This window comes from Salvia miltiorrhiza, chromosome 7, assembly GCF_028751815.1.
Source record: "Salvia miltiorrhiza cultivar Shanhuang (shh) chromosome 7, IMPLAD_Smil_shh, whole genome shotgun sequence".
NCBI classification, from domain to species: Eukaryota; Viridiplantae; Streptophyta; class Magnoliopsida; order Lamiales; family Lamiaceae; genus Salvia; species Salvia miltiorrhiza.
Window position 1 is genome coordinate 21747834 of NC_080393.1, and position 140961 is coordinate 21888794.

The 140961-nt window shown below is 36.4% G+C and overlaps 15 protein-coding genes across 20 annotated transcripts; 8 read left to right on the forward strand and 7 right to left on the reverse strand.

Moving 5' to 3' along the window:
• Positions 1-8137: 8137 nt before the first annotated feature.
• Positions 8138-9695, reverse strand: LOC130993420 (chalcone 4'-O-glucosyltransferase). The gene has a single exon (XM_057918298.1). It carries the CDS (start codon positions 9549-9551, stop codon positions 8211-8213), a length of 1341 nt encoding a protein of 446 aa, XP_057774281.1. The 5' UTR covers positions 9552-9695; the 3' UTR covers positions 8138-8210.
• Positions 9696-12530: 2835 nt separating this feature from the next.
• On the reverse strand, positions 12531-13912 carry LOC130993956 (uncharacterized). The gene is made up of 2 exons (XM_057918996.1): positions 12833-13912; positions 12531-12733 (listed from the first exon to the last, which is right to left on the reverse strand). Exons 1-2 carry the CDS (start codon positions 13893-13895, stop codon positions 12531-12533), a joined length of 1266 nt encoding a protein of 421 aa, XP_057774979.1. The 5' UTR covers positions 13896-13912.
• Positions 13913-30613: 16701 nt separating this feature from the next.
• On the forward strand, positions 30614-32319 carry LOC130993958 (protein ALP1-like). The gene is made up of 2 exons (XM_057918997.1): positions 30614-31881; positions 32280-32319. The coding sequence occupies exons 1-2, from the start codon at positions 30614-30616 to the stop codon at positions 32317-32319; spliced, it is 1308 nt and encodes a 435-aa protein (XP_057774980.1).
• A 1416-nt stretch (positions 32320-33735) lies between these two features.
• LOC130993421 (uncharacterized) lies at positions 33736-37026 on the reverse strand. Of its 2 annotated transcripts, XM_057918300.1 has the most exons (4): positions 36540-37026; positions 36256-36370; positions 35368-35486; positions 33736-33967 (listed from the first exon to the last, which is right to left on the reverse strand). In XM_057918300.1, the coding sequence occupies exons 1-4, from the start codon at positions 36761-36763 to the stop codon at positions 33916-33918; spliced, it is 510 nt and encodes a 169-aa protein (XP_057774283.1). In that variant the 5' UTR covers positions 36764-37026; the 3' UTR covers positions 33736-33915. The 2 variants fall into 2 exon arrangements, with proteins under 2 accessions (XP_057774283.1, XP_057774282.1); XM_057918299.1 differs by lacking the exon at positions 33736-33967 and having other exon boundaries at positions 35280-35486; positions 36540-36973.
• A 5079-nt stretch (positions 37027-42105) lies between these two features.
• LOC130993427 (protein SGT1 homolog) lies at positions 42106-119786 on the reverse strand. The gene is made up of 11 exons (XM_057918308.1): positions 119753-119786; positions 46685-47142; positions 45997-46066; positions 45458-45582; positions 44616-44748; positions 43934-44030; positions 43771-43836; positions 42961-43099; positions 42787-42866; positions 42589-42693; positions 42106-42438 (listed from the first exon to the last, which is right to left on the reverse strand). Exons 2-11 carry the CDS (start codon positions 46845-46847, stop codon positions 42331-42333), a joined length of 1086 nt encoding a protein of 361 aa, XP_057774291.1. The 5' UTR covers positions 46848-47142; positions 119753-119786; the 3' UTR covers positions 42106-42330.
• On the forward strand, positions 51288-54441 carry LOC130993422 (pentatricopeptide repeat-containing protein At5g52850, chloroplastic). Its single transcript, XM_057918301.1, has one exon. It carries the CDS (start codon positions 51388-51390, stop codon positions 53746-53748), a length of 2361 nt encoding a protein of 786 aa, XP_057774284.1. The 5' UTR covers positions 51288-51387; the 3' UTR covers positions 53749-54441.
• On the reverse strand, positions 54022-56563 carry LOC130993432 (probable NADH dehydrogenase [ubiquinone] 1 alpha subcomplex subunit 5, mitochondrial). The gene is made up of 2 exons (XM_057918313.1): positions 55978-56563; positions 54022-54440 (listed from the first exon to the last, which is right to left on the reverse strand). Exons 1-2 carry the CDS (start codon positions 56294-56296, stop codon positions 54223-54225), a joined length of 537 nt encoding a protein of 178 aa, XP_057774296.1. The 5' UTR covers positions 56297-56563; the 3' UTR covers positions 54022-54222.
• LOC130993426 (uncharacterized) lies at positions 61137-63091 on the forward strand. The gene is made up of 2 exons (XM_057918307.1): positions 61137-61629; positions 61714-63091. The coding sequence occupies exons 1-2, from the start codon at positions 61537-61539 to the stop codon at positions 62908-62910; spliced, it is 1290 nt and encodes a 429-aa protein (XP_057774290.1). The 5' UTR covers positions 61137-61536; the 3' UTR covers positions 62911-63091.
• LOC130993428 (protein SAR DEFICIENT 4) lies at positions 65640-66829 on the reverse strand. The gene has a single exon (XM_057918309.1). The coding sequence runs from the start codon at positions 66726-66728 to the stop codon at positions 65697-65699; it is 1032 nt and encodes a 343-aa protein (XP_057774292.1). The 5' UTR covers positions 66729-66829; the 3' UTR covers positions 65640-65696.
• On the forward strand, positions 69201-74871 carry LOC130993424 (tRNA (cytosine(38)-C(5))-methyltransferase 2). 4 transcript variants are annotated; one of them, XM_057918303.1, is made up of 13 exons: positions 69202-69492; positions 69604-69791; positions 70583-70715; positions 71379-71495; positions 71565-71675; positions 71901-71994; positions 72103-72221; positions 72532-72654; positions 72940-73249; positions 73426-73535; positions 74063-74128; positions 74236-74300; positions 74625-74871. In XM_057918303.1, the coding sequence occupies exons 2-13, from the start codon at positions 69763-69765 to the stop codon at positions 74704-74706; spliced, it is 1359 nt and encodes a 452-aa protein (XP_057774286.1). In that variant the 5' UTR covers positions 69202-69492; positions 69604-69762; the 3' UTR covers positions 74707-74871. The 4 variants fall into 4 exon arrangements, with proteins under 4 accessions (XP_057774288.1, XP_057774286.1, XP_057774287.1 ...); XM_057918304.1 differs by having other exon boundaries at positions 69725-69791; XM_057918305.1 differs by lacking the exons at positions 74236-74300; positions 74625-74871 and having other exon boundaries at positions 69201-69492; positions 73926-74065.
• Positions 85260-86160, forward strand: LOC130993959 (uncharacterized protein At2g29880-like; the record flags this gene model as incomplete). The annotated part of the gene is made up of 3 exons (XM_057918998.1): positions 85260-85487; positions 85572-85940; positions 86077-86160. Coding segments are annotated over 3 exons (681 nt in total), but the record flags the coding sequence as incomplete, so codon positions are not given.
• On the forward strand, positions 87419-90638 carry LOC130993430 (40S ribosomal protein S10-1-like). The gene is made up of 5 exons (XM_057918312.1): positions 87419-88107; positions 88195-88243; positions 88415-88694; positions 89576-89711; positions 90428-90638. Exons 1-5 carry the CDS (start codon positions 88105-88107, stop codon positions 90497-90499), a joined length of 540 nt encoding a protein of 179 aa, XP_057774295.1. The 5' UTR covers positions 87419-88104; the 3' UTR covers positions 90500-90638.
• LOC130993423 (heat shock protein 83) lies at positions 93042-96225 on the reverse strand. Its single transcript, XM_057918302.1, has 3 exons — positions 95670-96225; positions 94967-95247; positions 93042-94783 (listed from the first exon to the last, which is right to left on the reverse strand). The coding sequence occupies exons 1-3, from the start codon at positions 95932-95934 to the stop codon at positions 93230-93232; spliced, it is 2100 nt and encodes a 699-aa protein (XP_057774285.1). The 5' UTR covers positions 95935-96225; the 3' UTR covers positions 93042-93229.
• LOC130993960 (uncharacterized) lies at positions 102666-105060 on the forward strand. The gene is made up of 4 exons (XM_057918999.1): positions 102666-103508; positions 103582-104505; positions 104577-104675; positions 104755-105060. The coding sequence occupies exons 1-4, from the start codon at positions 102666-102668 to the stop codon at positions 105058-105060; spliced, it is 2172 nt and encodes a 723-aa protein (XP_057774982.1).
• LOC130993429 (beta-carotene hydroxylase 2, chloroplastic-like) lies at positions 111978-113862 on the forward strand. 2 transcript variants are annotated; one of them, XM_057918311.1, is made up of 7 exons: positions 111978-112748; positions 112815-112874; positions 112957-113028; positions 113117-113251; positions 113336-113461; positions 113560-113616; positions 113701-113862. In XM_057918311.1, the coding sequence occupies exons 1-7, from the start codon at positions 112200-112202 to the stop codon at positions 113779-113781; spliced, it is 1080 nt and encodes a 359-aa protein (XP_057774294.1). In that variant the 5' UTR covers positions 111978-112199; the 3' UTR covers positions 113782-113862. The 2 variants fall into 2 exon arrangements, with proteins under 2 accessions (XP_057774294.1, XP_057774293.1); XM_057918310.1 differs by lacking the exon at positions 112815-112874 and having other exon boundaries at positions 112080-112748.
• Positions 119787-140961: the final 21175 nt, after the last annotated feature.

Here is a 140961-nt window from a genome sequence, read left to right on the forward strand (position 1 = left end):
GCTCTCATTACATCATATAAAGAGTCAGACTCCTAATTGAAGGCTTCAAGCCTTGAAAATTTTATGATTGAAGGAAGAATTTATAATTAAATCCTAGCAGCATATTCTCTCTTCAGAGTTTCAAGGCTACGGATGAAGTTATCTAAATTAAACTGAGGTTATAGGGTTAAAACAGTAAATATAGTAATAATTTTAAATATTTTATTAAATAAGTGGCTATAGAGAGTAAAATGGGGGCTATGAATAGAATCACCCTTTTTGAAAATTTGTCCTACAATTGCAAGCCCGAAAAAATATGTCCTACATTTAAAAAACAGTCAAAATTATGGGCCTAAAAAAAACTTTGGGCTCTAAGAATTGTACTTGATGTAGTAGAATGATACCTACCCAAAAACTGAATAGCACTAATGTAAATGCTCTAAATAGGGGCAATGGTTAAAGTTTGAAAATTTACAACTTACAAGTCTATTACCCCAAAAATTTATGGATAAGAATTGTACTTGATGTAGTAAAATGATACATACCGAAAAACTGAATAGCACTGATGTAAATGCTCTAAATAGGGGTAATGGTCTAAAATCTCCCAACACTTGCTTAAAGTCTAATAAATTGGTTATTTGTGAAATTTCTTTCCAGTTTCATGCATAGTTTTAATTAGTCATAAACTAATATTGTTCGTCAAATGTACAAAAAATGTACTTATCTTTATATATGATTATTTTGAAGTATGAAGTTGTCTGTTCTTTCTTCTAATTGTCTCTAAACAAAAAATGAAAATTCAAATACATTATAAAAAGGAGGAACAATTCAAATTAAAATCCAACTCGCCATATCAATTTTCTGTCCCCAAAAAATCAAAATCGTGATACTTTACTTTAGAAAATCTTTCTAACTTAAAAATGTAACTTTTTGAATTTCGGAATATAAACTTTAAATAAGAAAATAAAGCAATTTGACTGTTGAAACAGTTTTGAAGCTGTAAGACACGATACTTGGGAATGAGATTCAGTGTTTTACAATTTTATGTATATTATTATGTTCCACTATTATAACTATTATTTTAATAATATTTTTTATAAAAATACTCTCTCCGTCCCATATACATAGACATAGGCTGATTGAGATTTTCACAAAGATTAAGAAAAATCATTGGAAATGAAAATATATAAGTAAACTTTCTAATATGTCCATTGTAGTTACATTGTCTCATGCGCTAATGCTTAAGGTGAAGAATTGATGGAGATGAAAGGTATCCGTGTCAAAGTTTGTATGCGGAGGGGCTTAATAGCAATTTTGTTATTAAGTAAAGCTCGGTTAATCTCAGCCATTCAAGTTGATCAACGGCCAAGATTATATCACGCTGGAGTTAGTTATAACTAATAAGCTTTTAGCTTAGTCATCATCATCATCGCAGTCTGTGTGTTAGGTTTTAGATCCAGAAATTCATGCTTAGTTTTCTGGTTCAAGATTGTAATCGAAGCTCGTTCATTGCAGTAATAAAACACTTTCCTTTGTCCCGTGGATGTAGATCCTTGAAGGATCGAACCACGTAATTCCTTCTCTGTTCTTTATATTGCTTTGACTGTGTGAGTTTATATTTGGTTTTCGATTTCGGATCCACATTCTTGCGCAACACCCATATTAATTATTCAATGATATATTAAAGTTAGAGTAAATTAAAGTATTAAATAGGGATACAATAGTAAATGAATAAAATAACATTACTTTTTATAGAAATAGGCCTATATAAATGGGACATCCAAAAAAGAAAAACAAGCCTATATATATATATATATATATATATATATATATATATATATATATATATGGGACAGAGAGAGTAAAATTTATTATAATACTTTGAATATACTTAATTTTTATTTCAAAAAATTATATTCCATAACTTTGAATTTATCAATCTATTATTATTTAATAAAAGTAAATTAAATGATATAATTATATACCCTAATAAGATGAAATAAATCCTAGTTAATAATCATAAATTAAACTAAAACATACAAAATTAAAATTTAAGAAAAAATGTATTCCCTCCGTCTCACTTATCTTGAGATAATTTTCTTTTTCAGCGTCCCACCTATCTTGAGACATTTTCTTATTTGTAAATTATTTTTTCCTTTATTCACATCTTCACTCTTTCACTTAGCACACTTAACACACAAAACATTAGTTTTTTTAAATTTTATGCCAAAAAGTTTTATCTTAATAGCCGGGACGGAGAGATCGAAGTATTATAAAATAAATAAAATTAAAAGTAGAACACAAAATAAGATATCAAATATGATAAACTGCCCTCTTTTGTCAACATGTGTGCAGAAAATGCCCACTTTTTAAAAAGTCGCCAAAAACGTCCAATTCTAGAAAAATAAATCTTAAAAATGCTTGTAATTTTTATTTATTTGCAAAAATAATCCCTCACTTATAAAGTATCTCCCAAATTTAATAAATTAGCTTTGTGAAAGTGTTTTCTTATAATTATAAATCAATTTTACTATCAACTCATGCTCTCGCCAAAATGGTATCAGAGCTAAAAAAATTTAGTGAAGAATTAAAAAATATTTAATACATTAGTAATTAACCTTATGTAAAAAGAGACTCTAAAGAAATATGGATCCGCACAATTGTCCGAGATACAATGCATATAGGGTTATGCTTCAAGATTTGGAGGGTAAGAGAGATAGTCTAGAGGACAATCTCAAATAGTGTGAACGATGCCTTGAAGGATATGTTCGTCGAGGAGAAGACGAAGAAAATATTCGTGAAATTATCATGAGTGTTGAATATTATCAAGCTCATATTCTAGAGATTGTCGAGTTCCAAACGACAACAAGGTCATCCAAAAAAATATCCATCCACTTCACAATTAATAGTTACTCATGAAGGATGAGCAGTCTTTGCTCCACCATTCAAAGAAATTCACCCGAATTCATCTAGCTTGGTTGAGTTAAGTAAGGTTTAGAAGACGGTGGAATATTATGGTATCCACCTATATCAAGTACCTCAGGAAATAAAAAGATAATCTATACAACATAAGAAAATTATAATCCTCTTGAATGAATTTGGAAGAAAATAAAGAAAATGGAAGAACGACCTTCTTCATCAATGTTAGGTCCAGAGGGTCTCGAATAGGTGTATGGGGGGGGGGAATACACCTATGGGCTATTTTTCAAATCCTCAATCAGAGGGATCTCAGTCAAAGATCAAAACGAAACTTTGCATGCAAACACAGACTCCTGTTTTACTGAAAACAGTTTTAACCAAACAGGATTGACGACTGATACTGAAAGCTCTTCAGTAAAGAGTTATCAGTTAAGTTGCTGGAACTTAACTGATGCACGTAAGGGCTTCAGTCGTGTTTGCTAAGACATAGATGATAACACTCTTCCTGACTATCAAAAGATAGATCAGTCAGACTGATATCATACGCAGCGGAAATTAAACTTAGTTTCGCAATAGCCTTGGTGGAGCACGTTGTTGGTTGTTAGGTTACTCTTTGCAGTTAATCAGTGTTCAGTTTATCAATTGAAATAACACAAGTAAGAATGTAAAAACTGAAAGCTCTAAACAACACAGAGACTTTTACGTGGTTCGGAAAAACCCTTTCCTACATCCACGGTTGGTTGATCAGACCAACAATCCACTCCGCAAGTGCTTAACAGGTGCACTGCAAACCAAACCGTGTGCTTGCCGGGTGCACACAACCGTACCACTGAAGAATACCCTTCTTCAGGACCCACGCTTCACTCGCGTCGGATTTCTCTGCTCAGCACAACCCGTGTTAAGACTTCTCACTCAGAGTCAGAGTACCTTCCTGAACTCCGAATCACTCAAACACTCTTTTGGGGGAGAGGTTTGAACGAGTGCCAACTTCACTACAAAGAACAAGTTCTTTGAAGCAAGTTTGACCTTTGGCTTCTGGGTAAACAGAGGTTTGCCTAAGGCCTAAGAGAATATGTGTAATCAGCAGTGACTGATTTTGGCTTTGGAATTCTCTTCTTCGATTCAAGCTTTGGGGAGATTAAGCTTTAGGCTGAGTAGCAATTTTGGCAGAGCTTCAGCTTATGTCGTGGAATCGGTGAAAGTTGAAGTGATCCTCGAGCGCTATTTGTAGGAGAACTCTTGAATAGATCCGTTGGCGTAGAACGTCATCAAGATTTCTTCCGTTGGAGAGCAATTCGAATTTGGGTTGAGGCTTCAATCTTCGAGGTTCCTTGTCTGGGTGGAAACGGCTCTCTTGATGGACAGGAGATGTGACGTCTCTGAAAAGTATCCACCAGATAGGAATGACCTCTGCAGAGATAAGGATATCCTGAGATCTCTGCATTTAATGCGGCTGTACTTTGTGAGTACGTGGCTTCCTCTGAATGTTGGAAGATCAGTCCTAGGAGGAATGTTCAACTGATACTTGACTTTAGTATCAGTCCATTGCGCGCATTAAGTAATCAGTCTTCAACTGATTCTTCAACTGATACTTCAGTTGGTATCTGCAGTCTTCAGTCTTCAGTCCTTCGTTCTTCAGTCTTCAGTCTTCAGTCTTCGACACCGCAAGCTAAACTAGAAACGAACTCTAACACTTGAGTTCAGCGCAATTCTAGTCTATTACAATTAAGTCCTATGAATTTTGGTATCATCAAAACAAGGGTTAGGATATTCCACAAGGTTCCTAACAATCAATAAAGCACAACCAATGGCCGGAAGAATGATAAACATGCATTTTTACCTCTTGGTGTGTCATTTTTTATGTTTAGTTATGAGGATTTTGTGTGTTTGTTGATTTATTTGAGCTTATATTGGTTTATGGTCAAGAACTTGTCACTTGCTTGTTGTTTGAACGAATTTTCAGATATAATGAAGCGAAATTTGGAAGAATTGGCTGAAATACAAGTTGTAGTTCGTCTCGATAGAAGTTCGTGAGCGCAAACGGATCATAAATCGGAGTTTGGACGAAGGAGAACGAGCCAAAATAAAATTGCTGCGCAAAGTGTCAGAGCTCGCGCGGCCGCATGCCACGGCCGCGCGACGGAGCAGAATTTGCTGGAAGACCGCGCGGTCCAGGCGCGCGGCCGCGCGAGTCACCGAGTTTTCACCTAAAAGTCCGTTTTTCAGCCTTTTACGCGATTTTTGGGTATTTTTTAGTCCTACTTGACCTAGGGCATATAAATACTCTCCAATAACTTATTTCTAAAGACCTTTTATCACCTTTTATCATATTTTACTTTTCCTGAGAGCTGTGAGAGACGGAAAATGGAGCAAGAGCAAGATTGAAGATTCTCAACTTTACTACGGTTTCATTGTTGAATGTTTTATAGTTTTATTGAGATATTGATTTTTAGTCATATGTATATGTGTGGCTAGAATCCCTTTTTTCCCAGGGATTAGGGAGTAGACATGATTTGAATTTCTGACTGTTTGATTCAATTAATTGAGATTGTTTTTCCTTTTTATGTTCTTGTTACAATTGTTTGGTTTATTGATTGGCCACCAATTTAGCATAATCATAGGTTTTAATTTGAGATCGGGAGATGATAATTATTACCTGAACTAAGAACATAGAACACATATATTTAATTCTAAAGGGAATTGATATTTGTGAGGGCGTTAATCCTATGAGCTTTTAGGAGTTACATGTTAGAAGTGCGATCCAGAGATGGTAGCCTTGCATGTAATCAACGGTTTATATGCCACGGGAGTGGGTATGAACTAACTTTGCGATTGCCTTAGGAATCATCTTATTAATTGAATTGAACATGTTAGTGAGGAGAATCTGTTGAAACCTTTGCCTTGGGAAATCTTCTCTTATTTGTTTCTCTGTTTCGCAGCTTGATTTATTTTGTTTCCTGTTCTTTATTTATTTATTTATTTAGTTTTAAAACTAAAACTCTTAATTTCGTTTGTCCAGATAGAGTAAAATAATTTAGGATAGGAATTGGTAAATTCAGTCTCTGTGGAATACGACCTTGCTTGCTACTGTACACAATTGCACCCGTACACTTGCGGCGTGTTAAATAAAATAGCGAACAAAGAACCAACATATCCACTACCACCGGATAAGGCCACTCAACTAAAAAAAGTTGCTCGGTCCTTCCCAAAGCCAAAAATGTTACCCAAAAAGGGAAGAAAAGAATGGATTCTCAAAGGAAATATGAATAACCTTGAAAGAATCGGCGTGGACAATCTACAAGAGTTGGCAGAATCAATTGCCAACCAAATGTTGCAGATCTAAAGATGAATGTGTCAATTGATGAAGTTCTCATACTACGATAAAGGGAATGACAAGAAGGTAGAGTCCTCGACGGATGAGGAGAAGGTGAAATACCACGACAAAATGGACCGCGTCGCAAAATGAATCGAGCTCTTAAGCACCACTCAATAGGAAGCTCTCGATTTTGAAATTTTCTACGCGGACACCTTGAAAATGAATGCGCGTAAATTGGAAGTCCACGATTCACTGCTCGAGGAAGTCATGAAGCGTCGATGATTGATGTAATTTCTTAATTATTGTAAAAAAAATTTAATAATTGAAATTTTATGGGTTAATTGCATCAAAATACCTGACATTTTCCCAAAATTTGGTTTTTTGACAAACTTTTTAATTGTAGCAAAAATTTTAGCTACATGCATTTCAATTTATTGCAATGTCCGTCCCGCGTATATTTTCGGCCAAATCCATGCTGAGGTGGACCTCCGTAAAGCTTAGGTGGCATGTCGTGCCGGGTAATGAAACATTGTCGTCTCAAATCCATTGCAATAAATTGAAACGTAGCTAAAATAAATTGGCCGGAAATGAATGGATTTGGCCGGAAATATACGCGGGACGGACATTGCAATAAATTGAAACGTAGCTAAAATTTTTGCTACAATTAAATTTTTTGTCAAAAAACCAAATTTTGGAAAAAAGTCAGGTATTTTGATGCAATTAACCCAAATTTTATTTCAATCATTGTATTTTATTTTAATTAATGTAATGTGACAATTTTAATTTTAATGAAATGTTGGATTTTAAATTTGAAGTGTTAAAATGAAATGAAATGGAAATGAAAATGAAAAAAAAATAGAGCCACAATTAGAGCCTTTGGTTGTGGAGTGGAGGTTCTAAGGCGAAGATCACCCTTTTAAAGCCCCAAAGGGGCTCTAGGGCTGGAGATGCTATTTGAATATAGGATATACTCAATTATATTGTCATTATGTATTCCGCAAGTATCAGCAAATGTGCTCTCTGAAGATAGTGCAATATTATATGTTGTACTAGTTCGTGTCTGGAACAATTTGATACATATTCTTTGCGAATTTTTAGTAGCTTTTTAAAGAGTTATCTCTATGCGATTCTTATGGATATGCACGACTTCAAATCTTCAGATTTAATGAACTATTATTGGATCGTAATTACAGATATACTCTACCTTCTTTGTTCGAGTCCTATTCGAGCTAGAAATTTTGTTAGGGTTCAACTATTTAATGCGAAGAAGATGATCATTTGCAGTTGCCGCTTTCATTATTATTCTCCTGAGTTTTGCAGAATTTTTTCGTGTGTGTTTTCTGATCATACCGTGCGTGAGTGCGTGATCTTGTTCAATCAATTTTTCATAGTTTTCTTGAGCGATTGATTGTGATTGTGTGAACTTGTACTTTATTCGTTCACTAAGTCATTGGTGAATGTTTTCTAAGGGTTTAGAAGGTGAACGTACTGTATTCACACCTAGGGAGTGAGTGGTCGTTTGGTTTCCAATTGTCCACTGTTGGTGAGGTTTTGTAAAGATATAGAGGCTAAGATCGAGTTTTATATTGTAAATCCTTATATATATATCTTAACTTTAGATAGTGGATTGTTTATCCTAATCAAAACTTTCAGTCGTAAATATTTTATCACCGAATTGTATTTGCACACAGCACACATATTTATTTTTTTATATGTGAGATTTTTTGTGTTTGAATATGTGACAATTTCATGATAATACTCGATTAGTGAATACATAATACTACCAGAAAATTTATGAAATTTTGGTTTGATTAATTGATATTTTTAATGGGACGGACAAAGTACTATTCTAACTAGTTGATATGGCTACATAAAATATGTGATGTTGAATGCACAATTCAGATATCTAACTTATTTATACGATTTTACTGAAAAAAAAAAAAACTTATTTATACGATTAGGGCAAAAGAAAAAAATTTGACAAAACATTAGTAAATTAAACACGTGTTACCGCCGCCATAAACTTGTCTAACGCCAGCAGGGACGATCCACCCTCCCTTGCCGTCGCCGCCGCCGCCGCGACTTTCAATTCTGCTACGTGGCGCTTGATCTCTTTTCCCCTCCTTGACTCCATCAGCTCCCGAAGTCTCTTCTCCAACTCAGCTGCCGTCACGAATCCGTCCTCCGCAGCCTCCACCGGCAGCGCCACCTTCATTTCTTCCACCATGAAAATCCGGTTCATCTTCTGCTCCGCGTACAGCGGCCAACTAATCATGGGCACTCCAAACCACACCGCCTCCAGCAACGAGCTCTGGCCGCAGTGAGTCACGAATACGCCCACCGAGTCGTGACTCAGCACCTCCGTCTGCGGCGCCCATGACTTCAACACAACCCCTCTCTCTCTAGTCCTCTCCAGGAACCCCTCCGGCAGCAGCGCCTCCAGATCCGCCTCCTCCGCACCCGGATTCCGCACCGCCCAAAGAAATCTACAGCCTGAATTTTCCAATCCAGCCGCCATTTCCCTCAGTTGCTCTGCGGAAAACACGCCTCTTCGGCCGAAACAGAGGAAAACGACGCTCTTACTTGGCTGCGAATCGAGCCATCGCATGCATTCGACGGCGTCGTTTTTCTTGGCACTATCTACATCAATGAACGGCCCCATGGTGTAGACAGGGGGGATCCGCGAATTCGGGGTGCACAAATTGTTCGTCAACGCTTCCAATGCTCTGGGCTCAAGCGCGTAGAAAGTGTTGATGATGATTCCCGCCGATTTCTGAATGTTGATCGCCGTGTCTAAAAAGTGCTTGTAACTCAGACTCTGAGGAAAACGCTGCATCTCGGGGATATCCGCCGACGGAATCACTGGGCAGCCGGGGATCTCAACGGCATCACCCAATTCCCCGCCGGTTTTCTCGTGAATAGTCGGCCAGTAAAGCAGAGCGCAGACGCCGAACGCGCCGACGGTGTTGCAGTAGTAGGTTGGAATGTTGAAGCTCTCGCAAACTTGGAATGCATAATTGCAGAAAAAGTCGAGAACAATCGCTCTGATGTTTGATTTTCGGGAGATTTCTGCTAGGACTTGTCGAAAGATAGGGTTGTTGAGACGAGGCGTTTCGAAGTAGAGCTCGAGGATGTCGTAGGTGGTGTTGGGCGGGAGAGCGGGGGTGGGAAGGCGGCGGAAGGTGATGGAGGGCACGGCGGCCAGGATGGGAGGTGCGGCGGCGGTGCAGAAGACGACGACGGAGATGGAAGGGTGGCGTTTGGCGATGAATTTAGCGAGGCATGTAAAGGAATTGAGGTGGTCCGGCGTCGAATAAAGCACGATCGCGTCTTCCATTTGCCTCTGCCTCTGCCTGTTTCTTATTAAATCTTCGCTTTCTTTCTATATATGTATTGATTTATGAACTTCTAAATAAACGCCGTATTATTGCAACTTTGCTCTCCGTCTTTTCTCGTAATTTCAAGCCGACATAAAATTACTCCTCCGTCGCATCGTAAATAAGACAATTCTCTCGGATACGAAATTTAAGAAATTATTGTTTAGTGTCTTAAATTTAAGTGTTAATAGGCAAAAATGTCCTTTTCTTATAAACACTTGTAAAAATGCCCACTTTCAGAAAGTGGGCATTTTTACAAGTATTTATAAGAAAAGGGCATTTTTGCAAATGCCCCTAAATTTAATGTACACTCACCCAGGGACGGAGGCGGGGGAGGGGGACTAGAGCCCCCTCCCAAATTTTGAATTTTTTTTTAATTTAATTTTCAAATATATATAAATATATGTTTATACCTATTATAAAAATAATTTTATTTTATAAAACAATATTTGGTTATTATATTCTCTCATATATACTTAATTTAAGGATAATTCTGTTATTTAAAACTATATAATCTATAAAATATTGTTTGTTATTATTACTATTATACTTGTCTTTTAATAAAAAAAAATGCCTAATATGTATGAAATGCTAAAAAAAATTATAATGTATTGAAACTAATTTGTAATATATAGAAAATATATAATCTATGAACATGTTGTTTGTTATTATTATTATTATTATGCTTGCCTTTTAATAAAAAATGTCTTAAATGTCTTAAATATACGGAATGTCCAAAAAAAGTTTTGTGATATATTGAAACTATATAATTTATGAAAATATTGTTCGTTATTATTAGTATTAGAGCATCTGCAATGGGGTTCCTTGATAGCCTACTTGATAGTGGTTGTGTTATTGAGTAGGTAGTACTGCATTGGGGTTCCTTGATAGCCTACTTGATAACATTAGTTTTGATTTTTATGTTTTTCATTTAAATTTAATTGCGCAAATTTAAGAAACACAATTTATTTCAAATTTAAATTGCAATAATTATAAAATCCTAAATATTACATAAAACTTAAATAAAATAAAAACAATTCCTAAAAATTAACTACTCTGGCCCTAGAGGTCCGAAACGTGCCCAAAGGTGCTCCATCAAATCATATCGGAGCTGAGCATGTAGTTGTCTATCTCGGAGAAGGCTATCTCTTCGCACATATTCCTCGAAGAACACCGGTGTTTGTCCAGCACTCTCCGTCGAACCACTGCTAGACGCCCCGTCATCATCTCTCCAGTTGGCAGCCGCTTCACCTTCGTGCTCCACAATCATGTTGTGGAGAATGATGCAACACAACATGATGTTCTTCAGGTGCTCTACGTACCAATTGCGCGCCGGACTTCGAATGATTCCCCACCGAGCTTGAAGGACTCCGAAGGCGCATTCCACATCCTTGCGTGCCGATTCTTGCATCTTCTTGAACCTTGCCTCCTTCGGATTGGTTGCCATTGATGGACTCTTCACGAAGCAACGCCACTCCGGATATATGCCGTCACACAAATAGTAGCCCATCCGGTATTCGTGCTGGTTGGCATGAAAGACCACCGGCGCCGCAGTTTCTCTTAACACGTCGGAGAAGAGAGGAGACTGATTCAGCACATTGATGTCGTTGTTTGAACCAGCGACGCCGAAGAAGGCGTGCCAAATTCACAAATCGAAAGAGGCAACGGCCTCCAATATCAAGGTGGGCTCTCCCTGATCCCCGCGTGTGTATGCGTCGTGCCACGCCTTTGGGCAGTTCTTCCACGCCCAATGCATGCAATCTAAGCTCCCGAGCATCTCGGGAAAACCATGCCTCGCCTCGTGCATATGAAGTAGGCGTTGCACGTCAGTTGCCGTTGGACGGCGCAGGTAATGGGCTCCAAAAGCCCGTATGACCGCCTTGCAGAACTTCTTTAGGCATACACGACCGGTTGAGTCCGCCACTTTGAGATACTCATCGAACACATCCGCACTAACCCTAGTGGCTAATTGGCGGATAGCCGACGTGCATTTCTGCAAAGGAAAAAGAGAATCTCGACCGAGTGCATCAGTGCTCATATGGAAGAAAATATCTTCACCTTGAACAGCCTCGACGATGCGCAAGAACAGCTCCTTCTGCTTGCGAAATCAACGCCGGAAAAAAGTAAGGTCGTACGTTGGATTGTCGATGAAGTAGTCTTGCATAAGACGTACATGGGCCTCTTCACGATCACGGTGTACGTATGATCGGGGACGTTTGGCACGCGCCGGCTCTGGCGCCGGTTGGGGGCAGTATGATTGAAGCAGTTGTTTCTGCAACTCAACCAACTCCATGAACTTTTGAGCGACTTCGTCAGAATCGGGCGAAGAATCATGTTCAGGTGACGACATTTTTAGAAGAACGAATATGATATTTTGCAAGAAAAATTGTAGGAGGAAGAAGGAGTGAGTTGTGATGAATGAATGAGGGAGAAGTATTATTTATAGAGAGAAAAGAAAAAAAATAAAAATAAAAATCGAAAAAAGGACGAAAAAGCCGTTGGAAAATAATTTTTTTTTTATTTCGGGCGCGTGCAGAGCACGCGCCGCTCGAGTGCTACCCGAGCACTCGAGCATTCCTCGAGTCGCCCCCCCGCCGCAACGCACCTACTCGACCGCAATGCCCTCCTCGAGTAGCCACTCGAGGAGTGCGTTGCGGGTGCTCTTAGAGCATCCACAATGCTTGCACCCATAGTGGGTGCAATAGAATGGGTCCCACTTCTATTGCACCCACTCCAACAATGGTATTGCACCCACCCGGGTGCAATAGATTTTAATTTCATTTTCTCTTTACTTTTATTCTTTTTTCAATTTAAATTAAGCAACTTCAATTTTAACAACATAAAATTCATTCAACTAAAAATCCAAACATTACAAATAAAATTAAAAAAACAACAAATATTTAAAACATCCAACTTTCGAAAAATTTAAAGCCGTCGAACTACGGGTCAACCGGACCAAAGCGTGCCCATATATGCTCAACCAAATCGTCGCGGAGGCGAGCATGCAATCGTGCATCCTTCAAGCTTGCATTCCGTGCCAAATAGGCGGCGAACTCCGGTGGTGCTCCGGAATTGAATTGTGTTTGAGGAGTAGAACTTGGTCCCTCGCCGTCGTCACCGTCAAAATTACTTGCATTTCCACCTTCTTCCTCAATGATCATGTTGTGCAATATGATGCATGCAAACATGATCGAACTCATTTGCTCCGTCTTCCACAAACGCGACGGTCCTTTAATTATACCCCACCGAGCCTGAAGAACACCGAAAGCTCGTTCCACATCCTTCCTTGCAGCTTCTTGCATCTCCTTGAACCTCCGCTTCTTCTCATCGTTCGGAAACTGGAAGCTCTTCACGAAAACCGGCCAGTCCGGATAGATGTCGTCTGTTAAGTAGTATCCTCGAGTGTGGTGAGAATTGTTGGCGAGGAAGTGCACAGCCACTTCATGCCCCGCTAAAACATCGTTGAATAGCGTGGACTGGTGGAGCACGTTGATGTCGTTGTTGGACCCAGCGACTCCAAAGAATGCATGCCAGATCCACAAATCTTGTGAAGCAACAGCCTCTAATATAATTGTTGGCTCGCCTTGATCCCCTCGAGTGTAGGCGCCATGCCAAGCCACGGGGCAATTCTTCCATCCCCAATGCATGCAGTCTAGGCTTCCCAACATTCCCGGGAACCCATGGCGGGCTTCGTGCATTGCAGTGATGCGTTGCACATCGGCAGTTGTTGGCCGCCTCAAATACGTGCCGCCAAAGATACGAATGACGGCCTTGCAGAATTTCTTCAAGCATTCCAACGCCGTCGACTCTCCTATACGGAGATATTCGTCACAACAATCAGCAGAAGTTCCGTATGCCAATTGTCGAACAGCGGCAGTGCACTTCTGGATCGGGGAGAAGCTTAAGCGGCCAACAGCATCCTGACGTTGTTGGAAGTAAGGATCGACTTCTAGCGCATTGACAATGCGTAGAAACAATTCCCGGCTCATGCGAAATCGACGGCGAAAGAATTGTGGCCCATAAACAGGCTCGACGGCAAAATAATCGCGATGGAGGCGCTCGCCACCACCTTCACGGTCATGACGAACCACTGCCCGCTTTTTCGTCGGGCGTGGTGGAGGTGGATCGAACCGATATGAACTTGCCACTTGCATAAAATTCACAGCACATCTCATAAAAAATAAATCGGGGGCTTGAGTAGGATCGGGAAGAGGAGGAAGTTGTGCGGGATCAACATGAACTTCTTCGTCGGATGAAGAATTTGAGGAAGAATTATTGTTGGAAGAATTGGTGGATGAAGACATTTTTTTTAAGAGTGGAAGAGAATTGGTGGATGTGTTTGTGATTGAGGAAAGGGGATATATATAGGTGAAAAAGGAAAAAAAAAAATTGGCCGAAAGACCGTTGAAGGCAACGGTCAAATGACCGTTAATTTTTTTTTTTTTTTTTAATTTCAAAAAGGGGCGTGTGTTTACACGCCCCCTCCTTCGCTCCCACAAACCACGAGTGCGAAGCAATGCCCCCCCCCCCATCACACCCGGGAGCGGCAACGGCAGTGGGTGCGATAGGCCGGGTTCGATCCGGCCATCGCGCACCCACCGCTGCGGATGCTCTTATGCTCGTATTTTAATTAAAAAATACCTTAAATATACAGAATGCCCAAAAAAAAATCGGGGAACACCCGTACAAGTTTAGCCCCCCCCCCCCCGAACTTAATTTCTGGCTCCATCCCTGCCCCCTCCGTCTTAATAAAAGTGGTCACCTTTCAATTTTTATTTGTCCTACTAAAATTGACCACTTTTCTCAAAATGAAAATATTTATTACTCCCTCGTCTCAACTTTTAATATTCATTTAAAAATGATACAGATTTTAATAAAATGATTGAGTGTATTGAGAGTGGAATAAGAGTCTCACATTTTACGTGAGTGTTGAAATAATTAAAGTGGAGTAAGAGTCCATTTACTTTTACTAAAAATATAAATAGATATCAAAATGTGAGACAAACTAAAAAGAAAATATGGATACTAAAAATTGGGACAGAGGGAGTAGTTAATTAAGCCCCATTCTAATAAAACTTATTTATAACCCTATTGGCACTACACATTGTGCGTCGTTCTAAAATCTACTCCCTTTTGCCTCACTATCACTGCTACTGATCCACCGCGGTGACCCTTTGCCCTCACCCCCTCACCATGGCGCACGCTCGTCCCTCAGGTGGCGGCAAAAGCGCTCGTCATTGTTGGAGTGGGGCGATGTGTGTGTGTGTTCTATTTGGGGCGAGAGAGAGAGAGAGAGAGAGAGAGAGAGAGAGAGAGAGAGAGGAGCGTCTGGTTTGGTGTCGCAGTCTAGGGCTCCGATTGGCGGCGGCCCTGGATTGGGGGCCTAGGGTTCCGGTTGGCGGCGGCGAGAGCAGAGGGAGGCGAAGCTGCGTGGAGCAGCGTCAATGCCTAGATTTGAGGGTGGTCGGCGGTGGTGGTGGTTCGCCATTTTATGAAAAGAGAGATGTGACAGGGGCTATTGTTGCCGTCTAACTTAGGGGAGGGGAGTGTCGTACCTAGGGCACGGCAGTGGCGGCTCTACCATCGCCGGTAAACCAAAGATGTGACGCGATTTGGGGGAACACATTTAATTAGAACATAACAATCTCCTTCTTAATCTCCGTACCCAAAAGAAAGTGACTTTAAATTGATAGAGGAATATTTAATTACACGTGTAATTAAAAATATTTAAAAAAGATAATTTCAAAAATAAAGAATAAGTATTAATTAGAGTGATTAAGAAAAATAAGGTTGTGATTAGTTTTATTGATAGAGTTTTATATTTCCTAATTTTTACTAAAAATAAAAACAACTCACTTTCATTGGAACGACCCAAAATAAAAAAATATGACTCATTTTCGATGGGACAGAGAGACGGTGTGATAGAGAGAGTAAAAGGCAATTACACTTTGACACATCTCTCTCTCCACCACTTGCCACTCAAAGTCAAATCTCCCTCACTAATCACTATACTCCACAATTAATGCTTAAATTAAAATAGACCATCTTTTTTGGGATGTCCCATTAGAATAAGCTCATTTTTTTATTTGAGTAAAAATAATGTACTTAATTAGTGTGGGCCACACAACTTTCCTCATAAAAAGTAAGTTTCTTAATATCCGTGTCCAAATGAAGTGAGCCTATTATAGTGGCACGTAAGGATATAATACCGAATTTTTCTGCTTTAATAAAAAAGAAAAAACTAATACCTAATTTTCAAATATTTTTTAACTTTAACATAATTTTTGAGATATTTTAATATTATTACTACTAGTGCTAAGATATATAACTAATTTTTATTTACAAATTCACATTATAATTTTAATACAAATTTTATGCTCCTTAATTGCATTAAAAACTTAAAAATATTTAAATTTTAAATAAATATAATTAAACAATCATGTAAACCTTTTTGAATAAAAAAGAATGACATATACTTATTTTTTCACCAACAAACAAAAATAAAATGAAAAAAGAGTATGATGTTCAACTTATATATAAATGAGAGGGAATAAAAATTAATATTCACACTTTAAATGATCATAATTTTTTTATATATATAATTTTACATCAGTTTAAAGATTTTCTCGAAATATTTAATTTATCCAAATTGAATATTTTGTCATATATCGAAGTTAATGATTTTTTAAGAAGGAATTCAAATAGAGAAAAAAGTGAGAAAAAGAAAATTTAGAAGCGAGAAAATTTAAAGGTCAAAAACTCTTCCTTTATACTTATATATAAATTTCTTAATTTATTGTAAAATTAATTTTTTCAATTTTTCAACCACCAGAAAGTTGACGTGGGATGCTTCATTGGAGTTGGCATCATCAAATTGCGATTGCACTAACCTCATTCTTTATGACAAAAAAAAAAATCAACAGTGTTAATTTAATGATAAAATAAAAAAATTGTGAGATTATTTTGAAACTTATATTAAAATTGTAAAACTTTCACAATAATTGATAATAGTGTTAATAGGGGAATCTACCCGCATTGATAAAACATCTTACAAAACTACCCACATTGAAAGTCAAAGACCGAAAAGTACACTTGATGGTGGTGGCTTGCTTGGTTTTTTGTGTAAAAGTTGATGATGATGGAAATTGTGTAAGAGTTGTGTAAGAAAACAGTTAAAATTGGTACAAAATGTGAGAAAATGTGAACTCACGTCACTTTCATGCATTATAAGATTAAATAGATTTGAAAATTTTGAATAAATTAGGGGACGTTTGTGTGTTACAAACATTAATACGAAGGTCAAAAAAATCACGATTATGTCAATTCTTAAGCAAAATTTTTGTTTGAAACCAATGAACCACGTACCCGCCAGTAATTCGTAGCCGGCCGCAGTAGGCCGCTCACTTTTGTGACTGGCGGCTACTATTCAACGGCTACGAATTACTGGCGGGTACTTGTGTTATTCGCTTCAAAAAAAAAAAAAATTGTTCATACTTAGCATGATTGTGAATTTTTATCCTTCGTGAATTTTTATTGTTACATATGTACCGTTATTTTTATATTTTTATTTAATTTTACAAGGGGAAATATGAGAGATAGTGAAATATTTACAGTACAAGAAGTACACATGGATGGGAAATATGAGAGATAGTGAATCTGCCAAAATTTGGATTATAGTGGGGGTAATAACACTCACTTTATGCATGATTTGATTGCACATAAAATAATAGACTTGCACATAAAATAATAAGAAATTATATACCAATTATTTGGAAATTCATATATTCAGAAATGAAATAATGTTCTATAGCCAAAAAGTAAAGTACCTGCCATAAAATTATTTTTCGCCATCAGTAGCCGCTAACAAAAAGATAGGGCGGCTACTGGCTCCGTTGTACGATTTTCTGGCGGGTACTGGGTCTTTTAGGCAGAAAATATTATTTTATGTCAAAATATGTATATAATTTTTAATTTTTCGGCTTGTTATGAAGGTTTCAATATAACATACGCATTCCTCTTTTGTATTTGTTGTTTTTTTTTTTTTGTTAATTTTTTAGTAAAAAATTAAAAGTACACACTGAGAAGGTGACTCTGCAAAAATTTTGGTTGTAGTGGGGCATTAATGCTAATTTTATGCATGCGTGATGTGACATGCAATAATAGATTGAAGCCGTATTGAATGAACACTACACTTCACGTGAACTTTTCCTAAGGAATCAAGTTTAGTTCTTATGAGGCTGCATTTGTGAATGACCAAAACACAAATTGAAATACTCACCCTGAATTTCAGAAAAGAAATTTAAGAATATATACCCTAAAGATTTGAGTGGTTTTGTGCGAGAGCAGGCAATTTGTGTTGAATTTCAGCCCGAAAAGGTGATTCTCCTGTATTGTTTGTATAAATTATAGTTTGCATGTTTAATCGTATGTTGGTTTTAACGTTGAGAGCATGTTTTACGTTATTTTAATGAATTTCTTTATTATCTGAAATTTAAAAGCATGTTAGGAAAATATTAAACTTGTTTCTAATATAAATGAATGTTTTGAACAAAAAAAATGAAGTATCCGCCAGAATTTCATTAGACAACGCCAATAGTCGCCGACCCCACAAGGTCAGCGGCTACTGGTGACGGCTAACAATATTCTGGCGGCTACTTCATTTTTCATGCTTATTGTGATGTTTTGAACTTTTTAAGCGTATTTTAATATTATATTTTATGTGGTTTTATAGATGGAATTCGTGAGATACATATATGTGAGATACAACGGAGTCGTCGATGGTATATACTATGTTGGCGGGGCTACGAAGGTCCTTTCCCTCTTAAATGAAACAGTTGCGAGCCTGATATACAGCATCAACAATGTAATGACAACGCATTCGTTGAGCCCGAACTATCAATTGTATTATTTGGCGACCAATCGACGGCTTTTGCGAGCGGCTATTTGTTACTGGTGGGTATTGTATGCATTAGGTTCAGAATTTTTTTTTGTTTCCAAATATACTTAAAGTACAATTTTTACATCCTCGTATTACTGTTTTATTATACACAAACTTACCTTCATTATTTTCAAACTTAGGGCATTTTACCTCACGTGGCTTTACAATAATTGCACATTTATCTGGTTTTGTGCATTTTTAACTACTTATCTTACACATTTTCTTACACAATTGTACTTGTGTAAGAAAAGTGTAAGAACTTTTATAAAAAACCAAGCAAGCCATCACCATCAAGTGTACTTTTCGGTCTTTGACTTTCAATGTGGGTAGTTTTGTAAGATGTTTTATCAATATGGGTAGATTTAATTCCAACCCTTGATAATATCACTCATTTTTTTTTGTCATTATCACTTTAGAAATTCTTATTTCCAATAACCTTAATCAACAACACGTCAATTTTAAAATTGAAATATGAGATGTATAAACATAAGGTCTCATCATGCAATTAACATGTCTTTAATGAGCTCCAAAAATTTCCCCGCTTATTTTATGATCCCACAAATTGCTTCTCAAATTCAACTTGCACCTATTTATGGCATCCGGATCATGTAGGTGTGTATTGTGGAAGCCCTAACGTCTTTTATCTATATCACTCAATTTGCGTTTGTTTTCTGTTTTAAAAAAAGAAACACAAAATCTCATGTACACTTGGGTCGTACCCGATTCGAATTCAGACCCGAATCTTATTCAACTAGACTATCCTACCAGAATGTCAAGTGTTAGAGTAATTTTGATACAGTGTTAGTGTCATTTTACATATAGTGTTAGTGTCATTTCAATATAGTGTTGATGTCATTTTCGAAATAGTGTCATTTGTAAAACAAAATAGTGTTAGTGTCATTCCAAGTTCGTGTTAGTGTTAGTGTTAGTGTCGTTCCGTGTTAGTATTAGTGTCATTTTAAGAAAAAGTGGATCATGATAGTTCAATTGGATCAGGATCCGAGTCGGGTACAATCCAGGTGTACGATACACCCGGGTGTACAAAAGACCACATTGCGTTTGTTTTCAGACTACAATTAGTTAGATCCTTTATCTAGGCTAATTGTCGATTTGACACCATTTCTATACTTTGTTCTTATATAAAAATTATGATGCGATTTGAGAACGAGTTTTAATAAATGGTTGAGAAATGTATATAAAGTGAAGAAATAAATTTACAATAGTTAAAAATAGAGAAATAGACTCATCAAAATTGATATGCTAAATAATTGAGTTTTTTTTTTATAAATATTAACATGAATAAAGTTTAAAATATAAAGAGAAGTGTACTAAAATAAAAATATAGTATAATTTTTGTGGACAGATAAAAATAATACTAATAATATCACAATTTTCATTAACAGTGAAAGTATTATTTTCAAGTTCAACATGACTTTCATTGGCTGCAAAAAACATCACTTTTCTATTGTTTGTACTTTTTACACCATTAAATTTTTATGGCTAGACTAATATGACAGATTGATAGTCAGGACTTTAGACAATTACCACACTTAACACACTAAATATTATTCCCTCCGTTCCAATATTAGTGGCTATTTTTCCACTTTGGTTTGTCCCATTATAAGTGGCCCAAACCCAAAGTAGTAAAAATTAGTGCTTGATTAAGCCCATTAACAATAAGTTAATATGCTCTAATTTAAACCTATTTGCCTTATCTGGGGTTAGCCACAATCATTTATGTTCTCGCACTTTCTCTCTCTAATCTGCCGCTCACACCATGAGCACCCACCAAGTAGGGGTGAGCAAACCCAACCCGGACCCGCCAAACCCAACCCGGACCGACGGGTTTGGCCCGGACCGAACCGGTCCACTGTATGTCATCGGTCCGGGTTGGGTCCATTTTCTAGGACCGAATATTTTTTGGGTCGAAACCCGGTCGAACCCGCCGAACCTGAAACCGACCCGGTCTCTTATAAATTTAATATTTAATTTATATATTTAATATTTATAATAATATTAATTAAAACTTAAATTAAATTTCTAACCCTACTTCACTACTTCACGTTTGGGGAGAGGGAACTTCACAAATATTAAATTAATTTATAATAATATTAATTAAAACTTAAATTAATTTATATATTTAATATTTATAATAATATTACTCCCTCCGTCCCATTATTTAAGACACACTTTCCTTTTTGGATTGTCCCATTAATAAAGACACACTTCCAAAAATAGAAATAATTAAGCATTAATTAAAACTCACTAATTATCCTATAAATTAAAAAACCTAAATTATTCTTCCACACAAATTACAATGCCGCCTCATTTTCCAATCTTAAATCTCTCATCTCTCGTCTCCACCACCTGCCGCCCCAGCTCTTCCGGCGACGAGTGCCGTTGGACCTCCGGCGAACAATGCCGCCGCTCTTGCCGGACTCTGCCGCCTACCAGAGTAGGCCCCAAAACCAGACGCCCAAATCGCGGTGCGGCGGAGATGTCGATTTCATCCATCAATGATGCTGCTCATGCCGGAATCTGCGGCGGAGCCTCCGACCACTCGCCCACACACTGACGAGGGTAGAGGGCCGAGCCCTAGCCCCGTCGAACATCCCTCTTTCTTCTCTCCCTTCTCGATTTTGGTCCTCTTTTTGGTTCGATTTTGAGTTTCATTTTGGTTTGATTTGAGTTCGATTTTGAGTTTTATTTTTTTGTTCGATTTTTTGGGTTCGAATCTGGCTCTTTTAGCCACTACGTTGGCAGTGGTGGACGGCGGTTCTCGGTGATAGTGTTCAAAAGAAGTGTAGATTTTAGGATAAAAAAATTATTTTTGAATCAATCTGTTATTAATTGATGCATTCATAAATGAAGGTGTCTGATGACGAAGAAGGTTACTAATTGATGCATTCACAGTGAAGACGAAGAAGACGGGGGTTGGGGAGCTTGGTAATTGTCTGATGCATTCACAAATGATGAAGGTCGATTTTTTTAAAAAGATAAATTGAAACTGAATTTAATTAAATTAATTGGAATTGTTGAATTTTGTTAATCTAAATTTAAATTTGAAAATAACCATAAAAGAAACAAATTCACTAAATTTAAATTAATCAACAACACTAATGATGTGGCCCACAATACTTTATCACATAAACTACATCTCCTTAATCTCTGTATCCAAATGAAGTGTGTCTTCATTATTGGGACAGAGGGAGTAATATTTATGTTTTAGATCTGAAAAATAGGTGTAAAAACAGGAAAAAAAAGTAGGTTATCAGCGGGTCTGACCCGGACTGAACCGGACCCGTTGCCCGAGTTCGGTCCGGTCCCGGGTCGGCCCGCACGAATGTTTTGGTTCGGGTCGGTCCATTTTTCTGAAATTTTCAGGTCCGCAAACCCGACGGGTCGGTCCGGGTCGGTTCTGGTCCGACCCGCTACACACCCCTACCACCAAGTTTCCAGCTCTTCGCCATGGAGATTTGACACCGTGCTCTCCGATTTCTCACCACTCACCCTTGATGTGGTGTCAGAACTAAACACTTCTCCGTTTCGCGAGGTCTGCAACCCTCTTTTGCCACCATCTGCCGCCGATTCGACAAGTCCACTGTGATGAAGAAGGACATCTCCTCCGACATGCCGGCATCTTCGGTGTTCGTCGGCTCTCTGAGCAGTGTTGTCTTCCCTTCTCACTGGTGCCATCTTCTGAGCAAACCCTAAATGAATGGGCTTCTCTCTGTGTCCGCCGCCTTTAACTCCCGATTCGCTTAGGTATGGGGAGGATCTCTCTGGTCTCATGGTCGCCGATACACTATCACCATGGTCCGATGTCGACTTCGGTGAGGAAAGGTTTTTGCTCACCATTGTTGGTGATGTTTTGATTTTAAAATGTTTAGTTATGTATAGCAACCTCCTTTATTTATAGATGAATTTTAGTGGGAAATTCAAATTGTATTTCAAACTTTTGGAGGCTGTACAAACATGAAAAAGTATCTCTGCACTACCGCCCAAATTTGGGTTTTTATTTCAATGAAATTGTGGATTCTGCCGCCATTTAGTGGCAAAATTTTAAGTTTTCCAAATTTTTATTTAACTTCCAGATTTCAAGTGTTCCAGATTCAATTTGATTATAAAGATTTTAAGTTGATTTTGTCGCCTTGCTTAAAATTTAAGTGTTCCAGATTTTAAGTTGATTTAAATTTTAATTTAAAATTCTAGATTTAAATTTTCAAATTTAAATTTAATTTAAAATTTCAATTATTAAAAGGTGGAAAAGGTTGTTACAAAAGTTGATTGTAATTAACTCACTAATAAAGTCATTGAAAAAATGGACCACACATAATTAAAACATAGTAACTATCACTTTATTAATCTCCGTGTAGAAAAGAAAATGGCCACTTTATTTATCTCAAAATAGCCGTGATGGAGGGAGTATATCTTTAGGTGTTGATGGTTTGTTTTATTTTTTGGAAAAAAATTCACACTTTTTTTATATAAATTATATAAATAAATTTAAAAATAGCACGACAGTGGGCTCAAACCTAAGACCTTAGGCCTTAGGCATTCACCATCTACCGCTAGGTCAACACACACACACACAAATTTCACACTTTCACTCATACATTATAATTGTATAAGAAAAGTGTAAAAGAAACATGTAATCATGGTAAAATTATTGTACTTTCATTCAATGATTGTTTTAATTTAAATTATTAAGCAATGCATTCAACTATTTACTAATATCTCAAATTAATTCATTACTTACAAAAAAATATTTAAAATTTTATTTTTCACAATAAAATTTAATTTTCTATTTTGCCGACCGACCGCCTACTTATTTGATTATATTATCAATTGTTATAATTAAAAATCATATATTTATGTCATAAAGTAAAGGAATCAAGATTTAATAAGAAAAGAAAATTTAAGTAACCATGATTTATTAAGTAAATGCACATAACATTGAAAAAAAAGAAAAAGAAAAAGAGGAGTAGGTAACAAAAAAATCATCCAGGAAAAGCAGGTAAAATGTGTGGTGGATGGAAATCTAGCACAGCAGGCTCATGTGTCTGTCACTATTCCATTTAAAACTACGTACCATTAAAAGTGAAACATTATTTACGACCAATAAGTACGATCCACGTGGGCTTCTTCATAAAGTACGATCCACGTGTCGCCATCTTAACGACAGTGTTCTCGTGAACAGGACTCAACCCAATAAGTTCCATGACTTGTTTGTCGCGACTACCTGTCTCTGAAAACAACCTTTCTCTAACTAAAAGTAAAAAACAAAAAAACTTTTCTGCCTCATTTGCTATTAATTGCTATTTCCCAATTTCAGAAAAAGCATAAAATTAATAATTATTTTATATAGTGTTTATAGAAAATATAATAATATTATATTTCTATTTTTTAGGATATGTTTTGACATTCTATTCTTATACTCCCTCCGTCCCCAAAATAAGTTCCTCTTTGGGGACGGCACGGGTTTTAAGAAAAATGGTAAAGTGTATTGATAGTGGAGAAAAATATATTATAATTAGTATTGAGAGTGGTGAAAAGGTGAAAAAGTGTTATAATTAGTATTGGGAGTGGTGAAAAAGTGAAAAATAAGAATAAATAAAGTATTATTAGTGGTGGGGTAGTTGTCCAAAAATAGAAAGAAAGAAAGAGGAACTTATTTGGGGGACATCCCAAAATGGAAAAAGAGGAACTTATTTCAGGGACGGAGGGAGTATTACAATCTTGTAAACACTTTTAGTTATAAAAAAATTTAACGCACTCTCAAATCAATCACAATCATTCATTTTTATATATTAAGACCCTTTTTTTTGGGGCATTTGCAAAAATGCCCTTTTCTTATAAACACTTGTAAAAATGTCCACTTTCACTTATGAAAGTGGGCATTTTTACAAGTGTTTATAAGAAAAGGGCATTTTTGCCTATTAACACCTTTTTTATTATCAACTAAATACAAATTCATCAACAATTTTATTAAAATTCGTATTGTATCTAAGGTTATATATTCTTGACGAAAGAAGTATTACTTTATCCGTCCTATCTATCTTGAGAGAAAACTTTTGGTCACGAGATTTAAAAAAATATTTCATCGTTCCATAAAAATATACATAGCATGAGATAACAAAGATTTTAAGAAATCATGTAAAGTATAGTGTGAGTGAAGAAATGATCTCATATTGATTGTGATGTTTAGTAGAAAAATTATTACTATAAATGGAGTATGCATGTTTTTCTGAGACGTACGAAAAATGAAAATTATACATGTTTTTATGGGACAGAGGGAGTTGTATTTAGTGTGTTAAGTGTGGTAGGTGAAAAAGTAAAAATGTGAATAAAGGGTAAAACTTTTGCCGAAATAAGAAAATGTCTCAAAATAGGTGGGACGACTCAAAAAGAAAAATGTCTCAAGATAGGTGAGACGAGGAGAATATTTTCTTTTCATTGCTACTTTTTTATTATTCTCTTGTCTACGAAGAATATACAACAATTGTCTTATTTCACGTTCATAAAGAGTATATTACATTGTTTTTTTAGGACATGACCTCACACTCTCTCCTTATATTTCAACCTTACAAACACCATTTATTTATTAAAAAGCTACATGTGGCTCACATTCAATTCAATCACAATCATTTATTTTTACTTCATGAAATATTTTATCCACTAAGAGCATCCGCAGCGGTGGGTGCGATGGCCGGATCGAACCCGGCCTATCGCACCCACTGCCGTTGCCGCTCCCGGGTGTGATGGGGGGGGGGGGGCGTTGCTTCGCACTCGTGGTTTGTGGGAGCGAAGGAGGGGGCGTGTAAACACGCGCCCCTTTCCGAAATTAAAAAAAAAAAAAAATTAACGGTCATTTGACCGTTGCCTTCAACGGTCTTTCGGCCGATTTTTTTTTTCTTTTTTTTCTTTTTTTTCCTTTTTCACCTATATATATCCCCCTCCCTCAATCACAAACACATCCACCAATTCTCTTCCACTCTTAAAAAAAATGTCTTCACCAATTCTTCCAACAATAATTCTTCCTCAAATTCTTCATCCGACGAAGAAGTTCATGTTGATCCCGCACAACTGCCTCCGCGACGATTTGGTTGAGCATATATGGGCACGCTTTGGTCCGGTTGACCCGTAGTTCGACGACTTTAAATTTTTCGAAAGTTGGATGTTTTAAATATTTGTTGTTTTTTTAATTTTATTTGTAATGTTTGGATTTTTAGTTGAATGAATTTTATGTTGTTAAAATTGAAGTTGTTTAATTTAAATTGAAAAAAGAATAAAAGTAAAGAGAAAATGAAATTAAAATCTATTGCACCCGGGTGGGTGCAATACCATTGTTGGAGTGGGTGCAATAGAAGTGGGACCCATTCTATTGCACCCACTATGGGTGCAAGCATTGTGGATGCTCTAAACACATATTCACCTTAAAAATTCGTGTCGAACCCAATGTTATATAGTACTCCCTTCGTCCCAAAGGAAATGTCCTCCTTCTTTTGGGCACGGTTATTAAGGATGCATAATCTGCCTAATCTAGTAGAAACTGAAATGATGCATAATCTGTCATTGAATCTTATATGTTGCCTAATCTAGTAGAAACTGAAATTTCCTTAATATTCTACTAGATTAGGCAGATTATGCATCCTTAATAACCGTGCCCAAAAGAAGGAGGACATTTCCTTTGGGACGGAGGGAGTAGTATTTTATTTGAATGGATGGAGTATTTTTTTTTTCTCATCCATATTTTAAAAAATATGTTTATGCTAAATTTTTTGGCTCTAAGCCTAAACCTTCGATTTTTGAGCTAGTTCATCGGGCCAAAAAGGTTACGAAGAAAAACATAACATATATATATATATATATATATATATATATATAGGGGAGGGCTAGAATAAAAACACTCTTAAGTGTATAAAATATAAATGATTTTCAGCCCTTAGATCATCAAGATCTACGGTTGATTCGTAACCGTGTTGGATGAATTCGTGGTCCTGAGTTCGAATACCAAAGGTAACAAAAATTTATTTTTCGCAATTCGTAACTCTGTTGGATAAATTCATACGTGTTCTACATAAAATTCGTACATTAAGAAACGTTTATATTTTATACACTTAAGAATGTTTATATATATATATATATATATATATATATATATATAGGTGTGGTTCTAGGGAGAACTAAATATTTGTGAGAACATGAGAACCATCAAATCTAATGCATTCACTGTAAAAAATAATGCATTTGCTGTTAAAATTAATGCACTCAAAAAAATAAAAAAATTGCTACCTTCAGGATTCGAACCCAGGATCTGCATTCATCCAACAAGATGATGCATCCACCGTAGATCTTGATGATCGAATGGCTGAAAATGGTTCTCCGTTCTTTTTTTATTTATGGTTCTTTCCTGAACCTCTCCCTATATATATATATAGGGGAGGGCTACAGTAAAAACATTTCTTAAAATATAAATATAAACGTTTTTTAATGTACGAATTTTATCCAACAGGGTTACGAATTCTTCCAACATGGTTACGAATTGTGAAAAATAAATTTTTGCTACCTTTGAAATTCGAACTCAGGACCACGAATTCATCCAAAAGGGTTACGAATCAACCGTAGATCTTGATGATCTAGGGCTGAAAATCATTTATATTTTATACACTTAAGAGTGTTTTTATTCTAGCCCTCCCCTATATATAGGGAAGGGCTACCGTGAAAACACTTCTTAAATAAAAATAAAAATATTTTTTAATGTACGAATTTTATGTAGAACATGTATGAATTCATCCAACAAGATTACGAATTGTGAAAAATAAAATTTTGCTACCTTTGGGATTCGAACTCAGGACCACGAATTCATCCAACAAGGTTACGAATCAACCGTAGATCTTGATGATCTAAAGGCTGAAAATTGTTTATATTTAATATTTTAAGAAGTGTTTTTATTTTAGTCTTCCCCTATATATATATATATATATATATATATATATATATATATATATATATATATATATATATATATAGGGTGTGGTTCTAGAGAGAACTACATTATTTGTGAGAACGAGAGAACCATCAAATCTAATGCATTCACTGTAAAAATTAATGCATTCGCTGTTAAAATTAATGCACTAAAAAAATTAAAAAAAAATGCTCCCTTCAGGATTCGAACACAGGTTCTATATGCATCCAACAAGATGATGCATCCACCGTAGATCTTGATGATCGAATGGTTGAAAATGGTTCTCCGTTCTTTTTTTATTTATGGTTCTTTCTTGAACCTCTCCCTATATATATATATATATATATATAGGAAGGGGTTCTAATAAAAACCTCTGTTAAAATGAGAACTAGGAACCTAATCTTGACCTTTTAAATATTAGATCTAATGGTTAGGATTTAGTCAACAAAAGAAACTGTGCATCTATTACATTTTACTGTGCACTTAAAAAATATGCAATTTATGCAATTGAAACCAACAATGCAAAATACTCAAGCAAATTGAAATTGTGCATCTATGCAATTGAAACTGTGCATCTATGTAATCGAAATTGCGCATCTGTAGTTTAATCTCAGTCCTCTATTTTATTTAAATCAATGGCTTTAAATTGGTTCCTAGTTTTCATCTTAAGAGGGGTTTTTATATTAACCCTACCCTATATATATATATATATATATATATATAGGAAGAGGTTCTAATAAAAACCTCTGTTAAAATAAGAACTAGGAACCTAATCTTGACCTTTTAAATATTAGATCTAATGGTTAGGATTTAGTCAACAAAAGAAACTGTGCATCTATTATATTTTACTGTGCACTTAAAAAATATGCAATCTATGCAATTGAAACCAACAATGCAAAATACTCAAACAAATCGAAATTGTGCATCTATGCAATTGAAACTGTGCATCTATGCAATCGAAATTGTGCATCTGTAGTTTAATCTCAGCTTTCTATTTTATTTAAATCAATGGCTTTAAATTGGTTCCTAGTTTTTATCTTAAGAGGGGTTTTTATATTAACCCTACCCTATATATATATATATATATATATATATATATATAGGGGAGGGCTAGAATAAAAACACTCTTAAGTGTATAAAATATAAATGATTTTCAGCCCTTAGATCATCAAGATCTACGGTTGATTCGTAACCCTATTGGATTAATTCGTGGTCCTGAGTTCGAATCCCAAAGGTAGCAAAAAATTATTTTTCACAATTCGTAACCATGTTTGATGAATTCGTAACCATGTTGGATAAAATTCGTACATTAAAAAACGTTTATATTTATATTTTAAGAAGTGTTTTTACCGTAGCCCTCCCCTATATATATATATATATATATATATATATATATATATATATATATATTATCATATTCTTTTAATAAAAAAAATATCATATGTTCTCAATCAAGACACTTAGTTTTGTATTAGATATAAAAATAAGTGTTATTTCAATATCAACGTATATAATACTCCATCCGTCTCATTACTTTTGGATGCAGAGATTAAGAAAATGTGTAGTTAGTGTACAAAGTGAGTTGGTAGAAGAGTATTTAAGAATTGTTTTATGTGAGTTGATGTATAAAGTTAATTACCCACCATTAATAATATTTTAAATAATTAAATATAATATATACTATATATAAAAGCAAAATAAATCATATCCTACGTGGCGTCGCATAATCACTCCATGCTAATTTTTCTCAATTCTCATTCATTCTTTTTTTTTTTCTAAAATTTTAATCAATTTTCATATATCTAAAAACCATTAAGTATCTAAAAATTATTATATTAATATTCATATAATCACTTCATTCTAATTTTCCTCAGTTCTCATTCATTCTTTTTTTTCTAAATTTTTAATCAATTTTCATATTTAAAAATTATTATATTAATACTCCACAGATCTTGCACGAGTAAATATTGGAAACCGACTCCTCTTGATTTCAAACTCTAAATGCCATTAAATATTTACAAATCATTATATTAATATTTCATAGATCTCGCACGAGTAAATATATATAATAATTGTAATACGGTCGCACACAAAGCTTTTGCAGGTGCCATCCTTGGATGAGTATTGGCTTTGTACGCACCTTTGAGATATTGGGTTAGTCATATACATCTTATTATATATAATACGATTATGAGTCCAATCCTATGTGAATTTTTCTCTATTTTTTGTGCTAATTTTTCTAAATTCTCATGCATGGCTTTGACTTTTTAATCAATTTAGTTATCTTAAATTCCACATCGAAATTTTAACAAACTTCACTAATTGAAGTCATGTATTTATTAGGATCAGTAAATTCACTAACAATTAAATTTGATCAATTAATTAATTGGTCAAATAAATAGTTATACTTCTTATTGCAAAAATTAATTTGGCTAATATTTATTTGGCCAACAATTAAGTTTGCTAAATAAATAAAAAATTAATGAATTTCCAAGTGATTAATACGAATATAAACATAATGATTTTTAGATAATTAATGGTTTTTAAATATGAAAATCAATTAAAAATTTAGAAAAAAAAAAGAATGAATGAGAATTGAGAAAAATTAGAATGGAGTGATTATACGACGCCACGTAGGATAAGATTTATTTTGCTATTATATATATATATAGGGTTGCGCTAAAATAAGACGCACTTTTAATCTATAAAATAAGACCTAATCTTAGCGCTTCATCTCACTAAGAGCATCCGCAGCGGCCGTTGCGAAGGAGGGATCGACCCGGGGTGAGAGAGGAGGCCGCGCGCTGGAGAATCGGCCTAGTGCGAGGCCGAGGCGAAGCCTCGCAATGGGTTGAAGAGGAGGAGTGTGTGGAGCGTCCTGCGGACGCGCCGTTTTTTTTAAAAAAAAAAATCTAAATTCGTTAATTTTTTCAAAAAATGACCGTTTAAATTTCTTTAAAAAAAAAAAAAATGGGCCGTTGGAGGCAACAGCCGAATTTCAATTTTTTTCCTTTTTTTTTATTCCCCTTTTATCTATATATATCACCACTCTTTTCATTCATTTCACATCTCCACATCAAAAAATCATCTCCACATCAAAAAAATTTCTAAAAAAAATGTCTTCCTCCTCATCAAGCCACGAGGACGAGCGACGTGCTGAAGAATTTTCCAATCTTGTACAACAATTTAACCAAATTGTTCAAGATATTGGTGATCCAGAAGAGCAACCTCGTCGTCGCCGACGAGGTGCGCGGAAGAAGGCTTTCATTCGTCGGGACCGTGAAGCCGGCGCTGTACGTTTGCACGCGGATTACTTTGATGAAAATCTGGTCTACCCCGACAACATCTTTCACCGTCGTTTTCGGATGCATCGTGCGTTGTTTTTGCGCATCGTTAATGCCGTCGCCTCCGATCCATACTTCCAACAACGCACGGATGCAACTGGGAGGCCCGGCTTCACGCCATTGCAAAAATGCATTGTCGCTGTTCGTATGCTAGCTAACGGTGGGGCAGCGGACCAATACGACGAGTATCTCTGGATTGTAGAGTCCACATCGTTGGAGTGCTTGCGGAGATTCAGTCGTGCCATTATTCAACTCTTCGGCGTGGAGTACTTGAGGAGGCCGACTTCCGCTGACTGCCAACGGCTTATAGCAATGCACGAAGCGAAGCACGGCTTCCCGGGAATGCTAGGGAGCCTTGATTGCATGCATTGGGCGTGGAAGAATTGTCCAACGACATGGCAAGACGCATACACTCGCGGCGATCAGGGGGAACCGACCATCATCCTCGAAGTCGTCGCCTCCCAAGATCTATGGATCTGGCATGCTTTTTTTGGGACTCCTGGTTCGAACAACGACATCAACGTGCTCAACAACTCGACGTTGTTCAACGATCGACTGCAAGGAATGGGGGTGCCGGTCACATATGAAGTCAACAACTCCTACTACACAAGTGGGTACTACTTGACTGACGGCATCTATCCCAATTGGCCTGTATTCGTGAAGAGTCCTACACATCCGACGGATCCGAAGGGGAAGAGGTTCAAAGTGATGCAGGAAGCGGCTCGCAAGGATATTGAACGAGCCTTCGGCGTCCTTCAAGCTCGTTGGGCAATCGTCAAAGGCCCAGCGCGTCTTTGGAGCAAGGAGGCGATGAGCGACATCATGTTCACGTGCATCATTTTGCACAACATGATCATCGAAGACGAAGGCGAGCAAGCAACGCAGTGGGAAGAAGACGCCGACGAAGCTTCGAGTAGCGCCGCATCTCAACCTCATGTCGGTGTTCCGCCGGATTTTCGTGCATTTATTGCACGACAAGCATCCATGCGAGACGCGGAGATGCATGCTCGCCTCACTTTGGACTTGAAGGAGCACATTTGGTCTCGTTTTGGTCCGATTGAGTCCTAGAAAATTAGTATAATTTTTATTTTTTTTATTGTATTTAAATTATGTCTTTAAATTATTGTAATGTTTAATTTTATTTTTAATGAAAATAGAAATTTAAAAATAAAAGTGTAGAAATATGAATTTTGTGGAAATGGGGATTTAAGCACCCACCTAAGACACAATGCATTGGAGAGGGGTGTGTCTTAGGTGGGGCCCACTCCTAAGACACCCCTCTAAGACACCACCATTGTGGATGCTCTAATATACACAGTCAGATTTAGATTAGATATATTAGAATGTATAAATTTTATGTAGAACACGTATGAATTCATCCAACAGGGTTACGAATTGTGAAAAATAAATGTTTGCTACCTTTGGGATTCGAAATCAGGACCACGAGTTCATCCAACAAAGTTACGAATCAACCGTAGATCGTGATAATCTAAGAGCTGAAAAATGTTTATATTTTATATTTTAAGAAGTGTTTTAATTTTAGCCCTCCCCTATATATATATAGGGGAATGCTAAAATAAAAATCAAAGTTAGACTATAAAATAGGAACCATTTTCAGCCATTGGATCATCAAGATCTACGGTTAATTCATCACCTTGTTGGAATAATTCATGGTCCTGAGTTCGAATCTCATAGGTAGCAAAAAATTTTATTTTCGTAATTCATACATTTACACAGCGGATTCATGGGTGTTCTACATATAATTCATACATTTTAATTACTTTATAGTTTATAATCTAAAAGGAGTTTTCTGAATAGCCATCCCCAATATATATATATATATATATATATATATATATATTATTGTTAATGTTTATTTTGAAATGTTATGAGTTTTTATTGAGACAGATAACTAATTATCGTAACAACTTATATTTGATTATTTAGGTATTTAATTAATAAATTTGAGCATATTCGGGTAATTAACAGATTTTACTATTATGAATTTAGAATGAGAATGAGTAGTAAAATTATTTTTAATTGAGTTTAAAACGAATACAATTGTATAAACGAAGTTCATGATCTGTGGATTGTATAATTATCAAATTTATACTTAAAATTATTAACAAAATTTATATATATAATAATTAATTTCCATCGAAATTCGACGGACAATAATCTAATTTTACTAACAAAGATATGAGACATTATTAGTGAGATAGACGGAGCAACTAATAAGAAATTTCGTTAAGAGGTAAAGATTTTATATACATTACTATTCCACCGGTATATATGCATGGGATAAAGTAGTTTTTTTGTACTCGTGGGAAAAATCTCACTGGAGTCTGGGTGGATAGTTTGTTTAACATTTTGGAGAACAGGGAAGTTTTGGATTTTGGAGAATCGATGGTCAAAATAGCTTTGTAATTTGAGGTGATTATTTTGATCTTAAAAGAAATCACGTTTTGATAAAAAAAATAAAATAAAATAAATAAATAAATTTAACATCTAAAAGTAAAAAATTCTTATTATTCTTGAATTTGATTGATATTTTCTAGGCAAATTTGTGAATTAATGAAGGAAGAAAAATAAGAAAAAAATAAATAAAAGAAGAATAATGCAAAATACGAAATTTTGTTACATGAAAATTAATGAAATATAATCGTTTAGGTTAAAAATTATTGACCCTATATTTGTTTCTTATTATTATTTCATCATAGCACCCCTATCTATAATAGTATAATTATAAAAAATTAAAACTATAAAATTCATTAAAGATTATGTTTTTTATACAATATAACGCATTATTTAGAACATAAAAATTAATATATACTTAACTCTTTATAAGAAAATTACTTCGAAAAAGAAAAAATCACAAGCAAAAAAACGCAGCCTTTTAGAACATAAAATCTGAAGCAGATGATCAAATTGGTATAGGAGTTGGACGAGGGATCAGAAATACTATATGAATACATGATCCGACATGAATCTAGGACAGCACAGCAGCAAGTTCAGTTCTGCAATAGCGCCAAAACTTGTAAGCTTGCGAGTTGAGGCGATAAGCCACCGTTTCATCAACCGAGGCCTCGCACATACTGATCAACAGTTTTGTTGAACAGCTCGCATCTGCAGAAACAAGGCAATGCATATCAAATTAGCATCACTTTCAATCATATAACGAGTCAAAGAAGCATGGGAGTTTGCTCAAGGCATCATCAATTTTTATAAAACCAAGTATAAAGGCATTCGATGATGTCAATCTCATCAACAAAGAGAATCCTAACGATTCTGAATTCTTTAATTTTTTTTATTCGTGGCAAATTGATAGTTTAAACACATATTTATAATCTTATGTTATGGTAATAAAACACAACATGAAACTAAATTAATATGATGGTGAATGTAGTAAGCTTGAAAATCCATTATTGTTTCCTCATACAATGTAGACTCAACAATAGTGAAGGGCTAATTTTTACGAACTAGATAAACCTTAAACTACTATCTTTAGAGGTAAAGATTGAACTAAAAGTTTGAAACTTATGCTCAATGAAATTCTCTAAATCTTGGAAAGCTGTGAGATGCCAGATAGCTGCAGAGAACAGCAGATTTACAAACAGGTGGTTCATATTGGCTCAAGTTGAAAAGTGAAGCAGGTAGCAGCATCTTGAGTTGCTCAGTTGCCCACAAAATATTGTTAATGCAACTTCTTTCTAGGGAACTTTTTTAGCCTTAACACATGATTTATTGACATTTTCATGTTGAACTGATGTTTTACTGTTTACCAAGTATAATATATGTGAAGATGGATTGTTCTTTCATCAATATCACCCAATAAGATCGAATGAGGAATGAAGGTGTACAAGTCTTAACAAAAAGATATCAGGAAAATGTTTAATAGTGGAACTCCCACCCTCCTCAGCCCCAGAGAAGCTGGAGTTCACCCTTCCTCAGCCACAGAGTAGATGGTGGAACTTGAAGGGGAGGGGGGCTCGAAAGGAAGGACTTATCACCCAACCCAAGGGCAATATGTGAAAAAGCAATTACATTTTGCAATTTAATGCTTCTTTAGAAATAAAATGAATAATTAATAGTAACTTATATTATTAGTTCCTCAAGAGCCATAAAACAGCATTTTCATCAAAATTATTAAACTGTTGATCTGAACAACTGTGAAACTAATACAAACAACACAATGAAGACGTGTGTGTGTGTGTGGTGTTGGGGGTGGGGTGTTAATGAAGACAAGAAACCACCATATATTTCCTTATTCAACTCTATGTTTAAAGAGAGACTTGATTTAAGAAATTTTGCTTTCAGAAGAAGCATAATATACTGATATTCATCTAATCAATCATGTCTAGAATTTGCTGCAGTTTTTTAATCACTACCAGAGTGCATTTAGAGAAGTAACCACCCAAAAATTTTAGTGATCGTTCAATAATTCAACGTAGAAGTATAATTAGAATGTCTATTATATGTAATCATCAAGTTTTAAAATGTATCTCACGCTGAAAATTAACACTGACCTTATGGGAGTTCCTGGAGAATATAATGGGTTCTTGACAACATATTCAACATACAGATTATAGATGTACTTCAATGAGTCTCTCAGATCACCTGTTCTTGGATGGGTGACTAGAATTATCTGCATAAAAACCAGATTATTTCACAAACAAAACCATGATAGTATATTTACAATTGTGAATTCCAGAAGGCAAGAGAAATCAAGAACAAATGGCATACAATCTTGTAAACAGTTGTAAGCACGAAAACTCGTTTCCCCTTTTTCTTTTGCATCATAGAAAGAATACATATTAAGACTCCCCCCCTCCCCTGGCCCACATACACATACACACACTCGCACACAAGAAAAGAAATCCATTAACAGCAAACATCTGAATGCTCTTTTTTTAAGACAAAGATGTGTTTCTCGGAAAGGTTCCTGAATAGAAAATATAATGTTAATACAGCACCCATTCATTCAGTGAAACAAAGGATTATGCAATCTAACACTTCGTTACCATTAAGATATCAAATTTTGGACATCAGTCAAGCATAACCCAAAATGAACACAATAAAACCAAGACAGATCAGCAGTGAACTGGATATTGTTTTAAGTAAAATCCCGATCAGTTTGACTCCACAATTACATTTAATGTGTTATTATATCAAAACTACACTTGACAGTGTCCTGAAACACAGCATTTGAAGCCTTAAATTGCACTCAGTCAGAAAAGAAATTGGACTTTAGAATCCCCTCGATATAATAGATTCAGAAGCAGTTCAAAGAAATTACACTACACATCATATACTAGCAATTCCATATCAAAGAAAATAAATCTCGTGCATTAACAAATCTTGACATCAAGTAGTAAAATTGATCATAAAAGAATTAGCGCAATGATATCAAGTACCTTAATCCCAGAAGGACTCTCCATGAAACTCAGTTTATATGTATTGGTCCGGAAGCTGTGGAAGGAACAACCTTGCCCCGGTAGCTGAGGTACCCCAAGATTCCCTTTTTCAACACTGCCCCCAACAAACACAAAATCACAAAACAACTTGGGAAGAAAAAGAGGAACAATCACTTGCTATCAATTAGAAAAACAAAAATAATCAACATAAAAAACACAATCAAAAGTGCCGATTTTCCGGCAAAAGCAGAGAGGCAATTTCAAGGGGGAATAACGTCGAACACCTGATGGGATCCATCTTTGCAGTCAACGATTTGAGGGAGAAGAGGAGTCCAAACATGAGCTTGTGATCTTGCTGCGAACTGAGAGTCTTGAGCGGTCGATTCCACTCCCTGTAGAGCAGGCACACTCCATTTCTGTTGAACACGTACATCATATGCCCGTTGTTGCCAGATGCCGTCGGCACCGGAGGAGAGGGACTGATTTCTGTGCCGCCAAAGAACTGCATTTTGTTGGGAGATGAGATCGAATTGCTCGCCTCGCTTGCTTTCAGCACAAAGTTGCGCGATCGCTCAGGATTTCACACAGGATTTTTGTCTCCACGATAAACCAATAAAATGCAAAAAAAAAATTCCCTTTTTACTTCTATTTTCGAAAAATACTCGTCTTAGTCTTAGGATTGCCGTAAATTTTTGTTTTCAATTTTGATGAATATTAGAATATAAAAACTTCTTATTATGTGCATACATATCGATTACAATTTTGATTCCTATTCACAAAAATATTTGCTAGCATTTTGATCCGGTACAATGCATGGTAAACATTTTTATATTTTTATGTTTTTATAAATTTAATATCAATTCAATTATCATGTTTATAAATATAAAAAATAATTAAATATATTTTAGCTGAATATTGAAAAAATAAAAAATATATAAAAATCACAATAATAAAAATTGATATTAAGAAAAGACAAAAAAAAAAGTTTAAAAAGTAGATTTATTCAAAAAAATGAAAGATAATTTTATGAATTTAAATCTTTAAATAAATATAAACTTCATATTTTAAATCAAATATTTATCTAAAATATATCAAATTAAAGCTCTTATCATGATCTTTAATTTGATATGCATAGTATTTTATAATTAGTCGAAGTTCATAATTTTAAAAAGAAAAAAAAATCCCTAGTTAAAGAAAAAAGAAAAAAAATATTATACTTTATAATAAACTTTCAATTTTATTATAACTATAAAATTGTCACTCAATTTTGAAATTAATTTCAAATTAAAATTTTGACTTTTTTTAAAATTAAAAAATTTAACTTTTAAATATTGTATAGATATCGTTAAAAATTGACCTTGATTTTAAATGTGTTAGATTTGATAAAGTCAATTTGTTCTCTTCAATATATTTTGAAATTTTAAATTGTTAATCCATCATAAATACTAGTATAAGGAATCACATGCTTCGCAAAATATTACTTTTGCAGTCTGTTATAGATATTTTATGTTTGTTTGATATATTTAATTTTTGTGTATTTGTATTGATCTAGTATTATGTTCTTTAAAATTATTTCTTTATTAATAAAAAAAAGTGCAGCTATATAATTATTTTATTAATATAAACAGCGGATCGTATATACATATAGAGCGAGGGATGAATATATGTTACATACATTATGTGAACACTTTATACGAATATCGTTCATATTTGGTCTATGTTAGTATTATTTTTTTATTTCATATATTTATTTTGATTATAATAGATCATAAATTATTATTATTGATATTATCAATTTTATAAATTACGTAAAATCAAAGCATGATTTGTTGAGTTTCCCTATAACTTCATATGACTAATAAAAAGAACGATCGAACTTTAATTTTTATATTATTTATAAACTTAGTAATCTCAATAACAATATAGATGTATCATAAGAGCATCTGCAACGGTTACACGATAGCAGCCTACACGTGTAAGGCTGCTATCGTGTAACCAATGCAGCAAACACTTATACGAGGGCTACACGTTCTATCGTGTAGCCCTCACAATCGTTGAAAATAACACGCGCCTTTAAAAAAAATTGAATATTTGAATTTTGAATTTTTTTTTTGGTAGGATTTCAAAATTAATGCAATTTAAATTTGAAATAAATTGTGTAATTTAAATTTATGAAATTAAACTTAAATGAAAAATGGAAAAATCAAAACTAAAACTATCATGTAAGCTATCATGTAACCCCAATGCAGCCTCTTTACACTATGTGGTCCCCCCTCATAAAGTAAGCTATCATGTAACACCAATGCGGATGCTCTAATGTTAGGTTCGGAGGGTCTCGAATAGGTGTATGGGGGGGAATACACCTATAGGTTATAGGTGTATGGGGGGAATACACCTATAGGTTATTTTTAAAATCAGAAGGATCTCAATACAGAAATCAAAATGAAACTTTAATCTCAAACACATACACACCTGTTTATTGAAAAGAGATTTGACCAAAACAGAGTTGACGACTGATACTGAAAGACTCTTTAGTAAGGAGTTATCAGTTAAGTCACAAGAACTTAACTCATGCACGTAAGGCTTCAGTCGAGTTTGATAAAAACAGAGATGTTATAAATCTTCCTGACTATCAGAGGATAGGTCAGTCAGACTGATAACATACGCAGCGGAAATACTTTTGTTTCGCAATAGCCTTTGTTGAGCATGTTGTTAGTCTTAAGTTTCTCTTTGCAATTAATCAGTATTCAGTTTATCAAAGGTAATAACACAAGTAGGAAAGTAAAACTGAAAGCTGTAAATAACACATAGATTTTTACGTGGTTCGAAAAACACTTCCTACATCCACGGTTGGTTGATCAGACCAACAACTTCACTCTGCAAGTGCTTAGGGTGCACTGCAAACCGAGGCTTGTGCTTACGGGTGCACAGCAAACCGAACCGTGTGCTTGCGGGTGCACACAACTGAATCAACTGAAGATCCAATCTTCAGTACCAACACGCCTTGTTGGATTTCTCACTCCTAGCACGAACTGGCACTAGGATCTCACGGAGACAGAGTACCTTCTTGAACTCCTTTGCAACTCAAACACTCGATTCTATCGGTCGAAGAGAGGTTTGAAATATTGTCAACTAAACTTCAAGGAACAAGTTCTTTGGAGTTAGTTTTGACCTAGGCTCTGGGTAAACAGGGGTTTGTCTAAGGTCTAAGAGAATATATGTAATCAGCAGTGATTGATTTTTGGCTTTGGGATTCTCTTCTTCGATTCAAGCTTTGGCTGAGAAACAATTTTGGCAGAGTTTCAGCTTATGTTGTTGAATCGATGAAGATTGAAGTGATCCTCGAGCCCTATTTATTGGAGAGGTCTTGAATAGATCCGTTGGCGGAGAAGGTCTTCAAGATTTCTTCCGTTAGAAAGTAATGTGAACTTGGGCTGAGGCTTTAATCTTCGAGGTTTCTTATTTGGTGAGACCGACTATGTTGAAGAGCAGGAGATGCGACGTCTCTGATAAAGTAGTCATCAAATAGGAATGACCTCTGCAGAGAAAGAGAAAGGATGATCCTGAGATCTCTGCATTTAATGCGGCTGTACTTTTGGAGTACGTGGCTTCCTTTGAACGTTTGAAGGTTCAGTCCGAGGAAGAATGTTTAACTGATACTTGACTTTAGTATCAGTCCGCTGATTCCACGTGGCACGCATTAAGTAATCAGTTCAAGACTGATTCTTCGACTGATACTTCAGTCGACAACTTCAGTCTTCAGTTTTTCATTCTTCAGTCTTCAGAACAACAACTGAACTAGAAAAGAACTCTAACACTTGAGTTCGAACAGTTCTAGTCTATTGCAAACAAAACCTATGGATTTTGGTATCATCAAAACAAGGATTAAGATATTCCATTAAATTCCCAACACATAATTATATATTTATGATGTGTCTTTATGATTTATGATGTTTCATATAAGGTACGTATCATAACATATTATTCATCAGTATTATAATATAAAAATACTTTGTGGAGAATTGAAATAATAAGGTAGTATTATAAAGTGAAAAAATAAGGCTCTATTGAAAAAGAAAAAGAAAAAAAAATCTAAGAAATCCTTAAAAACACAGGAAAGCAAACTAAGGATCGGGCCTCGTTAAAATATTAATTAATCCTAAAGAAAATCCAGTGGAAAAAACTTTATGAAGGAAAAAGAGTGTTAGTCTAAAAACAATCCGAACAAATAATGGAATAAAGAATAAAGAAAAAATGAAATTATTGAGTTTCGAACTAATCATCACCCAATAAATGCTAGTATTATATATCCCAAGAAAAAAATAAGCAGCAATTTGAGCAAGAATCGTGAGAAAGCTTCGGGCTAATCATCACCTTCCTAGGATCCAGATCAAAAAAGCTACTCAAAGCAAGCATGTGGCAGTCAAAAAAGAAGCACAAACAAAGGAGCGAGCACCTCTCTTCCCGAAAGAAAAACACGATCATTCCTACGTCAAAATGCATCGCCGCCGAGGAAGCTATAATGCCACCAACAAAAGTCCAGCATCTAGCTCACCACAATACTCTCCAACACCCATCACCATCATCTACAAGGAAGCTTAGGATTGATCGCAGCCTTAATGTAGAAACCGTGAACTTGAAAAAAGCTCACAGTGATAATAATAATTTTAAATAACAATATTACGTTTGCATGGGAAATTAATTCTTACTATTTTGCCATATTTTCATTATTTACATTAGATAATACCGTCTAAACACAGTTCCAAAATTCATAAAAGACGTTGTCCTTGCAAAATGAATAATTATAATAAGGGTTAATGCATGTAAAATAATGAATTTTCATTAAATTTTAATTTTACATACAAATTTTAAAAGATAGCGTGATAATTACATACAAATTTTAAAAAGTAGTGTGATAATTATTGAACTTTCATTACATATTTTGATTTTACATACAAACTTTGAAATGTAGCTTGATGATTATTGAACTATTGATTTAATCTAATTTTGCTATCAATCGAGATTTCGACCTAATTTAATACTAACATGGCTAGCTGTATAATTAACGTAATATAATCAACGAGGGAATAAAAACGATGTATATATATGATGACACATCGTAACCACTATTCAAATTATGCAAAATTAGATTATTTGACTAGCCATGTTGGCAATAAATTTGGTTGAAATCTCAATTGTAGCAAAATTAGATTAAATTAATAGTTCAATAATTATGCCACTATTTTTAAAATTTTGTATATAAAAAAAAAAAGAATTTTATGAAAATTTAGTTATTATCACGCTACCCTTTTAACTTTTTAAAGTTATATGTTAAATTATGATTTAATGAAAGTTGCCTTTTAAAGTTTATATGTAAAACTAAAATTTAGTAAAAATTCAGTATTTTAAGGCAATTCTCCCTTATAAGAAAGAATACAAAGGATGTGGTTTCTAACAACACTTGAATTCCTATTTATATTAAAAAAATAATCTTAGAATTTGAGCTTATGAGCTTGCTTCCGTTTCTAAAACCTATGAACTTCTATTTATGTTTGTTTTTTTTTTAGGAAAAAACTTTTATTTATGTTATTTTAGGTAATTTTGAGTAAGAAATTAACTTCAGCACAAACAAAAGTAGATCCAAGAGCATTACAGATAGTTATATCCATTTTAATATCTAAATATAAATTGTACTAATATTTAGATATAAAATTACCAATTCCAGAATGTTAATACATAAATTCAACTACAAGTTCCTGGTTTTCTAGTTGTGTTCTCTCACGTACTGAAAATAAAATGTCTGATTCCACATTCTGTTTTATTTAAAAAGAAAAAGGAGAAACACCTGAATTGCACCCAGCAACAGACTTATCAAATAGTCCAAATAAATAATAAGCAAAATGTTAAGGCCACAAAAAGTGGATCAACCATCTCAAAATCTAAAGAAAAAGAGTTAGAACTAATGAAACAGTCGAGTTTTGACAGACCTAAAGGAGAAAATATGGACAACTTCACAAGAAATGCAACTCGGACAAATAATCAAAAATATTATGTGGGAGCATCCAAAGCCATACTTCAGTGTTCCCATTTCTTAAGCTCCATGCCATCCGGAGCACTTCCTTCAACCTTTTTCATTCCAACTTCTTTCCAGTTTGTTGATAGCACTGTTCCATTAGACTCTACCTGTTGGCAAACACCAGAGGGAAATCGTCACTACTAATTAACATGTAATGGCAGTTGAAGAAAGATGCCAGGATTCAAATGTAGTTTTAAGCTCATCACGAGAAGCTCCCCCTACTTATAAATTCTCATGAGTTAAAGTTCAGTTCTTACAAATGATTTCATCATGGCTCTTCTCGTGTCTTCATCTGCATCCTTGTATATGTCTCTGAAAAACTTGTTCAATGCTGCATCACCATCGAGTTTTTCATCCTTTTCCTGATGCAGAAAATTGATGAGTTATGGGATTGAGACTCGGTCAGTTACTTAGTTATTTAATGCCTAAGAAAATCCCAATATTCAAATACCCACCTCCTTTTTTACTTGAGCTTCCAGTTTATCCCAATCTACTCTTTTGGGTTTGGACGAGGGATATGTGGGTTTCTCATTGCCTGTTGAACCAAGAGAAGGAAGTGTATCTCACGTCAGCAATTATATGAAGAAATTTGTGATTTGGAATGCAGCGCTTCCAGAAAGAACACATACCTGTTGGTACGTTCACTTTCTGGGCTACAGCAACATCCCTTCTAAATTCAAGGGATGTCCAGTGAACAGCGTCTGCTTTGGCAAGTCTGATCTCAATTTTGGTAGACATGACTTCATATTTACTCTTAGAAGGAAGTATCTGTTATAGCAATTTCAACATAATAGCATTAGCTAAGATGCAAATACAAAAGAGTCCAGCAAATTCAATAACTTTCAGCTTTTCATGAAGGGTGTGTTTTCTTGGGTTGTAAATATATCATGATAAAATGAGGGATAAAATAAATTTCTCCCTTCAAATCCCTCCTTTCCTTTCCCTTAGTTTATTATCCCTCCTTGGAGTGACAAAGAGGAATGATAAAGGGTGAAATTCTCATTTGTAAAAAATGAGGGAAAAGAAATGAGGGATTTGAAGGGAGAAATTTTTGTAATCCTTCCTTTTCTCATGATAAATATTCAATCAAAGAGAACACACCCAAAAAGGTTGAGAAAAGCATTATGCATTGACGTAATTAGGAAGTACAGAAAAGTATCAGACAATAGAACATTTGCACTGCTGATTTATTGGGCAGCAGCATTAGATAAAAAGAGGATTATCAATGATGAAGGTTCTAGTTAGAAGAACAAACTATCTCCAACGCCATAACAGGAGAGTTTCTTCACAAATAAGATTCCTACTCACACAAGTACCTTACTGATGCAAAAACAATGAATTATGTACTTTTAATCCTGGTTAGAAGGAAGGTGAGGAAGCAATATGCCATCCCAAATTCCCAACAGAAGTCAGGAATAAGTATAGATTTGATAAATTACCTTTCCAAACAACCGAGGTTGAAAATGATATGCCTCTTCTCCGGGCACCTCAATGGTAACACTAAGCTGCACATTAACGAATGAGAAAGCGGTGTTGGTACTTGTGCAGAAGTTAGTTGTATCATTTCATAAGGAACAAGAAAGCACACAAAGAAGAACTTACTATTTGTTCACCAAAGTCAACCACAACATAGTTTGCTGGTATGCCCTTCGCAAATATTGTTACGACAACTTCCTCTGGTTTCTGATAGAATTCATGCCTGTGAAACATGGATAACCAGAAATGAGAAGAGCTAAAAACATGGGATAAGCTCATTAATGTATAAAATTCTAAAAAGTTCTGCAATATCTTTGCAAACCAAATAAAAGAGAACTAAGAATTCGACTAGTGCATCTGATAGAATCATAGAAGAAATGATTCATTGTATATATATTTTTTTGAAGAATGATAAGAGTCGTTATGTTCTTAAGAAACATGGTTCCACTCTTATTAGAATAGTCCCTTCCCAAATATTTAACAACTACCATGTGATTACTAGCCCATGATTAGCATCTGTTAAAAGTGTTTGTAAGATTCTCAAGGAACAGAATAATGGATTTCAAATACCTAGTCACAAAGTCAAAACAACTAGCCATGGCACAAAAATTAACCAATACAGATAAACTGCTGTGAACTTTAGCAAATCACGGTCAAGATGATGAAAACAAGCTATTAGATGGCACTTTGCTCGTTCTCAGTTAGTGGAAACACAACAGTTACTGGAAACACAACACATACCCAAATCTATGATGTTTAATGAGCTAATGAGCAACTTATCAGCAACGAATCTACCACTCACACTGACCTATATTTCAGCCTAGTAGACGATGCTGCTTTTTCTTGGCTGGACAACTCCACTGCAGGTGGTAAATTATTCGGAGTAACCACACCTGTTGAAGGTTTTTCAGCCAGTTGCGTAGGCAGCTCTTGAGCTTCCTCTGCAATTAAAAGAAAATTATATCTACATAGAGAACAATAAAATGTACGGAAAACCTTAAAACATGTTTCACTACAGGTCGGGTTATTGTTGCCTACTCAAATAATATCCTGTCACATATCATAGGCATTTCACAGAAATGACATCTAGAGCACCTTTTAACCACAAACTCGGACACCAACATATTGCATAACTATATTCAAGACACAAGCAAAACATATGAACAGTTAAATGAAAATATGCCCTCACATAGCAAAACATTCTAGAGATTGAATTTGAAGTTCATGGGAAGTATAAACTTAGAAGCAGAAAAAAGTCCATGTAAATTGTTAATTGTAAGAACTGGATATCCTATCTCGTGAAGGCATCACATGAAACGTAGGAAAGCAAAGAATTCCATTATGCAGTATCATAAAATAAGTCGAAATCAACATAGGAAGATTCATCTAGTTAATCATCCCTTTTTCAATAATGATAATAAAAAAGAATAAGACAATCAAATTATATTTAGCTGCAATAAAAGAATGGTTTCCTTCGACAAGGCAAGGCAAAACCAAGAAACAAATTCTAGCCCCCATTTATCAGCAAATTACATAATATGTACAGCAAGGAGATGTAAAAAACAGACAGAACTCGGAAGCGCCATACAAGACATCAAAAAGACACACTAAGGAGACCAAGTATGAAGCATAGTTGGGCAATCAACTAACCTGCAATATACTGATCACATTCTTCGATCAATTTTTTAAACCTGGAATCTCCAGGTGCCAAAGTTGCACCAATTTCCAATGCTGTCTTGGCAGTCTGGTACTCCTCAAGCTTGATGCATGCCACACTTTAAACAAAACATACACAAAACCTGGTGGTAAGAAACTAAATGTAGTACTGTCTATAAAACTAAAGTGAGTCTATTTTGCAGTTATGACGTTTATTTGAAATCCGATGGAGAATAATCAAGAGGCAAATAAAAGTATTAAAGCTAACATCATAACAAGTGTTTTTAGGTCAATGTGTGATCAGGTACAGTGATTGAAACAAAACTAAACTAGCAAAGTGGAGCCATTTTAGGCTATTATTCCAAAGCAAACCAGAAGTCCTCTTAAGATATTTAAAACAGTTGCTACATAACACTGACGAAACTTGACAGTTGATTGCAAAAAGGAGCAGAAAATAATGTCATGCATGGCCATATGTTACTAAGAGTTTTAGAATCGTAAGAACATCATTAAAAGCTAAAAAAAAAACTTACCCTTTACGCAGATATGCTTTCGCATTTGAAGGATCCAACTCGATTGCTTTGTTTGCATCAGCAACAGCCTCTGCTCATCAAAAATTTATAGAATACCATGATAAGTATTAAAGCAAGCTTCTAAAATTCTCAAGCACTCTTCAACACAAAGAAAAAGACATAGCAATTACAATCGAGCTTTTCAAGATTTGGAAAATCAATTTTACAAAACTTCAAACAGAATCCTGTCGGTTGCAATTCATGAAGCCAAACCTATGGATCTTACGACATAGATTTCATTGACTTGAGTCGTTACGCGAAAAAATGAAATAAAAAGAAAAGTGTTTTCTTTCAATCTGCAGGTGTATACAGAATAAAGAGTGGCTTGAACAAACAACTCGGCCAAAAATTACCACAGGACATTGAAAACGCAACAGTTTCGAACAGCCGGGGAACCTAAAATCATCTACAAGCAATTAATTTGGATCAAAATATTCAAATTACTGCATGAAGATAAATTATTGAATTTCGAAAGCAACTATTCATGACCGAAGTTCAATAACAGAACACGAATTACAACCACCACAAGCCACAACACACGTCCACCATACACAAGAAATATCTATTACCCGGATAAAATAATCTCCGGTACGCTGTAATACTTAAGAGAAACGGCAAGTTTCTGCATTAAGAAGGCAATATCACTTACCGGTGCAGTTTTGGAGTTTGATATTGGCCTGGGCGCGGTCGACGAAGAGGTCAGCGCTGTTAGGGCTCAAAGCAATCGCCTGAGAGTAGAGGTCAACGGCTAGCTCAAAGTGATCATCAATGAACGCTTCTTTGGCCTTCTTCTCCAGATCCGCGGACGCCATTGATGCTCCGATTCGAAGTCAATCACAGCGATGGGATTCGTAAATTGCGTGTGTTGGATAAGAATGGGTGGAGACTTGAAATTGAAAAGTGGAGACTGCAGGAAAGGGGAACGAAGGATAGAGCAAGATTTAGATGCACTGTGACTCTATGATTAATGATTGATTTATTTATAAAAAAATCACAAGACCTACTTCTACTTGTATTTGTATAAACAGACTTTTAAGGTAATACGAAGCTTCTAGATGTAGTTACCTTTTCCGATTATAAAAATAATTTTACCTTTCATATTTGTTACTATAATTAATAGTCTAAGATTCCACGTCAAGTTCATACAATAAAAATTTAATTTTAGGTGAATATATTTGAGTTGAATATAAAAAAAATAAAGAAGAATTCTCAATAATAATATTGATTTTATGAAGAAAAAAAAGTAAAAAAAAAAAAACAGAATAATAATACACAAGAATTGAAAAATGGAGTTCTATATATATAAATATATTAAACGAGAAGAGCGTGAAAATAAATTTAATATAAAGGATAAATTGAAATTGAATAAAAAATGCATTTTTTTTTTGTAACTTGCGGTAAATTATGTTTCAATTTATTATATTACTCTTATCTTCATTGCACTTTTTTTTTTTCTATTTTTTTGTAATTTTATTTGAGATAAAATATACAATATATATATATATATATATATATATATATATATATATATTAAAATGAACAAAGTTAAGACTGTTAATAAATTTTCACTCTCTATGTATCTCTCTTTGTGTCTATATATATGTATGTATATATTAATTTTTTTTAATTAATTTTCTTGAAGGTTGAGACTACTGACATGCTTAAACATCTTTTTAATATTTTGATATTTTTTTTATTGTTATTTTTTCATTTATGACATTTCAATTTTTCGTATTATATAGTCCTATTTATTTTACATTAAAAATTCCTTAATATGATACAATCATACAATGTCGCTATTATAAGAAGAGTCTAAAATCATAAACACCCCACATCATGCAGGAAGTACGCTAGTATTCGAAAAAAAGATAAGAGATTGTGAAATATATTTTATAAGTTTTAATCTTTAAACAAATTTTACATTTTAAATTCAATATTTACATAAAACATATCAAATTAAAGCACTTGTTGTAATCTTTAATTTTACATGCATATCAAATATTTTATTATTAACTGAATTTTATAATTAAAAGAAAAACTTAAAATAAAAAAATAAGAAAATAAAGAAAAAGACAAATATGTAATTATTGGATGAATAGGAAAAAAGAAAGGTAAAATAGTATTATACAATTAAACTTTTAATTTTATTATAATCACAAAATTATCATTTAATTTTAAAATTAGTTTAAAATTAATTTTAAATTAAAAATTATCTTTTTAATACTATAGTATTATGGATTGTGATTTAATGTATATTAATTTTGTGAGTAGGTAATAGTCTTTTGTGCTTGTGCTGTTGTGCATGTAAATTTTAAATTTAAATTTATGTTTTAAACTGTTAAGAGTCGATCTCAAATCTTATTGAAAATTGCTTTAGAATTCACTAATTCTAATTCAATTTTAATTTTTGAACATGATTTAAGATTTCAATAATAATATATATTTTTTATTTGCAGCGAAATTGATGCGTCTAAAAAATTTCAATAGCTAGAAGAATATCTGAATATCCTTCGATAAACACAAATATATTTTTAAAAAAATTAGTGTCAGATTATTTTCAAATCATCGAAATTATACAATTAAAATTGATTATTTTTTTTAATAATGAATATTTTTTAATAATAATTAATTTAGCGGCGGATCCAAGGAGCTAGCGGGGCTAAAAGCCCTCATAAATTTTTTTTAAAAAAAATACACATATATGATAAATATTATGAGAGTATTTTTGTAGTAGATGAAACAATTTTTCAAAAAAATGCACCGAGATAGCTTTTCTTGTGCTTTAATATATTTATTGTTAAATTATTTGAAAAATAACAATTATTTATTATAATAAATGACTTTTTTTTTTTATCGGACCAAGAAATCACCAAGTCCACCTTATCTCTCCAAACACCAAATTCGCTCTCAATGGGGATCGAACCCGAGTCTCATCACTAAAGTGAGGACCCGGTGGCCAGGTGAGCTAAGCCCCCTGGTTTATTATAATAAATGACTTAGTTTTAATTCTAAGTGGTCGTTTGGTTCGAGTAGAGAAATGGAAAGTGAATGGAATTAAATAAAAGGATGGAATGGTAACAATAAGCATTACTTTTATTGGGTGTTTGGTTTAACAATGGAAATGAATCATTAGTAAGAGATTTCCTTTCTTTTGTTTCCCCTCTAGTTTGAGGGGTAACAAATTGGGTGATTGGATTACCTTAAATAAGGGTAATGGTTACCTTACTATCCAAACCAAACAATAAGTAATTGATTCAATTAATTGATTTCCTTTCCAATTTTCAAAAACACCCAATCAAATATGGGCTAAATCTATTAGTAAAATTTTACTTGAATATAAAAAAAAATGTACGAATTTTCAAAAAAAAAATTGACTCGAAAACTACAGGTCGTCGACTCGGAACTGCTATACTAGTTTACTCACAGGTTCTATAATTGAAGCAGTTGAATCCCCTATTACGAAATATTGGACCCGCCCTAAATGAGAATCCCTTTCGTTTTCTTGAATCTTTTATTTTTCCTTTGATGATAGTGGAGACAATTTAGCTTTTTTCCAATATAGTTCCAAACCTGGCTACAACTCAAAGCAACGACGTGGCTTGTGGTGATGGTTTTGTGGATTCTTTACTTTAAAACTCTGCATGAATCATGATACATTAAAACTCCATACAATATCATTCTAAAAAAAAAAAAAAAAACTCCATACAATATCCTTGGGATGCCTATTATCATTATTATTATTATTATTATTATGACATAAAAAATTCAAATGCTCTATTTATTGGTGTATGCAAAACTCATGTTCTTGGCAAAATCCCTAAACCGTGTTATTCCTTAAACGACGGACTTTCTTCCTTCCAATTTTTAGCATTCATCTGAAAATAAGACGAATTTCAATAAAATAGTTGAATGTGTTGTGAGTGAAATAAAAACCTCACATTTATAAGAGTGTTAAAGTGGAGTAAGGATCACGCATATTTTTACTACAAATATAAATTAACAGCAAAATGAGATACAAACTTATTAAATTGGATTTTATAGATAAAAAAGAAAAAAAAAAACTAAAGAAACACTTGCATGCAGAACGACGCAGCTAAGAGTCGAGCCTCATTAAAACCTCTTTTAGGCAAATCCAGAGGGAAAATCCTTAAAGAGGAAAAAGAGTACCCGTTTAAAGCTGGAGCAAAAGAAGAAAACTAGGAAAAAACTTCATGGAAATGAGAGTTTTGGCCTGAGCTTTGGACTAACCATCACTCGGAGCAAAATCCCCTCAACCATTAAGCCAACAAAGAACCGAAAGAACCTCTGATCCCAGAGCCTAGCGCACCAGAACTCTGTAAAAAAAGACCAGAGGGAATGAAAGGCAAGCCGAGGTGAAAGGCGAAAGGCGAAAGGCGAAAGGCTGAGCTTCGGACTAACCATTACCCAGCCAACGCCAAAGCCAACGAGATGTGTGCCCGAAACAACAAGACCAAGCAGCGAAAGCAAGAAGAACCAACCAACCCCCCAACCCCCAGCTCACTGGAAAGTTGTGTAAAAAAGTCGTGGCACCAAAAACTAAGCAGCAACAGAAAAACCAGCAAGACCAACTCAGCGCCCCCTACCGAGCTGCAGACTACCGAGCAGTCGTACTAGCAACAGTCGGCCACAACCTAGGCTCCAGCGCACCAGGCACATGAAAAAGGGCCGAGCCAGCCCCAACCAAGAAGGACCGAGAGCAAAGACACGGGATCCACTCCAGAACAATTTTATAAAATAATATAAAATAATTAATCATCTAACTTATTTTTTATAAAAATAAATCAATCAATTAACAATATTTTATACATAACAATTTAATATGAAATAATAATAGTATTAATATATCTATGATGAACAATGATCTAAATAAGGTCATGTTATAATTGAGATTAAATTGAAACTTTGTGTATTTTCTGGTCAGACTATAAGGTCATGTTATAATTGCGATTAAATTGAAAATTGATGTATTTTCTGGTCAAATTATAAGGTCATGTTATAAACCAGAAAATTGACAAATTACATGTATTTTTCGGCAATAACCCCTTATCAAATTATCAATGCCAGATTATTAATTAATTTAAATTTTACCTTTTTTTTCAAATTGTTATTTTATCTTCTTGCTACAACCTACAGGCTACAACAACCGATTGTCTTGCAAATAGAATAGAATAAAATAGATATCGATTTTTAATTCAAAAAAGAAAAAGAAAAAAAAGAATAGATATCGATTATGATTATGATTATAGAATGTTAACGCAGGAGCAGAGGACATTGATATAAAAGCGCCCTAAAGTAATTGTTGTTTACTTCCCCTTTACCAGATGATTGTAAATGTTAAGGAGAAACATAATTGAAGAAACTTGTTCGAGAATCATATATTTCGCCAACAAGCAGTCGTTGAAAGATGGACTCTGCATCCACAGCCCCATGCTCAAATTGGGCGTTCGGGATAATCTGCTGCTCACCAACAACCTGCTGTCTTTATACGTCAAATGCTGCGGTGCCCAGCACGCCCGCCACCTGTTCGACGAAATGCCGCACAGAGATGTTGTTTCCTGGACATCGCTATTATCCGCATATGTAAAAGATGGGAACCACCGCGAAGCCCTCGCCTTCTTCGACTTCATGAAGAGTTCCGGTGAAAACCCAAATGAGTTCACGTTTTCGAATGTACTAACATCATGCCGTGCATTGGGGGATTTCGTTTATGCCACTAGAGTTCATGCATCTCTAATAAAGCATGGTTTTGGATCCAATACAATCTTGTGCACTAGTTTGATCGACTTGTATTCGCAGCGGGGTATGTTACGAGATGCAGTTCAAGTGTTTGATGGCGTGGCAAATGTGGATAGCATTTCTTGGACAGCAATGATTTCTTCATTTGTGCAGGCTGGGAGCTGGCTTCAGGCTGTGAGATGTTTCATTCGTATGATAGACAACGTGGTGCCTCCAAACGAGTACACGTTTGTGAAGCTTTTAGTTGCTTGTAGTTGCCTTGGGATTGATCATGTTAAGCTGATTCACTCACAGTTGATATTATGGGGTGCTCCGCTGAATCTGGTCTTGAAAACGGCTCTTGTTGACGCGTATGCGAAGTGCCAACAGATGGAGGAAGCTTCGAAGGTCTTGAAACAGACATCTGAACAAGATGTTCAGCTGTGGACTACTGTGATTTGTGGCTTTACCCAAAATATGAGCTTCTTGGATGCTGTTACTGCATTTAGACATATGGTGGGGAATAATATTGTTCCCAACGGATACTGTTACGCTGGAATCTTGAATGCTTGCTCTTCGGCTCAATCTCTGCTGCTGGGAAGACAGATACACGCGCAGGTTATCATGGCAGGGTTGGAGAACGACGTTTCTTTGGGGAATGCTCTGTTAGATCTCTATGCAAAGTGTTCCGATGCTGTTGCAGATGTCAAACGTGTGTTCGAGGGGATAGCTTTGCCAAATGTGGTATCTTGGACCACCTTAATTGCTGGTTTGGCTGAACAGGGTCTTCCAAATGAGTGTTGTCTAGCATTTCTCGAGATGCGCCTTGAGGGTCAGCAACCGAATTCCTTCACTCTCTGGAGCGTGCTTCAAGCTTGTGGTGCAACGGGGTCTGCAAATGACACAGGAAAGGTCCATGGATTCATTATCAAGACCAATGCTGATCATGATATAGCTGTTGTGAATGCTCTTGTTGATGCTTATGCAGGGCTGCACATGGCCGCCTGTGCGCTGAGATTAGTGAAGGGGACGAGTAGCAGAAATGTCGCGACATACACTGTACTCGCCTCAAAACTGAATCGGATAGGGCAACATCGACTGACTCTAGAGATCATCAACCACATGCGTGATGATGGTCTACGAATAGATGGGTTTGTCATATCCACTTTCTTATCCGCATCGACCAACTTAGGTGCTGCACGAAGTGGAGAGCAGCTCCACGGCTACGCCATCAGATCTGGATTCGCAGGGTGGATATCAGTTTTAAATGGTTTGATCAACTTGTATGGGAAATGCCGGTGCGTGGCTGAAGCTGAGAGAGCTTTCACTGAGGTATGCCAGCCAAATACCATTTCATGGAACGCGTTGATGCATGGTTTCGCTCTGAGTGGATGTACAGCGTCGGCTCTCTCAACATTGGAAGACATGAGATTAGCAGGAGCCAGGCCTGACTCTGTTACACTGATGATGGTGCTATATATATGCGGTGAGGGTGGTTTGGTAGATTTGGCCTTGGACTACTTCCATTCGCTGAGGCGTTTATACGATATAAAGCCTCGATTAAATCACTACAGCTTGTTGGTTGATCTTCTTGGAAGAGCTGGCCGGTTGGAAGAGGCTGTGGGCATGCTCAACTCCATGCCCTTGAGGCCTAATGCATTGATTTACAAGAGGCTGTTGCATTCCTGCAGATTGCATCGGAACATGCTTCTCGCGGAACAATTGGCGAGGAAAGGCCTTGAGCTCGACCCTTGTGATCTTGAGTTCTATCATCTTCTTGCAACAATATACGATGAAGGCGGGCGGTCTGATTTAGGGGATACGATGCGTAGTCTCGTAAAAGAGGGAGGAGGTATGAGGAAGAATGCTACGAGGCAACGGCCTATGGTTGAAATGAATCTATCAAGCTCATGGCAACAAAAATGTATTGAGTCCAGGATTCCTGGCATGTCTCTGACTCTGAGCAATGAAGAATAATGTATTTCTGGCATATTTAAGGTCAAGTTATTTTTTTGAGTTTAATAAATCAAAACAAGCAAACTTTACTTCACCTTAGAGCAATTCTTCTCAACACCACCAAATTCCTACTCAAAATCAGTGCACAGCCGAGTTGCTTATCTTAGCAAAATACAAAGCTCACATCAATTATGCCACCCATAAATAGGGAGCTTTCGTACACAAGGCAAGAAGTATTCCTATAAGAGTTGCTTATTTGCACCCAGATGTTGTAAAAAAGACAAAACAAACGAGTTTGATGGGAAAGCTCATCTAGTTTATTAACTAAATAAAACGGGAGCTTTTGTCAAGACGATCACAACAATATCAAGGGGAAAAACGAAATGTCGTGAGAGAGCATAAACAAGAGACAAGGGATCTGACAGTGAAAGCAGACAGATCAAACTCCAGCAGTTGAAGTTGCTTGACCTATAACCAACTAGGCACCGAAGCAAACTACTTTGCCGGTGCTTCACCCGATGAAACTGCAGGAGTTTCCTCTTTAGAGCTTGGAAGAACATCCTTCAAAGATCCAGTGTCAATAGCTGCCAGCGTCTTGTAGAACTCCTCGGGGAGGGGACCAGGTCGATGCAAAGGGACATGCTTCGGAACTGGAGCATCATTTTCTACGACTTCACATTCATAATCTTCAGGAACATCCCATGGGTTCCACTCTGCAACAATAATTTTTTTTAACACCATAACTTGCAGAGTTATTAAATCAATCAATATAGAATAAATAAATTGTATGTGAAAGAACTGTTTGTTCATTGCAATTCTAAACTCCCAATCCCCAGTATTTTTCTGTGTGAAATTCAAATCTCACTTTTCTGAAATAAAACTCATTACTTAGACATAATTTGACATATATGGTCAAAGTTGTCTCCAACTCTTAAACACACTAGTTCATACCCACAAAAGAATTTCTCCTAAGAACTTCTCCATCACACTCAAAGTTATCTCCTCAAATTTTTAATACATTATTCTTTACATCAAATCAATCATCCCAAAAACATTCTCCCAGTTCTAGAACTCCAATAACCCCTCCGTACAGAAAATAGAGTGATAAATAATTATCTCTAAGTACAATGATAAAAACAGATATTAGAGTACACAAAAAAAAATAATGAAAAGTGAAAACAAATATCAAGTCTAAGACAACTAAAAAAGGTCGACCTATTCGATAGGGTGGGAGATTTGCAGCAATTTACTTATTGAAATGTGTTTTCACACACAAAATTCCCTTTGTAAGGTCAGAGGACCTTCCAAATACCTAAACTAGCATTGCTGCTTTGTCCATCAGATATACTATGGATTATAGCACCTTACATAGGTAAAAATATTTTCCAAAGTGTTAAGACAACTGAGTGTTTACTCCATTTCTGTGAATTGTTTATATGCAGATTTTATTTATGTATATTCAGATTTCCCTTTGAAATTCCTTGTTTGTAACCATTCATAATTCAGAAGACAAAATGGTGACATAAAACATGCATCTCATCCCATTTGTAGAAGAGGAGGACCGTTGAAATGATGCCTATTTGCTCCGATAGAAAACAGAAATTCCGATGAAAATCTTCTTCTATGCTAGTGTGGGACAATAAGTGTCACCTCTCTAAGAGTCTTACCATCTTTATTTGTGAACAAAAAATGGAAAAAATAAAAAACATTCAATTTTTTTTTGGCTAATTCAGATGAAAATACAGTCTGCAACTTCCCATCTTGTAATACTAAACTTACAACAAGGAACTACATGCTTAATTCTCTGAAATTTAATGAATTTCCAATCATCTCACCCTTTCTTCACCCCTACATTTGTAACAGGAATTTTAGTGGTGAGAACTCCAAGGAGAAAATCTTCATTTGTTGAATTAGGTCTAAAGACAATGCTCGGATGCAAAACATTATGCGCACAGCTTGTTCCTGATACTAAAGGAAAATGGTTCGGATCTAAACCTAATTCTAACCCGAACATGAATGTGAATGAATTAGGTTTTGAACTGATTTCCTTTTCCTTTTCCAGTTCCCCATAGGCATCCATGTCAAGGAGAGTTAAATCGCACGACGCAGCAAACAAATTTTCAGCAGTTCGAAACAATTAAAAATGTAATCACCCCAATCGCAAAGTGTGTAATGTCAATGCCGCATAAATAGAAAGCAGGAAAAGAAAAATCCTCAAATCGATGCAAAAGATAAATGTCTGAATCTCACCAATCATGCGACCAATGAGCGTGAGCTCATCTTGAGCTTCTTCAATCAGCTCCTCCACCTGTCCACATCCGAGCTTGTTCTCGATGGATTCCCAATCCTCCTCCTCCTGACACACCTTGAGTCGGTGGCGCGTGAAGCTCTCGACGGCCTTGCGGTACCCCTCGTCTTCCGGCACCGCTTTGATCTCCTCTAGGGTTTTGGAGTAGAGCCCGATGAGCACCTCACGCGCGTTGGGTACGACGTCGAGGCCGACGATCCCCGTCGTCTCCTTCACTTTCGCCATCATCATCAGCGGCCGCGCAACCCGCCGGAGAAACATTTTTGCGGTGTTTCCTTTTTTTCCCCCCTTGGATTTCGACTACTCGGTTAACTCGATCGACGCTCGCTCAGCTCACTCAGGGAGAAACCATTTACAAGATGAATGTAATCTCCGATAATTGGCGATTGGGCTCGGAATGGGCTTGCTGCATTTGGGAGATTCTTGTTGAAGAATTAGAATGGGCTGGGCTATATGTACTCATAAGAAAAGCCCAATTCTCTTCCCTACACACATATTCGGTTTTTTCTTTTAATTCCCCGTCCCCTCTCTCCTTCTCTTTCTTAGCCCATACTGGGGTTTTATAACAGATGATACAATGGGGGGAGCGATAATTGCAAGAAAAATCCTTAAGTTAATTGGGATAGAGTATACCGTAACAAATCTGATGGTGTGCTCGGGGTTCGAGATTTACAAGTTTTTAATTCAGCTCTTCTATGTAAATGGTTTTGGAGACTCAGTAAGAACCAAAATGCTCTTTAGATGAGGATCCTTAAATCAAGATACGGGATGATGGCTGATGGGGTTACGACTCTTACTAATTGTAAGTTGGAATCTTTTTGATGGAGGGACTTCAAAAATATTTTCAAAGGGTTGGAGGGAAACATCTTCTGCCAAAATATTTCTTTTTTTGTAGGCAAATGGATGAATTGTTTGTTTTGGGAGGATCTATGGATTGAGGGGGAATACTCTTAAAACTAGATTCTAGAATCTCTACGGCTTGTCTTCTCAAAAAGGGATTAAGCTTGGGGAGATGGGTAAGTTTAGAGGGTGAATAGGTGTGGAGTTTTGTGTGGGAAATAGTTTTTAATTTTTCTTAATTTGTGGATTTGTGGTTTGTTCTTTGTAGGATTTATGTGTGTGACTCTATCTTGTGGAAGGGCTCTAGTTATGGAAACTTTTCTACTAAGAAGATGTATTCAAACATCCACAAAGTTGTCTCCCCCACGAATAACACACCGACTGCATTCAAAGACATTTGGATTAAAGGAGTACCCAACAAAGTTTCATCTTTTGCCTGGAAATCTATTCTTGACAGAATCCCAACGAGAGAAAATTTGTTGAAAAGATGAATATTGTTTGAGAATGGTGATTACTACTACCCCTTTTGCTCCTCTTTGTTGGAATCCACCGATCACCTCCTACTATTGTGCTCATTCTCTGTCAAAGTATAGGAGCTTACCTGTCAGTGGATGGACATTTCTCTCATTTATTCCTTATCGCTTTTGGACCACTTCCATGAGAAATGAGAAAATAAGATGAGAAAGCTATTGTGCAACACCGTCTGACAATGTGTTTGTTATAAGATTTGAAAAGCTAGAAACGAGAAAGTGTTTAAAGATAAAAATTTGGATGCTCATAGAGTGGTGGATGGTATTATTATTAATACGTGGAGATGGTTAAAGGCTTTCTTTCCAAACAAGTTTGGCTATTCGACCCATGACTGATTTTTGGATCCTTGTAGTTGTCTTTCGACGTAGATGTTTTTGTTGTCTCTGTTGTTCGGTGTTTGTATTTTAATTCATTTTGTATGGGCTTGAGTACCCCTTGTACTCATCCTCTTTAATTTTATTTGATTTTACATTGCAAAAAAAAAAAAAATGATACTAATGTCATGGCCTACCTTCATCATTTGAAGAAAAAAACATCTTGACTAGAGCCTTAAGACTGACTTAAGTCTACCATTACTCGGCTTGATCAAATTTTTATACTAGATCATATCGGCACACGAGTTCCCACAAATGAAAGGCCACATAAGAGCATCTCCAATGCAGAGTTGCAAAGGAGATGCATCTTCACATATTACCATTGTGGGGTGGTAAAGTAAAGTAGTAAGACAAGGAGAGAGGAGAGAGGGGATGCGGAAATGCATCCCTTGAATTACAATTGAAAAGTGTGTCAACTGTACATTTTTTTTTTTTTTGGCTTTTTAATTTATTAATTTTGCTTTTCATTTCTTTTTTTTTTTTGCAGATTTCTATTTTTTTTTGCTTCTTCCACCACTAACATTTTTTATTTGTAGTATTTCATTTATTTCATTCTTGAAGGCAGATTTCGAAATCAGCCTAAAATCGTTGCATATAAATTAGTTTTATTAATATCATTCTTGTTTTATTAATATGTAATATAAATTTATTTCATTCTAATTTTTTTTTATATTTACTAATTTTATTATCTAATATTTATAAAATAATTTATTTAATTTTATATTAATTAAAAATGAATGTTAAGTTAATTTTTTTGAGAAGGTATTTGCATGTCATGAAATACTAGAACCTTTTTGTCATTAACAAATCATGTATTCGTCATGTGACTCATATCGAGTATAAGAACTCAATTGAGTACACGACCAAGTACTGAAGAACAACCCTAGTTTTTTCAATATATTATTGTTGGGGGTACGTCCAACAACTACGGATAAGGATGTCAGGGTCATCCTGGACGGTGGGCACTAGCAACCTGAAACCACAAATACGTTAGAGCCCTTCTAGGAACACCGGTGGGGGTGTCGATGGAAGGGTCTCCGACGCTCAAGTCAATAATAGTATAAGTAATCGTATTGAAAAGAATCGAAATATAGTAAATAAATGGTTAGATCGGAGCGATCTGGTTGGCGGAGTAGAGAGGTGTTCAACAATCAGCCGGGGTCACCGGGTCATCCCGGATGACCTGGTTGCCGGAATCCCCTGGATTGAGAGTGTGGAGGTGGATTTAGAGCGAGAGATGAGAGAAAATGGAGAGATCGTGCTAGGGCGTGAATGATTGGATGGGTCGAGTGACCTAATTGATTTTCTTATATACTGTGGTGTCTTAACGGCTTAGGTTTTTTCGGGTGTTCCGTGAAACCCTATTTGTTCTGATATTTACGGGATCGTCTCTTTGACCTGCCTTCTCCTCCAAGTCGCTGCCTTTTCTAGGGTTTGGTGCTATAGGGCTTTAATGACTCGGCGTATGGGTCGAATTAATTGGAATTAACTCAATTTTTGGACTGGGCTGATTATTTGGACCGCGAGTATTTATTTAAATGGGCTATACGAATTTTGCCCACTAGAATTATCAAGAAAGAGATTGTTTACGTACCTTAGTAAATTCTTACGAGAATAGTGCACTAAGAGGGAGTATTTGCTTCTATTTTATACAAATTTGAACGGTTTCTTGAGCAAAAACGAAAGATTTTTTCATAGTTTTCTTTTTTCTTTCTTTGCATGAATTTGGAGTATGTTGCTCCAACAACTCTCTTCCAAAAAATTAAGTAAAATGTGGCTTCATTTATGTTACTTTCACTCAATCAAGTATGTATCTAAAAAGTAATTTGTTCCCTACGAAAAATATAGCTTCATTTAGCTATTTTTCGTAGATGAACACTAATGATGATTCATGGGTTGGTGGAGAAAGAGAGAAAGAGAGAGAGAGAGAGAAGAATTGAAACATAGAGAGGGAGAGAGACCCAAGTTACAGAGAGATGTGGACGACTGGACGGCGGCGATGAGTAACGCGGACGGCGGCGATCGGTGGCGTGACTGCTGTTGCTGGCGGCGATGCGGACGACCGCGTTTGGTGGCTGCTGCTTTGCCGCGACTACTGCTGTTGAACGACGACGCGGTTGCTGCTGACGGCGACTGGAGTGGACACTGGCGGTGGGGCGGCTGGCGCGGCGACGCGAAGTGCAAAAAGACGTGAAGATTTCTGCAGTTGAAACCCTTTGTTGCACTGCGTATACGTGAAGTCTAATTCATAAAAAAAATTGATATTCAATTGTTTTATGTACATATAAAGTTTAAATAAAAATAAAATATAAAATATGAAATAAAAGTATTAAAAAGTCAAAGGGAACTCTAGTCTTTTAAATTAACAATGGTTGTCTAACTTATATATTATAAAGTGAGGCTATATAACTTGTGTTTTTATGAAAAATGGTCATATGTGATAATTCCCACTAAGGATTAATTAAGACCACATATACTATCTAAACATCATCTCAACTGAACTCTATAATATCATATCATCTTTTAGAGCTCAAAAGACGACATCTCATAAATACTAGTGTTGTAATAGTGTGATGCACCATGTGTAAATATATAAAATTTACATGTAAGAATAATTAATACACAAATATATAAAGAAAATAAATATAGTATATACTCCCTTCGTCCCACTCTAAATGTCCGATTTGCCATTTTGGGTTGTCCCACTCCAAATGACCCATTCTATTTATAGAAATAAATTAAGGATTTGAACTACAATTAGGAAGCCCTCCATTCACGTAAATTATAGTGTGGTTTGAGGCACTAATTTTAATAAATAGTAGCGAGATATGTATAAAGTAGAAAAAGAGAATGTGTTAGATAATTGTGCTTTTTGCAAATATTAATTGTGAATGAATGCATAATGAAGCAGATAAATCTGTTGTCGATGTGGAAATGGAATTTAGAACATGTAATTATAAAGTTTGAAATGTCAATTTGATTGTCATGTCAGCAATGATTTAAAAGTAAAAATTCATCAAGTGCAAAATAAAAAAGAATATAAATTTAAATATTTATATAATAAATTTTAAAATTATGATACAAAATAAAAAAATAAAAAAAGTTGAAGTATTTGTAGATCAATACCTTTTTTAGTGCCTACAATCTTCGTAGATCGATGTTCAGTCAATCTCGAAATTACTCCTATTTTGACACATTAAGAAAAAAAAAATACTCCTTAATTAATAATTACCGTCTCTCAGCCAGTCAAATTTGATACGCATCTTTAATCTCAGCCGTGAATACATCGGACAGATCTCCAACCGTTGGCTGCCTTCCCACACCCGTATAAATAGTTCCAGACATCTCATCATTATCTCCATAAAATTCCCAAAATTCATAAACGTGAAGCTGGAGTCTTTTGGAGAGATATTTCTTGGAGATTGACGTGTTTGGAATACGCTTAATCGATTACGTCTCTGCAAAATCCAAAATCTGTTACTGAATTTCAAGCTTCACGAACACAAAAATCTCTGAAAAATCTTCTTTGTGTAGTGATTCCTCTATTTCTAGGGTTTCCGTTTTCCATTTTTTTTTTTTAATCTTTTCTGTGGAGGATTCTGAAATCGGTCGCGTAATAGATCTATTTTGATCGAGATTCTTTTTTTCAAGGGGTATTTCGATCGAGATTCTAGTTTCTGGTTTTCTTTTCTTCTTTTAATTCTTCCCCTCTTTTACTTGTAATTTATTGAGAAAAAGTCGCATCGATCGACTGTAATGAACGAACAAGGAGCATTGATGAACCAACAGCAGCAGCAACTGATGAACATGAATCAGAGTCTGTTGAATGCGGGTCAAATGAATCCTCAGGTAACCAAATTCAACCAGTATAAACCCTTCGCCCGTTTTCCAGTAATGTCACAACAAACTGATTCGATTAATTTTCGGCCTCAGATGGCTCCGATGAATCGGAGCTACGGAATGTGGGGGCCTCAGCAGCAGTTTCAAAACCCTAATATGAGCTCGGACGCCATGAAACCTCCGCGTGCAGCCTTCAATAAGTCGTTAGGTCCTCGTCGTAATTGGAATGGCAAAAGGGTAAATAAGCCGATCGATAAACGGAGAATAGAGCAGCAGCAGCAATCTTTAGTTGGTGGAATTGGTGGTGGGAATTTGAATTTTAGGAACTATAACCCTCCGACATTGAATGAACTGCAACATCAGAATCGGGTGAGGGCGAGGAAAACTTTCCCAAAAAAGAAGTTCAACAAGAACATGAGTACGAATATGGGTGGTAATGGTGGTAGGTCTGCCCCATTTGCACCTAGGAACACCACATCCTTTCTGATTAGAGCGAAGAAAAGTGGTGGGATAACATCGGTGGTTTCTCCATTCCCAGTGACCCCGTCTGTGTTGCCGACGCCAATCTTGTCCCCTTCTACTGAAGTTTTGGGGAACATGGCCAAGGAAGAGTGGGGGGTGGATGGTTATGGGTCGATGAAGGGGCTGATAAGGCTGAGATCTCTCGGGCAAGAAGACGAGGAGGAAGATGAGGGCGAGTCAAGTGAGAGCGATGTTGAGGAGCATGTCGAGGTGGAGAGGAGGCTGGACCATGATTTGAGTAGGTTTGAGATGATCTATGATCCAAACAGTGGCAATGCTATGACGCATCACAATGCATTGGAAAATCGGGTGGATGATCAGGATAGTCACATAGCACAACTTGAGGAGGAGAACTTGAATCTCAAGGAGAGGCTGTTCTTGATGGAGGGGGAGTTGGGGGATCTGAGGAGGAGGTTGCTGTTGCTAGAAAGGCGGGGAGGGCGAGTAGATGACACTGGCGAGGAGGAGGTTGTTGAGAATGAGTCTGAAAATGAGAGAGAGAGCTATACACATTCAACAGGGGAGAATGGTGAAGGAGATAGGTCTGAGGTTAGTGGTGGATTTGAAGCAGTAGAAACTAGAGAGAGATGTTGCGTGGAAGGGAGATTACAAATTGAAGATGAAGGGATGAAGATGATTGATAAAGATGATGATAGATATAGTAATGCCAATGATTCAATTGAAGCAGATAAGTCTGCTGCAACAGAAAGTGTTGATGATGAATCCTGCAAACTTGTGGTTGAAACAGAAGAGAAACTTGGTTGTTAGGCTATGCTGGTTTTCTTGTTCTTTCTCTGGCAGAGTGGAGAGAGAGAGAGAGATGTAATTAGGCTTTTCATTAGACAGTGTGACTATGTAGTGAAACTGTTACTGCTTAAGCATTTAGAATATGGTGTTATATGAGTATTTTGTTTTTTATTTATCATAACTACAATGCAGATTTACTTTATTTCTATGGAACAAAGATAATATAAAGACATAGTATATTAGTAGATGAAGAAGTGGAATAACAAGGTGAACAACTTCCCTTTCATGTTCAGGTCTTTGTTGAATAGTGGCTCATGGAGGAAGCACGCAAGACCCTTCGTAGGTCCTAACTTTGAAGTTAATCGCTCATGTGAAAAATACAAATATGTGTGTCTTTGTTTTTGGGAAGAATTAGCTCTTCTCAGTTTTACTTCAAACACTAATTTGTAGCGGCATGCTTGCATTTGGTAGAAATTTCAACATATCCATTCATGCTTGCATTATGTGTCTATATATGTATTTCTACAAATGGGCAAATGCTAATATGTTTGATAAAATGTCTTTTTATATAGGATTAACTACCTGTAAATATACGACGATGAAGCGCAGTCTGTTGGTAAGACGCTTCCCCTCCAACCAATAGGTCGGGGGTTCGAGTCACCCTAGGAGCTAGAGTGTGAGTGGGTTTTTTCCTTTCTTTGGTTGTAACAATTTAAAAAAAAAACTACCTGTAAATATATGAACTAGACACAAATTTTGATTTTTTTGCCACATTTTTTTTTGTCAAAATATATATAAATTTTTATTTTTTTAGAATTTGATCAGAGTCGAAAGTTCGTCGACTAATAACTTGATTCTTTGAATTTCGATGGGCAATCTGAGATATTGTTGAAAAACTCTTGACATTATCTTTCTAATGATACTTGTATTGTCGGATTTTGATAATAAAAAATGGTAAAAAAAAAAAATAGCATGAAAGTTGATGTCATGAAACTCTATATTTTTTTCTTTTTTTCGATCATTTCCCGTGACAAAAAACCAACAATATAAATACTATTAAAAGCTAACGTCAGTATAAGTACCATTAAAAATTAACGTCAAGATTTTCCAACGTTACATTCGGATTGTCCATGGAAATTCAGATAATCAAGGTATTGGACCATTGGTCAACAAACTTTCGAATCACGTCAAATTTCAAAAAATAGAAAATTTATTAAAAATCAAAATTTGGATATAACTCGTGTATTTATAGGCAATTAACCTTTTATATATACATATATTTTTTCTTATTGTGTTAATGGCCTATAAATCCTATAACTATTTTGGTTTTCGCGTTTTGCATCGTTTTCAGAAAATCTGCCTCAGTATATCACAACTAATCCTCCAATCGCGATTTGCATCCGGCGAAGTTTTCCGACAACATAACTTAATCTATGTGGCATTTTATTTGCTGACAAGGTTGATTATCATCTACATGGCAACTACCTGTTATTATTATTATTTTTTTTAATGACGTGTAGTGAAACGACGTCGTTTTGCATTGCACAAAACGACGGTAAAATTTTAGAAGCTCCGCCACCTCCCTTGAAATTCTGGCAGCGGCGCCGCTGCTGAGGGTCGGCGAGGTTGTACTGCCACCCATCAATCTCTTTTCTCAATTTCAAATCCCCTGTTGAGTCTCAACTCACACTGTTAATTTCTCAAATACGCACGACCCACTTCCCTCTTTCTCGCGAGTTCCGCTGCTTGCGCCCGCCTCTTGAATCCGGCGGTCGTCGACTGCTGTCGGCACCACATCCTTGCCCAACCTTGCCCAACAACCTCTCCGAATACCCAGGCTCAACGGCTCAAGGCAAAGGGGCAAGCCCTAATTCTTCCAATTTAGGGGGTTGCCGATGCCACCGTTGTGTCTTCTTCTCCAACGAATGTCGGCGCCACATCCTTGCCCAACGACCTCTCCTAATACCCACGCTCAAGGCAGAGGGGCAAGCCCTAATTCTTCCAATTTAGGGGTCGCCGCCGCCACCGTTGTGGCTTCTTCTCCCTCTCTGTCTCAAGTCGCCTCTCTCTCACAATCAATTGGAGAAGAGGGGAAGGGAACCCGTCGTTGCCTTCCTCTCAAATCCGGCGATGCTTGCTGTTTCTGAGGTCCGTCGGATGCACGCCGACGTCCTCCTCTTCTTTTGAGAAAGCTCCGTTGATGGTGAGGTTCAATCCAACGGAACCCTAGTTATAAGATTAGGGATGTAAATTCTGAAAAGACCAAAAACGACGACGTTTTGATAGTAATAAAATGAAATAAACGTGAGGCAAAACGACGCCGCGTTGCCTATCGGAATTCTATGCCACGTAGATTAGTCCGGCTGCCAAGTCAGCTTCAATTTTGTCGGAAAACTTCGTATGATGCAAATCGCGACAATAGGATTAGTTATAATATATTGAGACAGATTTTCTGAAAACGATGCAAAACGCGAAAACCAAAATAATTATAGGATTTAGCGGCCTTTAGCCCTTTCTTATTTGGCCCAACTTATACCAAGGCATGTATATGTCTCAAATAAATTTGATTTGATTGGATTGAATAATCGTTTCGAATTTTTTATATTTAAAAGAAATGAGACAAGATTATTGGAACAAACCAAAAAGAAAAGTGAAACAAGATTATTGGGACGGGGGAGTATTTTATAAGTAATTAGAATATAAATACATACTCCTACTTTTTTTGATTCAATTAATTATGAGACACGAACTTAAAATCATGATATTTGATTCGAAATTCGAAGTTATTGAATTACATGTAGAACACTTTACACAATGGATATGGAAGGTGAGACAGTATGGACATAACTCTGATAAACCATCTGCGCGCTCAACAAATCCACAATAGCGGAGCCAACCGATTTAAACACAGTAATCTCATCCTCACTCCTCCGCCCAACTATGTCTCGCTTGATCAACTCCACCAATCCCCCCACAATAACCACCCCCCTCTCCAACGCCCCCACCAATTCCCCGGCCTCCACCGCCGCCATCTCATTATCCACGAACACTCGCCCCCTCCTCATCGCCTCGTCATCGCACTCCTTCATCCGCGGTGTGAACGACCCCACCAGATCCAGATGCGCCCCCGCCTTCAGCTCCGCCCCCTTCACCAACGCCACTTCCGAATTCGTCGCGCAGCTTATCACATCGCCCATCCTCACCGCCGCCGTTAAGCACTCATCAGCCTCAAAGCACACCCCTTCGAAACCACTCTCTTCCTTCAATCGATCGACCAGATTTCTCGCCTTTTCAACCGTTCGATTCCACACTATGACCCTCTTTAATTTGGATCGGACGGCCAAATGAGCCTTGATTAAGTGCGGAGCCAGCGATCCGGCGCCAACCATGACGAGAATCTCGGCGTCTTCTCTCGATAGATACGACGACGCGAGAGCGGAGACGCAGGCGGTGCGGTAGAGGGTGAGGGCGGTGGCGTCCATCGATGCGAGTGGCTGGCCGGTGAGGGAATTGAAGAGCACGAAAATTGCGTGGACTCCGGGTAGGTTTAGGGCGGAGTTGCTGGAATTGTGGGTGACGAGCTTGGTGCCGATGTAAGGGAGGAGTGGCGAGGTGGACCAGGACGGCATGAGGAGGAAGGATGAATTGGGGGTGATTTGGTGGGCGTGGCGGAGGGGGGAGTGGATGGCGGCGGAGAGCGGCGGGAGGGTGGATTCGAGGTGGCCGATGAGGGATTTGTGGGTGATGAGGGACTGTAGGGTGGCGGTGGAGATGAAGACGGGTGGTGCTGCGGCTGTGGCGGCTGGGTTGACTTGATCTAGGTTGGTCGCCGCCGCCATGGGAGGAGAAGGGAAGCTTAAGTTGAAATGGTGGATTGCGATTCGATTAGAATTTACAAAGTCTGCCGACCCGATTCTTATTCTAACATAAATCAAGTGTTAGCCAACCAGGGGCTTAGCCCACTGGCCACCAGGTCCTCACTTAAGTGAAGTGACCCGGGTTCGATCCCTCTTGGGAGCGAATTGGAGATTGGAGATATAAGGTGGATTTGGTGAATGGAGAGATAAGGTGGTTCTTGGAGTGGATGGAGAACTAACTACTAACATCTAACATGACTTTGCCCGATCAAAAAAAAAAAAAAAAAAGTGTTAGCCATAATATAGTCGGATGAGATTCAGTGTACCACAAATTGTGTCCCACTCCATGTCCCACAACCCACCAATCCATCAAAATTTTGATCAAATCCACTATAACAGACATTTATTTAACCTAAAACTGAAAAACGGAGTCCACTAAACTTTTGATTTCTCCACATATTTTTCTCTCTTTCTTGGACCCCAACTAAAAGCTCTTCAAATCAAGGAAGGGGGCTTTGGGCTGGGCTCGGCGGCGGCTGCCTTCCGGATGTGCGGTCGTCGGGAATCGACGGGCAGGAGGCCACAATTTGGAGATCTAGGGTATTGGTGGCGAAGGTGGTGGTGGTGCCCTCGTTTTCTCATTCCCAACCACCACCACCACCGGTGCCGATGAGGAATGGATGGTGGAGGTGGCGGTTGAGTGGAGGTGAAAAGGGGAGGCGTTCAGATCTGGAAGGGGTTGATGTCGGAGAGGTGTTCCTCGCCAGAGAAGCAGGTGGCGGCTCCAGATCTGGAAGGGTGGAGGTTGCAGAGCTGTCACCGGAAATCAAGGGAAAGAGGTGGTGGATTCAGGGATCTAGGGTGTGTGCGGCTGTAGTGTTTGATTTGTGCGTGTGTTACAGAGGGAGGATGAGAGGCGAGAGAAGGGAGAAGCAACAAGGTGGTTCTTGGAAAGCCAGCAACGCCGGTGAGGAAGAAGGAGGTGGCGCCTCCCAGCGGGCCATCTGTATAGAGAGAGAGCAGAAAGGGAGCCATCTGTTTTTCATATATATATATATATATATATATATATATATATTAGGAAGATAATTTAATTTTTGGACAAAACGACGTCGTTTTGCCCACGTGGCTTGCCAGCATGTAAAAAAAGCCACGAGTAATGCCATGTAATGTTAAATACTATCCACGTCATCGTCGGTCAAACTTAAGAGCTGTCAGAATTTTCACCGTGTGCAATTTGCAATTAAATTAAAAGGTGGTGTATTCTGGAGCTATTTTTGAAAGTAATGTGCAATTTGCAATTAAATTAAAAGGTGGTGTATTCTGGAGCTATTTTTGAAAGTAATGTGCAATATGCAAATTCGATGAAAGTTCGTGTATTTTTCGGCTATTAATCCCTTTTTTTTTTTCAAGGAGCTTCATATATTGAGACATATATCTTAGATGTTTATTTTTGCTCTCGTTTTGATTTTAGATTGAATATTGAACAATTATCTTTTTTAAGATGCTATGTTTAATTTTTCCATCCAATGTGGTATGATTTTCGTTTACATTGTTGTGTTGATTTTGTTGGCTATTTATTTTGTTGTTTTAAATGAATAGCTGCTGGAGAATTGGCTACATCTAGGGATGGCAATCGGATACGACGGGTATGGATAGTGACTCATACCCATGAACTAAATGGATAGTGATTTTTAACCACGAAACTATCCATGGATATCAAATGGTATCCAAACCCGCCATCGGCGAATACCCGCTATCCATCGAGTATCCACCACCCGCTATCCGTCGAATACCTGTCAGGCTGTCACCCACTATCCGTCGGATATCCACCACCCACTATCTATTGGATACCCACGAAATAAAATTTAATTATAAATTTATAACAAATTTAACGGGTAATTGACGAGTATTTCACGGGTAATTAACGGATATTTTCGCGGATACTTTTCGCGGGTAAACGAATTTTGCGGGTATGGATAATAAGTATCCAAACCCATACTCACGAACTAAATGGATAGTGAATTGCAACCACGAAACTATCCGTAGATATCAAATGCCTCTCAAACCCACCCTAATAGGCTCGGGTTTTCGCGTGTATCCATTACCCGCTGGTAAATTGCCATCCCTAGCTGCATATCTTGGTTGGAATTTTCCTACAGCCAACTATTTGTCTTTTAAATATGGTCGTCAATACTCAAGAAAGAAGGATTGTCGATCAAACTATCGTATGTTCTGAAATAGGGATAACAATGGATTCGGGACTCGGTTCAAATATGTGGATTCAAATCTTTTTTTTCGGACTTAAACTTTATAAAAATTGGATTCGACGAATCTGGATCGGACTCTTTAAATTGTCGGATCTAGATTTCGAGTAATAGATTTAAGATCTGGATCCGACCCGTTGACCCGGAGATATGTAAATATATACTTATTTTTAGTTTTGATTTCTATTCAATCTTAAATCTAATGTCATTCAACGTATCCTAATTCCTAAAGCTATTGAGATTTCTGCCTGGCGCCGCTCATCTCGTCCAGTCCACCACCGCTGACGCCGTTCGTCTCCAGTCCACCTCCGGTAAGCCGCTCCCCCTCCCCCACCCAGAATCCGTGCCGTGGTCCTGATGCTCGACGACGCGGTGACGCCGACCATCCAGTCCACTGTCGCTGCTCTTCCAGCCACCGCCGCTCCTCTCCAGTTCACCGACACTGCGCCAACTCCGACCCCTGCTCTTCCTCTTCTCAGGTAAACACTCGACATTGCTATTGAAGCTTTCTTCTTCTAATGTTCTTACAGGAAATGATAAATGCTTTAGTCAAGAATTGAAATATAGTCAAATATATTTGGGCTTTTTAGTTTATAATAGGCCGAAATTTATGGGACCTATTATTAGCCGCGGCCCTCATATACGCATATAAATATCTTTGGGCTTACAATCCATCTCATCAACCTCACTCATACCTCAACCTTCCATCAGAGATCGTCACCGCCACACTCAAGCCCCTCGGCCGACCCATGGATGCCCCCCCTGGCGATTGCCCTCGGTAATAAACACTCTTCACTTTTAACTCTCAGAAATTTATGTTTTACGAAATCCGCTGGTAATATGGAACACTAGTATGTGAAATGGAACACTATTTGGCTTGTTAATTATGTCTGTTTTTAGGGATGATAGTATATGTGTGGTTTTATTCTTTTTTTTTTGGTTTAGTTGTTGTATTTGGATTTCACGTGTAATGTAACTGGTCATTGTTCTTGCTTAAGGTGTGAAATCTCGTGTCACTGCTAAAAGAAGTTTAGTATATTAAAATGGCCATTTATGTCATTCTTGATAGGATGACATATTAGGTTTCCATTTTGTTGAGTGTGCTTGGTGAAGCTTATTTTTAAGAAGCTCTCCCGCAATATATAGGGTGTGTTGGGGCTTATAAGATGATGATGTATCCTATTTTAGTGAACCAATGATAAGGTAGTTAAAGCTAAGCTGTAATTTGAAGGATCAGATATGAAATAAATTTAATATAATTATAAAAAACTTGCCCCTGTAATAAAAGCTAAATTCCAATTCTGTCAACTGACAAACTACAATGTCTGGTTGAGTAATTTTTCATTTTGAATTGATGTTATAACTTATAAGCTTATTAATTTTGTCAACTTCTAACTAAGATCCTACCCAGTTGTATTTTAGGTCTCAAGTTGTACTTTGAAAACATATCTGTTGATTTTGAACAGATTACAAAACTCCTTTGTGTCATTTGCCTTTGTCACTTGTTTCAAGACTCAAAATGTTATTTTGGCCTGTTAATGATGTATTCTTTCCGATGTAATGGCACAGTGGACCTCCAATATTTGATGGTGACAGACCCTTTGGTGATCAGGATAGATACCGTGGTGGACCAAGAGGACCACCTGGTGAATTTGGTGGGGAAAAAGGTGGAGCTCCGGCTGACTTCCAACCTTCATTCAGGGTAAGTCTTGCTTTATGTAGTCTATTTGTTAGATCATGAGCGTAGGACTTCTGTTATTTGTGTCTTCTTGAATTACATGAAAATTTTAAGTGATTCAGTTAGATTACCTCTATTTTAGGTGCACGCCTTCTAGTAACACGTCATGTAAAGTGTGTGCTGCTATATTAAATGGGTTGCAGAAATATTGCAAGCTGTAGATATTATGGTTCATCGAAATAGCAATAATAAAAAAAATATATATACTTTTTTTACCTTCTTCATCCTCAATGGTCAAGCTTTACCTGCCTCGTGTCTCTTTCTCTCAATGGTCGTTGACTCTCAAGAGATATGCTAAGTCAACTCTCGAGTGAATTTTTTTTGGAAGATATATATTTTAGAACAATGCAAAAACGGTAATATTATTATGATATTTTAAAAGTCCTGTTAAAATAGCTCAAAAGTTAGTCCATCAATTGAGAACTTACTCTTAAAAACATTACTATTTGGATCATTTTAGCCCATAAATAAGTGATATTATTGTCGAAGGCCAAAGAAGCAATTGAACCGGCCCATAACTACGCATTTCACATTTCTACTTCAAAGAAAATTCAAAATTCACAACTTATAAAAAAGAACAAAGAAAAAAGAAATTCACAAATTTGGTTCAAACTTCACCAACTGCAGGAATCGCACAATAGCGCTCAACGCCCAAAACCCCTGCCAACAGAAATGGAGGGTTTAAATAGAGAGACAGAGAAGCCATGGCGCGTACTCGAATTCTACAGTGGCATAGGTGGATTGGTATGCTTGTTTATTGTCATGTTTAATTGGAACTCCTTTTGTGCTTAATTTTGATTTCGATTGTGGTAGCGATATTCATTGATGGAGGCGGGCGTAGATGCTGTGGTAATCGAAGCATTTGACATCAATGACGTTGCAAATGATGTTTACGAGCACAATTTCGGCCACCGTCCGTATCAGGTAGCATCTTAAGATTAGCTGAAATGTGAGTTTATATATGCTATTCATGCATGTAGTGATTCATTTAGTTTGCTAGTTTTGTATTTTCAGTATGATAATTAGTTAGAGATGTTTTTGCATTAGATGATTTAGGTTGGTGTGTGTGTGTGTGTGTGTGTGAATTTGATATTAATTCATGCTAATATTCGCTTGTGGTGTTGGACGTTTATTTTGGTGTGCTTGTAGGGAAATATTCAGACCTTGAGTGCTGTTAACCTCGACAGATATGGGGCTGATGCATGGCTTTTGTCTCCTCCTTGCCAACCTTACACACGACAAGGTGGTTGATTTCTCGTTCATTAAATTTTTCTGTGCTATGCAGATTGTATGAGCATATCTACTTGTGTTGACAGTGTTGTTATAGCTTCTTAAAATATTGTTTATTAAGGTCTCCAGAAGGGTTCAAATGACGCTAGAGCTTCTTCATTTTTGAAGATTCTTGAACTAATACCACAATGTTCACGACCCCCAGTGATGCTATTTGTGGAGAATGTTGTTGGATTTGAGGTTTGTGGTTTATGTATGTCTTTCATTAAGTAAAAAATATTTTAGTATTGAATTTGTTGAACCACCTTTCTTATAAAATGACAACTTCTTAGTTGCAATTTTTTCAAGAAATTTGTTTTGGTTTGGAGTTGTATGTGGATGTAGGTTTTTCTTTTTATTTTCCTATGCCTTTTTGTTTCTTTTTCGAGGAGACATATTGTATAAGTTTTTTATTAAAACCCATGATCTTACTATTATTTTTGTTTAACAAGTCATTCATATATACTTTCTCTCTATTCATTTTGTATCTTGTTTCTATTTCCTTTTGCAGACATCTGATACACATGAAAAGATGATCACCATGTTGAGAGAAAATCATTTTGACACACAAGAATTCATTCTAAGTCCTTTGCAATTTGGTGTGCCGTATTCTCGGCCTCGCTATTTTTGCCTGGTCCACCTCTCTCTCTCTCTCTATCCCCACTCCCCAGTATATACACCCACATAATTTATGTTTGTCCATTTACTTTTGTATATCCAGTGCATTCACATGCATTCTCTCCATCTCTTCATTATGCATCTGCCTGTAAAGTTTGTACCTAGCACGTGATATGGAATCTTAACGCAGTTATACATAGAATCTGCAGCTTGAATAGAGAAAGTACTCTATATATTTATTCGGCTTTCTTTACTCTTATTGGTTGTTTGATATATGTTTCTAATCCATTGTGAACTACAGGCAAAGCGGAAACCTATATATTTCCAGAAGGCACAGTTCAATAATGCGCTTCTTTGGTGCCCACGCCCTATACTTGGGTATGAGGAAAGCATGGTGACAAGTGAAGATGCTGAATCACATACATATTGGAATAAATTACTTGAAACTACTCTACCTATATGTGATTTTTTGGAATCAAGTGAAGTTATTTTAGAATCGAGCTTAACTAAAATATCTGAGGATACTGAAGAAGAAAGTGAACTTGCTGCTGACCCTTCAAAACTGTTTTTAGTTCCATCTAGCCAGATAGAAAGATGGGGGAGTGCCATGGGTATGCTCACCTTTTCCAGCCTTGATACTTCTTTACCATTTTGTTCACATTTACTTTTGTTTTTGTAACTCTTATACCACTAAATTGGTCTACTTCTTTACCATTTTGTTCACATTTATTTCTGTTTCTGTTTCTGTAACTCTTATACCATTAAATTGGTTCAATGATTGATTTAGATATTGTTTTCCCCGAATCAAGACGTTGTTGTTGCTTCACCAAAAGTTACTTTCGATACGTGAAGGGGACTGGTTCCGTTTTGGCTACCTGTCCCGCAAGTCAGCTACAGGTACACACCAATTTTTATTGCAATATATCTATTTAGATATAAGCACATACAATATCAGCAGTTCCTACCTTAGGTCCTGAGAGCCTTTGAATTGTTCTTTATATATTCCTGATATTCCATGAGTGTCAATTATTGATATGTTCCTTTACTTACTATTAACTTTCTGGAGATGAATATTAATCTGAATATGGAATCCAAATTCTTTTGCACTGCATATCCATGATGATTTCATTTGAATTTTCCCTATGCATGCATGCCGACATAAGTTTGTACTATTAAATTTTCCATGTGTAAGAGTGAAATATGTTGATGCTTGGTTATCCATGTTTATGTCTTGCGAAATAATCGAGGATGAAAACTCTTTTGTTGACCTTGTGAAAACTTCTGCAGGTATGATCACGTTCCTCATCATGAAGAGTTCTCACTTGTGCACTGTTTTTTGAGTGTTCCTGATTCTGATATTGCCAAAGACATTAATTTTCTTTCTTCAATATTAAAGCAATCATATCACTTATCATATTATGCAGGGAAAGAAGAAAATTGAATTGCCTTCGTTGCAGGAGCTTCAACTTAGATACTTTACGCCCAGGGAGGTGCACATTTTTCACTCTCATACATCAGTTTGTTTTTCAGCTCCTTTTGTATTATTACTTGTTCAATTTTGTTCTCTCAAGTGTTTTCTCATCAATGTCACTGTCAGGTCGCCAATTTCCACTCTTTTCCGAAGGAGTTCCAATTTCCACAACATGTTAGCCTTCGTCAACGGTGCGCCTTACATTTCTTGTATTGTTGCTTGACATAATATGCAAAAGCAGGCATCTTTGAGGAGGCTATTTCTCACTCATGTGGAACCTAATGAAAGAATTATGGACATATAGAAGTGACTTAAATCAGGTGTTGCCTCTCCAACTGCTTAGGAATTTTAAAATAATATATAGTGAATAATTTCATCCTAGGGCAGTTGGCCTCTGGAACTTTGCATGAGAGTATATATGATCTATTTTTTGGATATCATATATGTTGGTTTTTGTGTTATTGGTTTGTTTGTTGGTTATGTGCATGTTCTTAACTAGAGATGGTTATGTGCAGTTACGCGTTGCTGGGAAACAGTCTGAGTGTTGGAGTGGTGGCACCACTATTGCGCTATCTATTTACTCAGCAATCATCATAGTGCTATTTTGATCTCTAGTGTGCTACTAATTTGTATGGATACAAATCGAGCAACAATAGCTTCTCTTTTGTAATAAATTTTATAGATCGTTGCACATTGCTTCTAAAAGTTTATCCATACGTGGCTCGCGTCAACGACGTCCACCAAATTGTATACTAGAATTCCTGTAGCTTGTTAATTGAGGAAAAATGATGCGACTTTTAAATGTAACCAGATTGGTCATATCACGCTTTCTAGAAAATGTCTTTAGGTTATGTTTTATTGAAAAAAGGGAAAATGTGCAGACTGGCCCCCGAAGTAGTAGCTCCTATAGCGTATAATCCCTCTTACTCACTGTGTGTGCAATTAAACCCCTGAACTCCGAGAAAATAGTGCAAATTCCCCCCTCTGACCTAATGTCATTAAGTGTTCGTTAACATTTAGGTTTAATTGCACCCTCTACTTCAGGGGTGGATCCGCATCTTAATTTTTTTTTTTTTTAATTTTAGCAACCCACCTCCGGCATCAATTTAACCGTCCCCTGTACTCATCGGCTCCAACTTACACTTTGTCAGCTCGCACTCGCTCAATCTCTTGATCGTCGACTGCTTACCGCCGACATGCAGCAGCATCACCAACTCCAGATGTGGACCTGGATCGAATCCTACTTGGTCCAAATCCATATCCGTATTTTTTTACTTAGGTCAGGATCCGGTCCAAATCCATTAGGTCCCAAAAAACAAGATAAATGTCCAGATCCAACAGGGTCTCGAGTCCTGACCCGGATCCATTCTTTTTTCTCTTTTAAAATAAATTTACAAATATTAAATTAATCAAAAATAAAATCATAATTATTATCTAGAGTTTTAATAATTATTCAAAAATAAATAAATAAAATTTAAATATATATTATATAGATAAATATATACACAATTAATATCATCAGATAAGCCTAAAAGGTTAAGGTGTTGGAGGAGATGCTGTTGTGCGGGGCGGTGAAGAAGCTGGTGGTGTTGCTGCATGTAAGCGGTGGGCAGTCGACAACCAAGAGATTGAGCGCGTGCAAGCTGACAAGGTGCAAGTCAGAATTGATGAGTACGCGGGCGGTTAAGTTGAAGCCGGAGGTGGGTTGCTGAAATTAAAAAAAAAAAAAAATTAAGGTGCAGATCCACCCCTGAAGTAGAGGGTGCAATTAAACCCAAACGTTAACGGACACTTAACGGCGTTAGGTCAGATGGGGGAATTTGCACCATTTTCTCGGAGTTCAGGGGTTTAGTTGCACATACAGTGAGTAAGAGGAGTTATACGCTATAGGGGCTACTACTTCGGGGGCAATCTGCACTTTTTCCCTTGAAAAAATCATTGGCATTTATGAATTATTGGGTAGCACAAATATATTTGGTACTTTGATTATTATAATTATATGTGGAGTTCTGTTTTTTTCTTTTTCTTTTTCAGATAGTATTCTCGCCCATTTCTACTCGCGCTAGTATTTTATTAATGGGGTCTGGTTCCATTAGGCACAATTCAATCAAAATAGTAGAGAAAACATTGCTAATTCGATTTATATATTTGCAATTCCAAACTGCATTCATGAGCAAATCCTCATATACCTATAAAATGTATGTACTCCAAGTCTCCAATACGCCTCTATTAAAATCAATTAGTATTTTTTTCAAGAAAAAATTGGCCTTGAAGATTATTGCATCCTTCTAATACTTGGGTCCTTCTGGCCTCCATGTCAGCTTTAAATTTGAAATTTTAATTATTGAGGTCTGGAAACCATAATAATAATAATAATAATAATAATAATAATAATAATAATAATAATAATAAATACTAATCAAAAGTCAAAATATTAAATATAGTTATAATTTTTGTAAAGCAGACTTATAATTATGGTGCGAAATGTTCGTTCAGATTAATGAAAATTAATAATTGTTCACAAGCATAGTTATAATAAATATTAATAGTAAACTTTACTAATACTCATTTTATGTTGTAAACTAGAGAGAAATGAGAGAATAGAGAAGAGAATATGTATTGAACGTATTCAATATGAGGGCCAAAAACCTCTATTTATACAAGTAGGAAGCTAGGGTTTTAGGGAGATTTCTTGGTCAACACACATAAGATATATCTAGAAGATATTTTACAACACTTTCCCTTGATTGACCAATCCCTAAAACAAAAATGTTGCCTCATTAAAACCTTGCTAGGAAAACCAATGGGACAAAACCTAGTCGAAGGAAAAAGAGTACAATTGCTTCCCCTGAACTTGATATCATTGAAGATCTTTGAGCCGACGCATGCCGATCTCGTGTACCAACTTTCTGAATGTCTATGTTGGTAATGTCTTGGTGAATAAGTCCGTCAAATTATCACTTGAGCGAATTTGTTGAACGTCGATATCGTCATCCTTTTGAAGGTTGTGTGTGTAGAAGAGTTTGAGATAAATATGTTTCGTCCTATCGCCTTTGATGTATCCTTACTTGGGTTGCGCGATGTAAGCAGCTTTGTCTTCATATAAAATAGTTGGTTTGGCCTTCGATGAAGCTAATCCACATGACTCTTGGATATGACTCGTCACATTTCTCAACCATACACGTTCTCGACTTGTTTCGTCGATTGCAATGATTTCAGAATGATTTGAGGATGTTGCAGTCAAGGTTTGCTTCACAGACTTCCATGATATAACAGTTTCACCACATGTGAAAACATATCTAGTTTGTGACTTAGCTTCATGTGGATCGGATAAAAATCCTGCATCCGAGTACCCCACTAGATTATTATCAGATTTTTCTTGATAATATAATTCAAGGTCAATGGTATCCTTTAGATAACGTAGAATGTGCTTAACACCATTCCAATGTCTCAAAGTGAGTGCAGTGCTAAATCTTGCTAGAAGATTGACAGAAAAAGCTATATCTGGTATAGTATTATTAGTCAGACAAGTCAACGCTCCAATTGCACTTAGATATGGTACTTCTGGACCAAAAATTGTTTCACCCTCTTCAATTGGTCGAAATGGATATTTCTTAGTATCAATAGATCTAACGACCATTTGTGATGCTAATGAATGTACATTATCCATGTAAAAGCGTTTTAACATTTTTTATGTATATGTGGATTGATGGATAAACGTTCCCCCACGGATACGTTCCATTTGCAAACCAAGACAAAACTTTGTCTTTCCCAAATCTTTCATCCCAATTCTTTCTTCAAAGATTCATCAGTTTTATTGAGCTCTTCAAGAGTTCCAATTAAATTTAAATCGTCAACATAAACTGCTATGATTGCAAATCCACTTTCGGTTTTCTTAATGAAAACACAAGGGCAGATATCTTTATTATTGTATCATCTTTCAAACATACTCGCTCAGTCTATTGTACCACATACGACTAGACTGTTTCAACCCATACAATAATTTTTGCAGTTTAATTGAATACATGCTTTTGGGCTTTGACTGCAATCCTTCAGGAATTTTCATATATATGTCATTATCTAATGACCCATATAGATAAGCAGTTACTACATCCATAATGCGCATATCAAGCCTTTGTGACACAGCCAGACTAATCAAAAATCTGAAAGTAATAGCATTCATTAGTGGAGAGTATGTTTTTTCTCATAATCAATTCCTGGTTTTTGTTAGAAAAACCTTGTGCTACGAGTTTTGCTCTATATCTCGTAACTTCATTTTTCTCGGTTCTCTTTCTAACAAAGATCTACCTGTATTCAACATGGATTTTAGATTCCAAAGTTAAGGCTATATATCCAAATACTTTTCGGTTATCACAGAAATTTAATTTCCTTTCTATAGCTTTTTTTCACTTTGGCCAATCAAGTCTCTGTTTGCATTCTGCAACATATTTTAGTTAAGGATCCTCATTTAAAACATGAAGAGCTATATGAAAGGCAAATATATCATCAACAATGATATTTTCTCTCTCTAGTATCTTATGTAAATAATTTATTGAGATCTCATGATTTTCAGATACTTGTAATTCTTTAGGAATTACAACGCTTTCATTGGTTGATTAGTCATTTTCGTCATTGTTTGGTTTTCATCTTGCCCCTTTATTTTTCTAGGCATAAAATCTTTGGAACCAATTGGTCGACCATGTTTTTGACGAATTTTAGACTCATTTGCTGCCAAAGCTATATGTCCTTCAGAGACATCAATTTTAGTTGGAGTATTTGCAGCATGTATGTGAGATTGTGTCACTTTTCTTGTATCTACTAAAGCATCAGGAATTTGATTTGCAATCTTTTGCAAATGAATGATCTTTTTAATTTCTTGTTCACATTGATTTGTTCTAGAATCAAAATGTGATAAGTTTTTCTCATTCCAAGAGAGTTCTTTGTGTTTTTCTGAATGTAGATTTGTTCCTCCTAATGTTGGAAATATTATTTCGTCAAAATGACAATCTGCAAAACATGCAGTAAATAAATAACGTATTAAAGGTTCTATATACCTTATAATCGAGGGTGAATCAAATTCAACATATATCCCAAGTCTTTGTTGGGGACCTATTTTTGTTCGTTGTGGGGGGGGGTGCAATTGGGACTTAAACCGCACAACCAAAAGTTCGTAAGTGAGAAACATCAGGTTCTCGGCCAAAGATAATTTACATTGGAGAGTATTCATGATTGGCTAATGGCCTTAGTCGAACTACTGTTGCAGCATGTAATATGGCATGACCCCAAGCAGTAGTTGGGAGTTTTGATTTCATAAGTAATGGTCTAGCAATAATTTGAAGATGTTTAATAAACGATTCCGCTAAACCATTTTGAGTATGGACCTGAGCGACTGGATATTCAATCTCAATTCCAATAGCCATACAATATAGTTTTCAAATGCTTGAGATATAAACTCACTAGCATTATCAAGACGAATTCTTTTAATTGAATTGTCTATGAATTGAGCTCTTAATTTTATGATTTGAGCAAGTAGTCTAGCAAATGTTGCATTTCTAGTAGAAAGCAAGCATACATGTGACCATCTATAAAAAAACATCAATCAATACCAATACTATAAAGTATCGAAAAGGTCCACAAATGTCTTCTTGAATTCTTTCTAAGAAAGATGGAGATTCGGTATTAACCTTCGTATATAAAAGTCTAATGACTAACTTGCCTTGCACACAAGCATCACATGGGAATTCATTTGTAGAAAGAACCTTTTGATTCTTATGTTGTGCCCATATGAATTATTGATTATTCAGAGCATCATAGTTGCTCCAAGATGTCCAAACCTATCATGGCAAAGCTTAAAGCTTTTGTATCATTGAACTTCGCGTTCATGACATGGTTTGTCTCAATTGCTTTTATGAATGTATAATACATTCCAGAAGGTAGTGATGCTAATTTTTTTTTTTTGTCAGCTTATAGCTTGAAACAAAAGAATTTATGCAAAGATATTCATTTCTACCTTTCACACAATTCTCTCGATGTGGTATCCATTATTACGGACATTCTTGAAACTTAGTAAGTTTCTTTTGAACTTACTAGAGTACAAGGCATTTTCAATAACTAATTTAGTATCATTTGGCAGAATGATACAAGCTCTTTCGAAGCCTTCAATGATGTTTGATGCACCTGATATTGTGTTAACATTATCCTCAGCAAATATCAACTTAAGGAAATACTTCTTCTTTTGAAGAATAATTTGAGTATTGGCACTATCACCAAGACAAATATTATAAGATTCCATATGATGTTAGTGTATAGATGTTCATGCCTTGTTAAAAACCTCTCCGCAAAAACCTTATAGGAAAAATTCGGTAGAGAAAAATAGTACAAGACATATATATTTACACATATATTACATTAGTTGCCTCGTTAAAAACCTTAACTAAGAAAACCTCGTAGGAAAAAACTTAGTAAGGGAAAAAGAGTATGGTGAAACTCAAAAGGATGGGTATCTATTTAATCGGTAAATTATTAAGGAATCGCGGACTATACCTAGTTTTGATCGGAGAAGACAAAGAGAGTAATCGGAATTCTAGAACATGAGAGTAGAGTTGCTGCTTGATAGTAAAAGATAGCGTAATGTTACAAAGAGCACGTAGGCCTCTATTTATAGATTACATGTAGAGGGTAAAATAGTAAAATCAACACTGGAGCATGCGTCTTGCGTGATCAGGGGTATAATAGTAAAATCGCCTTCACGCGGGAGATTTCCCCGCGTTTCTGGGGATTCCTCTGGTGAAGACCATGTCTCTGGCGAGAGCGGCTTCTCTGGTGTAAGCCGTTCCTCTGGCGAGTGTGACTCCTCTAGCGAGCGTGATTCCTCTGGCGAGTGTGATTCCTCTGGCGAAAACCATCTCGCTGCTCCCCGTGATTCCCCTGGTAACGTCATTCCTCTGTTCCGCATATATTACTCATCATCAGAGTACAACCATTCGGCCTTTAGGGCCATTTGACCTTCACGGTCTAATTTTCGAGAGCATGTAATATTCTTCAGGAATATTACTTGTGCTACTTTAATAGCATCAATTTAAGATCTTGAATGTAATATTATTCAGGAACACTACTTGTGCTCAAGGTCTAATTTTCGAGAGCATGTAATATGAATTGCTCTTCAAAAGCATGCAATATTCTTTAGGAATATTACTTGTGCATCAATTTAAGATCTTGAATGTAATATTCTTCATGAATGCTACTTGTGCTATTTAAATAACATCAATTATTTTTCAAGATCATTTCTAACATGACAAATTTTGAAATAAGAGCACAAAAATCATAGAATTTGGCATGGAAATTGATAACAATAAATTTCACAATAAACAAACAAATTGATTTGATTTATTTTAATGAATATCAATTTGTCATGGTAAATTGTGAGTATTAAATTGATAACATCAATAAATACAAATAAATGCAATATAGTTATGACAAACAATTACAATTCTGTTAATCAATTCAAGATCTCCGTTGGTTAAACAATACCCAATTTGATTACTAAGTAATCAAGATTTAAACTAATTCGACAAGCAATTCGATTTGTAAAACAATCAGGATTAAAACAAGTACAAGAAATAATTAGAGTAATTCAGAATCACATGCCGTCCAATCATTAATGTATTTTATGAAACATTATAAATAATATACTTTGTTTTTTCAAAAATTATGACTAAATAAATAATAAATTGAGATCAAATTTCAAAAGACAATAACTTTTATTGTCGCTGTGAATATACTAATATACTATAATGCTCACTTTATTAACTTTAATTGCAACAAATTTTTTTTGACTAATTGCAATAATAAGAACAACATCAAAAGCAATTGATTATTTAAATCCAACATATAATTGGAACAAAAGATAGAACAATTAAACATAAATTGATGGAATGTTATCTCATAAAAAAATTACGACAACCAAACCAACAATAAAATGAAGCAATTGAGTTTAATTTAATAAAATACCAACTATCTTATCAGAGCAAGGAAACGAATTGAAACATCTAAACGTATATTATTGAATATTTAAACAATATACAATCATTTTTTTTATTAAATAAAATAATAAAACAACTGAATAGACTAACGTATATTCAAGCAAAAATTTAAAGAAAAGGGATTACAAGGCACTGTTGATGCAATCTCTTATTTTGCCTTCAATTTTATTAGATAATACTAATCGACAATTTCCATATGTTTATAAAAAAAAATTGAATGTTTGATATATATATATATATATATATATATATATATATATATATATATATATATATATAAGCAGCCGCCGTGATTAAATTAACTCATCACAAAATAAAGGGTTAATTGCCCATAAAATACTGAACTTTCATCTAATTCTGGTTTTGCACATGAACTTTGAACTATGGCGTGATAACTACTAAGCTTTTGATTTTATCTGATTTTGCTACTAATCCAAATTCCGGCCAAATACCAAGCTAATATATAATATGGCGTGCTAATTTTGACGTGGCGTATTTATTCTTGCGTGACAATTAGTTGGCAAAATAATATTTTTTTATTTAATTTCTTATCAATAAAAAAAGAACACAAAACACATAACTCAAATTGTCAATAATTTAATATATCAAATCAGTATTTTTTAGTTGAATTAATTAATAATAGTAAGGAGATTTTCGAGTTTAGGTGTGTCAGCCAAAGAACATTTTAATTATCAATAAATTAATATATAAAAAAATTATTTAGCTAAGTAATAGAGTTTATTAAATTTTCATTATCTAAAGATTAATTTTTTCTATAAACTATATATATTTATACTATTTGAATGACTTCTATTTTATATATTGGAGTAATCAGTTGTGTAATAGTGAACTAGAAAAAAATTGATTTAAACTTGAGAATTTTTTTAAAAATACTATTATTTGATTTGATATATTAAGTTACTGACAATTTGGGTTATTTGCTTTGTGTTCTTTTTTTTATTAATAAGAAATTAACAATAGATACGTCACGTCAAATATTGGCACATCATATTAGCCTAATATTTGACCAGAATTTGGATTAGTGGCAAAATCAGATAAAATCTAAAGTTTAGTAATTATCACGCTACAGTTCAAAGTTTGTGTGCAAAACCAGAATTGGACGAAAGTTCAGTATTTTATGGGCAATTAACCCCAAAATAAATCACAGATTTAAAACGGTAGATTTAATTAAAAATTTGAAGCAGTCGAATAAAAATAATTGTAATGAATTCGATTGTAAATATCAAAATCAAATTTAATAAATCTACTAGTACCTTGCAGGAAAGACACGATTCTTTCCTAATGCATACCTTCAATATAAATGATAATAGAGACTCAGGGTTAGAGATTTGAGATTTGTGCTGATAACGTGTTATAAACTAGAGAGAATAGAGAAGCGAATATGTATTGAGTGTATTCAATATGAGGGCCAAAGGCCTCTATTTAGGGGAATGTATTCGTTGTGGAATTTGATGGATTTCTATAGATTTTAAAAGTCTGGGCGTATTCGTTCAAGACTTTTAAAAGTCTGCAGAAATCTCGGTGTATTCGTTCAAGACTTTTAAAAGTCCATATAAATCTGGGTGTATTCGTTCAAGACTTTTTAAAATCCATACAAATCTAGGTGTATTCGTTATTCCATTGACTTAAAACCCGAAATGACTTTCATTTCATCCAAAAAATACACACGATGAAATCCGGCCAAGAACCACGAGAATTGAAATCCATGAAGTTTTAAGCGAGCGCTGAGTTCCAGCGCCCGCGGCCAAGAAGCCAGCGAGCTCTGGAACTCAGCAATCGTTGTGAGTGTCCAGTGCGCGCTGGGTGTGAGCGGGCGCTGGGTTGCCGCGGTCGCTGGGCCCAGGCAACCCAGCCCACCCACGCTTTTTAAATACAGCTCTTCGGTTTTTTTTCCCTCATTCCACAGATGCCTACTCCAAAAATATACCACAGAAGCATACTTCAAAAAGAAGACAAGTTTAGGGTTCTATATTAGCTTTTAGCCAGGTATTTTTTCATAAATTTTATATCTTCATATTATTTTAATTATGCAATTTTTCTATAGTATGAATCTTGTACCTTTATAAATTGTTAGCAACTGTATGCTGTGTTTCTATTGCATGTGAGTTGATTTCAATTTTTTGTTGATGTTTTTTATTTTTTTATTTTTATTCATTGATATAGTACTGTATCTGTATTTATTTTCGGTGTCTAGTAATATTATTATGGGAGACTCTCAACCACAAGATTCCAAAAAAAGGGCAGTGTATGAAGCAGTGGCGGAGCCAGGAATTAATTTGGGAGGGGGCTGAGCTTACACGACCGCCCCCGAGAATTTTTTTTTGGATATTCCGTATATTTAAGGCATTATTTTATTAAAAGACGAGCATAATAGTAATAATAAAGAATAATATTTTCATAGATTATATAATTTAAATATATAACAAATTAGTTTCAATACATTACAATTTTTTTTGGGACATTCTGTATTTTTAAAGCATTTTTTATTAAAAGACGAGCATTATAGTAATTATAAAGAACACCATTTTCATATACTATATAGTTTCAATATATTACAAATTAATTTCAATACATTACAAACTTTTTTTTTTGTCATTTCGTACATTTTAGGCATTTTTTATTAATAGACAAGCATAATAGCAATAATAACGAACAATATTTTCATAAATTATATATTTTCAATAAATTACAAGCTAGAATCAATAATAATAAAAGACAAGCATAGTAACAATAGCAAACAAATTTTTTTTGGACATTCCATCCATTTTAGGCATTTTCTATTAAAAGACAAGCATAATAGTGATAATAATGTATAATATTTTTTATAGATTATATAGTTTTAAATAACACAATTATCCTTAAATTAATTATAAATGAAAGAATATATCAAGGTAATCAACTTTTGTAAAACAAATTTCTTTTATAATATAAACATATATCTATATATATTAAAAAAAAAAACCTCAAAATTTGGGAGGGGGCTTCAGCCCCCTCTGGCTACGCCCCTGGTATGAAGCATGGACAAAGGAACAAAGTGATGCCTTGTTAGTAATTCTGGTTGAGTCTGCACATAGGGGATGACGCGATAATAGTGGTTTATTTAGCAAAGCCACAGTAGAAGAAATGATATTGCCTGTTCTGAATGAAAGACTTAGGTGCAATAAAAATTATAATCACTACCAAAGTCGTATCAAATGGTTTAAGAGCCGTTGGAATGCTTATTCAACACTCTTGAAGTTTAACTCTGGTTTTGGCTATGACAACAACACCAAAAAATTCACGGCATCAGATGAAGTATGGGATGCGTATATAGAGGTAAATTTGTTATCAATTATTTTTTAAATACAATGTTATTTAAATAATATAGTTAATTAATAATTTTCTTATTTATTATTTTAGGCTCACCCAAAAGATGCATACTTACGCACTGAGAGTTTTTCGGATTTTGAAGACTTGGGGATTGCTGTTGGAAACGGTGTGGCTGTAGGAAGAAACGCAGTTGGATTGGACAGTGCTACTGATGCTAGGACAATAGGAGTTGATGAAAGTAGAGGTCCGCACATAGAGGAGTTGAATTACGATGCTGATAATGAGGCGTTTATAGTACTGGGTCAAGATGATCCACTGTTATCCGGCTCCAAATCACCTTTGGCATTCACTGAAGTGCCTGTGGAGTCCACTCAGAGAAGAGCTCCCGCCAAAAGAAGCAGATGCCAGTTTGAGACAAATTCAAGCCACACTAAAAATAGTTCGCATCAGGAGTTCATGGTAGAAATTAAAAAAATCAGTAGCCTCTGCTTCAGTGAAGTGCCTGTAGGAAAAGGTGATTTATTTTCAACTCGATCCATTGTGCTAGTGATTTTTTTAATTTCTGCCATGAACTCCTGATGCGAACTATTTTCAGTGTGGCCTGAATTTGTCTCAAACTGGCCTCTGCTTCTTTTGGCAAGAGCTCTTCTCTGAGTGGACTCCACAGGCACTTCAGTGAATGCCAAAGGTGATTTGGAACCGGATAACAGTGGATCATCTTGACCCAATACTACAAACGCCTCATTATCAGCATCGTAATTCAACTCCTCTATGTGCGGACCTCTACTTTCATCAACTCCTATTGTCCTAACATCAGTAGCACTGCCCAATCCAACTGCGTTTCTTCCTACAACCACACCGTTTCCAACAGCAATCCCCAAGTCTTCAAAATCCGAAAAACTCCCAGTGCGTAAGTATACATCTTTTGGGTGAGCCTAAAATAATAAATAAGAAAATTATTAATTAACTATATTATTTAAATAACATTGTATTTAAAAAACAATTGATAACAAATTTACCTCTATATACGCATCCCATACTTCATCTGAGGCCGTGAATTTTTTGGTGTTGTTGTCATAGCCAAAACCAGAGTTAAACTTCAAGAGTGTTGAATAAGCATTCCAACGGCTCTTAAACTATTTGATACGACTTTGGTAGTAATTATAATTTTTATTGCACCTAAGTCTTTCATTCAGAACAGGCAATATCCTTTCTTCTACTGTGGTTTTGCTAAATAAACCACTATTATCGCGTCATCACTATGTGCAGACTCAACCAGAATTACTAACAAGGCATCACTTTGTTCCTTTGTCCATGCTTCATACACTGCCCTTTTTTTGGAATCTTGTAGTTGAGAGTCTCTCATAATAATATTACTAGACACCGAAAATAAATACAGATACAATACTATATCAATGAATAAAAATAAAAAAATAAAAAACATCAACAAAAAACTGAAATCAACTCACATGCAATAGAAACACAGCATACAGTTGCTAACAATTTATAAAGGTACAAGATTCATGCTATAGAAAAATTGCATAATTAAAATAATATGAAGATATAAAATTTATGAAAAAATACCTGGCTAAAAGCTAATATAGAACCCTAAACTTGTCTTCTTTTTGAAGTATGCTTATGTGGTATATTTTTGGAGTAGACGTCTGTGGAATGAGGGAAAAAAAACCGAAGAGTTGTATTTAAAAAGCGTGGGTGGGCTGGGCTGCCTGGGCCCAGCGACTGCGGCAACCCAGCGCCCGCTCGCACACTGGACACTCACAACGATTGCTGAGTTCCAGCGCTCGCTGGCTTCTTGGCCGCGGGCGCTGGAACTCAGCGCTCGCTTAAAACTTCATGGATTTCAATTCTCGTGGTTCTTGGCCGGATTTCGTCGTGTGTATTTTTTGGATGAAATCCATGAAAGTCATTTCGGATTTTAAGTCAATGGAATAACGAATACACCTAGATTTGTATGGATTTTAAAAAGTCTTGAACCAATACACCAAGACTTTTAAAATCCATAGAAATCCATCAAATTCCACAACGAATATATTCCCTTTAACCTTGCACACACACCACATACAAATGCCATATATTCGCCATCTCTATCTACAACATAAACACCACTATACCCCCAATTGCGGCAACGCCTCCGCCACGCTCTCCTCCGCCTCCCGGTGAACCCTCATTCACCTGCTCTCGCTCCCTCGCCATTCCCTTCTTCCTCCGCTCCAATCCCGCCGCGTCCACACGGCGTCGTTTCTCTCCGTTTCTAGGCGGGCCAAAAGCAAGAAGGGCGGCGATTCTAGGAACGGCGACAACGTCGTTTTTCCAATCTGTAGTGCAACGATGCCCTTAGCATTACAACCTGCTGCAAAAACGATGGCGACAAATTAATGGGATTGTGTTTATTCTTCTTTGTTTTTGGAGCTGTATAAATTTGTTATTTAATTTGGGCTTCTCAGTTTATAAGTACATCGGGCCTATTATTAGCTGCGGCCCACATTATTCGAATATACGTAAAAGCTTGGCCTCATATCTAGGGTTTAGAATCCCTCTCATCAGCTGCTGCAGTTTCTTCATCACCCTATCTCTCTTCCACCACCGAATTAGCTCAGCAGTCATGGTGATCTCGCGTTTCTTCTTCCGTGCCTAATGTTTTGGGATTTATGGTTCATTGCTGTGCTAATTAGTGTTTTTGCTTTTGCTGCAGATTATTTCGGAGAAGAACAGGAGAGAGATCTCCAAGTACCTCTTTCAAGGTTCGGTTAAGCTCATTAAAATCTCTCTATATTACATACTGTAACTATGTATTTATATCGTGGACTTTGTTTATACTTGAGATTGTTTTTTTTGTTGAACGCGGTCAAGCGATAATCAGCTATGAATCTGCAAACTCATATTGGTTTTTCGTTAATATGTTATGTTTACAGAGGGCGTGTGCTATGCGAAGAAGGATTTCAACCTAGCTAAGCACCCCGAGATCGATGTCCCAAATCTGCAGGTGATTAAGCTTATGCAGAGCTTCAAGTCGAAAGAGTACGTGCGTGAGACCTTTGCTTGGATGCACTACTATTGGTATCTGACAAATGATGGAATTGAATTCCTCCGCACATACCTCAACCTTCCATCAGAGATCGTGCCCGCTACACTCAAGAAGTCGGCCAAGCCCCTCGGCCGACCCATGGGTGGCCCCCCTGGCGATCGCCCTCGGTAATAAACACTCCTCACTTTTAGTTGTTAGAAATTTATGTTTTCCCATATCTGCTGGGAACACTAGCATGTGAAATGGTGCTAAATCTATTTGGCTTGTTAATTATGTGTGCTTGAAGCCCTGTTTTTATTGATGATAGTATATGTGTGATTTCATTCCTTCTTTTTTTTTGGTTCGGTAGTTAAATTTGGATTTCACATTTGCAGGAAACTCATATTTTCCCAACTTCACTATGCTGCTTATTCTCCTTGTAATAGCAGTGACAGGGCTGTATAGGCTTAGTGTTTCATATAGTACCATGTTAACCTGCACATCAAAAAACAGATATTAAATTACATGTCACGCTGCGTATATTTATTAGATTAGTATCAATTCATTACAGTCTTCAATTTGGCAAGGCCTTCTGAGTTGGGGTTTTGCTGACTGAATAGCTGCAACACCTCTTGTCTGGCTGTGTCTTGCCACTCTGAGTCTGTGTGGATTGCAAGGAGAAATGTAGATCCATGTAGTCCAGTAAAATAAAAGATTTTACATTCATCAATGATCTCAGCTGCTGATATATGGCTCTTCGGATCCGTGTCGTGGTGAGATTTTAGGAGTGATCCTAGAAAATCATTCCCAAAACTGTCTGCTTTCCTAGTTTGAACTTCATCTTGCTCTTCTTTACAATTTGCATGATAGAATCATCAAGCAATTGCTCTGTTTTGTCTGCTTCGATGCCGTCTTGTGTTCTTGTAAATTTTCTACGACGTGGAAAGTTATCAGTTGATTTTGTACAGATTACAAAACTCCTTTGTGTCATTTGCCTTTGTCACTTGTTTCAAGACTCAATGTTATTTTGGCCTGTTAATGATGTATTCTTTCCGGTGTAATGACACAGTGGACCTCCAAGATTTGATGGTGACAGACCCCGTTTTGGTGATCGGGATGGATACCGTGGTGGACAAAGAGGACCACCTGGTGAATTTGGTGGGGAAAAAGGTGGGGCTCCGGCTGACTTCCAACCTTCATTCAGGGTAAGTCTTGCTCTGTAATCTATTTGTTAGATCATGAGCGTATGATTTTTGTTGTTTGTGTCTTCTTGACTTCTGTTATTTGTGTCTTCTTGAATTACATGAATTTTTCAAGTGATTCAGGTGGCTTACGTCTATTTACTGATTTTTATTCAATCATATTAGGTGCACGCCTTCTAGTAACACATGTCATGTAAAGCGTGTGCTGCTATATGGAACAGGCTGCTGAAATGTTGCAGGCTGTAGATATTAGGTTTCATTGAAATAGCAATAATCAAAAAATTATTTTTTTTTACCTTCTTCATCCTCAACGGTCAACCTTTACCTGCCTCAATTTTCTTTCTCTCTATGCATTCTGTGTTCTTTGAGTTTGATGTTCAATTATCCTTTATTTACCGTTTCTGAGTTTCTCCTTCTGCTTCTGGATACTGTGCATGTTCTATTTCTTTATTTGTATTTCCATGTTTATTATGCTGATATGTACAGAGAATGACAAAATAAGATAAAAGGGTGTTATTATTTGGAATTCAGCTTGTAATCTGTAATAACTTAATACATTGACTAAAATCTCTAAAAAGAGTGATATAATAAAAATACTATTAGGATGATTTGGCTTGACTATTGTGCCTTGTTTGTAATAGTTATGTAAAATGGGGTAAATTTCCGTAAGAAGTTTTTTGATTATTTGTATGAAAGTGACATTTGTTGGTGCCATGCAGGGTGGTAATGGCGGCGGTCGTCCTGGTTTTGGGCGAGGTGCGGGTGGCTTTGGTGGATCACCTTCATCCTAAACTTCCCCTTGTTGTCTATTGCCTAGTTTTTTGATAGGATTTTGAGAGTTGGAATTATGTCAAACTAGAACTTCTATTTTGCATGGGAATATATCCATTGTTCTATTTTTTCGGATATCATATATCTTGGTTTACGTTATTGGTTTGTTTGTTAGTTATGTTCATGGTTTAATTTATTATTATTATCTTAGTTTCTTAACCACTGGTTCACAAGTATCTCTCAGAACCGGAATCTGCTCTGTGCAATGTTGTTTGTTCTGGTTAATAATACTTCCTCTGTCTCAATAAATATGCCATTTTTTTATTTTGGTTTGTTCTATTAAAAGTTAAAACTGAACACTTTCCAAAATAGTAAAAATTTGGGCTTAATTAAGCCCATTAATTTAAGTTTAATTAAGCTTTTAATTTAAACCTATCTTTCTTATTCTACCGGTTTTCATTTCATTTCTCACGATTCTCTCGCCTCTGCCGGTGCTACTGTTCTCTGGGAGTCGTCATTGTCGCCGTTAGGTTTTAGGCAGATGAAGTTAGGGTTTTGGCTGCCGTCGTTGGCTATCCAATCGGAGGGAGAGATTCGGGTGTCTAAAAATCGAGGGGAGAAATCGCTGAAAATCGCCGTGTGGTTAGAAGCGAGCGGAGAAGGTGTTGTCAGAGAAGAAGAAGGTGAGGCCTCCGATTCGCTTCGCTCGGGCCTGGTTGTCGACGAGGAGCCGGTGCCTTCTCCGTTTCTCTGAGCGGCATCCTGCAAGGAATGCGGCAGAGGGTTCGAGTCGGTGATTACTCGACTAATCAAGTAATCTCTCTGTTTCTGATCGAATTTTTGTTTCAATTCAATATTTGGATTCACCGTAATCGAGTTTTCTGGATTTCTTGGATGCATAGGGAGATTTGCAAATTTGCAATGGGGAAGTTGAAAAGCATAGATATCGTGTGCCTCTTCAATATTTGGGTTCATTTAGACCAAATTTTCCACAATAATTTCATATTTTAATTTAGAATTCAGACTTTAATTTCACATTAATTTAAATTCAGATTTTAAATATTGAAATAAATTGTTAAAAAGATGGTAATTAACACATTAATTAAGCCTCAAATTATAGTGGACCACACTCAATTAAAGCATATCAATTAACAATTCATTTCTTAATCTCCGTGTCCAAAAGAAAGTGATTGCTTTTAATGGGACGAGGGAGTATAATTCAATGAAAGGTTTGTTAGAGGTGTGCTTTGTTTGATTATTATAAAATTTTCATTCGTGAAAGATGGATAAGAAAATATGAAAAAATATTAATAATATCTTTTTTTTATCATATCTTTAATAATATATATATATATATATATATATATATATATATATATATATATATATAATATTTATCTTATACACTTGTTTAGTTTACTGAAAATTGATGGATAAATTTTTTAATTTTGTCATATTAAATATTAAAAAATATTTTTACATCATTGCTTGAAGATAATATTATTCAATATTAAAAAATAAAGTAGTTGTCCGAAAAATGATTTCACAATGTCGTAGAAAATTTTACTATATTAGTAAATATATATGTGAAAATGAAAAAAAAATAATAATAAAAAAATAATGATGAAAAAAAATGAAGCCTTAAGATAAATGTACGTGAATTGGGCACCTGAACGAAAATGAAAACAATTTAGTTCTATCAATGTTTAAAATCTGAAACGAGATTAAATATTTAGAAGATCAAATATAATCAATAATTTGTTGATAAGTTTATTAGCAAACCGATGCAGGATTCATTTACTGAAGTAGGGGGAAATAATGATTAAAGAAAAGGAAAATAAAATATAAAAACAATTATTGACTCCCCCAATCTTGTTGGTCTTCATCCCCAAAATACACGAAATTATCAACATGAAATTTAATAAAATATTCTAAATTATATACACAAACAAATTTTAGCATAAATTTTAATTAAAAATTATTGAGGATTATAGAGAAACAATGAAAGATTCTCATATAAAGTTTATAAGACTATTTAAAAAAGAATATATATATATATATATATATATATATATATATATATATATATATATATATAAGGGCGCGCTCCAGTGAGACCTCCTATTTTTCGTGTAACATAAGTACAATGAATAAGACATATAATACTAATGAATAAGACATATAATACTAATGAACAAGACGTATATCTAATGAACAAGATGTATATATTGATGAAAAACAAAATTTAAAAAATTGATAATGAATAAGACATATATACTGATGAACAAGACAGTATATACTGATGAATAACAAAATTTAAAATATTCTGCTTCCTCCAGGATTCGAACCTTGCGAAAAAATATCATCCTCTAGATACAATATCAGTCATAGGATTGATGAAATAAACGCACCAGATCATGCCCAAGATCTCACTAAAATTAGGAGACTAAAATTAGGAGGTCTCATTGGAGCGGCCCCTATATATATATATATATATATATATATATATATTTCAAAAATAAAAAAATATATATTTAACAAACGTACAAAAAAAATACATAATTTTAAGAAACAAAGAGAATATATTAATATACTCGACACCACGGATGTGAATTACTCAATTTGTAGAGAGCTAATTAGCTTGATTTGGCATTTACTAAGATAAAAACAAGAAACAACGAAGCTGTAGTACATAGGAATTCAACACTTTAAAACCGAGATTCACAAAGTTGACAGAAACTGTAGCATATCTAATCAACCTCCTCCATCTTGCTTTCCTCATTGCACTCTTCATCTAGCGCCGGCATCTCAGCATCATCCTCACCCGCTTCATCCTCCTCAATGCTGAGACCCAATTTCAGCATCCTGTGGATTCTCGATGCGAACGTGTTGGGATCATCCAGACTAAACCCAGATGTCAACAATGCTGTCTCGAAAAGCAGCAAAACCAGATCCTTCAACGACTTGTCATTCTTATCCACCTCGCCTCTCTTCCTTAGCTCCTCCATTATTCCATTATCAGGGTTGATCTCCATTGTCTTCTTGCTCGACATGTACGACCCCATGCTGCTGTCCCTCAATGCCTGCGCCTTCATAATCCTCTCCATGTTCGCCGTCCACCCGTACTCCCCCGTCACCAGGCAGCACGGCGACTCCACTATCCTGTCCGAGGTTACCACCTTCTCCACTCTGTCGCCAAGTATGTCTTTCATCACCTTGCAGAGGCTCTCGAATGACTTCTTCTTCTCCTCCTTTTTCTTCTTCTCTTCCTCCGTCTCATCATCCAGCTTCAGCCCCTCCTTGGTAGCAGAAACCAGCTTCTTCCCGTCGTACTCCTTCAGCTGCCCAACCGCATACTCATCAATAGCATCAACCATGTAGAGCACCTCATATCCCTTCTTCTTCAGACGCTCCAAGAAGGGCGAGTTCTCCACAGCCTTCTTGCTCTCTCCGGTGATGTAGTAGATGTCCTTCTGCCCCTCCTTCATTCTTGTTACATAGTCCTTGAGGCTCGTCAGCTCGTCCCCGCTCTTGGTCGAGTGATACCTGAGCAAGTCGGCCAACTTTGACCTGTTTTGACTATCCTCATGGATGCCAAGCTTCAAATTCTTGGAGAAAGAATCATAGAACTTGTTGTAATCCTCCTTGTTCTCTGCAATCTCGTTAAACATTTCAATGCACTTCTTGACCAAGTTCTTCCTTATAACCTTGAGGATCTTGTTCTGCTGCAGCATCTCTCGGGAGATGTTGAGCGGCAGGTCATCAGAGTCGACCACCCCTTTCACGAATCCGAGGTACTCAGGGATGAGCTCCTCGCAGTTATCCATGATGAACACCCTCCTCACATAGAGCTTGATGTTGTTCATCTTCTTGCGGGAGTCAAAGAGATCAAAAGGAGCTCTCTTCGGAATAAAGAGGATGGCCTTGAATTCGAGCTGGCCCTCAACGGAGAAGTGCTTGACGGCGAGGTGGTCTTCCCAGTCGTTGGTCAAGCTCTTGTAGAAGGAGGCGTACTCGTCCTTGGTGATCTCTTCCGGCTTGCGAAGCCAGATGGGCTTCTGCTTGTTGATCACCTGCCACTCGTGAGAAACCTCCTTGATCTTCTTTTTCTTGCCCTTTTCTTTCTCTTTCTCCTCATCCACCTCCTCTACATCGCCTTCCTCTGCCTTCTTGGGCTCATCATCTTCGTCATCGCTGATCTCCTTCTCAGTGGTCTTCTCGGTCCAAAGGTAAATTGGATAGCTGATGAATTCTGAATGTTTCTTCACTAGATCCTTGATTCTCCTCTCCTCGAGGTATTCCAACTGTAAATTACCAAGGGGTTAGTTTCTTATTAGCTTTGAAACTACTAATACCATTACTTCAATCGACATTGGATAACTCAATACAAATTAATGACCTTCAGCATTAGGAAAATCCAGCTGTAAAGAATAAATTATATCCAATCCAACAACAGTAACGTTGAAACGGGGAGAAAAATTATTTACCTGATCCTCTTTGAGGAAGAGGGTGATCTTGGTTCCTCTGCCAAGTTGATCGCCGTCAACATCCCTAGTTACAGTGAAAGAGCCACCAGCTTGCGATTCCCAAATGTACTGCTCGTCGTCGTTGTGCTTGGTGGTAACAATCACTTTCTCTGCAACAAGGTAAGCCGAGTAGAAACCCACACCGAACTGTCCGATCATGCTAACATCAGCACCGGCCTGCAGCGCCTCCATGAATTCCTTAGTTCCGGACCTCGCAATAGTCCCCAGATTGTTCACCAAATCTGCCAAATTTCACAAAAAGGTATCAAATCCGCAATCCACAGGTACAATTCGCGATCACTAACATAACATTGAAAAGAAACAGAGAGATCACAATATTTAACGCACCACATTTACTTCGTCGGATTAGCTCATTGTTTCCGTGGATTTTTCAGTTTCCTTGCTAACGCACTAACCAAATATTGAATTACTTTAAAAATTCTACCGAAAAGGACGAGAATGGACAACGAGCCTCTATAGAGTCCAACCTACATTCCGATTAAATGTCTAAATCACTCAGACACAAATCAAAAGGCAAATATCCGACGCCATTGAAGAATAATCAAGAGGCTCTATACGACGCCAACCTACATTGTGATTAAATATCTAATTACTCTGACACAAACTACCCGGCGACAGAGATGAAAATCAGCAGAAACATTACCTGCTTTGGTCATGCCGATGCCGCTGTCTATAATGGAGAGAGTCTTGTTAGCCTTGTCCGGAACGAGACGAATAAAGAGCTCCGGCTGCGCGTCGAGCTTGCTCTTATCGGTCAAGCTCTCGAATCGGATCTTATCCAAGGCATCGGAGGCGTTGCTGATCAACTCGCGGAGGAATATCTCCTTATTGCTGTAGAATGTGTTGATGATCAAGCTCAGGAGCTGGTTGATCTCCGCCTGGAATGCAAACGTCTCCGCGTCGGCCATTTGCACTTCCGCCAGCACAATCACCGATAATTAAAAGACAAACTTTTGGGAAGATTTTATCGAGAGATGGAGAGCTTTGGGGGAACGCTACGATTACGAATGCAGGGAGAGACAGACTGTGTGTGTGTTGTAGTGAGAGAAAGAATGAGCTTAGGAAATTCTTATATGGAGAAATGGATTCTAGGAGGTTCCATCACCTCAGTTGTTTAGCAGCTTCTGGATCCTTCTCTTTGTCTCTCGATTAACGCAAATCGCTTCGAATAATGTTGTAGTTCAGCTAAATCGTGTGTTGCTATGTTTATTGATTATATTTGGCATGCGCTTTTGAAGCAGGACGGGCTCAATTTTTCAGTATTACACATTTTACACTCTAAAATAAATATATTACGCGAACCACATCCCCGCACATCCTTATTTATTTCACTTTTACCATTTTAGTCCATCCAAAATATTTATTTCTATTTTCATTTATAACAATAGAATTTACATAACACTTTATTTCCATCCGCATTTATAGTGAGACCCAAACTCCACTCACACTAATATCCACTATTATCAATTGTTATCCATCATTTTTTTAAAACTCGTGCGTCTATAATGTGGAAACGATATCATGAACGGAAAAAGTATATAGTATTTCTTTTAATACTATTCCTTCCGTTTCAACTTAGTGGTGCGTATTCCTTTTTTAGGCTAAAGTTGACGCCCTTTTTTGGCTTAAATGATGAATTTTGTCCCACCTTTCAATTGATTGAATCTGGCACTTTCGATCTTGTTAACTACAACCTTTGTTTGAATTTATTGAAACAGGAAAAAAAAAATGAAAAGAAAAAAAGAAAGTATGAAAAATACTGAAAAAAGAACAATGGAGAGTAAAAAACTGAAAAAGTAAAGAAAAAAAGTGTTTAAGAAATTAAATAGAAAATAAAAAATAAAATAAAAGTATAATAAATTAAAATTTTGGCTTTAAATAAAAAATATAAGTAAAATCATTAATTATTACATATACAATTAAAGACAAAATTAAAACCACACTTAACCTCTTAAACACTAACTTCTTAAATCCTGTGCCAAAAAGAAATGCACCACTTGAGTTGGGACGGAGGGAGTACAATTTTTTTGTAATTATATATATATATATATATATATATATATATTTATCAAATCCTTATTTAATCTAGTTAAGTTTTCCGTATCATCTATACTATATTCAAAAGCTAAGATTTTAATTTGAAATTAATTTCAAATTGATTTCAAAATTAAGTGGTAATTTTGTAGTTATAATAAAATTGAAGGTTTATTTATAAGCTATATTTTTTCTTTTCCCTTTTCTTTATTTCTTATTGTTTTGTTTTATTTCTTTATAAACTTGTGAAATTCGACAATTTTTTTTTATTTAAAAAAATCGACAAATTATAAATACTCAATATGCATATCAAATTCAAGATCACAATAAGAACTTTAATTTGATATATTTTATATAAATATTTGATTTAAAATATAAAAAGAGTATTTATTTAAAGATTAATTTTCTTTTTAAGAAAAAAATCTTCTCTCATCTCTCTTGTTCTTGCAAGAATACAAAGCGATTTACAGGATCACACAAAATGCAAAATATGACCTAGCTAGAACACATGAAAATATTCTATGAGAATAATAATAGTAACAATCGATTCTTGTTCTTCTCTTTGCTTTATATAGATTATGCATATTGTTGTCTAGGTCAATAAAAACTCTTCATGGATAATGATGATTGAATTCTCTAATAATTATCATTCGAGAATATAGAGTCCATTCGTCTGTTGCTGATCAGATTCAAATGATAAGACAATCTGCTGAAATATATCGGATATATAATTCCATTTTAATAAGGAGTCTTGTGTTTATCTAAAAGCTAATCAATACTTTTGAACATGTATCATTTCATGTACCAAATTCCATAGGCACGGACTACATAATGAAAAATATACTCCATAAGAGTATTCATACTCTAAGGGGCAATTTTTTGTATGATTGATAAGATGCATGATTAGTATTTTTATCATTAAGAATAAGATTTCTCTAATCCCATCTTTTGAATGGAATATAAATAACGTAAAATTAGCTTAAATGATAGAATAACCAAGGGCGTTGTGATATTTCAAAGTTTTAATTCATAAAAATAAATAAGAGATTAATTTTAATATTTTTATCTACCAATATGAATCTTTTAAAGTAAATGCCCCTTCACAGTAATGAGAGTTCTCTACCATCCCAGTTAGCAAAAGTGAATGATGAAGTTTTTTGGGGATGAAGAAGACAATGAAAATAGTATACCATGTCGTTCACTGATTGTCAATTTTTTGAAATTATAATGATAAAACTACAATTTTAATTTTGGACTCTAGGGGTAAAAATGTTCATTGCTCAACATTTTTATTATTTTTTGAAAATAAAGCTACACTAAATAAAATAGGAAATATAAATATATTAATTTTGTAGGCTCCAAGGCACATGTGACGAAATGATCAGTTTTAATAAAACTGAATGGGCCGCTGTGTTTCCTTCCGTATCAGTTATCTAGGGGTGGGAAGATAGGGTTCGGGTATCGGGTACCCGATTACCCGATCCGAAAAAATCGGGTATCGGGTACCCAATACCCGAAAAAATCGGTGTCGGGCTCGGTATCGGGTAGTTTGAGCGGCTGAAAATCGGGTATCGGGTATACCCGAATACCCGATTGAAAATAAGGGGAGCTATATTTTTGATTAAAAAAAAAAAAAAATCGGGTATTTCGGGTATTAGGGTACCCGAATACCCGATTAGGCCAAAATTGGGTAATTCGGGTACCCTAATACCCGAAATACCCGATTTTCACAGTTTGACTTGAAAAATGCGATTTTGACCGGGTAATTTAGGGTACCCGAATACCCGACTCGGGTACCCGAGTCGGGTATTAGGGTACCCGATTTTTTTTCGAGGTCGGGGTCGGGTAGTGGTTTTCGGTGTTATTCGGGTTCGGGTACCCGATTTTTTCGGGTAGGGTACCCGAACCCGACCCGATTCCCAGGCCTACAGTTATCCAATGCTATTTGAACTTAGACGACTAAATCAACTAAGAGTAATTTTAAACACAACCTCTAATTTTTTCACTATAACCCCCTCATTAAAAAAATAATATAAATTATACTATTCTACCCTTGTAGCCCAATTTAAAATTTGTTTTCAATTAATAAGTTTATCAAAATTAATTTGAATGAATAACACGTATAATCTCTTCCCTTTATAGATAAATCTCTTCTCCGTCGATATAGCCTCCAACTGAAAATATCGAGATTGAGGAAAATGGCAAATTTCGTCTAACTTCAAATATCAGACTCAAAAATGAATCACGAACCACAATTAATGAATAATATATTGAACCATTTAATTTCCTTTATGTGCAAATAAATGATAATGATTGAATAAGTGGTGACATTTGCAAAAATCAAATAACAAAAGAATTTTTTCGTTTCTTGTCTGCGCAAAACTCTTGGAATTCGTACACCACAAACAAAAACATTGTAGCTCACTAAGGATTCGAATTCGTGCAGCAGCTTATTATCATACCCCGACTCATTGTCGTCGGAATCAGTGGATTTTGGAGTCGTCAGGCAAATTGGTTGTAAGTTTGGGGAATCTGAAGACTATCGGAGATCCCAGTCACTGAGAAGCGTGTCGATTTCCTTTCGAATATAGCAGAATGATTTTTTTTGAACGTATTTTTTTATTTTTCGAACTGTATTTGAACTCACCAGTAAGATATTTGAAGTTCATACACACAATATGTCAAATTTTCCTCAACCTCCGTCTATCTTCTTAAGATTTTGAGTTGGAGGGTTATATTGATGGAGATTCAAGATGTATCAATAAATAGATTGTGCATATGTGTTATTCTTTCAAATTCATTTTGATAAATTTAATATAAATTTAAAATGGGGGCTATGGGGACAAAATAGTACAATTATAATTATTTGTATTATTTTTTAAAATAAGGGGCTATAGTGAGAAAATTGGGGGTTGTGTTTAAAATTACCCATCAACTAATGAAGTTTTTATTTTACAATTATTGTTTTTCACAAGGGTAATGATGTATAAATATATGAATTTTATCTATTTGTTTGATATTTAATATAAACTTTAAATCCTAGTTATATATACATAAATTTTATTTATTTTTGGTATTTAGCATCAATTTTAAAATATAGTTATAAATACATGAATTTTAAATTTATTTAATTTTTGACTCTTTTTTCATTTTTTCCCAAATTAAAGCTGACTTGAAATGCCTGGATCTTGGACATTTCGGTGCTGAGATATGACGACATCGTTTTTGGTTAGAGAAAAATAACGTAAAACTAAAATATGAAAGGGAACGATAAATTTATCTACAAATTCAGAAAGCGAATTTTGACTTTAAGATTTGGGGATTTCAGAAAGCCAATTTCGTCATTCATAAAGCGAAATTCAGAAATTCAGATTTTAAAAATGTGCCAAAAATTAAACTGTAAAAGTTAATTTTTATAACGAGAAATTGTCTACGTCAAAATTCAGGCACTTCAAGTCAGCTTTAGTTTGGGTAAAAATGAAAAACAAGTCAAAAATTGAATAAGTTTAAAATTCATGTATTTATAAGGGCTGGAAAAATATACCAAAAACTCGGTATATCGGCCATACCGTACCGTAAAATATCGTAAAATACCGAATTTAAGGTATACCGATTTTTTTGGTAAGGTATGATACCGTACCGAAGATTTACGGTAAGGTAAAGGTATGGATTTTCCAGATACCGTTGTATACCGGCGTATACCGATACCGCGGTATATACCGAAAAAATCAATAAATACCGTATTAAAGGTATATACCGGAACACGATATGATACCGTATTACTGGTATACCGGCATATACCAAATATTACTGTATATACCGGTGATGCGGTATCATACCTTATTATGGTATACCTTAATATTCGGTATATACTGATAATAAGGTACAATACCTTATTCTGATATACCGCAGTTGTCCGTATATACCGAAAATCGCGGTATATATCGTATCAAAATCTATAGTTTTAAAATATATAATATATATTTTTATGTTTATATTTTTAAAAATATTTATAAATTTTATAAAATGATGTATATAATCTATATTATGTGAATATATACAATTGTGCATGAATTTATAAATATCATCAAATGATACAAAAACAAATAAAATATAGTATATAGTATAAGTCATACAATAAAATAAAATTGTTTGTTTTGATATTATTGTATAGTTATAAGATATAACTAAAATTATTGTTTTACAATAGATTATACATCTAACTAATAATAGTTACATTTATAATAGCATAGTTATAATATTAGTATTATATTATAAATAATAGGGTTAAGTACCAATTTGCCCCCTATGGATGGCGTCCCTATCTCGTTTAGCACCCTATAGTCAGGGTAAGTGCTGCTTACTACCCCAACGTGGCAAAATCGAAGCAAATCCCCCCCCCGCGTTTTAACAGCCCTTAACGCCGTTCGATTTTTTTTTTATTTCTTTTAACATTGGTGGGGCCCACACCAACGATTTTGAACGGGAGGCGAAGGGGTTTTCTGCATAACCTTTGAAACCCAAAGGTCTTCTTCTCCACCTCTTCGACCAATCCACCACATAACACCCAAAAAATACCTTGTTCGACGTTGCTCTGTGGAAGGCAAATAAACATCAAACCCTTGCATGCAATGGGGGAAGACGACGCCGGCGAGCCAAGGTAAGTGTATTGAAGACGATTATCGGTCCTTTTCATTTATTGAGTTGTTTTGATTGTTTTGAGTTTTGATTTTGGTTTTTGTTTTTTCGTTTCAGTTTCGTATTTGAGGGATTTTGGTTCAACTACGGCGGGTATTGGGAGAAGAAGAAGTGTTGGTGTTATGAAGAGGTAAACACTGATTTTGTGAAGGTAGGTGTTGATGATATGACTTTCGAAAAAATTGTTCAGAAGTATGCAGAACTAGGCTTCCCAAATCCTAAAGCATATTATGTGCAAGACTCTAGTGTGACTTATGAGAATGGCCTCTATGTTATTTATGATGAAGAATCTACTAGGAGAGTGTTAGATTTAGCTTTCTTGTTTTGTTGGGAAGAGGTTCTTTTATACATAGATGATGAGAGACTTCCTCTTCCTTATGAATTGGTCAGTAAATTATATGAAAAGCTAGATGCAGAAGAAAGAGGCAAACTTGATAGATTACAATCAAAGGGGGAGGGTGATAATGTTCTTGGAAATCAGGGAGAGGGGGTTAAAGGAGATGGAATTGAGGGAGATCGAATTCAGGGAGAGGGTGATAATGTTGCTGGAATTCATGGAGAGGGGGTTAAGGGAGATGGAATTCAGGGAGAGGGTGATGCATTTGAGGGAATTCATGGAGAGGGGGTTAAGGGAGATGGAATTCAGGGAGAGGGTGATGCATTAGATGGAATTCATGTAGATGGGGTTAGGGGAGATGGAATTCAGGGAGAGGGTGATGCATTAGAGGGGGAAACCGAGAGGGTAGAATAGAGAGAGGGTGAGGAATTACAAGGGGAAGAAGAGGGTGATGGTTCAGATGGGGGAAGTGAATGTGATGATGAAGACACTGAAGATACAGATGGGGAAGATGATGATGATACAGATGGGGAAGATGATGATGATTCAGATGGGGAAGATGATGATCAGATGGAGAATGTTGAAGATGAGATTGAAGGAAGCTTCAAGCTTGGGCAGACATTTAGCTCTGCTAAGGAAGCAAGAGAGGCAGTTCATCTATATGGAATACAGAATGGATACAAGCTGAGATTTGTGAAGAATGAGAAGACAAGGTTGAGGGTTGTTTGTGTCAATACAAAGAGTTGTCCGTTTCTATTCTATTGTTCCAAGATTGGGAATGATGGAGGTGTGGCTGTGAAGACTCTGATCTTAGAGCACAATTGTTACAAGCAAAGAGAAGTGCCAAGTTTGACACAAGCTTTCCTAGCAAACCACTTCAAAAACAGAGTATACAAGGATCCCAAATATACTGCCAAACAGATTCAAGAGGATGTGAAGATTCAGTTCAAGCTTCATGTGTCCTTGTTCAAGTGCAAAAGAGCAAGGAAAACGATTTTGACAGAGCTTAATGGGAACATTATCAATGAATTCAAGACGCTTGAAGCTTATATTCAGATATTGAAGGACACAAATCCTGGTTCAAATGTAGAGTTACAGTTGTCAAAAGAAGGAGAGGAGAAGGGTTTGAGAGTGTTTAGGAGGCTCTTTGTAATGTTAGATGCATGCAAGAGGAATTGGTTGGGTGGTTGTCGGCCAATTATTTGCCTTGATGGATGCCACCTGAAAAGTATGGCTGGTGGAGTGTTGCTCACTGCAGTAGGTAAGGATGCAAATGATGGAATCATGCCATTAGCTTGGGCAGTAGTGAGTAAGGAAAACAAGGTAAATTGGACTTGGTTTATGAAGCTAATGAAGAGAGAGTTAGACTTGGGGGAAGGTGATAGAGTGACTATTATTTCGGACATGCAAAAGGTACGTTCTAATTCATGTTATTCAATTTGTTGTATTTACTATGGAATACTAATATTTCAACTGCCATTTGTAGGGGCTCATTAATGCTGTGGAAACCATATTGCCAAGAGCGGAACATAGATGGTGTGCTAGACACATCTATGCCAATTGGTCGAAGAAATGGAGGGGTCCAGAGTTGAAGAAACGATTCTGGATTTGTGCTTGGAGCTCGTATGAAGAGGAGTTCAAGGAAAACCTGGTAAAGGTTGGAGACATCAAGCAGAAAGCTGCAGAGGAACTTGTGAAGTATCCTCCCCAAACATGGTGCAGGGCATACCAAGATTTCAGGTCATCTAGTTATATGGTTGACAATAATGCTTCTGAATCATTTAATTCGAGCCTGTTAGAAGCTATGAGCAAACCAATAATAAGTATGCTAGAGGATATACGAGTGTTAGTGATGAATAGGTTTAGGGAAAGAAAGAGGTCTTCTAATTCATGGAAGGGAGACTGGTCCCCTACTGCCATGAGGGTTTTTCAGGCTGCTAAGGAAGACTCTATTAGTTGTCAAGTGTTGTGGAATGGTGATAACGGTTACGAGGTTGGAGAGGGCTTAGATAAACACACTGTCCTACTAGATAGGAGGCTGTGTACATGTAGGAATTGGGGTTTATGCGGCATACCTTGCCAACATGCCATAGCAGCGTCATATCACTCTAAGATAGACCCTGAGACTATGATTTCTCATTGGTATCACAAAGAAACTTATGAAAAAAGCTATGCACACACTGTCCAACCTGTTCCCGGGCCAAAATTCTACAAGACTGATGCACATCTGCCTATTGAGCCTCCCATAATTGAGAAAAAGATTGGTAGGCCTAAAAAACACAGAGTTAGGGCAACCAATGAATCAAGGCAAAAGGCACACAAGCTGTCTAGGATTGGACAAGTTCAATTCTGTTCTATATGCAAATCAAGTGACCATAAGAAGAACCACTGCCCCAATGCATCAAGTCATGTAAGAGCAGTGTTACAAATGCATCTATTTCTCCTTTTAATATGATAACTCTATAATTTCCTCATGCGTAGGCGTTAAGCTCTCAAGCTTCTAATTCTAATGCTCCAAACAAAGGAAGGGCTGGATTGGGTGTGCATGTCAATCTTGACACTGGAAAAACAACAATTAATGTTAGTATTTGCATGTATTACTTGGTGTATTCATTTTGATGACCTGTTTTTATGTATAAATTCGAGCTTTATTTTGCAGCCTGGAATGCCATCAGAGAGAGTGGTTTCACTCGGTCATATACCAACTCAAGATAGCTCGGATCCACAAGTGAGATATCCCATTCCAAATGAAAGGGGCTGCAAGAGGAAGTACAAGGAAATAACTTTCACAAAGGCTGGAAATGAGGAAAGGATGCCAAGCAATCTTCCCTTTAAGCCACCTGGTCTCAAGTGGAAAGGCAAGAGCAATGTCACTACAACAGCTTTGATGGATGAAGCTGTGGCTAAGAGAACAAGATTTGGAAAAGCTAAATCATCACAAAGCTCTATCATTCATGATGCTTAGGGATGTGAGCTTGGTTATGAATTAGCATTATGAAGTTTGAGATTTAGTACTTTGGTTTATAACATTTTGGCTGCTGAATTTGGTTGTTTCCCTTTGGTATTATGTTTGGTGATTCGATTTTGAACATCATAGATGAACAGTTTGTCTGCCTTCTTGCATCTGAAACTTTGGTTTTGAAGGTTTATAATGAAAATGTATTGTCATTTGCTACTTTATTTCTTGTGAGAATTGGCATTTCAATTTACTATAGAGCTTTAATAATTCTTATATATAATTCAATGGCAAATACAGATTTCTACACCAAAACAGAGGAAATGCTTCACCAAAACAGAGAGTAATATTTTACAAGACAAAGAAAATTACAAAAACAAGAATCCAAGTGAATATCAACACCAAATAAGTTACCAAAGTCTTCTTCTTCCATTCATCACACTCATGCTTCTTCTTTTGCAATGCATTGTTAAATTCAGCTTGGGCAAGTTCAAAATCACAACCTCTTGCTTCAAGCTTCTTCACCATTTTTCTACATCCCTTCAATTCATTAATCACACATCTTGCTCGTTCACCCATGGGCTCGTCGTGCCACACAAAAAAACCGCAATTCTTCGACTGAAAATACAGATTTTTCATACAATTAAAACCGATGTCAAACATATAATCTTCAAAAAAAAAAAGAAAATTTACCTTCCAATTTGGACACCCATAAAACCTACGCCCGGGATTCTCCATTGTCCATGAAGTCATTATAGCTGATCTAAACCTCATGCCATCGATTTTGCAATTGCAAAAAAGTTCAGTACCTTTCATGGCCGACTCTGACATCCTTCCTCCAGACGAATTGCTCGACCCAGAAAAGGAATTGTAACTCATATCGCAAATATTTTGCAAGCAAGAATGAAAACTCTAATTTAACTCGAACAAAATAGCTAACGAGATGTGAAAATCGATTTCTGAAAGCTAGTGTTCGTCGATTTTGAAAATTGGGGGTGCTAAACCCTAATCTTTTGATTTTAAACGTTGTAAAACCGTTGGTGTGGGCCCCACCAATGTTAAAAGAAATAATAAAAAAAAAATTCGAACGGCGTTAAGGGCTGTTAAAACACGGGGGGGGGGGGGATTTGCTTCGATTTTGCCACGTTGGGGTAGTAAGCAGCACTTACCCTGACTATAGGGTGCTAAACGAGATAGGGACGCCATCCATAGGGGGCAAATTGGTACTTAACCCTAAATAATATTACGTCTAACATATAAATTATATGTAACTTATAACATTTATATAATTTACTATATATTACATGAATGCATACAAGTATGCGAATATAAATATCACCAAATGATGTAAAAGTGAATAAAATATAATATAGTATGTAAGTTATATATATAATTTAATATAACTGAATTATTTATATTGATATCATAACACAATTATAATATAATATTCTATATTATATAACTAAGATTATTGTTCTACAATAAATCATACATCTGACGTGTAACATCTATGTATATAATAGCATAGTTATAATTAATATTGATATTATATTATAACTTAGATTACATCTAACTTATAAATCTCATGTAACTTATAACATTTATATAGTATATAGTATATACTATATAACTTATAAATTTATAAATATCATCAAATGATACAAAAACAAATAAAATATAGTATATAGTATAAGTCATACAATAAAATAAAATTGTTTATTTTGGTATTATAGTATAGTTATAATATATAACTAAAATTATTATTTTACAATAGATTATACATCTAACTTATAATAGTTACATCATATATAATAGCATAGTTATAATATTAGTATTATATTATAAATAATATTACGTCTAACATATAAATTATATGTAACTTATAACATCTATATAATTTACTATATATTACTTTTTGTTTATCTGTGATATATTTTAATTATTATGTCATTATTATATTTGTTAAATATTATTCATTATCTAAACATGTTTTAAATTAATAAGTTATCAATTTTTTACTGTATTGAATTTTATCGATTTCGGTAATACCGAATATTTTGGTATACCGTTAAAGTGTGGTATACCGTGAAAGTACGGTATACCGAAATTCGGTAAGGTATACCGAAATAAAGGTACGGTAAAGGTTTTGTATATTCTCCATACCGTACTTAAGGTATACCGAACTAAGGTATACCGTAGGTAAAGGTAAGGTAAAGGTTTGAATTTTCTCCATACCGGAGGTAAAGGTAAGGTATAAGGTATGATCGATTTAATAAGGTATACCGTACCGTACCACCCCTATTTATAACTATATTTTAAAGTTCATGTTACATACCAAAAGTGAGTAAACTTCATGTATTTATAACTATAATTTAAAATTCATGTTAAATACCAAAAAATGAATAAGAGCATCAACAATAGGGGCTCAGAAATTGGCTCGAGGCCCCCAATTCCGCACCCGCCCCCATTGCCGTTTTCGCCGGCACGCGAGCCCGCCTCTCCTCTCAGATCCGGGCTCAATTTGGAGAAGGAGAGGGCGCGTGTAATCCACCCACATTTTCAGCCATTTTTAAATATTTAAAAAATAAATAAATAAAAAATGAAAAGAGTCGTTGCTTTGTAGCCGTTTTTTTTTGTTGTTGGTTTTCGGCCGTTGGCCATTTTGTTATTTTTTTCCCCCTTTCTTTCTTCTATAAATTGATTCATGTGTTAGATTTAATGTAAATTTTAATCTAACACATGAATCAATTTATAGAAGAAAGAAAGGGGGGAAATAACAATTAAGATCCAATGAATGTAAATTTTTATATAAAATAAGAATAAAATTAAATAGGAAATGAAAATATTAATTAGAGAGCCAATGGGTGGATTCTCCCATTGTGGAGAGTGGGCTCTTAAATGGTGGGGACCACATTTAAGAGCCACCTTGACTCTCCATTGTGGATGCTCTAAAGTTCATGTATTTATACACCAATTACTTTTTATATAAATAAACTCAAATATTACTTAGAGATAGCCCCTTCTCCAATTCGGAGCTCGAGATTTTCTTTGAGGCTCTTCTGAAAGTCTTAATAATATTAGATGTATGTCCCTATTATATTCCCATATATATTTGCTAAAAGATTTTGCAAGAATATATAAGAAGATAATTAATGTTAAAATTAACTAATACATGAATGTGCGCAGAGATCTATTTATACATTTTGATGCACTAAGAGCAACTCCAATGCTTGTTGCTTAGAGGGGTGTCTTAGGAGTGGGCCCCACCTAAGACACACCTCTCTCCAATGCATTGTGTCTTAGGTGGGTGCTTAGATCCCCATTTCCACAAAATTCATATTTCTACACTTTTATTTTTAAAATTAAAATTTTATTAAAATTAAAATTCTACATTACAATAATTTAAATAAAATTAAAAACATAATTAAAATACGATAATAAAATAAAAAATAACATAATTTCCTAATTTAAATAAGCCCTCGACGCTTGAGCACTTCTTGGACTAGGTGGTTGTGAACGGCCAATTGTGCATCCGTCATACCCGTCGTGTCCTTGTTCAAGAGCTTCATATCCATCTCCTCCCGTTTCATCTCGGCTTGCATTTTTTTGACCTCGGCGATTTCCCCCGTTTTGAGAGCATGCTCCCTCATGCTTTCGGCCACCTTCTCGAGGGCGTCGGAGAACGCCGATCCTCCTCCCGAAGACCCTTCTCCCTTCTTCGCCTTGCCATTGTCTTGCTTTGCCGCTTTTTGGCCTTGGGGTCTCGCCGTGACACTCGGCTCCGAAGAAGTAGTGGTTGCTCCACCATCGGAGCCCTTCGACTTTTTGGCGGAGTGGACATCCCCGGCTTGCGACGTGAATCTTTGGCAGTCACGAAGCACTTTCCAAGCTTTGACGTAGGAGAATTGCTTCTTGAAATTCGCCTCGAACATCGTCTGGGCTTGTTGGAAGATTTGATCGTCGCTCATACCACTCCCCCAATTGTCCTTGCAAGTGTTGTAGAAGCCCTCGAAGAATTTTGTCTCCTTTTGGACACGGGCGAAGTGGGACTTGAGATGGTCCGGCTTTCGCGGCGGCACTCCCGACGTATTGAGCGCGTTGAACTTCTCGGCGATTGCTCCCCAATATTGGAGCAACTTTTGGGAGGTCCCCAAAACAGGATTGTGGGTTGCCTCCGCCCACAATATTGCCACGAGCTCGGACTCCTCGCTAGAATATGCAGCGCGGGTGCCCTTGGATTTCGGCTTCACCTCCTCCGGCTCTTCTTGAACGTTGGCGTTCGCCGCCGGCGTAGGAACATTTCCCGTAGCCAAGACATTGGAGGCTTGTGAAAATGGAGCAAACCCCATCATTGGAAGCCTCGATCCGCCTTGTTGCTCGAGGTATTCATCGAATTCACGATCCATCTTTGGAAATGTAGAAGAGAGAATTGTTGTTGGGAGAGAATTGTAGTTGAAGAAATTGGTGAATTTGAAATAGTGGAAGAGTGGTATTTATAGAAGGGGGAAAAAAAAAAGAAATTCAAAACAGCCGTTGATAAACAACGATCGAATTTTATAAAAAAAAATAAAAAAAATTAAGCAACGGTCGAATTTAAATTCAAAATTAACGATTTTTGATTTTTTTTTAAATTGGGCGCGTCCGAAGGACGCGCCATACTCCCTCATGCCTCGCCCCGGGTCCAGCCTTCGACCTCGCCTCGCATCTGGCCGCGTCTCCAGCGCGCGGTCGTCTCCTTCGACGCGGATCGACCTCGGCTTCGACACAGGTGCTGCAGTTGCTCTAAGAACACCTCAGTCGGGCCTACTACTGAGCTCGAGCCCTACCGACAGAGTCGTCCACCCGCTGGTGCACCGCACGAGCTTAAGGCGAGCTCCAATTTTAGAGTTGGACTTGAAGGAGGAAGAATAAGGCGCGTGCTTGCAAATGAGAACGAAATTAATTACTCACTTCATCTCTTAAATATCGTTTTATGGGATGATGGGACGAGTTTTAATAAAAAAAATTAATAAAAAAAATTAGTTATATATTTGATGAGTGAAAATAAGTTTCACAAAAAGTAAAAATTATAAAGGTAATTGTTGATGGAATTGTTTTCAAAAATATGTCAGGAGGGGAATCTTTTGGGACGAAAAAAAAAATGTTTACTTTAGATTTTTTTAATTAAGGATACATTTGTTTATTTATACAAAAATGTAGGTACATTAGTATATTTTTATTTGTGATATATTTTTATTTTTGAATGTATGATTTTTTTTAACTAAATAAAAAGTACTCATATTTTGCACTGTTAGCTCTAAATTTTATTTTTAATGCACTAAGGTTAATTGATTTTGAATCATCGTTGACTCCATTGAATTTGTTGAAGCTTAATATGAATATGATTATTGATCAATCTAATATAAACACAAAATTTGAATTCTCATTAAAAATAAAAAGTTTGAAAATATATCGAAAAAGACACCTCTGTGCGAAGATTTTCTCATCTCATCTTCATCAGTTTCTCTGCTTCTTCGCAATCCTCCGATGGAACGTCCACCTCATGTTCTTGTGTGCCTTTTCTGCCACGCTGACACGTGTCATTGTACTAATGTCCAAATTATGGACCCCGCACCTCCACTCCACTTCATTCATGCACGACTGCCCCAAACTTTATTTCCAAAAACACCCTTCCAGCATTCATTCATATAACAAAATACTTATGTTCAAAACTTACTATTTTCAGCAAAGATTATAAACCCCCAATTACTATGATCATCTCTAATAGACACGTAAAATAGCGTTAAGCATTACTCACTCTTCTTCTCTCTAAATATGCGTAGTTGATAGTTGTACGAATTTTAATAAAAAATTACTCCATTCATTCTTCAAATAATTTCTTATCCATTTTAAGACATTACCTCAATATTAATAATATTTTATTTATTCTTACTTTTCAACTTTTCATTATTTTCAATATAAATTAATTATAACATCTCTTTACTATTTTCAATACTAATTATGACAATTTTTCTTCATTACTAATACATTTAACAATTTTTTCTTAAAACTCGTACTGTCCCTTACTAGAAAGTTATTTGGGAAACGAATGGAATATTTAAAATATTGATAGTGAAAAAAAAATCTTATATTGAGAATATCGTTAAATAGATTATGAGTAAATAACGTAAATTACAAGAATAAAATTATAAAAATTATGTGTGGATAATATTCAAAAATAGAGTGTGCATAAATTTGGAAAATGTATCAAAAATAAAAGATATGCATAAATATGAGGGACAGAGGAAGTATTATTTTGTCTCCCCACATTCTAATATTGTTTTCTTTTTGCTCTAAAATAGAGATTGTTATAATATTGCGTTAAATCTGACTCAGCAACCCTATAATTTGCTTTATATTGTTTTCTTTTATATATTATTATTATTATTATTTTAAATTATAGTATTTATGTTACATTAATTACAATAAAAACCACTTATTGATCAAAATTAAACTAGATTAATTAAAAAAGCATTTAAATATTATTTTTTGTGATTAATAGAGTACATTGTTGGAGATGAAATTGAAATTCTACGCTATGTAGTGTTAAAGCTGTTATAATAATGAAAATAACTAGAAATGCCCTAAGAGATGGATTGATGGAAATCAATATATGTTAATAAATATGTTTTCAAATATAATTTACTTTTCAATATTTAGTAGATTATTACATAAAAATAAGATTTATTCTATACGCACATTAAATAGCGTTTACATATTATATTATCGTTAAAAAAAATAGGAAAATCATTATTTCGTCACCAATCGGCAATCACACGTATGGTGCCAACCTATGAGAGAAGCAATAAATTGAAAATAGTCAAACCAAGCATAAAAAATCCAGATACAAGAGATCATAAAAGAGATAAATGCTATTGGTTTAAAAAAAAAAGAAGAGATTATGCTACTAAAGCAAACTCCTCCTATTCGTATATAAGTTTGGTCGTGGCTGCTTTATAAGTTTGAACTTTGAAGTCAATCAGCGATTGAATGAATAAATGAGAAGATGAAATAATTCTAGATTTATTATATGGAATATTTAATAGTAATAATAGTGGCAGTTGCGTAATTTTGGAGAAGTAGAGCACCAGAAAAAAAGAGGAGCTGAAATGTTGGTATATTTAAGGAGAATGAGCAACGAACACATGAAAGCTAAGATGTGGTCTACGTCCTTCCACCCACTCATTTTCTCTCTCTCTCTCTCTCTCTCTTTAGAAGTTAAAACAAAACAACCACTACTAAACCCCCCCCTCCAAAATACACCTTCTATGGCGGCCGGGATTTCCGTCGCCACCACTCCGGGGGCCATACTCCGCTCCAGGCACAGCCCGAGGCCAGCTCTGCGGATTCCCCCTTCTCTCCAGAGAATTCACGGGATTTTGAGGTCTGGGAGAAGGAGGCCCAATCTGACGGTTTGTTTCGTTCTGGAGGATGAGAAATTGAGGGCAATTCAGGAGCCAGAAGAAGAAGAAGAAGAGAGTGGTGGAGTTGGGAGGGCGATTTCACTGGCGGAGAGCGTGGCGGAGAAGGTGGCGGAGAAGTTGGCGAGGAAGAAATCGGAGCGATTTACGTATTTGGTGGCGGCCGTAATGTCGAGTTTTGGGATTACTTCCATGGCTATCATGGCTGTTTATTATAGATTTGCCTGGCACATGGAGGTACATCTCCTCTCCCTTTTTTGTATTAATTGGTTTAATATCTGAATTTAATCGAGTGTGGCGCAGGGTGGGGAGATACCTTACACAGAAATGTTTGGTACATTTGCTCTCTCCGTTGGTGCTGCCGTAAGTTGCATCATTGGCAATTCACCATTATTTCAATTTCAATTATATACAGAATTAAATTCATACTAGTATTTATTTTCAGGTGGGAATGGAGTTCTGGGCTAGATGGGCACATAAAGCTCTGTGGCACGCTTCATTATGGCATATGCACGAGGTTTGTTAAATTGTATAGTCAGCAGCAACAAGAAAGGGTCCCATCCCATCCCATTCCATGATTTTCTTTTTATTTTTTTCGATTGCAGTCGCATCATAAACCAAGAGAAGGACCTTTCGAACTTAACGACGTCTTCGCCATAATTAACGCCGTTCCAGCCATCGCCCTCCTCTCCTACGGTTTCTTCCACACAGGCCTCGTTCCCGGCCTCTGCTTCGGCGCCGTGAGCATCCCATCCTCTCTGTTCACGCTCCACTCGATTCCTTAATTATCACTTGTTCACTCACGGGGATTTGGATTGATGCAGGGCCTGGGAATCACGGTGTTTGGTATAGCCTACATGTTCGTCCACGACGGCCTCGTGCACCGGAGATTCCCGGTGGGGCCCATCGCGGAGGTGCCCTATTTTAGAAGAGTAGCTTCGGCTCACCAGGTGTGAATCCATTAATGTTATGATTATTGTAATGGGAGACCTTCCTTTTCTTTGTGTAATTAATTGATCTTGTTTGATTTTGCTGTCTCGGAATTCAGATTCATCACACGGACAAGTTTAACGGCGTTCCATATGGCCTGTTCCTCGGACCTAAGGTTAATTCATTTTATTAATTTTGGTAATTTTTTTTTGTTTAATTTTGTTGGGATTCGATTATCTGATTGAGATCGTTTCTGCAGGAACTTGAAGAGGTAGGAGGGCTCCCAGAGTTGGAGGAAGAAATTAACAGAAGAATTAAATTGTCCAAGAACTCCAGATGAATTTTTTGTTTTGTTTTTGTTTCTTTGTAGAAAAGAAGTTGGCATATTTTGAAGCAAATGAAATGAATGATTTTTGACTTAGAGGCTGTTCGAGAAATCTTATTATTTTATTTTAAAGAGCTTATAAATTTAATAATTTATGAAATGTTTCAAGAGTTTGTTAGATATAATTTCTCAAAAATTTATAAATAATCAAAGTGTTAGGATAATTGAGATTATACAATAGATATAGAATTTTGTTAAATAGAGAAGTATTTATTTGAAAGAAAAAAAATACTAAAAAAAACTTGAAAAAATATAGTACTATAATAAAAATAACAAATTGTATCATATTTGTTAAATAATTATGGCATATAAGATTATAAAAAATACTCTCTATCTCACAAAAACATGAATCTTTTGTCAGTTTGGATCGTCTCATAAAAACATGAACATTTTAATTTTTGCACATTATTCTACCACAATTTGTTTGTTATTTTATCTCTACTTTTCATAAAGTGGGACTTCTTTTCTATTTACAATACATTTTTATCTAATATTTATTCAAAACTCGTGCCATTTACAAATTTTCATGTTTTTGTGAGACAGATGGAGTATAAGTTTGATAGATGATCTTATTTTTAGAGAGCTTATAAATTATTAAATTTTATTTTTACAATTTATAAGTAAATATTTTGAAAAAACTTCTTAACAAATTTATAAATTATTTTAAATAACTTACAATTTCAATCAAACATCTTCTTCATATTGGTCTTCAGGTATGGAAAACTAAAAGGTTTTGAAAGATTAATAATGTGATATTACACATAGATATCCAATATTTTTTGGCATCAAAATTATGAGGGCGAAATTTACTTGTTATCTCTAGAAAAAGTTGGAGCAAGAGTAGTAGTTTCGAGAGACTAGCTATGTGTTGGCTGTCATTTTTGGCCTTGTGTTTTCTGACAATGGTTCCAAGAATTTGATATGGGAATGCGATTGTTGTCTGCATCTGCATCTGCATGTGCCACTTGATTTTCTTTTTCTTGTGAACTTCATTAATTCATCCCATGTATGAATTGCCCCCTTTACCTTTTTTGTTTGGAAACTACCTTTGTCGTCTTTATTATTTTAATAAATTGGTTAGGAATTCAAATCCAAATTTGTTTATATAACATAAATTTAAATTTAATGTAAACTTTTAATATGCATACAACTCTATAAATCTCTTTGTATGAATTAAAATATGCCATTTTAAAGTCATTAACTCGTATAGAGCATCTCCTATAATTAAAAAAAAAAAAAAAAAAAACTCGTATAGAGCATAAAAGAATGAAGCTTAAAGCAAATTATGCAATCAACAACGTCAACAAAGATTAACACAAACCATTGGCAGGGGCGAAGCAAAACTTTGGCAGTCCAAGACTCCAAGAAACTTATCTTCTCCTTTTTTTTTTTTGAGGGTTTCAGTTGTAATTTTTGTTATATTCTCCATTTTTTAATTATATAAATATAATTTTATTCGTTCAAATTTATTTCTAATTGCATTAGGTATTTGGTTTGAGTGATAAGCCATGACCGATATAATAATTCACCTTAATCAAGTGTTTGGTTTACATGATTGGACCGTAATTGATAACTCGGTCTGCAACTAATTATTGAAACACAAATACTCATGTGCAACTGGTTGTCAGAATGACACTACTTTATTCGGGAAATGACATTTAAACATTTTCGAATGACACTACTTTAAAGTCATTAACTCGTATAGAGCATCTCCTACATGATGAAAAATATATTATAGTTAAAAAATATTTGTAGCATGATTGTTGTATATAAAATTATGAAAAAAAAGATTGGAGTTTTCTGAAAAGTTTACTTTTAAATTGGAATGAATTTATAAATTCTAAAACAATATATAAAGTGTTTTAGCATGAATGGGAATGGCGTATGGCATGGGCCACGTGGGATATGCGGGCAATATCGTAAGCAAGCGAAGAACAGCACACAAATAACACACTTTCTGTTTGTCGTAAAAATGGTAATTAGATATATTTCACGATTCAAATAACACCACGGAACCAAAATTGGACCTTATACTGAAATTAGGCCACGTAGGATATGCTGACCCAAACAAAGTCGATTCCATTGGTGAAAAAGTAATCCCAAACAATGGAGAAATTTACTTACTTCTCTAACTCTAATTTTATCCATTTTGAGAAGTTAAATTACGTTTGGACTTCAACTTATTTAGATGATAGTTGTTCAAGATTAGCATATAAACTAGTACGCTCTCCCGTGCGATGCACGGGTTACGATTACACTAAAACATCGATATAACTAAATTAATAGCCATCATTTAATATAATAATTTTGGCTCGTAAAAGTCCAAATCGTATATTATTAAATTGTTATATAAATAAATAAATAATTTGTACACATAATTAAATTAATATATATATAATATTTTAAATTCTAATTTTAAAATATATAACTAATATTTTATTTACAAATTCATATCAAAATTAATACAAATTTCCTCCTCCTTAATTGCATTAAAAATTATTGTAGTTTAAATAATTATATTTAAAAATCACGTAAACTTTTTTAAAAGGAAAAAAATGAAATATGCTTATGTTTGTCACCAATAAACGAAAATACAATGAAAATAGAGTACGATATTCAACATTATAGATAAATGAGAGCGAACAAAAATTAATTTTAATATTTTAATCAATCATAACTTAATAATCTCAATTTTATTTTTTATAATTTTTATATCAAATTAAAGATCTTTTTACAATCTTTAATTTAACATCCATTTGCATTATTTTTATAATAGAAATTAATGATTTTTTAAAAAGAATTAAAAAAAAGATATAAAATTTGAAGGGAAAGTTTATGAGGAGAGAGAAAAATTGGAGGTAAACAAACTCCTCTTTTATACTTCCTCCGTCCCAATGAAAGCGGTGCGTATTCCTTTTTAAATCGTCCCAACGAAAGTGGTGCATTTTTTTCGGTAATAATTTTACACTACAAACAATGTGGCCCCACACACCTTTACACATTTTTACACTGCAATCTTATTCTCCTTAAATTCCGTGGCGAAAAGAAGAGCACCGCTTTCGTTGGGACGGAGGGAGTATTATATATAGATTATTATTTCAATAATGGTGTTATTGATGAGTCGTAAGTTTATATGTGCCAAGTAATTTGAATAAATATGACAATATTTATCTTTATATGCATTTAAATTTTAATTTGTGTTGCTTTACAAACAATTTTTTTTATTTTTTTTATCAATCGATTAGTGGAAAAACATGGGTTGAACATGATATAATTGTCATTCATTTTTAAATAATATACATGATCTTTTTAAATTTAAATAGACGTGCTATTATAAAATTAAGCAGTTCAATTTATTTTTTTATTTTTAAATAGTATCAATACTGATTCTCCAATTAATAATTTTTCAATGAGCCATTTTGATGTTTAATATATAGTAAATGCAATCTAATATAATATTTAATTAAAAATAGTAGTAGTAGATATGTTAATACAAATAAATATAAAAACAATAAAACATAATTAAAGATTTAATAAATTTAAACCATTTCTGAAATATATTAAATGACGATTTTATAAAAAAAGAAAAGAAAAAACCAAAAAAAAAACCCTTGAAAGCACAGAAGGAGCAGACTAAGGGCCGAACCTCATTAAAACCTTTTCACTGAAAACCCAGTGGGGGAAACCATTTCTGAAATATAATTTTTAAGATGATATAATTTATTATTCAGCTATAAATTTATATTAAATTAATTTAAATTCTACTCTAAAAACAATACTTTTAAATTGAAGAGCTTTGAAATGAGCTAATATGATTTAAAAAAATACTAACGTGACTTCAATATTAAAAAAAAGAGTGGAGAGTGGAGAGAGGAAATAGGAGAGAGGAGAGAGGAATAAATTAATTTTATGATTTCAAACTATTATAATTTTTTTATGTCAATTTTTTTAAATATAATTTTTATATCAAATTAAAGATATTGTCACGATCTTTAATTTAACATCCATATTGAATATTTTTCACGAATCAAATTTGATGATTTCTAGAAAATAATCAAAAGAAAAAAGAGAAATGAGATAAAATTTGGTAAAAATCATATACTAATAAAGATGGTGAGAGAAACGTGTGAGATGAGGGAGTTAGGAGAGAGAAAGTGTGATAAAATGAGTGATAGAAGGAGAGAGAAAATCTGGCGGTAAAAAGTTACCGTTAAAAACTGGTGTTTCATATATATATAGATTTCGTATATTTAAGATGATGAAACGTGTCCTAGCCCTCAAAGACCTTTTAAATAGTCTCCATTATTTCTGAACTCTTTTTTTCATAATGAAACTCTCTACAGTCAAGTTATTATTATTTTTATTCTCTTTATTTTTAATGTACTTTTCAATTCAATTAAAATTAAATTTAACAACATAAATTTCATTAAATTAAAAATTAAAATTAAAAGTTACATTAATTTGTAAAAATTCAATAATTAAAAAAACATTACAATAATTTTTAGAAAATAAACTAGGACTCGATAGGACCAAATCATATCCAAATATATTCGATTCAATTATTTTGGGGGCGAGCGTGCAAAATGAAATAATGGAGAAGATAAAAATGGAGATCTGGGGTAATTAGTGAAAAGTAGGATAGGTAGTTATAGAAAAAATTAGGGTTAATTATGCCAAAAACCATGAACTATACTCCAATTTTCAATTTTTTCATGAACTTTTTTTTTTATCAAAAATTCCCTGAACTTAATGTGTTGAACAATTTTTCCATACTTTTTTCTCCGGTGAAGCTCCGGGCTGACTTGTTGCCTACGTGGTAATATCGAGCTGACGTGGCGTCTATTTGGACTAAAAATTGACACTTGAAAAAAAAAACAAAAAATCATTCTCTTTCTCTTCCCCCCTTCCATGTCCGGCAAACACCACTGCCCCACCAGATCCGCTGCCCCCCTCTCTCCACCGCCCACCACCTTTCCTCCTCCATGTCCGACGGACTCCTCCTCCACGTCAGAAACAGTTACACATGTATTCTCTTCGTTTGCGCGGTGGTGGTCAGGTTGTTGTCCAATCAAAGCGCAGGGGAGGTGTAAGAAGATGGGGGATCTGGAGCTCTGCGGCGACAGCCCTATGGCTGTGCAGTCGTCGGACTTCAAGGAGAGGGGGTAGGGTTTACAGCAGGGCAGAGTAGAGCAGAACAGAGTAGAATAGAGCAGAGTATAGAAGAGTAGAGCAGAGTAGAGCATAGTAGAGCAGAGCAGAGCAGAATAGAGCATAGTAGAGCAGAGCAGAGCAGAATAGAGCATAGTAGAGCAAAGCAGAGCATAATAGAGCATAGTAGAGTAGAGCAGAGCATAATAGAGCAGCGTTGGCTCTTCGTCAATGGTCGTCCGACCGAGAAAGCGAGAAAGGAGGGAAGAAAGAGGGCGAAAGTAGATCCGGCGCCCCAGCCTTAATTTCGTCTCCCCCGTTTCCCCCACCCCCAAACCTTAATTTCACCTCCTTCCACCCGCCGCCGCACCAGATTTGGCGCCCCTGCCGCCGCCCACCCCCTCAGATCCACCCCTCTATCCAAAATCGAAGAGACGTCAATTATTGCGATAAGGTTAGCGTCCGGCGCCGCACGAGAACGGGCAATAGCAAACCAGCACCGCGCGAGGTCGCTGCTACAAACCAGTATGCCGCTGCACTGCATCTCCGGCACTGATCCTCCGCCTTCGCCTCCGCCGATTTTCTCCGCCTTCGCCTCCGTTGAAATTAGGGCTCAGAAAGGGGGGCTAATGTTAAACGACGTCGTTTACCTCCAATTAAACGACGTCGTTCCAATTCTCCGCCGGCGATGCCATATCATATATCCGGTCACTTAAAACATGCCATGTCAGCTATGAATTTGGGGATTCTTGAAAGTTATGGAAAAATTGTTCAACACATTAAGTTTAGGGAATTTTTGATAAAAAAAAAAAGTTCATGGAAAAGTTGGAAATTGGGGTATAGTTCATGGTTTTTGGCGTAATTAACCCAAAAAATTAGGGATTAAAAAAATGTACTCCCTCCTTTCCGTAAGAGTGTATCACATTTTCCATTTTCGTTCGTGCCATAAGAATGTATCACTTCCATTTTGGGACATAGCCCCACTTTCTCTTTTTAACCACAACCACTAATTTTTACAGAATCTCACAATCAATTCAACCACAACCACTCATTTCTACTCAACACATTATCTACCAACTTTTTCTTAAAATCCATGTCGTTCCATATGCGATATGTTGGGAACTTAATGGAAGGTGCCTACTAATGTCCATTCAGAGGCTCTTAACAATATCAAGAATGCAGTCTTTGGTTTGTATGGTCAGAAACCTTAGCTTTCTTTTATGTACTTATAAGAAGTCTTTTACTGGTCATGTAATTCAAACTGTTGTCTCGACAGTTATTTTCTTATAATGAAAAGAACTTCTTTTGATCTCAACCTGAAGACAATGACTCTTTGTTCAGGCTCTGATTAATGTTTTTCTGTCTTTTCCTCGTTCTGTTTTAGAACTGTTGTGTTCTTTCTCTAAGTACAAGTTTTTAGGTTCTATTTACTTTGAGATAGACGAGGGAGCTTGAAAAGCTGAAAACGCGTCCGGCGATATGCGTTGACTATCGGATTTCACCTCCGATCCGACGTCCAGCCCGTCCCCACAGCCATCCGGCGTTCGCCCCCTCCACCCACGACGTCTCCCTGCTGCCACTGGAGAAGGTCCGCTCCCGCTGCCGCCGCTGAAGAAGCTCTGCCGTCCGCCGCAGAAGAACTCACAGCGACCGCTGCCCGACGTCCAGCCCGTCCCCACAGCCATCCGGCGTTCGTCCCCTCCGCCCACGACGTCTCCCTGCTGCCACTGGAGAAGGTCCGCCCCCGCTGCCGCCGCTGAAGAAGCTCTGCCGTCCGCCGCAGAAGAACTCCGCGACCGCTCCCCCCGAGTGGAAGCTCGATCTGCACCAGACGCCCAGCACTGCGTCGGCGCAGCAGACGGCCGCAGCTCTGCTCGGAGCCGACCTGCGTTTCTGGTGGCCAAACTCTGGTGGCCGGATCCGACAGCGTGGTGGACCGATCTGGTGGCTTCCAACCTCCACAAACAAGGTCCCAAAAACAGCACACCAGCTGTTTGACAAAAAGCACCAAAGACTGATTTTGCTATGCGTCTTGTTTAGCTGCTGTCTGTTTGCTTTTCTGGCTCTTGCTGCAGGAGTTTTTTGGTACCACATGACTTCTCCGGGAGGTCTGAATCTCCCAATAGTTTCGAACAATTTTGCCTGCAATAATTCCCCGAGGAATGACTTCACAAAGACTGGTGCGGGCTTGGCTGGCGGTAACGGAGCAGATTCTGCTTTTGTGGAGGAACGAGAAATTGCTATACCTAACGCCACAGCTATCTCAAACCCTAATGATTCGGATGTGGGGGCTGATAACATTCCCAAATCCAAATCGTATGCTGATATCACGATGAACAGGCCACAGAGACGTCCCGACCTAGCTGCTCATCGGTTTCACTCATTACGTCCCACCAAAGAGGGAGAGCAGTTCTCCTTAAAAATTCCACAGCACCTATATGCGCAAGAAGTCAGTAAGGAATTCTCTCATGCTATTATTGGTCGTCTTTTCCTTCGTAAAGGAGACAAACCTCAACCTGCATTGCTTCTCAAGGCAGAACTTCACAAAATTTGGAAATTAGAATCTGAGTGGCAACTTATTCCTCTTGGGAAAGGGTATTATACGCTGGTTTTCCGGACTCCTGATGACAAAACTCGTGCTAAAGCCAAGCCGGTCTGGGAATTATCTTGTGGTCATGTACGTCTTCGAGAATGGTCCAAACACTTTGATCCATTTAAAGAGAATTCTTCCATGGCGAATGTATGGGTGAGGATACATTATTTGCCAATTGAGTATTGGCATCCTGAGATTCTAGCCGGGATTGGGCGGTACATTGGTCATCCTATTAAAATTGACGGAGCCTCGGCCCGTCGTGATTTTGGGCAGTTCGCGCGCCTTCTTATTGAGTTAGATATGTCCAAATCCTTTCCTACTACTCTCTTAATTGATAATGATTCTTTTTCGTTCTATGTTGAATTCACGTATGAGAATTTACCTTTCTATTGCTCAAAATGTAAACTTACAGGACATCCCACCGAAAAGTGTCGGAAAATCTCCGTTAAGAAGACGGTTGTGGAAGAGGATGTTCAAGATAGAAGGCAAATGCCTTTGGTTAAAAATGGGAAACAGTGGCAACCTATCTCTGGTGATGCTAGAGACGAGAGAGAACATGAGCAGGAGACAGCCAAGGGAGATAGGCCGGTTGAGGTGGGTTCGAGAAGCGACATACAGGTTTCCCCAGCTCGTTCGGACCCGGGATGTTACTCACTTCAGAAAAATGATCACCATAAACAGTTAAGCTTGCCGGTTTCGACGTCGAACAACAGTTTTGCCCTGTTGGATAACGAAGGCACTGAATTGCTTGAAGAACCGGAGCAGCATCGGCGGGTACCTCTTTCTAGGGGTAAATCTATGGATGATTCCAATTCTGCTGAACACTACGGCCCTGATAGGTTGGCTGAGTGTCTAAAACCTTGTAAAAACTCGGTGTTTGATCAGCCAGTCAACATTTCTGCGATCAATGATGGACATATCTCGGAGGAGGTTTCGGATGAGGATGAAGAAGTGAACTATGACAGCAGTGGGAAGTACGTTTCCACAACGGATGATATTGCTGTTAATAATGCCTTGAAAGCTCAAAGACTTGAGCAGATTTTGGCGATAGCTAAAGCGCCCATGCCAGAAACAGTTGCTCCTGCTAAGCGACGAGGAAGACCATCCAAACAGGACCAAGCTGCTAGGGCAGCGGAGAACAAAGCAAACAGGCCACCGGACACAAGCATTAAAAGTAGACTTCGTAACACGGGGGATACGTCGCGTACTTTTGTGATTGATACAAGTAATAGAGACAGCGCTCTAGCCATGGAGAGCGTCGCCAAAGAGAGCTGGGCGGAAGAGGTTGAAAGAAGCGGAGCTGCCTCCGCTAACATAAATTAATTCTGATGAATATTATTGCATGGAATGTCCGTGGTTTAACGGATGAATCCAAACGTCTGCTTAAGGAGCATTGTAATTCTTTTAGCCCGGTGGTGTTGGGCATTCTTGAACCGAAACGGGCGTTTCGGAAAGTTAGACAGAGTTACTGGCATTCGTTGAATCTTGTCCCGGTGCATCAAAACTGCCGGTCTCCTCGCTGTTCGAATATTTGGGTTTTTGTTCACTCTTCTGTTGTTACTAATGTTTTGTTCTCTTCTGATCAGGTGGTTGTGGTGGACTGCCTGTGGCATAGTTATGATTTTCGTATTGCTTTTGTTCATGGTTCGAATGACCAAAATGACCGCCGTGATCTCTGGCATGATCTTCTTCGTTTCGTTTCTGGAAAAATGGTTTTCATGGGCGATTTTAATGCGGTGAAAGGTGCTCATGAGCGTCTGAGTTTAGCTTCGCCACATAGACGTTCTTGTGAGGAGTTTTGTGATTTTATTGATGACTCTGGCTTTATTGAATCCCCTACGGAGGGGCTTCGATTCACTTGGTCGGGACGTAGATTTTTACCACACCATGTGGAATCTGTTTTAGATCGTGCTTTGTTTTCGCAGGGTTTTGCTGATCTCTGGTCGTCGTTGGTTACTGTTGTCCTGCCTCGCCTCACTTCGGATCACTCTCCGTTGGTGTTGCAATGCAAATTGACAAACCCTTCTGGTCGGAGGCCTTTCCGTTTTCTTAATATGTGGACCTTGCATCCGACCTTTCAGGAGATGGTGGCGACATCTTGGAGGGAGACTGTCAGCACACGCTGCCCGATTTTATGTGTTATGTTGAAATTGAAAAGGCTTCGTAAGGAGATTGGGGTTTGGAATAAAGAGGTTTTTGGCAATGTGGATTCCTCCATTTCTTCTCTCATGAAACAGCTTGAGACTACTCAGGGGAAGATTTCTGCTTCTGGATATACGAACGATCTCTTTGATGAGGAGGTTAGTCTTCAGGCAAAGCTAAATGTATCGTTGACACATAAGAACTGTTTGCTTCAGCAAAAAAGCCGTGCGAACTGGCTTCGGGATGGAGACAGGAATACTGAGTTTTTTCACCGTTTGACCAAGTTCAAGAAACGGAATGCGCCTTTCACTCGCCTCAAGATTGATGGTAGAGAGACTTATGATGCCACTATTATTGAGAATCATATTATTGACCACTTTACGTCTCTTTTCGCTGATGATGGTCGACCTTCTGGAGATCAGTTAGAGATTGATGCGTTTTTTGAGTCGGGTGTGTCTGATGATCAGAATGCGCGGTTGGTGAGTATACCCGATGAGAGTGAAATTGCGGCGGCGGTTTTTAATATGGATGCTTCAAGTGCTCCTGGCCCTGATGGTTTCTCTGGTAACTTCTTTCAAAGTTGCTGGGATGTAATTAAAGCGGATGTCATTGCGGCTGTTCAGAATTTCTTTCGCCATTCTTATTTACCTTCTGGGTGTAATTCCAGTACGATGATTTTGATTCCCAAGAAGGATTCAGTCGACACTGTTGCTGATCTTCGCCCGATTGTCCTTTCGAATTTCTTATTCAAGATTATCTCGAAGATTCTTGCCTCTCGTCTTGGCGTGGTGGCTGCGTCTCATGTTTCTGACAATCAATTCGGCTTTATTAGCGGGCGTAATATTCATGATTGCATCATGCTCAGCTCGGAAGGTTTCAACTGTATGAAACGCACGGACAGGGGACGTAATATGGCTTGTAAAGTTGACATCCGAAAAGCCTTTGATACTATTCGATGGGATTTTATCTTGCAAGTTTTGCGAGCTAATAACTATCATGAGAAATTCATTTACTGGATTTCTATTATTTTCAGCTCGGCGAGGCTCTCTATTCTCTATAATGGTCAGCTGCGGGGATATTTTGCTTGCTCTCGCGGAGTGCGTCAGGGAGATCCCCTTTCTCCGATTCTCTTTGGAATTGCGGAGGATATCTTGAGTCGGCTATTTAGCAGCTGCGTTGATTCTGGGCATCTAGAACCTATGCGCTATAGTCGAACTTTTCAGTTCCCTACTCACTTGTTCTATGCGGATGACGTTATGATCTTTTGTAAAGCTACGGTTCGGAATGCTAGAAAAATTCATCAGATCTTTTCGTACTATGACTCTCTTTCGGGTCAGCAGTGCAGTCTGGAGAAGTCTTGCATTTACTTTGGTTCGGGAGTTCTAAATGACAGGAAAAGTGCTATTCATCGTGAGCTCAGTTTCACTACCGGGAACCTTCCTTTCAATTACTTGGGAGTTCCGATTTTCGTTGGGCGTCCGAGAGCATCTTTCTTTCAGGCAATTCATGATAGGATTGTCCAAAAGTTTGCTCGATGGAAAGGTCGTCATCTTTCAATGGCTGGGAGGCTTTGTTTAGTCAAGTCGGTTATTCAGAGTTCGATTGTTCACTCCATGATGGTTTACAAATGGCCAAAATCGTTACTGCACTCCCTTGACAGGAAATGTCGTAATTTCGTTTGGTCGGGAAATATTGATAAACGGCCCAGCTGTGCTGTTAGTTGGGGTAGAGTCTGCTCCCCCTTGAAAGAAGGCGGCCTCGGCATTAGATCTTTTACGTTAATGAACAAATCTTATTTGATGAAGCTGGCTTGGAAGTTAATTCAGGGAACTGTTTGGGCGCATTCCATTCTGAGATCTAGATATCTAAACAATTTTGGGGTTGCAAAGGATTCGGTGTCGAACTCTTCTGTTTGGATTGGGATGAAAGAAGAAGTCAATCAGTTGGTGGATGATTCTTATGTTTGTATTGACCGTGGTGAGCATACTTACTTTTGGCGGGATGATTGGCTTGGGTACAAGCTTGTGGATAAACTAAAAATTCCGATATATATGCATGATTTTCTGAGCTTCTCGGTTAGTGATTATTTTTATGATGGTGTTTGGCATTTCACGACATCCTTTGTTTCTCGTTTTCCTGATATTGTGGATGATATTCTGCGTATTCCGATGGGCGGCCAGAGGGATACGAGATATTGGAAACAGTCGATTAAGGGTGAGGTTTCGGCCTCTTTGGCTTTTTCAAATATTTGCAATCGTTTTCCTGCTGTTAGCTGGGGCAAATGGATCTGGGAAGACTTTATTCCGATGAGGCGATCTATTCTCTGTTGGCGTGTCCTCCATGGGCGCTTGCCTACTATTGATGTTCTGATCCGGCAAGGGTTAATTGCGCCCAATGCTTGTTCTTTGTGTCTCCAAGATAGTGAGACGATTTCGCATGTGCTTTGGGAGTGCTCGTGTGTTCGCCCTATTTGGACTGATTTTTTAGGTTGGTTTGGTAAAGAGAATCTCTTGGGGTGCATGGATATTCATTCCTTCTTAGTTCTGGCTTGGAATCTCTCTTGGAGTTCCCAAATTGGTTCTTTTTGGAAGGCGGGAATTATCACTCTGATGTGGCGTATCTGGTCGGGACGCAATGCACTTATTTTTGAAGATTTGTGCTTTGATAGACGTGCGGTTTTGGCCTTTGTCAAGGCTTACTTTATGGAGATTGATGGGGTTTTCCGGAAGTTGGGTAATATTTCTAATTCTTGGGCTGACTATTCGATCACTCGTGCGATTGGGGTGAGGAGCCGTGCTGCTCCTCCCCCCTGTATGGTGGAGGTTCACTGGTGGCCTCCCGTTGGTCAATGGATTAAAGTAAATACAGATGGCTCGGCGGCGGGAGCTCCTGGAGTTATTGCTGCGGGTGGGGTTTTTCGAGACAAGTGGTCTCATGTCCGAGGTTGTTTTCATTTTAAAGGCGGCAACGGCTTTGCTTTCGAGGCGGAATTGTTGGCTGTGATCTATGCTATTCACATTGCTCATACCCGAGGCTGGCGGCATCTGTGGGTTGAGGCTGACTCTATGTATGTGGTTCACCTTTTGTACTCTCGCTCGAGTGATGTTCCTTGGAGATTTAGGGCGTTTTGGCAGCATACTCTTCGCCTGCTTCGGGATTTTTCTTTGATGGTCTCGCATATTTACCGTGAGGGTAATCAACCGGCAGATATTATGGCCAATGATGATCGGCAGGAAGGCTGGTGGCCTTTTGCGATTGAGGAGATTAGGATTGCGGTTGCAAGGGATATGTCGACGCATAGTCATATCCGTATGGTTATATAAGCAGGTTCGTTGGTTCCCTTAGGCTTTGGTTGGGTTGTTTTCTTTTGTTGTTGGTCTTCTGTTTTCTTTCTTGGTTCTTCTTCTTCCGGTTTTCTAGAGCCGAGCTTCTTAGGGGTGATGGTTAGGCCGGAACTCCTGAAGTTGTCTCTTCCCGCTCCTGAACCGAATGTGAGTCTTTCACGAGTACTCTTTTTCCTTCTAAGGTTTCTTCTTAGAAGGTTTTAATGAGGCTCGGTCTTTTGTTTGCTCTCTTTTGCGCTTTCTTGGATGTTTTGTACTCTTTTACTTTTCCATTAATACAAGCCTTATTCTCATCATTGTTAAGGGGGAATAGTATTCACCCTGTTTTAGGACTTGTACTCTGAGTTCAGTTTTTTTTTCTTGTCTAGAACTATTGTGTGGTTTTGGCATCATCAAAAAAGGAGAAATTGTTGGAAACTTAATGGAATATCCTAATCCTTTGTTTTGATGATACCAAAATCCATAGGCCTTAATTGTAATAGACTAGAATTGTTCGAACTCAAGTGTTAGAGTTCTTTTCTAGTTTAGTTGATGTTCTGAAGACTGATGACTGAAAACTGAAGAACGGAGGACTGAAGACTGAAGTTGCCAACTGAAGTATCAGTTGAAGAATCAGTCTTGAACTGATTACTTAATGCGTGCCACGTGGAATCAGCGGACTGATACTAAAGTCAAGTATCAGTTAAACATTCTTCCTCAGACTGAATCTCTAACGTTCAAAGGAAACCATGTACTCCAAAAGTACAGCCGCATTAAATGCAGAGATCTCATGATCATCCTTTCTCTGCAGAGGTCATTCCTATTTGGTGACTACTTTATCAGAGACGTCACATCTCCTGCTCTTCAACATAGCCGTTCTCACCAAACAAGGAACCTCAGCCCAAGTTCAAATTACTCTCTAACGGAAGAAATCTTGAAGACCTTCTCCGCCAACGGACCTATTCAAGACATCTCCAATAAATAGCGCTCGAGGATCACTTCAATCTTCACCGATTCAACAACACAAGCTGAAGCTCTGCCAAAATTGCTTCAATTCCCAAAGCTTGAATCGAAGAAGAGAATCCCAAAGCAAAAAAATCAGTCACTGCTGATTACATATATTCTCTTAGACCTTAGGCAAACCTCTGTTTACCCAGAGCCTAGGTCAAAACTAACTCCAAAGAACTTGTTCTTTGAAGTTTAGTTGGCAAGATTTCAAACCTCCCTTCGACCGATAGAATCGAGTGTTTGAGTTGAAAATGAGTTCAGGAAGGTACTCCGACTCCGTGAGATCCTAGTGCCAGTTCGTGCAAGGAGTGAGAAATCCAACAAGGTGTGTTGGTACTGAAGATTGGATCTTCAGTTGATTCGGTTATGTGCACCCGGCAAGCACACGGATTCGGTTTGCTGTGCACCCGTAAGCACAAGCATCGGTTTATAGTGCACCCGTAAGCATTTACAGAGTGAAGTTGTTGGTCTGATCAACCGACCGTGGATGTATGAAGTGTTTTCCGAACCACGTAAAAATCTCTGTGTTATTTACAGCTTTCAGTTTTACTCTCCTACTTGTGTTCTTACTTTGATAAACTGAATATTGATTAATTGCAAAGAGAAACTTAAGACCAACAACGTGCTCAACAAAGGCTATTGTGAAACAAAAGTATTTCCGCTACGTATGTTATCAGTCTGACTGATCTATCCTCTGATAGTCAGGAAGATTTATAACATCTCTGTTTTCATCAAACTCGACTGAAGCCTTTACGTGCATCAGTTAAGTTCTTGTGACTTAACTGATAACTCCTTACTGAAGAGTCTTTCAGTATCAGTCGTCAACCCTGTTTTGGTCAAAACTTTTTTCTATAAACAGGTGTCAGAGTTTGTGTGTAAAGTTTCACCTTGATCTCTATCTTGAGATCTATCTGATTTTAAAAATAGCCTATAGGTGTATTCCCCCCTCCATACACCTATTTGAGACCCTCCGGACCTAACATGATACACTCTTACGGGACGAAGGTAGTATGAAATTGTTGTTGCCAACGGACACTTTCAAACTAAAGACATTTTTTTATGAAAAATGCAACTGTTTTCTGTAATTTTCAGTATTTTTAATTTTAAAAAAAATGTGATTGGTGTGTGTGAACCATGCATCTTATCTCTCCTCCCTCCGCCCCGAGTGCACAATTAAGCGCCCAATGCACGCCTCCCAGGCTCGGCAACGGCATGGAGCTCATGCCCACTCGCTGAGCCGTGTTAAAGATGCTCTTATCTCATAACCATAATATGTGGATGGCCACGGCGGAATGAGATTCAGTGTACCACACTTTATGTCCTACTTTTTTTTTTGAAAGAAAGAGAGAGATTTTATTAAGCACACGTACATGGAGCATGGAGATGACCCTCCACAAACAAAGGGGGTTCATTCCAAACATGCGACGTAGAAACATCTCCCGCAGCTTTAGCTAAGCAATGTGCTATAGCGTTTTGAGTACGACGAACATTACACACTTGGATACCGGGCATGGAAGATAAATCTCTACGGCACAAACCCACAAGGACGCCTTTTTCATTAATAAACTCCATCTTCTGCACAATAGCATCACATGCAATCTTACTATCACAATCCACATAGCCATGCAAATAGCCCATGCTCTTTAGCCAAGAAAGAGCCTCCTTCACACCCATAAGTTCGCCTTCTACCACATCACGGCGACCAGGTAATTTCAAAGCTTTTCCTGCCAGGAACTCCCCTACATTGTTCCTCACCACCATACCAATTCCCATAGAATTGTCATGCGCGAAGAAAGCCTCATCCACACCACATCTCACCCAGCCAGCTTGGATATCATGCCATCCAACACACCCCTCAGAGTTCACAGGAAAGGTCGTCTCCCCAGCAGTCGTCAATGAGGTTTCCCGAGCAAGCACCCACTCCTCTCTACAGATAGTAGCCAGAACCACCGTACTGTTTGGAATAGGAATAACATCCTCCCACACCGCCTTATTCCTATCTTTCCATATATTCCAAAGTAACATCCCAATCTTCGCCGCCAAACCCCGTTCGCCATTCATCAAATACGAGATAGCCTCCTTAAAAGACTCACAGTGCGCTCGGATTGAAGTTAACTGCAACGAGAAACCTCCGAGCTCCCAACATTGTTCCGCAAAGGGACAAGCAATAAAGACATGCCATAAGTTTTCGTAAGCAACTTTGCAAATCCCACACTCGCCACCCACTTGGATTCCCCGCGACAGCAACTTTGCTTTGGTAGGAAGTTTGTCTTTTGTCGCCCTCCACAAAAAGGATTTCACTTTCGGGGGAATATCAAGCTTCCAAATATGAGGCCAAGGTCCCTCTTCACCAAGCTGCGAAGCCAAAGTAAGCTCACTGGCAAGATTATAAGCTGTCTTAACAGTGTAACATCCACTAGACGAGAAGTGCCAGATGGGTAAGTCAGCGCCAGAATTCGGACAGAGAGGGATGCCAATAACAGCAGCTACATCCTCATTAGGCAATAAATGCTCAATGAGTTCAATATTTCAGTCACCCGTATTTGCATTAATGAGATCAGAAACGCGCAAATCCTCCAAACCCGGCGGAGGCGGGATAGAAACTTTGAAATTATTATCCCGGCGAATCCATGGGTCTTGGAAGACCTTGACAGTCGAGCCATCCCCAATTATCCAACGAACTCCTTTTCTGACAAGCTCCTGCGCCGAATGGATGCTTCGCCATGTAAAACTAGGATTATGGTCAAGTCTTGCTGTAAGAAAGTTGCCATTAGGGAAATACTTGGCCTTCAAAACCCGACTAACAAGCGCGTCCTGGTCGTGTAGCAACCTCCAAGCCGTTTTCCCCAACATCGCAGCATTGAAAAGTTGAAAACTCCGGAAACCCATCCCGCCAACTTTCTTATCAACACACAGCTTCTGCCAACTTGACCAATTAACACCACTAGGGGTGTAAATGAGCCGAGTCGAGTCGAGTATTGCTGTGCTCAGACTCGAGTTCGACTATTTTCATGAAGCTCGAGCTCGAGCTCGAGCTCGACTCGACCGAGCTTGATTTTCTTGAGCTCGAGCTCGACTCGATGCCATACTCGTGAGCTCGAGCTCGACTCGATTAAGCTCGATTGTGGAGCCTTACTCGAGTTTGAGCTCGAGCTCAAGCTCGTTGAGCTCGAACTCGTTCAAACTCGGTGAGCTCGAGCTCGTTTAAGCTCGTCTGATACATGCTTCAACAAATTGAATAAAATTACAAAGCATTTCATTACGAGAAGTACTTCTACAAATCAATTATAGCAAGTCTTAGATATCCAAAACATCGATTAGACTCGAAAATGCACATTCAAATAGTCTAAAGGCATCAAAAATTCAAAAACTAACAAGTCTTGAATCAAATACAACATAATAAAAGCAAATTTGCAACTTCTTCTTATAGATAATGCTCCAAGCCTCCAACATCAAGTCGTCTCTCCAATACGAACACCAACCATGTAAAGGCTGCAAAAGACGATCAAGACGCTTCAGCAAGGAGGGTAAATAGATGACACTCTGTACTGCTGCTACTGTCGCGTCGAGGAGGGCAGAGCCGTCGCGGCGTCGCTGCTGCTGTCGCGGTGGGCTGGGAGATGGCAGTCGGAGGAGCAAGCTCGATCCAGATGAGCAGAGTGAACGGAGATGACAGTGGGCGACGGTAGAAAGGTGTCTGGTGGCGAGAAGAAACGGCAGGAATGGTGGATGGAGGTCGTGCTGCTCGTGCAGCGCAGAATCGCACTGAACCGTACGTGCTGCACTACTGCTGCTGTTAAGCTGTCCGGACCTTCGCCGGAAAGGCCGAGCCGCCGTCGCGTCAAGTGCCAGAGTGCGTGTCACCGGCCAGCCGAGAGAGAGAGATGAGAGATTGGGGGTGGGCGGGGCGGCGCCAGCAGCTGGTGTGAGTTAGGCTGTTAGGGTTTGTGTAATTCAATTTCAAATTCACTAGTTGTTAGAATGGGCTTAGGAATTGGGCCATCTTTGTGGGCTTTGGAATATATTTAATTTTGGGCTTATATATTATATATTATATATATAATTATTTGAGCTCAATTAGGCTCGCGAGCCTAACGAGTCGAGTATCACGAAACTCGAACTCGGGCTCGGTACCAACTCGAGTAGCTCGAGCTCGAGCTCGACCCGACTAACATCGAGTCGATTTCGAGTAATCTTCGAGCCGATCCCGAGTAGCTCGCGAGCTAGCTCGACTCACTTACACCCCTAAACACCACGACCTGTTCCCGCCTTGTTGCCCCACCAGAATTTATTCAATAGCTTCTTGTCCTACTTTGTGTCCCACTTTCAATTATATTTATTTTCTTATATATTTTTTTTCTTCAATTTCAACATTGTATGTTTTAGTTTAATTTTGTGATTATTAACTAGGGTTTATTCCATCAATTTAGGGCATATAATTATTTTTATCATTTAATTTCACTTTTATTAGTTAATAATAAGTTGATAAATTTAAAGTCATTGTATATCGTTTTTTTTTTTACTTGGGGGAGTTGGGGAGGGGGACAGTTAAAGTCATTGTATATACTTTAAAAAAATTAATTTTTTGAAATAAAAATTAAATATAATTCATAGTATTATAATAAATTTTATTTTTATAAAAAATATTCTTAAAATAATAGATATTAGCATGGGACACAGTGGCACACATATAATTATGGGACACTGAATCTTATCACGGCGACGGCATATATGGCTTTAGTTCATACCTAATAATCGTAAGATTATTTTGCATTGTTTTTTTTTTTTTTTTTGAAACCGATTATTTTGCATCGTTGATTAACTTAACTCCAGCCTAATAGCCTAAGCATCTCGCTAACTTAAGTATCAAATTAAATTATCTTAATGGAAAACATGCAATCTACTTTAAAGGTTAGCTTGCTAATTAATTTTTTATACATAAAAGCTAATCAATTATCTTAATTAAATTAACTTTATCCCAGCTTAATAGGTTAGCTTGCTAATCAATTTTTTCATACTATCTTAATTAGATTAGCTTTATCCCAGCTTAATAGGTTAGCTTGCTAATCAAGTTTTTTTTTTTATATATATAAAAGCTTGCTAATCAAATTTTATCGGACACAATTAAAGGTTTAATAATATCCTACTAAAAGAAAACAATTGGTTATCTGATGGAGAATGATATATTAGTGTTTTATTTATTAATTTTTTAAATTACTTTTTTATTTTAATTATTAAATATTTTATTTATATATGTCTTTGATTCACTTTACGGGATTGATCTATTTAATTAGTTTATGTAAAAGAGATTTCTTCGTGTACGATTTTGATAAATAAACATTTAGGGTTTATTGTATCTTCTATCGTGTTCTTCCCTTATTTAGTAGATAATCAACGAAATTTTAATCTTATCTGTTTCTGTTTTCTTTTTTGATATATTATGAATCTTAATCAACGAGAATCAATAGAATCCACTCATATATATGTTTACTAGTGTATAATCCGTCGAAACTCGACGAATCATTATTTTATAGTATAATTTATAATAAATTTTATTGTTAATTATTATTTTAATTTGATATTATCTGTAGAAGTTTTAGTGTGACATATTTTTTTATATCTTTGTTCTATTGTAGAACAATTATTAGTGTTATGTACGACATATAAAGAAACTAAATTGTAGAACATTAGGCCATAATTTACTTACGAAAAGTAAAGTTAACGGTACTCAACACAACAACTCACTAAACAGGCAATTGGCCACATCTTCAAAAGCAAGCAATACAACAGTAATTTTCAATTCCTCATTTCAAACCTGAATCTACAATAACCTTCATAAGTTTTGGCTTGAAGATGAAGTTTCTAAATCCAGAATTGTAGATCCGCACATAGCCTCTGCAAGTAAAAGATATGATATACATAAGCAATTTTCATACATAGAAATCCAACACTCATTCCCATCCATCTAGAATAGCAATGTTAAGTAAATAGCATTATAAATGTTTAATGAATGCTACTGGTCTATAAAGATATGAATAAGATGATCAAAGTTATATCGTTCTTACCTTTCAATCTATCAAAAAATTCATTGTATACCACGTTAGTTGTTGTGTTGCTTGTCTGACCATTCTCATCATATATCAAAACTTTGAAACCTTTTTTGCCAGTGACTCGTGAGATTGCAACATACAGCTGGCCATGACTGAATACGGGTTTTGGTAGGTAAAGTCTTACGTTTGAAAGAGATTGTCCTTGGCTTTTGTTTATAGTCATAGCAAAACAAACACTTATAGGGAATTGTCGCCTTTGAAACCAGATCGGAAATTTAGTGAAATCCGACGGACTCATGACCATTCTAGCAATTGGAAATTTCTTACCCACATTATTTCCTGAAATCAGTTTTGCTTCAATCACACGTTCTCCTATTTTAGTAACTATCATCCTCGTTCCATTGCACAACTCATTGGACGGATCGATATTTCTAAGAAGCATGATGATGCATCCCTTCTTCAATTTTATTTCGTGGTTTGCCAATCCTGAACACTTGATTGTGTTGAGATATTCAACAAAAAACACTTCATCATTAACATCCACTTCTCCATCCACTTTGCAAATGTTATCTGAACTAATGTATACTTTTCCTTCGGCCAACATTAAAGACATGGCATAATCATTGATCGTATCCTCAAAGATAGCTTTGTCTGATAGCTTTGTCCTCAAATTTTTTTGGATCGGACTCTGTATTCAAACCATCTGTATATGTACTGCTCACTATAGATGCAATAGGATTAGCTGCATTTCGTATAAGAATATCATCTGATAATTTCACTTCAGCTTCTCCATCATCAAAAGTGTCGCCAGCAATATCATCGCCTACATTAAGTATCCATTCTGCAAAGTTCTTGGTATCTTCAGCCTCTGATCCTGATGTGCAATTCTGATATAAAAAATAAATTTCAATAACATCATAATCAATAAATAAAATAATTTAGATGAACATATATCTGAATAAAATTTTAACTCTAGTTTAATTACCTGCAATCTCATGTTCTTAGTTAATTTAAGAACTTTGCATTGATTCCAAAGTTTAGAAGAACTTATTGAGGCGTGGACAATATCATGCCTGCTACCATTTGGCACAACTGGTAGTATTTATCTGAAATCTCCACCTAAAACAACGACTAAACCGCCAAACAGTTTTGAAGAACAAATTCAATTCCTGTATTTAGGTGACTGTAGCACATCCTTTAAACTCCTATCGAGAGCTTCAAAACAATATCTATGCGTCATTGGCGCCTCATCCCAAATAATGAGCTTTGTCTTCTTAAAGAGTCTGGTCAAATCACTATCAGGTTTAATCTTGCTACATGTTGAGTTCTCATCACAGTCTAAGGGTATACCAAATTTGGAGTGTGCAGTCCTACCTTTAGGAAGCAGTAATGAAGCTATGCCACTTGAGGCAACTGGTAGTACAATATCACCCCTCCCACGTAAGGCCGAGCACAAAGTCTTCCAGATAAATGTTTTTCCTGTACCACCGTGACCATATAGAAAGAAAAGTCCACCTTCGCCACTATCAATTGCGTTAATTATCTTCTGATAAACCATCCTTTGCTCATCCGTTAAACATGGATATAGCTTAGCGTGCTTTGCCCTCATGTCTTCCATGTTGTAAGATGTCTCTTCCAATATGAGCGGGTTTTCAGCGTCAGAGATAATAGTTTCATTTGGTGTGGGCATGCCAGGAAAATGAATTAGACTGCTGGAGTTAGCAATGAGTAACTAATTTTCAATTTCAGCCAACGTGATATTTTTTATTTGCTCATCCGTTAACTGCAAATCTGGGGGGGGGGGGAAATACAAACATAATAGATGAAATAATAAACCCATTCTTGAATCTCAATATATATCACTATTTAAAAGTATAAACTACGCCATTTATAATCAACATTTCAACATATTTATGAAAACACCATTTCAATATTGCTTCCAAAAAACGAAAACAAAATAACCATTAAAATAAAATCTAAACTGCAGCGCCAGAACAACACATATTATTATCTAATTTAAATATGATATTTCATTAACTCAAACCATATTCTCTAGTATAATATAATTTGTTTTAACTTATTCAACTATCAAAATTAATTTATTCATAAATTATCTATATTTATTATATTAATTAAAGTCTCACATTCTTATAGAAAGAAAAAATCATTACTAAATCAAAACTCAATTATTAAAACATGATAAATAATACCTAACTCAAACTTTAGTATAAATTGAGAAACAATAAAATTACCTGGATTTTTACGACTCTTTCGCTTCATGTGAAGGATGTCGTCTGATAACAATCGCCAAGTTTGTTACCACACTCTCTCCGCCATTGACATACTATTCGAAATGAGTAAAGTCGTAAAGTGGCGACGTAGGTAATCTCCAGAACCCCATGTACTTGCTTCAATAATTCCTTCGATGTACTCCTTATCGTCGTCTAACAAACTTATTGCATAGCATGCTTCCTTATAACTCTCTTTTAGTTCTCCATTCACCCTACGAAAGTCCTCATAACATGTTGCACCCCTCACATGATTCAGTAGTATCCTAAGATGTATATTTTTCCGGCAGACGGGGCGACATGGAAGATGCGTCCAATGCCAAAACCTCGGTCTCTTTTGGTCTATACTTGATCTGTTACATTCCACACGTAGTGTTGTGGAAACTCACTATACAACAACTTTCGAGCATCCGGATCTGTTTTATTTATTTTCATCCATTGTAGAAATTGAGATTCTTGACCAACACATTATCAATGTAATCGTCTTCTCTAAACACACATGTTTGCTCTCCTTCCAAATGGAAAGACAAATGTTCTACATGCGGAGTCCGATGGTGAATTTTAAACTCAAATATTCTCCACATAGCCTCGCACGCAGAAATGTATCTATAATCGACGTACTCACTAATTTCATCGTTATTGGTCTTAGTTATTTTGGCACCCATCCTGTCACTGCCCTTGTTGATGTACTTGAAAAGATACTTCACGGATTATCCCTGATTGAAGAACTCAACATTGATGTGAGCTCAATACTTCAAAATTAAATATGAATTGTACGGAACAACGAACCTATTATCAAGTAAAATTCCATTTTTATCCACGGTTATTCCCGCGTCTCTCCTCATATAGGTTGGGTATCCATTATCATCAAGTTTTGTATGATCAGTGTAGTCCTTCGGGTATCTCTTTGAGCACTTTGAATTCACCATGCAAGGTGAGTTTAATCTGTCTGGACTGCAAGGACCGTGCATCATACATTCAACAACTGCGTTATATAGTTCGAGATTTTCTTCTCTCTTTGGAATTTATGCACATATGAAATCGTCTATATTCTCTATCAAGTAACGTTGAGCTTCACTCTTAATAAAAAGAATGATGTGAGCATGAGGGAGCCCTCACTTCTGAAATTCGACGGTTGCAACGACTGTACGAAAATAAAATAGAATATTATGAACCTAGTAAGTGATCATAATATAAACTAATTTGTAAAAAGTATATGAATAACTTACGTGCAGTTGGTTGGCCAAACAATTTTGCGCTCTTCAAATCAGCCAAAAGTTCGCGAAGTTTGATTCTGAAGATACGAACGGATATATCTTGCCTATCTTCCCGCCTCAGTCCCCTTTTTTTAACAAATCTCGATATCTCAGGCCATTTCGGATTACATGTGAAAGTAATAAACAATGATGGATATCCAGTCCACCTACAAATAGCCATAGCATCTTGATAATTCTGAATCATGTACCGCTTTCCTCCGGTGAAAGATGATGGAAGAATGAGAGGTTTGCCAACACACGAACTGTCTGTGTTTTCTTTATTTTTTGAATCATTAAGATTATTGTATATTTCTGACCTAAGAAATGGTTGGTTATAACGGATCCATTGTAGCCTTTTAGTTTCCATCATGGTGTATCCGTCAACAATAAATTGTTGAAGCAAACGTCTGAAAAGAAGAAGTTGTTGACCTTCATATTCCCTATCTTGCATTCTGAATGCTAAGAATTCCCTCAATGTGAGCTTATTCCTTTTGCTCTCTTCCAACTCTTCTTCTTTTTTCTTCTTCTTTTTGGAGGGATCACTGGATTGAGATTCATCCTTTTTTTCTTTCTGTTTTTGCCGAGAGCACTGGATTGAGATTCATTATGTAGAATATCTAGATAAAATTCGTCCTCTCCATAAATGAATATAAGTGGGTATTGAAGAGGAAGGTATGAAGGATGAAATTCATTGATGCGTTGGAGTTCACCGTTTCTCTTCTCAACAATTACGTCTCTCTTATCAGGCATACACTCAAAATCTCCAACAATAAGAGCAGCCACCTCTATTGTAGTTGGCATATTGTATGTCCTTCCATCTCTTGATCTTTTTCCTATGAGACGAAGCTTCACATCCACTGAGTTATCTCGTGAAATATGATCAGCGGCCATTCTATAAATCTTTGCATATGAACTGCTGTCGTCGATCATTTGTTTCAGGTCATTCACAATAGAATCATCGAAGACTTCGATGATTCTATTGTGTTATTCCCTTATTTAATAGATAATCAACGAAATTTTAGTCTTATCTGCTTCTGTTTCCTTTTTTGATATATTATGAATCTTAATCAACGAGAATCAATAGAATCCAGTCATATATATGTTTATTTTCGTTATTTTATGAATCTTAATCAACAGATTAGACGTTTTCCTACACCATCATTCAAATTAAATGTGATTAATTTTGAAGTCAAAACATTTTTTTAGTAAAATTGATTAATAATAATTCTTCATTTTATTATGATAATTCAAACTCTTAATTTATTCATTAGAAGAGAGATATGTTATCGGTAGAAATATGGTTTATTGTCCGAAAAGATGAAACGTTTTATGTGAGATCTTACCCAACAATTATTCTCTACCTTTTTATTGATTGAATAATCTATAATACCTAACAATTGTTTGACTCGTTTACAATTGAACACGCGTAAAGCTTTCACAAACGAAATGTTTTATCAAATTGATGAAATCCGATTGAAGTGGATAATCCACTTTAGTCTGTGCCCCCCACACTTAAAATATAGAGGCATTTGCAAAAATGCCCTTTTCTTATAAACACTTGTAAAAATGCCCTTTTTCATTTATGAAAAAGGGCATTTTTACAAGTGTTTATAAGAAAAGGGCATTTTTCCCTATTAACACTAAAATATATGGATTTTCTATTTCTGTTGTTCAATAATTCAGTTGCTTTATGATCTAAAAAAATACACGTTTCGAGTTGCCATATCGAGATATAAAGAAACTTTTATCAACTAATCTTATTGCTAAAGATGACGTGTACTGCAGCTCCCCATTCTAAAACTCAGCCTACTTTTTGTCTTGCATTCTTCCCCCTTATTAAATCACTTTGCATACTTGAGGTTTCCCCATTAATCAGCTCTACCTCTACGTGAATAGATAATACTTGGGGTTCAAAAAGTTAAAGCTTATAGTTTTATTATGTGATTTTAATTTTTTTTTCTTTTTATTTTAGTTAACTGAATCTATAAACTCATATTTATATATCATTCATTTTTTTTTATTGATTTAGGGTCAAAAGATAGGTTATCTATTAAGATTTAAAATAGGAGAATATGAATTATTGAAATTATCAATTTAAGATAAAATATATATATTTGATTTTTTTAAATTTTTATTTTTTTAAAATATCAAGATCATTCATGCAATGATATCATGAGTTGTCAACAATATTGCCTATAATTTACTTTTTCAATATTATTATCGAAATACGATAATGCGGGTCTTGCTGCGGATTTTTTGTAAGGTGACGTAAATAACATGGCTCACAAATGTCCAATCCAATCAAATCAATTTTTTGGTTAAATGCCCTCTCTTTTCACTATTCATTAAACCGAAAGTCCATAAAAGCACTTTCTCCATATTTTATGGAAGGATGGGTTTGGTATATAAATTGAGATAAAAGGTGATAAATAATAATTAGATAAATAATATCAGGGAAGATGAGATATTAAATTTTTCACTGGAACAATGATATAAGAGCGGGCATCTCGCTTAATGCGAGCCTATTTGTTAATCAATATTGCTATCAAACGCTTAGATAAGACATGATTATTGATAAAGCATAAAACCTCACTCTAGTTGTAAAACGATAAATAACAAGAGGATTTACGTGGTTCGATCATCAAGACCTACATCCACGAAAGTTTTTTGGAGTTTTTTACTATGACTCAAGAAAGTTTACATTTTACAAGTGAAGTGCTCGAATGAATGCCCCCAATTTTTTCAGTAGATGTGCTATTTATAGTTTGTAAATAAACCCTAATTCTAAAGGTCTACTCATTTAGTCAATTGGGCCCAAAACTCAGTACAATGGTCTTAATCCCAAAGCTGAATTATCATACGTGGCTGCGGGAAGGCACCTTGGTTGCGTGACTGCGTGGGTAAGCTTTTTGGCTGCGCGGGAAGGCACCTTGGTTGCGTGACTGCGCGGGTAAGCTTCTTGGCTTCGCGGGAAGGCACCTTGGCTGCGTGTCTGCGCGGGTAAGCTTGTTGTGCAATAATTCTTCATTCCATCTTCTTAGGTGGACTTTTTACTCATTATCTAAGATATTCGATCGTACTTGCGCTGGTAAATTCTATAATAATAATAACAATAGTAATTAGGCAAAATATCCTTGTATTGTTAAGCACAGCGCTGATGAGTATTTTAGCCCTCATCAATTATTTATCTATTTTGCTTTATCTAGAGCTATCAAACGTGCCCTGTGTTTGATATATAAATTGAGATAAAGAGTGATAAATAAAGAACTGGGGATTAATGTTATACTACTATATCGTATATTTCTTCTATTTTACTTTTATCTTATT

Coding starts and splice junctions, on each gene's coding strand:
- LOC130993420 (XM_057918298.1), bottom strand. CDS start 9,551: ATGGAAGACGCGATCGTGCTTTATTCGACGCCGGACCACCTCAATTCC.
- LOC130993956 (XM_057918996.1), bottom strand. CDS start 13,895: ATGTCTTCATCCACCAATTCTTCCAACAATAATTCTTCCTCAAATTCT. Junction 12,734..12,832: donor TGTTCTTCAGGCTCGGTGGG/GTATAATTAAAG, acceptor TTGAGGAAGAAG/GTGGAAATGCAAGTAATTTT.
- LOC130993958 (XM_057918997.1), top strand. CDS start 30,614: ATGTCTTCCTCCTCATCAAGCCACGAGGACGAGCGACGTGCTGAAGAA. Junction 31,882..32,279: donor GACTTGAAGGAGCACATTTG/GTCTCGTTTTGG, acceptor ATTCGAAATCAG/GACCACGAGTTCATCCAACA.
- LOC130993421 (XM_057918299.1), bottom strand. CDS start 36,763: ATGCAGTTCTTTGGCGGCACAGAAATCAGTCCCTCTCCTCCGGTGCCG. Junction 36,371..36,539: donor GCAAAGATGGATCCCATCAG/GTGTTCGACGTT, acceptor TGTTGGGGGCAG/TGTTGAAAAAGGGAATCTTG. Junction 35,487..36,255: donor AGAGTCCTTCTGGGATTAAG/GTACTTGATATC, acceptor GTTTTTATGCAG/ATAATTCTAGTCACCCATCC.
- LOC130993427 (XM_057918308.1), bottom strand. CDS start 46,847: ATGGCGTCCGCGGATCTGGAGAAGAAGGCCAAAGAAGCGTTCATTGAT. Junction 44,031..44,615: donor TCTACTAGGCTGAAATATAG/GTCAGTGTGAGT, acceptor CATGTTTCACAG/GCATGAATTCTATCAGAAAC. Junction 42,867..42,960: donor GAAAGTGAACGTACCAACAG/GTATGTGTTCTT, acceptor TTGGTTCAACAG/GCAATGAGAAACCCACATAT.
- LOC130993422 (XM_057918301.1), top strand. CDS start 51,388: ATGTTAAGGAGAAACATAATTGAAGAAACTTGTTCGAGAATCATATAT.
- LOC130993432 (XM_057918313.1), bottom strand. CDS start 56,296: ATGTTTCTCCGGCGGGTTGCGCGGCCGCTGATGATGATGGCGAAAGTG. Junction 54,441..55,977: donor GCTCATTGGTCGCATGATTG/GTGAGATTCAGA, acceptor TTATTGTTGCAG/AGTGGAACCCATGGGATGTT.
- LOC130993426 (XM_057918307.1), top strand. CDS start 61,537: ATGAACGAACAAGGAGCATTGATGAACCAACAGCAGCAGCAACTGATG. Junction 61,630..61,713: donor CGGGTCAAATGAATCCTCAG/GTAACCAAATTC, acceptor TTTCGGCCTCAG/ATGGCTCCGATGAATCGGAG.
- LOC130993428 (XM_057918309.1), bottom strand. CDS start 66,728: ATGGCGGCGGCGACCAACCTAGATCAAGTCAACCCAGCCGCCACAGCC.
- LOC130993424 (XM_057918303.1), top strand. CDS start 69,763: ATGGATGCCCCCCCTGGCGATTGCCCTCG. Junction 71,995..72,102: donor CCAACCTTACACACGACAAG/GTGGTTGATTTC, acceptor TTGTTTATTAAG/GTCTCCAGAAGGGTTCAAAT. Junction 74,301..74,624: donor CATGTTAGCCTTCGTCAACG/GTGCGCCTTACA, acceptor GGTTATGTGCAG/TTACGCGTTGCTGGGAAACA.
- LOC130993430 (XM_057918312.1), top strand. Junction 88,244..88,414: donor CTCCAAGTACCTCTTTCAAG/GTTCGGTTAAGC, acceptor TTATGTTTACAG/AGGGCGTGTGCTATGCGAAG. Junction 88,695..89,575: donor CCCCCTGGCGATCGCCCTCG/GTAATAAACACT, acceptor GTAATGACACAG/TGGACCTCCAAGATTTGATG.
- LOC130993423 (XM_057918302.1), bottom strand. CDS start 95,934: ATGGCCGACGCGGAGACGTTTGCATTCCAGGCGGAGATCAACCAGCTC. Junction 95,248..95,669: donor CATCGGCATGACCAAAGCAG/GTAATGTTTCTG, acceptor GAAATTTGGCAG/ATTTGGTGAACAATCTGGGG. Junction 94,784..94,966: donor TCTTCCTCAAAGAGGATCAG/GTAAATAATTTT, acceptor GGTAATTTACAG/TTGGAATACCTCGAGGAGAG.
- LOC130993960 (XM_057918999.1), top strand. CDS start 102,666: ATGGAGAATGTTGAAGATGAGATTGAAGGAAGCTTCAAGCTTGGGCAG. Junction 104,506..104,576: donor GCCCCAATGCATCAAGTCAT/GTAAGAGCAGTG, acceptor CCTCATGCGTAG/GCGTTAAGCTCTCAAGCTTC. Junction 104,676..104,754: donor CTGGAAAAACAACAATTAAT/GTTAGTATTTGC, acceptor TTTATTTTGCAG/CCTGGAATGCCATCAGAGAG.
- LOC130993429 (XM_057918311.1), top strand. CDS start 112,200: ATGTTGGTATATTTAAGGAGAATGAGCAACGAACACATGAAAGCTAAG. Junction 112,749..112,814: donor GATTTGCCTGGCACATGGAG/GTACATCTCCTC, acceptor AGTGTGGCGCAG/GGTGGGGAGATACCTTACAC. Junction 113,029..113,116: donor CATTATGGCATATGCACGAG/GTTTGTTAAATT, acceptor TTTCGATTGCAG/TCGCATCATAAACCAAGAGA.